Genomic DNA, 144,179 nt, shown 5'->3' on the forward strand with positions numbered 1-144,179 from the left:
TCTTTTTCTCTGTAGTAATCAAACAGTACCTTGTGATTGATCCCAACTAAGATATAAATAATCCATATTGGATGCAAAACAATCCTATTGGGTTTAATTAATGTTTTATTGATTTTTTAGTAGACTTAAGGTGTGGAGATCCAAATTACGGAAAGACCCCTTATCCAGAATACCCTTGGTCCCGAGCATTCTGGATAATGGGTCCTATACTGTACCTGTACTGAGTGCGAAGTCAGTGGGTAACCCCATGGTGGAAAAGCACTGCCCACCAGGGATGTCAAACTTACTGATGTGTAAATGGTGTCCGTGCCTCCCCCCTTCCTTGTCCCAGGTTAATGCTGAATCCCAGATGTGAAGCAGGGTGGGAATTTCAAAGTAGAAAGAAAAGGAGATTTTGTGATACTCACCATTAAATCCTTTTCTCTCAGGGCGTCTGTGGGACACAGGGACCATGGGGTATAGTATCTACCAGCAGGAGGCAGGACACTAGAAGAGGAAGAAGAGTACGAAGCCCCTCCTCCCTGCTACTATAGCCCCGTGCATATCCTGTTAGCGCCAGTTTTGTCCAAAAGTTACCCAAGGACTATGTAAGTGAAGGCAGAGAGAATTCCAGGATAGCCCGCTTCTGGGGGGGAAGCCCCGTGTCCCACAGACGCCCTGAGAGAAAAGGATTTAACGGTGAGTATCACAAAATCTCCTTTTCTCTGGCAGGTGTCTGTGGGACACAGGGACCATGGGGACATACCAAAGCTGTCCCAACAATAGGGTGGGAGAAGCGAGGCTAGTATTTAATAATTGCCGCCTGTCGTGCTTGCTCCCAAGATGAATGTTGGAAGCCGCAGAGACCTAGCTAGTAATTAGTAAGTGAGGACAGAAGTCCCAGTAGAGGCTCTGCAGACTTGTTCGGCCGACATCTTGTACCGGAAGGCTCCGGAGGTGCCAATACCCATGGTGGAGTATGCTCTGGAGCAGAGGGGAGGAGGCTTCCTCCCAGCAATGCGAGCTCTGCATATGGTCTTGCGGGTCCTGCGGTACGTGTCTTTACCCCGATGGAGGTGAATCTTTATGCCAGACCGGGTCCAAAGAGTGGAGTCCCAATTCCTTGGGAATGGAAGTAACGTGGTTGAGTGAGGGAAGGAATCACCCTTGGAACAATGATGGAAAGTGTTCGTAGGACTGCCTGGTCTGCATGGAGGAAGGTAGGTAGGGACACTGACGTAAAATGCAGCGGTCTCAGGCACTCCGTGGTTCCAGAGATAGCTGTCAAGAGGACTGTCTTGGAGATAGGCAGACAAGGGAGATGGTGACCGGGGGCCAGTGTTGCCGAGTAGGTGGGGGCCCGGTTGAGGTCCCAGGTGGGGTCGCAAGGAGGAGTGTGTTTTCCTGTGGGAAGTGGTGATGTCCAGTAGGATGACCATCCTCACTGGAAGATGCCGAGCCGACCGAATCTAGTATGAGGGAGAATCCCAAGGTTAACCTTTTTCCCCACTAAGCAGTGGGGATAACCAGTCAAGTGGGAGAGAACTGGAGGGAGAACACTGAACGCGCCAGGTCTGGTATATCCTTCATTCTTGATGGTAGGCCTTGAAGGGTACCAGCTTCCGAGCCGCCCTTGTGGTACGGGTACCTTCCGGTGAAGAGCCTTGTGCTTGCTAGCCGGCCGTTGGTTTCGGGGAGGCTGGCTCGGGGTGGCGAGAGTTACCCTGAGCGAGAAGTCGGAGTCCTGAGGAATGTGCCAGGGTCAGGCTTCTGAGCGCCATCGTCGGTGGACCGGGCTTTTCTGGCCAGGAGAGGGAACCAAAAGGACGATTCATGACTCCACCTTGATCTGACGGTTCTGAGGCAGAGGAGCGACCTGTAGGGGAGTCTTGGCTGACCGGAGATGTCGCCACGGTGAACAGCGGAGGTTACCAAGGGTGTCTTGTGTTGCTAAACACCTGTGCTGCCTCAAGGGACGCTATTCAATGTATTCCTTGGCGTCCTGGATTTGGGAGGTTAGGCTGGCAGCTTCTTGGACTAGGACTGGGTGGCCTGGGAGTCCCAGGTTGGGACCACAATGGAACGTTGGCTTTCTCTGCTAAAGAGAGAGTGTATGAGAGGGGTCCCTCCACCCTCTTGTCCATGGAGTCCTAGAAGGAAGGAATTCATGAAGTGGACGAACTGTGTTCTGAGGGAGAGGAGCCTCCACAGAAGGGTGGGTAAGGAACCATTAAACCAACCCTTGCTGCGGAAGGAATAGCAAGGTTGGGGACATCAATAGGCCCAGAGCAGTCTTCTGGGGGATCCCACTCAGACTGCCTAAGGTTATCCGGTTGTTCCTGATATGGGGTACGGACGGTAATCTCTAATGCTTGGGAGTATCCTGGGGGACTCCGTGACCATAAGGTCCAGAAGGAGTGACCGATGCAGTGATGGAGCCAAATGCTTCGGAAGGAGACTAGGGAGATTCTACTGACTCCTTTAGGTCATCAGGGAAGGCTTCTCCTTCGCTAGGGATGATCCTCCCAGTGGTCAGGCGTGTATGGAGTCTTAATGCTAAGTCTTCCTGAATGGAAGGCCTGACGCTTGAGCTATTCGGCCCGGAAAACAGGACCTTCGCGGGCCAGCCTGTCCAATATCTTATCCAGGCGGGCAGCCAACTGGGAATGCCAGTGGAAGCAGAATGGCCCGTAAGCGGGGTCCGAGCTGAAAATGGGAGCCTGCGCTAAAGCATGGTGCCCCGCTGCCGAATCAGGAGCCACCCCTGAGATTTGGAAGGTGGCTGGCGAAGGCAAGACTAGGCCTGGGAAAAGGCTGCGGCCAGGAGCCTTGAGAACAGATTCTTTCTGTCACAAGGGGCATTGGCGACACTTACCGCATGCTAGGTATTGTACCATAAAGGGGGATTCCCCTAGAACCCAGTGAGCGACGAGCAGCATAAGGTCGGTAGTGAAGGAATATTCTGTCGGGTAAGGCAAAACGGAGCCGATTACCGTGTAGCACAATGCTTATCACAGTGTCAGTGCAGGCCGGGTACAGGGACAGTGCTGATGTACAGGGTGTAGTTAGTATAGTGCCAAGCGCAGCGCCAGACGCAGAGCCGGGCGCGGTGGCAAGTGCAGTGCCAGGTGTAAGGCCAAGTATATAGCCATGTACCATGCCAAGTAAGGGTTAAGTACAGTGTCCCGCACAGGTTAAGGTCTGAGTCAAGTACAGGTGAAGTGCGGTGCCATATACATGTTAAGTACAGTGCCAAGTAGAGGTTAAGTACCGAGCCAGGCCCGTGTTAAGGACCGTGCCAGGGCAGGTTAATACAGTGCCAAACACAGGTTGGGTACCATGCTAGTACAAGTTAAGTACAGTGCCAAGTGCAGGTTACGTACAGAGCCAAGCCCGTGTTAAGGGCCGTGCAAGTACAGATACAGAGCCAAGCACAGGTTAAGTACCGTGCCAAGTACAGGTTAAATACAGAACCAAGCCAGGTTAAGTACCGAGCCAAGTACAGGTTAAATACAGAGCCAAGCCCAGGTTAAGTGCCGTGCCAAGTGCAGGTTACGTACAGAGCCAAGTCTGAGTTAAGGGCCATGCAAGTACAGGCTAATACAGAGCCAAGCACAGGTTAAGTACCGTGCCAAGCACAGGTTAAGTACCGTGCCAAATACAGGTTAAGTACCGTGCCAAATACAGGTTAAGTACCGTGCCAAGTACAGGTTGAGTGCAGTGCCAAGCACATTTAGGTGCCATTTAGGTACGGGTTCGGTACAGTGCCAAACAGGTTAAGTAACGTGTCAGGACAGGTTAAATACAGTGCCACGGACAGTTTAGGTATCATGTCAGAGTGGGTTAATACAGTGCCAAGCCAGGTACAGGTACAGTGCCAGGCAGGTTATATATAGGCATTATGGTTGAATGTGATGGACGTATGTCTTACTTTAACCCAACTTACTATGTTACTATGTAAGTGCGGTGCCAAGCACAGGTCAAGTATTGTGCTAGGTAAGGGAAAGTACAGTGCCAAGTACAGGTTAACTACATTGTGAAGCACAGGTTAGGTGCCTAGCTGGTACAGGTTAAGTACCGTCCTAGACGCAGGTTAAGTACCATACCAGGTATAGGTTAAATACACTACAGCGCGCAGGTTAAGTACAGTGCCACGCACAGGTTAAGCACATTGCAAGGCAAGTTAAGCACGGTACCAGTACAAGCTAAGCACAGTGCCAAGTAAAAGTTAAGCACAGTGCCAAGTAAAAGTTAAGCACAGTGCCAGGCACAGGTTAAGTACAGTGCCAGGTACGGGTTAAGTACAGTGCCAGGTACGGGTTAAGTACAGTGCCAGGTACAGGTTAAGTACAGTGCCAGGTACAGGTTAAGTACAGTGCCAGGTACAAAGTAAGTACAAGTTGAGTACAGTGCCAAGTACCTTAACATGGTACAGTGTCAAGTACATGTGCCAGTGCCCAGCAGGGCAATCATGCCCAATAATGCCCATAATGGCCAATGCCTTCCTAAGACAGCCTTAGGTCTGTGTCTGATCTCCCCCTGTTAGAGACCTCCCCGCCTGCGGGTACCGTCCTTCCAGCATCTGGCCTGCGTTCTCCTTCTGTGTCTAGTGAGCTGGGGTCCCGGATAGCAAGTGGAGAGACCGCGTTCAGGATGGAGAGCGGGGAGGGGTCGATGCAGAGTCCTCCCCCCCCACCACCGTGAGGATGGGGAGCCACAATGCAAGGAGATCTGCAGCAGGGAGAACCGTTCAGAATGGAGAGCAGGCCTAAGTGGCGCGAAGGAGAAGCGCGCCAAAGAAGGAGTCACGCAATGACGTCAGAGCGCGCGAAGGAGAGGGACTGCGGTGGAACGCAAGATGGAGCGCATGGGAGCGAACAGGGGGAGAGAGAGACCGGGAGGACTATGTAAGGCAGGCTGAGCAGGCAGGCAGGCTGGGCAGGCAAAGGCAGAGGCTGACCTGGATGTGGAGATCCTGGAGTAAGGCAAAAGCAGCATTGGACAGCTTCTGCACTCACATGCAGAGGCAGGGATCCCTGAATGGCCCGCTCCAGAGGAGGCTTACTGGCCCCAGTGCGCTTAGTCCCACGACGGGGGAAGCCTGTGTAGGAAGCCCTTGGTGAGGCCCCTGTAGGTCAACCCCTGGTGCCAGATTCAATCTGGGCGAAGAAATCCATGTATGATGGTAGAGAGATCCTGTCTCCTGAGGACACTAGAAAAAACTGGCGCTAACAGGATATGCACGGGGGTATAGTAGCAGGGAGGAGGGGCTTCGTACTCTTCTTCCTCTTCTAGTGTCCTGCCTCCTGCAGGTAGATACTATACCCCATGGTCCCTGTGTCCCACAGACACCTGCCAGAGAAATATAGGGGTAACAGATGATGCAGTTGGGTCAGAGTGATTACCAGTGTTAGCACCAGCACACAATTACCCCACTGCCAGCCCGGGTCCCAGTGCTACCTGCCCTTCTGCCTATCTAGCATGAAGACCCTTGTTACTAGCCAACAAATAATGAAATAGAGGGACCAAAGTGCCTCCATCTAATGTACCAGAGTAAAAAAGGCTTGTGATGCATTGACTACAAGTATTAGATCTAATGCTAGTAAACTGTGTAAAGGTGGCCATACACGTGGCGATCTGACGATGTTTCGTACGACCATCGGTCGCACGAAACATCGTAAGATCCGCCACACACCATTCAGGGCTGAATCAGCAGGTAAGGAGCTAGAAACAATAGGATTTCTACCTCCTTCTGCCGATTCAGCTCTGAAGGGAGAATTTTGGTCAGGCGCCTTCTATGGCGCCCGATCAAAATTTTCAAACTGGTCCGATCGGCGAGTCGGCCGATATCAGCAGCTTCCTGCGATATCGGTCGACTCGCCGACATGCCATACACGCACCGATTATTGTACGAAACGAGGTTTCGTACGATAATATCGGTGCGTGTATGGCCACCTTTAGATGGAGACACATGTGGGGCAGATTTATCAAAATGTGAGTTTAGAGCTTAAACTTCTTACTGCCAACGACGTATGGGATACGATGTGGCAGAAAAAGGGCTTAACTGCCAACAACGTGTCCCATACGTCGTCAGCATTTGTAGGATTCTCTCTGCAGCGGTGGCATGTGTTGCCGCTGCAGAGAGTTTCTAGCGATGACAGCCCCCTGGGCAATAAGCCAAGGGGGCTGTCATGTGGGTCCTGCGACGCAATCGTCGCAGGACCATTCTAGAAGCAGCAGACGCGATGTATTTTTGTTTTGTGATGTTGTAAAACCAATAAAAATTTACCTTAAAAAAAAAAAAAGGTTGGGGATCCCTGATGTAGAGGGTGATTTTCTGAGTTGCAATTTGTCTTCATTTTTTATTTTGCTTACCGTATTTTTCGCCCTATAAGACGCTCGGGAATATAAGACGCACCCAATTTTAAAGGAGGAAAATCTAGAAAAAAAAAAGGTTCTGAATCAAAAGATGGCTAGCGGGTTGGAGGAGATTTTAAACTAGGAGTGGGGGGGGAGGGTGCAGCGGGAAATTCTGTGGTAGACAGGATAGATGAGGTAGTGGGCATTGTAAGGGAAAATGGGGGAGGAGACTTGCTTCGGGATACTGATAATGGCAGGGAGGCCCATAAGTTGTTTACACGTCATTCTCACGCCGGACCCAGTATTAACCCTTTAAGTGCCAGCCGAATTCGTCATTTCAGTTCCCCCCAGTGCCAGACGTTTTGTAAACATTCTGTGCTCTCTCAATGTAGGGGCTTTTACTGGGGGCAGGGTTAAGTTTAGGTAGGCAAACTATATATTGTTTTTTTCAGGAGAACCTGAGCTTTCCAAATCTACCTGAGTTTTTGTGTATTTCCACTTCTGGAACAAGATTTAGAGCTTGAAATACAAAAAAAAAAAGAAAAAATGCTATTTTTCATGATATAAGGATTTCTACCAGAAACACATTTTATTTTATGGACAAAAATTCAACTGATTTGGAAAGCCTCATGTCTCCCGAACATGTCAATACCTGATATGTATAGTTTTATTGAGATTTCTGACTTCTATAGATCAAAAACTCCCAGCAGTAAATTACTAAATTTTCAAAGCATTACAGCAGAATATGGCATACTTTACATTCCAAAGCCAAAAATCCTGGAACATTAGGTTTACCCCAGGAAACCATACATTTTTGAAAACTACACATTCTGACAAATCCGAAATGGGTAACTATGTCTTCCAACTCCTAAGTACCAAACGGCAATGCTTTACTGAATTTAGCATTTTCTATAAAAAATTATGAAAATTCTAAAAAATCACCTCAAATCTTCCATTTTCAAGCACCTTATCTCCCACATAACATTAGGTACGAAGAAAACACACCCTAAATATGAAAGCCAGTGGTCCACTGAACAGTTTGATGCCCATTGTACATAGGATCACCGATGTATCTGGAATTTAGAGACCCCAAAAGGAAGTTAGTACATACAAATTGCCCAGGAGATCTCTTTAGCTACTGAAAATTCAACACATTTACTGCATTTTCTGTGGGGTAAAAACACAAAAAAATACATTGACCCCCCAAAATCATATATTTTTGGAAAGTACACATTCGGACGAATTCAAAATTGGTACCCATGTCTTTCTACTCCAAACTACTGAGTCGCAATTCTTTCCCAAAATTGCCAGTTTTGATGAAATACCTAAAAATCACATCAAATCTTCCACTTTCAAGCACCTTATCTCCCACATAACATTAGGTACCAAAAGAACACACCCTAAATATAAAAGCCAAGGGTCCGCTGAACAGTTTGATGCCCATTGTGCATAGGAACACCAATGTATCTGGCATTTAGAGACCCCATAAGGAAGTTAGTGCATACAAATTGCCCAGGAGATCTCTTTAGCTACTGAAAATTCAATACGTTTACTGCATTTTCTGTGGGGTAAAAACCCCAAAAAATACATTGACCCCCCAAAATCATATATTTTTGGAAAGTACACATTCAGGCGAATTCAAAATTGGTACCCATGTCTTTCTACTCCAAACTACAGAGTCGCAGTGCTTTCCCAAAATTGCTAGTTTTGGTGAAATACCTGAAAATCACATCAAATCTTCCACTTTCAAGCATCATATCTCCCACATAACATTAGGTACCAAGAAAACACACCCTAAATATGAAAGCCAAGGATCCGCTGAACAGTTTGATGCCCATTGTGCATAGGTTCAGCACTGTATCTGGCATTTAGAGACCCCATAAGGACGTCAGTGCATAGAGATTGCCCCAGAGGTCTCTTTAGCTACTGAAAATTCAACACGTTTACTGCATTTTCTGTGGGGTAAAAACCCCAAAAAATACATTGACCCCCCAAAACTATATATTTTTGGAAAGTACACATTCGGGCGAATTCAAAATTGGTACCCATGTCTTTCTACTCCAAACTACAGAGTCGCAGTGCTTTCCCAAAATTGCTAGTTTTGGTGAAATACCTGAACATCACATCAAATCTTCCACTTTCAAGCACCATATCTCCCACATAACATTAGGTACCAAGAAAACACACCCTAAATATGAAAGCCAAGGATCCGCTGAACAGTTTGATGCCCATTGTGCATAGGTTCAGCACTGTATCTCTCATTTAGAGACCCCATAAGGACGTCAGTGCATAGAGATTGCCCCAGAGGTCTCTTTAGCTACTGAAAATTCAACACGTTTACTGCATTTTCTGTGGGGTAAAAACCCCAAAAAATACATTGACCCCCCAAAACTATATATTTTTGGAAAGTACACATTCGGGCGAATTCAAAATTGGTACCCATGTCTTTCTACTCCAAACTACAGAGTCGCAGTGCTTTCCCAAAATTGCTAGTTTTGGTGAAATACCTGAAAATCACATCAAATCTTCCACTTTCAAGCACCATATCTCCCACATAACATTAGGTACCAAGAAAACGCACCCTAAATATGAAAGCCAAGGATCCGCTGAACAGTTTGATGCCCATTGTGCATAGGATCAGCACTGTATCTGGCATTTAGAGACCCCATAAGGACGTCAGTGCATAGAGATTGCCCCAGAGGTCTCTTTAGCTACTGAAAATTCAACACGTTTACTGCCTTTTCTGTGGGGTAAAAACCCCAAAAAATACATTGACCCCCCAAAACCATATATTTTTGGAAAGTACACATTCAGGCGAATTCAAAATTGGTACCCATGTCTTTCTACTCCAAACTACAGAGTCGCAGTGCTTTCCCAAAGTTGCTAGTTTTGGTGAAATACTTGAAAATCACATCAAATCTTCCACTTTCAAGCACCATATCTCCCACATAACATTAGGTACCAAGAAAACACACCCTAAATATGAAAACCAAGGGTCCGCTGAACAGTTTGATGCCCATTGTGCATAGGATCACCGATGTATCTGGCATTTAGAGACCCCAAAAGGAAGTTAGTGCATACAAAGTGAATACACTACAATATAAGCTACCGGCATGTGCATTATGCGGCATAAGACCCCCTAACAGTAAGGAGACCCTAGAAAACTATACATTTTCCGAAAGTACACAATCTGACAAAACAAAAATAGGTAAATACATCTTTCTACTGCAAACTACCAAACTACAAAGCTATGCTAAACAGAACGATTTTTTTGACATTTCTGAAAATTGTCACAAAGCTTGCATTTTACCCCATTATGTACCCCCACATTTTGTAACTTATCAACATGAAACATTCTAAATATGAACACCAGGGGTCTACTGAACAGTTTGATGCCCTATATGCATAGATTTACCAAACTATGTGGGGTACAGGGGCACCCAAGTAAAAATAGTGCATATGAATTTTCACATAAGATGCATCGGCTCATGCAGTTTTTGCACCCGGTATGTGTATTATGTGCCATACGACCACCTAACAGTAAGGAGACCCTAGAAAACCATATATTTTCCGAAAGTACACATTCTGACAAAACAAAAATGGGTAAATACATCTTTCTACTACAAACTACCAAACTACAAAGCTATGCTAAACAGAACGGTTTTTATGACATTTCTGAAAATTGTCACAAAGCTTGCATTTTACCCCATTATGTACCCCCACATTTTGTACCGTATCAACATAAAACATTCTAAATATGAACGCCAGGGGTCTACTGAAAAGTTTGATGCCCCATATGCATAGATTTACCAAACTATGTGGGGTACAGGGGCACCCAAGTAAAAATAGTGCATATGAATTTTCACATAAGATGCTTCGGCTCATGCAGTTTTTGCACCCGGTATGTGTATTATGTGCCATACGACCACCTAACAGTAAGGAGACCCTAGAAAACCATATATTTTCCGAAAGTACACATTCTGACAAAACAAAAATGGGTAAATAAAACTTTCTACTGCAAACTACCAAACTACAAAGCTATGCTAAACAGAACGGTTTTTGTGACATTTCTGAAAATCGTCACAAAGCTTGCATGTTGCCCCATTATGTACCCCACATTTAGTAACGTACCAACATAAAACATTCTTACTATGAACGCCACTAGTCTACTGAACAGTTTGATGCCCAATATGAATAGATTTACCAAACTATGTGGGGTACAAAGGATGTCAAATTGAAATACAGCAGACAAAATGTCCATGTGCAAAGACAAGTAACAAAGAACAATGTAAAAAGCAACAATTGATAAAAATAAAAAAAAAATCACTAAAATCATTTTTTTTTTTGCCTAATAATATCTGCGGGCAGAATAACAGTTTGAGTATTTTGGCTTGGGCAAATAAGTTTTACAGACAAAGTCAAGCGAACAAGAACTATGCATAACTGAAAATGCTATAAAATGGCTAAACATGCAGTAAAATACCCAAAAATCCACCAAAATCACAGAAAATGTAGTAGAAACACCAAAATAATACACAAAAGGTATTGCGCAGTGCGGTTAGCGAATACACTATCCGCAATGGCAATAAAACATTTTTTTCAGGCAAGAATAAAAACGATGCGATTAGGAAAAAAAAAAAATTACAAAATTACATAAGTGTGTAAGTGTGTGTGTACATTAGGTAAAATGTGTTTTGTGTGCATGTATGCAAGTAAGTGTGTGTAAGTGTAAGTGTTGTGAATGTTTGAAATCTCCCAACTCCCCTAAAATGTATGTGTTTGTGTGTAAATGTGAGTATAAGTGTGTATTAGTGTATTATTAGTGTATTATGTGTGTGTATGTGTGTTTTTGTGTGTTTTTGCCACTTACCTGTGTAGGAGATCGTTGATCTGCAGGGAGACAGCTGCAGCACGAGTCCGGCAGTGAGTATGAGCAGCAGGAAGCAGGGGGGCCAGCAGGGGGGGGAGCAGAGAAAGGCAGAAGGCGATCGTGAAATCCAGGCATGGATTTCACGTGCCTGCCTTTTCTTATGGGGCCCCTGGGCGATCGCGCCCCAGGGGCCACTCGTTCCCCACCTCTGACTTGTGTCTGGAGGCTGGGGAACGAGCGGGGAGCGAAGGAGCGGCTTGAAAAGCTGCTTCTCCGCTCCCAAACCCAGAAGTGCCCCAGGACGTAGAATCTACGTTCTGTGGCACTTAGGTCCTTTAGTACCCAGGACGTAGATTCTACGTCCTGTGGCACTAAAAAGGTTAAATGTATGTTTACCAATGCAAGGAGTCTGACTGGTAAAATGGGAGAGCTGGAGGTACTGGCGTTGGAGCGGAAATATGATGTGATTGGAGTTGCTGAAACTTGGTTGAATGAGTCTTATGACTGGGCAGTTAATATTGGGGGGTATACATTGTTTCGGAGGGACAGGGGCAATAGAAAAGGAGGAGGAGTGTGTCTGTTCATTAAGCAGGAATTAAAAGCAAATATTAAGGAGGAAGTGATGGGGTAACAGAGGGAGCTGAATCCTTATGGGTTGAGCTTCTCACAGATAGTAAAGAATCTACCAAACTAATTGTAGGGGTATGCTATAGACCCCCTAATGTAAGCGAAGAGGAGGAGGCCCAGCTCCTGTTGCAAATAGAAAAGGCTGCTAGTTTGGGGCAAGTGATAATTATGGGGGATTTTAATTACCCTGATATTGACTGGGGCAATAGAACTGCCAGGACAGTAAATGGGAACAAGTCTATGAAGATTTTCATTCATCCAGGTCATGGTATATCTAGTATAAATAAATTTGAAGCAACTGGACTTGTTTAGTAATCATTGAAGACGTTTCACTACTCATCCGAGCAGCTTCTTCAGTTCAACTGACTGGTATGGGAAGTCCTCAGCATATATACTCTTCCACTAATCCAATCACAATGGCACTATGTAACTCTTCAGAAAGGTGACATCTGAAACTCACAGAGGTGTGAATGCTGTGGAGTTACTTTGAAAGGATTACCCAAGTATCATGCAACTCTTCAAACAGGTGTTACTTGTTAGAGTTGCATGAATGGATGTGTGAAGAGTTCTGAAACTGCCGGGGTACAGATGTTAGAAAAGCATTGTATGTAGCAGACAGATGGTGTCGAAGTCCCCCGACTTCTCTCAGTAAGGACCTGAACATCACCATCCTGCCAGCAGATAAAGGGCGATGCACAGTTGTGCTAAACACAACTGACTATCACTGCAAAATGACCTCGCTACTCAGTGATAGCAATACATATGAACCTTTAAGGAGAGACCCAAGCAGCAGTTACAAGAAAAAGGTGATAGATTGCCTACAACAACTTGAAAAGGAGGAAGCCATTGATCGAGCTTTATACCACCGCCTCTACCCCAGAGAAGCTACACCATGCTTATATGGACTCCCCAAGATACATAAATATGGAGCACCACTCAGGCCTATTGTCAGCAGCATCAATTCAGTGACTTACAGCATTGCAAAATACTTGGCCAACATCTTAGCCCCATTGGTAGGTAAAACAGTGCATCATATCCAAAATGCCAAAGAGTTTGTCACCAAGATTCAAGGAGTTAAACTAGAGGCAGAAGAAACTATGGTATCATATGATGTCACTTCACTGTTCACATGTATACCTACCACAGAGGCTACTGAGACTGTAAGAAATCGACTGCAGAAAGATAACACCCTCAGCAGCAGAACGAAACTCAGTCCCAACCAAGTATGTTTATTGTTAGATTTGTGCCTGAACACCACATACTTCAAATACAAGGACCAATTTTACAGGCACATTCACATTCAATGGAACTACACCAAGTCACTGGTTCAGGTATGTAGATGACACGTGGGTTAAAATCAGATCCAACGAAGTGGCGGCCTTTTCAGAACACATTAACTCAGTGGACAACAACATCAAGTTCACAAGGGAGGATGTCCATGAGAACAAACTTGCTTTTTTGGACAGTTTGATATCCATTCAAGAGGGGGGTATCTTGAAAACAGAAGTATACAGGAAACCCACTCACACGGATCAATATCTGTTGTTCGATTCCCACCATCCGCTGGAACACAAACTAGGTGTCATTAGAACTCTACACCACAGGGCGGAAAGTGTAACAACTGATACAGAGTCCAAGGACAAGGAATGTAAACATCTCAGAGGAGCACTGAAAGCTTGTGGCTACCCAGACTGGGACTTTGTCAAAACAAGAGCAACTAAGCCCAACAGGAACACCAAAAGGAATAACCGTCCTGAGGCAGAGAGAAGGCGCAATATAGTCATCCCCTATGTAGCAGGAGTGTCGGAGAAACTCAGGAGAATTTTCAACAAACACCACATCCCTGTGTTTTTCAAACCTAGCAACACACTGAGACAAAAACTTGTACACCCAAAGGATCCAACACCAAAGGAAAAACAAAGCAATGTTGTATACGCAGTACAGTGTAGCGAGGAGTGCACAGACCTTTACATTGGTGAGACAAAGCAACTGCTCTCTAAGCGAATGGCTCAGCATAGGAGGGCGAACACTACAGGCCAGGACTCTGCTGTCTTTCTACACCTAAAAGACAAGGGACACTCCTTTGAAAATAGCAATGTCCAAATTTTGGACAAAGAAGACCGCTGGTTTGAAAGAGGTGTAAAAGAGGCCATTCATGTCAAAGTGGAGAAACCATCCCTTAACAGAGGCGGGGGACTTCAACACCATCTGTCTGCTACATACAATGCTGTTCTAACATCTGTACCCCGGCAGTTTCAGAACTCTTCACACATCCATTCATGCAACTCTAACAAGTAACACCTGTTTGAAGAGTTGCATGATACTTGGGTAATCCTTTCAAAGTAACTCCACAGCATTCACACCTCTGTGAGTTTCAGATGTCACCTTTCTGAAGAGTTACATAGTGCCATTGTGATTGGATTAGTGGAAGAGTATATATGCTGAGGACTTCCCATACCAGTCAGTTGAACTGAAGAAGCTGCTCGGATGAGTAGTGAAACGTCTTCAATGATTACTAAACAAGTCCAGTTGCTTCAAATTTATTTATACTAGATATAAATGGGAACAAGTTTATAAACTTGCTGCATGACAACTTTATGTCACAGGAGGAAATTCAAAAGAGACTTGAACATGTAAAGGTAAACAAAGGTCCAGGACCGGATGGGATTCATCCCAGGGTATTAAATGAGCTGAGCGCTGTGATTGCCAAGCCTCTTCACATAATTTTTCAGGATTCGTTGAGGTTTGGCATGGTGCCGAGAGACTGGCGGATTGCTAATGTGGTGCCATTATTTAAAAAGGGATCTCGTTCTCAGCCTGAAAACTATAGGCCTGTTAGTTTGACATCAGTAGTAGGAAAGCTTCTGGAAGGGGTAATAAGGGATAGGATAGTTGAATACATTGCAGTTCACAATACTATTAGTTTGTGCCAGCATGGTTTTATGCGTAACAGATCTTGCCAGACTAATTTAGTTGCCTTTTATGAGGAGGTGAGCAGGAACCTTGATGCTGGAATGGCAGTTGATGTCATCTACTTAGATTTTGCTAAAGCGTTTGATACAGTACCTCACAGAAGGTTAATGATCAAATTGAGGAATATTGGCCTAGAACATAATATTTGTAATTGGATAGAAAACTGGCTGAAGGATAGAGTACAAAGAGTGGTGGTAAATGGAACATTTTCTAATTGGGCCAGTGTGGTTAGTGGAGTACCGCAGGGGTCAGTCCTTGGTCCTTTGCTTTTTAACTTGTTTATTAATGACCTGGAGGTGGGCATAGACAGTACTGTTTCTATTTTTGCTGATGACACTAAATTGTGCAAAACTAGTTCCATGCAGGATGCTGCCGCTTTGCAGAGCGATTTGACAAAATTGGAAAACTGGGCAGCTAACTGGAAAATGAGGTTCAATGTTGACAAGTGCAAAGTTATGCACTTTGGTAGGAATAATATAAACGCAAACTATCTACTGAATGGTAGTGTGTTGGGGGTTTCCTTAATGGAGAAGGATCTAGGGGTTTTTGTAGATCACAAGTTGTTCAATTCCAGGCAGTGTCATTCTGTGGCTACTACAGCAAATAAAGTGCTGTCTTGTATAAAAAAGGGCATTGACTCAAGGGATGAGAACATATTTTTGCCGCTTTATAGGTCCCTGGTAAGGCCTCACCTTGAGTATGCAGTGCAGTTTTGGGCTCCAGTCTTTAAGAAGGATATTAATGAGCTGGAGAGAGTGCAGAGACGTGCAACTAAACTGGTAAAGGGGATGGAAGATTTAAGCTATGAGGTTAGACTGTCGAGGTTGGGGTTGTTTTCTCTGGAAAAGAGGCGCTTGCGAGGGGACATGATTACTCTGTACAAGTACATTAGAGGGGATTATAGGCAGTTGGGGGATGTTCTTTTTTCCCATAAAAACAATCAGAGCACCAGAGGTCACCCCTATAGATTAGAGGAACAGAGCTTCCATTTGAAGCAGCGTAGGTGGTTTTTCACGGTGAGGGCAGTGAGGCTGTGGAATGCCCTTCCTAGTGATGTGGTAATGGCAGACTCTGTTAATGCCTTTAAGAGGGGCCTGGATGAGTTTTTGAACAAGCAGAATATCCAGGGCTATTGTGATACTAATATCTACAGTTAGTATTACTGGTTGTATATATATATAGTTTATGTATGTGAGTGTATAGATTGGTTAGTATAGGTTGTGTGCTGGGTTTACTCGGATGGGTTGAACTTGATGGACAATGGTCTTTTTTCAACCCTATGTAACTATGTAACAAGTTGTTGAGGAGCCAACCAGGAACCATGTTATACTAGATCTAGTGATCTCTAATGACCCAGAACGTATAGCAAATGTGCAAGTGGTTGAACCCCTGGGTAATAGTGACCATAATGTTATTTCATTTGATGTTTGGTGCAGGAAACAAATTTACACGGGGGCAACAAAGACACTGAATTTTAGGAAGGCAAAATTTAGCTCCTTAAGGGCAGCGCTTCAGGGCATAGATTGGGGCATTATGTTTTCTGATAAAAACACAGAGCAGAAATGGTTGTCATTTAAAATGATATTAAATCATTACTGTTCTCAATTCATTCCATTAATAAGAAAAAGTAGAAGTGTTAAGAATCAACCTATTGGGTGGGACTTGGCCCACTGGCTCCTCTACTGTATACACAGAAGAAAAGAACTGGTTAAGCACATCTGCCTTTTCTGTATCTGCTGTAGCCATATTGTTATTATAACACAATGGGGCCACACCCTCAACCTGCATCTTTTTACTATTAATATACTTAAAAAACTTTTTGGGGTTAGTCTTGGCTTCGGCCGCGATGCGCTCCTCATTTTCTATCTTTGCCTTCCGGATTTCTGTTTTACAACACTTGTTATAGTGTTTATAATCATTAAACGCATCTACTGTCCCCTCTGACTTATATTTCTTAAAAGCTTTCCTTTTTTTCCCTATTAACTTCTTTACCTCAGAGTTAAGCCACATAGCTTCACTGTTGCCTCAGCTCCAACTACACAGTGGTTGGCACAGGATATGGTGCTTAAAGGGTTACACACGATAAATGTAAACAAGGCACCTGGGCCAGATGGAATACACCCTCGGGTACTGAGAGAGCTAGGGGCAGAATTGCAGTGGCCCTTGATATTCTCAGACTCTCTTTCATCAGGTATGGTACCTAGGGATTGGAAGAAGGCGAATGTCATTCCCATATTTAAAAAGGGAGTAAGATCTCAGCCTGGCAATTATAGGCCTGTAAGTTTGACATCCGTGGTGGGCAAGTTATTTGAAGGCTTGTTAAGGGATCACATTCAAAATTATGTAGTGGAGAATGCCATTATGAGCAGTAATCAGCATGGCTTTATGAAGGACAGGTCATGTCAGACCAATTTAATTGCTTTTTATGATGAGGTAAGTAAGAAGCTGGACAGTGGGGATGCAGTAGATATAATCTATTTGGATTTTGCCAAAGCATTTGATACCGTTCCCCACAAACGACTGCTTTCTAAGCTAAGGTCTATTGGTCTTAGTGAAGTCGTTTGCACATGGATAGAAAACTGGCTACAGGATCGGGTACAGAGGGCGGTTGTTAATGGCACATTCTCTACTTGGAATAAGGTCCTTAGTGGGGTCCCTCAGGGTTCTGTACTGGGTCCACTTTTGTTTAATTTGTTCATAAATGACTTAGGGGAGGGTATTATGAGTAATGTATCAGTGTTTGCAGATGACACAAAACTCTACAGACCAGTCAATTCTATCCAGGATGTGACATCCCTGCAGCAGGATCTTGACCAACTGGCAATCTGGGCAGCTAAGTGGCAGATGAGATTTAATGTGGTTAAATGTAAGGTCATGCACCTGGGATGTAAAAATATGCAAGCCCCGTATACCCTTAATGGGACTGCACTAGGCAAATCCATAATGGAGAAGGACCTTGGAGTCCTTGTAGATAATAAACTTGGCTGTAGCAAGCAATGCCAGGCAGCAGCTGCAAGGGCAAACAAGGTTTTGAGCTGTATTAAAAGGGGTATAGATTCAAGGGAGGAGGGGGTTATTCTTCCCCTTTAGAGCGCTGGTAAGGCCCCATCTAGAATATGCTGTTCAGTTTTGGTCTCCAGTGCTCAAACGGGACATTATTGAGTTAGAGAGGGTCCAGAGAAGGGCAACTAAGCTGGTAAAGGGTATGGAAAGTCTCAGTTATGAAGAAAGACTGGCCAAGTTGGGTCTGTTTACACTGGAGAAGAGGCGCTTAAGAGGTGACATGAATAAATATATAAAGGGATCATATAATAACCTTTCTAATGTTTTATTTACCAGTAGGTCCTTCCAACGGACACGAGGGCACCCACTTCGTTTAGAAGAAGGGAGGTTCCATTTAAATATTCGGAAAGAGCTGTGAAGTTGTGGAATTCCCTCCCCGAATCAGTCGTGCTGGCTGATACATTATATAACTTTAAGAAGGGGCTTGATGGATTCTTAGCAAGTGAGGGAATACAGGGTTATGGGAGATAGTTCTTAGTACTAGTTGATCCAGGGACTGGTCCGATTGCCATCTTGGAGTCAGGAAGGAATTTTTTCCCCTCTGCGGCAAATTAGAGAGGCTTCAGATGGGGTTTTTTGCCTTCCTCTGGATCAACTAGTGGTTAGGCAGGTTATACATAGGCATTATGGTTGAACCTGATGGACGTATGTCTTTTTTCAACCCAACTTACTATGCTACTATGTAAATACTGTAGTAAAATATTTTATATCAACTGTATAAAGTTAATTGTCTCTGGGCTCGCACATAATGAGGCTTCCCCCAGGGCCCCCCCAAGCATCATTCAGCTTCCCCCAGGGCCCCCAAGTATCCTTCAGCTTCCCCCAGGCCCCCCGAAGTATCCTTCAGCTTCCTCCAGGGCCCCCCAAGTATCCTTCAGCTTCCCCCAGCCCCCCCCCCAAGTATCCTTTTTGTTTGTAAGATATTCTTTGTTTAATAGGAAGCCACGATAAGGACTTTAGCAGGGGAAGGGCCTGAACTCTCCTGGGTGAGAGGAGGAGAATTCTGGCAGCAGTATTTAATATAGACTGTAGGGGGGAAAAGATGGGAGTTAGGGAGGCCGGTTAATAGCAGGTTGCAGTAGTCAAGTCGGGATAGGATGAGAGCATGCATGCGCAGCTTAGCTGTTGCAGTAGAAAGAAAGGGACGAATTTTGGCAATATTGCGTAAGAAAAAGTGACAGGTTTTGACAGTGGTCTTAATGTGGTCAGAAAAGGAGAGACTGGAGTCAAAGATCACCGCCAAACAACACGCCGAATCGACGGGGTTGATGAGGGTGCCATCAATAGAGATAGAAAAGGGGGGGGTAGGACCAGGCTTAGGCGGAAAGATCATTAGTTTAGTTTTTGTTAGGTTCAGTTTGAGGTGGCGTTGGTTCATCCAGTTACAGATAGCCAGGAGGCAGTTAGAGATTTGAGTCTCAGTTTCAACTGTTAACGAAGGGGTCGACAGATAAATTTGGATATCATCAGCATACAGATGGTATTTGAAGCCAAATGAACGGATAAGATCTCTCAAAGACAGCGTGTAGAGGGAGAACAACAACGGCCCAAGTACAGAGCCTTGGGGTACCCCCACATTAAGAGGAACTGGAGATGAGGTTTTGTTAGCATAGGAGACAGTAAAAAGAAGGGTTAGAGTGATAAGAAGAGATCCAGGATGCAGCCTGACTACGGAGACCAATGCAGAATTTGCATCAGGAGGGAGTGGTCAACCGTATCAAACGCAGCCGATAGATCTAGGAGGATTAGTATGGAAAAGTGACCTTTAGCTTTGGACACCTGAAGATCGTTTGTAACTCTGCACAACGCTGTCTCAGTAGAGTGCGCAGGCCGAAAACCAGATTGCAGCGGGTCTAATAAATTATGGGCTTTAAGAAAGTTAGTGATACGGGAGAAGACAATACGCTCTAAGATTTTGGAGGCAAGCGGTAGAAGTGAGACAGGGCGGTAGTTAGAGAGACAGGACTGGTCCAGCGGGGCCTTTTTTAGGATAGGCTTGACACAGGCCTGTTTGAAGGAAGAGGGGAAACTTCCAGAGGTCAGAGAAGAGTTAAAGATGTGAGTAAGAGTCGGAGTAAGTTCAGGAAAGCAGTGTTTAAGCAGAGAGGAAGGCATAGGGTCTAGAGAACAAGTGGTGAGCGGAGCCAACAAAAGAAGGCAGCAGACTTCGGAGACAGTTACGGGACCAAAAGAGTTAAGACATTAAGAGGGGGGCTGAGGAAGGAGGAGCTGGTTTGTATTAGTAGAGGGGGAAATCTGATTGCGGATGGACTCCACTTTGTTTATGAAGAAATCAGCAAAGTCCTGGGGAGAGTGCATAGAGTGATGTAATGGAGTCTGTGAGGGACGCAGAAGGGTATTGAAAATAGAAAACAGGCGGGTTGGATTTATTGTTGTTTATAAGGGTATTGTAGTATTCTTGTTTAGCCTTCGACAGGGCAGAATTGAAGCAGATTAATAAGAATTTATAATGGATAAAGTCTGCTTGCGTACGGGATTTCCTCCACATATGTTCCGCAGACCTCGTACAGGAGCGTAAGAATTTGGTGCGCACATTCAGCCAGGGGCGTGGGTTTTGAAACAGAGTACGCTTAGGCTGAAGGGGTGCAAATAAGTCAATGGTGGAGGCTAGTATACTGTTGTACTTGCTAACCAGGGAATCAGGGTCAGACATCTCGTCAAAGGAGGAGAGACTGGACCTGAAAGAGCAAGCTAAGGCCGGGAGATCTACGTCACGTTTATTTCTAATTAATACAGCGGGGGAAGGAGCAGGTTGGGAAGGAGAGTGAGAGACATAAAATGTAACCAGGTGATGGTCAGAGAAGGGGAAGGGGACACTACTAAAAATCTGTCCCTTTCTGATTTTAACAAAGACTAAATCCAGAAAGTGGCCATCCTTATGAGTCGGAGCGTTTGTCCACTGCTGGTTTGGTTTATAAAGAATAAAAAAAGACCAATTGAAAAGTTGCTATGAATTGCTCATTACTAAAACATACTAAAAGCAAAATAAAGGTGGACTACTCCTTTAAGCTGGTCACCCAAGTCATTTAATAGAGCCAATATCAATAGAATGAGATGAACCTTGCCATTTCCAAGGAATCCCTGCCTTACACTACCAGCAGAAAGTTAGTTTCCTTAGGCAGAAAGGTATTCCTTGTATTTCAGTAAAAAACGTGGCTGGAGAATGACCGTAGTGCAAGATCAGATGAAAGACTGATCAATCTCCCAATAGAGGGCCAGCTCGCAAAATACTTTCTTGGGTGAATGACCAAAGGGCCAATTGCTTTGTTTAGACAGTCACTTGCTTTAGCAATTTCAGTTTGAAAAGATTAAGAATAGAAAGAAGTATTGGAGGTTGCAGCTAATGTAAAATTGGGCGTTTTCTCCATTTATATAAAAACAAAAGGTGTGCTGTTTATATCTTATCTGATGCCATTTAATGTTAGAATTGTATGCATTAATATTAGTGCAGCTGTTATGTGCTGCCACCTAGTGACCCTCTTTGGGATAGTTGTCCATATGTTAATTATACACATCATTCAAGGTTAAACCTCCCCCCTAAAGTTCACAGGAAGTGGAAGAGCATCCATCTTGAGCACACACAGACAACTCACAAGAAGAGGGACAGACCCTAGGATCCTTCACCCTTACACAGGCCCTGGTTACATAACCGTCTGTAAGTAAGATGCTAGGTTTCCTGTATGTGTTTACATGTGTGAATATGTTGTACAGGTTGTGATGCAATGTTATTATATTGTTTTACAGTTTTACAAAATAAACTCTTCATAAGGATAAAGCATTCAAGTTATTCAACTCACAGAGCAGTCTGAGTATTCTTTGCTGAGTCTTATGTGGAGTGTGTTAAGCTGGCTGGTTAACCTATATTACGCAAGGCACAGTATAGTGTGGAAACAGTACAGTAAAAAGACGGTTGCAGCAGACCTGTATACAGAGGCGACTGCATCCTAAACATGAGTCTTAGATCGGGGAAGAAGTATATACCTGAGGATGGGCCCCCCATGAGACAGCATGGCAGGGAGAAAGCTAGCGCCCAGCAAGATGAGTTACGGTCACATGCATCCAAATCATCTAGGTCTAGCAAGATGTCTGCAGCGAGTTCCCTAGCACTCAAAGCACGAGCGAAGGCAGAGGCTACACGTGTACAGCTAGCCTTTGCAGAAAAAGAAGCTAATGTGAAAAGAACAATTGCAGAAAAACAGGCTAGCATGAAAAGAGAAAACGCAGAAAGAGAAAGAGAAATCGCAGAAAAACAGGCTAGCATGAATAGAGAAATGGCAGAAGCAGAAGCAGAGCTGCAAATTCTGCAGTGTCAGAGAGAAGCTGCCGCAGCAGCAGCTGAAGCTGCAGTCTACCTAGAAACATATTCATCAGAAAGTGAGGGAACCCATGAAGGCCCAGAAATGCCGGAGAAACCTCTTTCCCCTACAGAACGTGCAAGTGAGTACGTTCAGCGGGTTTCAAGTATGCCAACCACTGAACGGTCGATTAAAACTGAGCCAGCAGAATTATACAGGCCTAAGCCGGCAGCAGTTACAAGTACGCCAAGGCAGCACTACAGCGCCAGTGACGTCAAACCAGCTATAAAATATCCAGCAGAATACCCAAGAGACAGAATTCAGAGTTTCCCATTGCCTCAGCCTAAAGATTGTGCGCCTGAGCAACAATGCATACAAGATATCACTAAATATCTGCTACGCAAAGAAGCAGTTAACTCAAGCTTCATCAAGTTTGATGACTCCCCTGAAAATTACTGGGCCTGGAAGTCTTCCTTCCAGAATGCAATCAAAGATTTGAACCTTTCAGCCTCAGAGATACTTGACCTGATGATAAAATGGCTAGGTACAGAGTCAGCCGAACATGCAAAAAGTATGCGCAGAGTGCATTTGTTCAACCCTTCAGCAGGACTTGATATGGCTTGGCAGAGACTACAGAAAAAATATGGCTCACCTGAAGTAATTCAGCGAACATTACAAAAAAGGTTGGATGCCTTCCCCAAGCTGACCAACAAAGATGCCAAAAAACTAGAACAATTGGGAGATCTTCTTCTGGAGATAGAGTGTGCCAAAGAAGAGGGATATCTGAGAGGTTTAACATACTTGGACAATGCTATTGGTCTTAATCCCACGGTGGAGAAACTACCATACCACATGCAATTAAAGTGGGCATCTGTTGGAACCAAGTATAAAGCTGAAACAGGAGAAGATTTTCCCCCTTTCTTTGTGTTTTCCAGGTTTGTGCAGCAACAAGCACAGATGAAGAATGACCCCAGCTTTGCCTTTTACAGCAACCGCGATCAATCACCTAAACCTGAAAGGCCTTACAGATACCACGGTAAGACCTCTGTGTCCACACACAAAACATTTGTCCCTACAGAAACCTCACACTCTCAAACCAGCAGCAAGGAGGGCAGTATAGAGAGCCCTGACAGACAATGTCCAATTCACCAAAAGCCCCATCCTTTAAAAAGGTGTAAAGGATTCAGAGGCAAACCTATAGGTGAAAGAATGTATTTTCTCAGACAGAATGGCATCTGCTTCAAGTGCTGTGAAACCACCAAACACATAGCCAGAGACTGTAAAATATCAGTGAAGTGCTCAGAATGTGGCAGCGAGAAACATATTGCAGCTTTGCACCCTGACTTACCTGCGCCACCAGCAGAGACTGTACAAGCCGGGACAGATCACGGCAGGGAGCTTAATGACAGCTCACCTCCTCCAGTAATGTCTAAGTGCACTGAAATCTGTGGCACGGGCAAGAGCTTCCGATCATGCTCTAAAATATGTTTAGTGACTGTGTTCCCCTCTGGACAAAGAGAGCGAGCAGTGAGAATGTACGCAGTTCTCGATGAACAAAGCAACCGATCTCTTGCAAAGTCAGACTTTTTCAACATCTTCAACATTAAAACTACTGTTGCTCCGTACACTTTAAAGACTTGTGCAGGCGTTACAGAGACTGCAGGCAGAAGAGCCACAAACTTCATTGTTGAATCCTTTGACGGAAAAACACAGCTCCCTTTACCAGCATTAATAGAATGTGATATGTTACCAGATGACAAGGAAGAAATCCCTTCTCCAGAAGTAGCTTATTACCATCTCCACCTCCGTTCAATTGCCAACCTCATACCAGCTATTGATCCTGAGGCTTCCATACTTTTGCTCTTAGGAAGAGACATCTTACAAGCACACAAGGTGCATGAGAAAATCAATGGTCCCTTTAATGCCCCTTACGCACAAAGACTTGAATTAGGATGGGTAATAGTAGGAGAAGTTTGCCTGGGATCTACACACGAGACTAATAGAGTCAGTACCTTAAGAACGTCTGTGTTGCCGAATGGGCGTACCACCTTGTTGAACCCATGTCAGAACAGGTTCACAGTCAAAGAAAGTTTTGATAACCTAACGCATTTCAGTGACTCTTCTGTGTGCGGCCAAGAAGACATCAGCTTCAATCCAGAGACTGATAAGCTAGGAACTACAGTGTTTCAAAAATCAAAGAATGATGACAAGCAAGCTCTATCCATAGAAGATCAAGTGTTTCTTCAGATCATGGACAAAGACACCTATCAAGACGACAGCCACAGCTGGGTTGCTCCATTGCCTTTTCGTACACCCAGGTGTAAATTGCCTTCCAACAGAGAGCAGGCCATGGTACGTCTCACCTCACTTCGCAGAACTCTGCATGGTAAGCCAGGAATGAAAAGAGACTTCACAGAGTTCATTAAAAAGATGTTGGACAATGACCACGCTGAGATTGCAAGACCACTGGAACAAGGTAAAGAACACTGGTATCTGCCGATGTTTGGCGTTTACCATCCACACAAACCTGATCAAATAAGAGTTGTATTTGACTCCAGTGCTGAGTGTGAAGGCGTTTCTTTAAATAATGTACTGTTAAGTGGCCCCGACCTAAACAACACATTGTTAGGGGTTCTCATACGCTTTAGGAAAGAACCTATTGCCTTTACAGCAGATGTGCAACAGATGTTTTACTGTTTCTTGGTGAGAGAAGACCACCGAGATTATTTACGTTTTCTGTGGTACAAGGACCATGACATAGACAAAGAAGTAGTTGAATATAGAATGAGGGTCCATGTCTTTGGCAACAGTCCCTCTCCTGCTGTTGCTATATACTTCATGCGTAAAGCTGCTCTGACAAGTGCAGAACAATTTGGACAAGATGCCAAACACTTTGTGTTGAGACACTTCTATGTAGATGATGGACTTGCATCCGCCAGCACCCCGGAGATAGCGATTGACATTCTGAACAATGCAAAACAGATGCTGGCAGAATCTAATCTGAGACTTCATAAAATTGCGTCAAATAGCACACAGGTCATGAACGCCTTTCCTGCTAATGATAGAGCTAAAGACCTCAAGGACCTTTGCCTGGGTACTGACACCCTGCCCCTTCAGAAAAGTTTGGGACTGAGCTGGGACCTAGAAAGAGACTCTTTCGTCTTTCAGGTATCTTCCGAAGAAAAACCTTTCACTAAAAGAGGAGTCCTGTCTACAGTGAACAGCCTCTACGATCCTCTTGGGTTTGTAGCACCTGTAACTATAAAGGGTAAGGCACTAGTTCGTGAACTGTCATCTAAAAAATGTGATTGGGATGCATTACTCCCACAAGAAAAACTACATGAGTGGCTTCTATGGAAGGAATCCTTGCAAGCTTTGGAACACATAGAGATACCCTGGTGTTATGTTTCTACTCCTCTGTCAGCAGTAAGTAGAAAAGAACTGTATGTATTTTCAGATGCATCCAACACAGCGATAGGTGCTGTAGCCTACTTGAAAACAATTGATGTTTGCAATAAGTGTTCGGTTGGATTTGTTATGGGAAAGTCTAAGTTAAGCCCCAAACCAGCACACACAATTCCACGTCTGGAACTATGTGCGGCTGTTCTAGCAGTAGAGTTGTACGAGCTCATCAGAGATGAAATAGATAAAGACTTAGATGCTGTGCGATTCTTTACAGATAGCAAAACTGTACTAGGTTATATCTGCAACACCTCCAGAAGGTTTTTCTTGTATGTTGCCAACCGAGTGAATAGAATCAGGCAAGTAACCCATCCTGATCAGTGGGCTTATGTGCCAACGGAACAAAATCCTGCAGACTATGCTTCAAGGCCTACAAAAACTATTCATCTGCAGAATTCTATATGGTTCTCAGGCCCTCCATTTCTCTACCACACAGACAGAGAGGAGTTAGGCAATTCAGAAAATTACCCACTTATAGAGCCTGAAGCTGATCCTGAAATTAAACCTACAGTTGCAAGCCTCAACACCAAAGCTTCTGACACCTTCCTCCATCCACATGTCTTTGAGAGGTTTTCTAACTGGATGTCACTGTGTAAGACTATTGCCAGACTTATCCATGTAGCTAAGAGTTTCCAGAAAGAGCCAAGCAATACACACTGTAGAGGTTGGAAATGTTTCCCAGAGAAAGTCAACTCAGAGGAGATCTCGCAGTCTAAAGCTACAATAATCTCTTCTGTTCAGCACGAATATTTTAAAAAAGAGTATACCTGTTTAAGTGAGCATAAAGCACTTCCAAAACAAAGTAGGCTTAAGAAACTCAGTCCTTTTATTGATAGAAATTGACTGATGAGAGTGGGCGGCCGATTGTCCTTTGCGGCACTGAGTGAACAAGAGAAGCAGCCTGTCATTATACCTCATGATCATCACATCGCCAAATTGATTGTGAAACATTACCACAATAAAGTGGCACACCAAGGGCGTCACATAACAGAAGGCGCAATCAGAGCTGAAGGTTTCTGGATCCTTGGCGGCAAGCGTCTGATATCCGCAGTGATCTACAAGTGTGTCATCTGCCGTAAATTGAGAGGGAGATTAGAAAGTCAAAAGATGGCAGACTTGCCCGAAGACAGAGTGACTCCTGAACCACCATTCACCAGTGTAGGCATTGATATTTTTGGTCCATGGTCAGTGGTGACCCGCCGCACAAGAGGAGGTAGTGCTGACAACAAACGCTGGGCGGTTCTCTTTACATGTCTGTCAACAAGAGCTGTACACACTGAACTGATCGAAACTATGTCAGCTTCCAGCTTCATCAATTCTTTAAGAAGATTCTTCTCAATTCGTGGTCCAGCAAAGTTGCTCCGCTCTGATAGAGGAACAAACTTTGTAGGAGCTTGTAAAGAATTAGACATTTGCATAGCTGACTCAGGAGTACAAGACTATCTTCAGAACAGAGGATGCACATGGATTTTCAACCCTCCACATTCATCTCACATGGGAGGTGCCTGGGAGAGATTGATAGGTGTAGCCAGGCGTATTTTGGATGCAATGTTACTCCAAGATAAGTATACATGTCTAACCCATGAGACTTTGAGTACCTTTATGGCAGAAGTTATGGCCATTATGAACGCTAGACCTCTAGTACCAGTCTCTTCTGACCCCGACAACCCCATGGTTCTTACTCCTGCAATGCTCCTGACTCAGAAAGTGAACTCTTTGTCAGCCCCTTTTGGTAAATTTGAAACAACAGGACTTCATGTAAAACAATGGAAGCAAGTTCAAAATCTGGCTGATACTTTCTGGAAGAGATGGAAAAGAGAGTACTTGTCCAACTTGCAAAGCCGCAGAAAGTGGACCCAAAATCGCCCAAACATCCAAGTGGGTGATGTCGTGTTAGTGAAAGACAGTCAAGAAAGCAGGAATGAATGGCCTGTGGGACTCATCATCAACACTCTGCCAAGTAGAGATGGCAGAGTTAGGAAAGTGGAAGTAAAGATTGTCAAACAAGGGACTGCTAAAACGTATACAAGGCCAATTTCGGACATTGTTGTTCTTGTTTCTGATAATACTTGAATTGTGTTCTGCATAGCAGTAAGTTATATAGTGGCACATTGAAATATGCCAGGCAGGGAGTGTGCTGTTTATATCTTATCTGATGCCATTTAATGTTAGAATTGTATGCATTAATATTAGTGCAGCTGTTATGTGCTGCCACCTAGTGACCCTCTTTGGGATAGTTGTCCATATGTTAATTATACACATCATTCAAGGTTAAACCTCCCCCCTAAAGTTCACAGGAAGTGGAAGAGCATCCATCTTGAGCACACACAGACAACTCACAAGAAGAGGGACAGACCCTAGGATCCTTCACCCTTACACAGGCCCTGGTTACATAACCGTCTGTAAGTAAGATGCTAGGTTTCCTGTATGTGTTTACATGTGTGAATATGTTGTACAGGTTGTGATGCAATGTTATTATATTGTTTTACAGTTTTACAAAATAAACTCTTCATAAGGATAAAGCATTCAAGTTATTCAACTCACAGAGCAGTCTGAGTATTCTTTGCTGAGTCTTATGTGGAGTGTGTTAAGCTGGCTGGTTAACCTATATTACGCAAGGCACAGTATAGTGTGGAAACAGTACAAAAGGGCACATAACCATAGCGTAAAACCACAGAATGATTTATTAAAAATAAAACTTGCATTCACGACAACAGATATTAAAGAAATTTTCAGGCCAACAGTAGTACCAGTAGTAAGCCAGTCCTGGGATATCTATCAGTATAAATCTCTTCCTTGCAGTTCAAACATGGTTTCTTATTGAGGAAGTCTGTTTATACCAACGGAATACGTTTGTTACAAAAAATCTGACTACTTATCCTCAAAGGTGCCTATATTAACCATCTGAGAATTTAAAACAACCTATGCTCACCAATATAAAGGGGGCAGTTTACAATAGTCAGGAAAAAGAGTTTAACATAATAATGTTACATTGGCAAAGAAAAAAATATATATATACTATATTACAGCCACGAAAATAATTCCCACTTCTCTACATGAGTCTTGTAAAGCAGCAACATATTCCGCCAGATATTTGTCTCTCTGCCGAGACCCATCACCTTCTTCTGAATGCCCTGGAAATTCTCCAAGCGTTGGGCTCCTCGTATCTGTTGTAGAGAGGCTCCAGCCTCTGTTGTTTCTTCTGCTTGCTAAGCTTAGTTGGGTCAGAGACTTTAAAGAAGGCCGGGGCAAATTCTACAAGCCAGCGGGGATCTATGGTGGTCACTTCTCGCATGTATTCTTTGGTAGTCAGGACAAGTTCATGATACACAACCCTTCAAAGAGAAAAAGAGGGATTTTTGTCTTACCTGTAAAATCCTTTTCTCTCTTCATTGAAAGGGGGACACAGGCACTGATGGGTTAACTCTACCTTTCGGGAGGAAAGGACACTAAAAGAACTGTGACAGCCCTCCCAGGGGGCCTGGCTGCCTCTCTCAGCAGGCTACACCCCCCTGCGGGGGCTGGAACTGCCCAGTAGTAAAAAAGAAGTAAAAAAAAAAAAACTATAACAGTGGGCCAAGGTCTATGAACTGTGTCTTGGCAACTATGTACACCGAGCCCTGTGGGATGAGGTTTCTTGGAGTCAGTGAGTGGAGAACTCCCTCCCCGGAGGGCCGAGGAAGACTGAGACACCGGTCGCATTCCAAGGAGTCGTTAACTTGGCAGGCAGAGACTAGAAGGGGGGGCGTGCCTGTGTCCCCCTTTCAATGAAGAGAGAAAAGGATTTTACAGGTAAGACAAAAATCCCTCTTCCTCTTTCATTTCAGGGGGACACAGGCACTGATGGGACGTCTAAAAGCAGTCCCGAGATAGATAGGGTGGGAATCGAATTTATGTCTGAGCCTGCACTGCTGCCTGCAGTACCTTTCTGCCAAATGCGGCCTCTGCTGAGGATGCCACATGCACCTGGTAGAATCGTGTGAATGTGTGGATAGAGGACCAGGTGGCAGCCTTGCAGATCTGATCCACAGAGGCAAGGTTCTTTGCTGCCCAAGAGGCGGCCAGGGATCTGGTCGAGTGGGCTGTGACTCTGAGAGGAGAGGGCTTGCCTGCGACCTGGTAGGCTCTGGTGATGGTGCCTCTAATCCACCTTGCAAGGGTGGTTTTGGTGGCCCGTAAGCCCTTGCGGGGGCCTACGGGTATGATGAGGAGGGCATCTGACCTCCTGAAGGTTGCTGATCTTTGGATGTAGAATTTGAGAGCCCTGACTACATCCAGGGAATGGAGCGCTGTCTCCTTGGGATTTTTGGGGTGAGGGCAGAAGGACGGAACAACAATGTCCTGGTTTAGATGGAAGGCCGAGACCACCTTAGGCAGGAACGCAGGGGTGGGCCTGAGGACGGCCTTGTCCTGGTGAAATACAAGGAACGGGGATTGGCAGGACAGAGCTGAGAGCTCTGAGACTCTTCTGGCTGAGGTGATGGCAAGAAGGAAGGCGGTCTTCCATGTAAGAAGAGTCTCGGATGTCGTGGCAAGGGGCTCAAAGGGGGGCCCCTGGAGGACAGAGAGGACCAGATTGAGGTCCCACCCTGGAGTGGGTGGGCGGATGGGGGGGGCTAAATGAGCCACGCCCTGAAGGAAGGTCCTGATGTGGGGATTTGATGCGATCTGGCGTTGGAATAGTATAGAAAGGGCCGAAACTTGGGTCTTTAGGGACGCCAGGCGGAGGCCTTGTTGAGACCCTGTTGGAGGAAGCCCAGGATGTGGGCTATGTTGAAGCGATGGGGAGGGAGATCCTGGACCGAGCACCAGTAGATGTAGGTTCGCCAGGTACGATAGTAGATCCTTGAGGATGATGGTTTCCTGGCTGCGATCATGGTGGTGATAACACTGTCCCCAAACCCTTGTTGGTGCAGAACTAGGGTTTCAAGAGCCAGGCCGTTAAACGGAACAGCTGAGAATTCTGGTGGAACACTGGACCCTGGCTTAGGAGGTCTGGCAGACAAATGGGTGTGGCCTCGGAGAGATTGATTAGGTCCGCGAACCAGGCTCTCCGAGGCCAGTGTGGAGCGATGAAGATGGCCCTGATCCTTTCCCTCTTGACCCTTTTGAGGATCCTGGGGAGAAGAGGAAGAGGAGGGAAGATGTAGACGAACTGGTAGGGCCAGGGGGCTGTGATTGCGTCTACTCCTGCGGCGACTGGGTCCCTGGACCGAGATATGAAGCGAGGGAGCTTGGAGTTGTGACAGGATGCCATAAGGTCGATCTCTGGGGTCCCCCAAACTGAGGTCAGATTCTGGAAGACCTGTGGGTGGAGTGCCCACTCCCCTTGGTCTAGGGTCTCTCTGCTGAGGAAGTCCGCTGTCCACACCTGGGATGTGGATTGCAGAGATGGCTGGGACATTCTCCTCTGCCCAGGCCAGGATGTGGGCAGCCTCTTGCATTGCCGCCTTGCTGCGAGTGCCCCCTTGGTGATTGACATGCCACCGCGGTGGCATTGTCGGTCTGAATTCTGATGGGCTTGCCTCTGAGGAGAGTTGTCCAATGAAGTAGGGCCAGGCAAATGGCTCGTAGCTCTAGGACATTTATTGGAAGAGAAGATTCCTGTGGAAGCCACCTGCCCTGGGACACCTGTTCCTGGCAGACCGCACCCCAACCCCGAAGACTGGCATCCGTGGTGAGGATTGTCCAGTTGTGCGAGGGGAAGGGCTTCCCCTGTGAGAGACGAGTTGGCTGGGTCCACCAGGATAAAGATTTCCTCGCCGAGAGGGGGAGGACTATCTGGGAGTCCAGGTCGGGGTGATCGGGATCCCACTGACTGAGGATGGCAGGTCCTGAGGGAGACCCTGGGGGCAGAGATGAGGGATTGTGCTCAGAGGAGAAGGGTCTGGACCTTGTCTGGCGGGAGAAGGGTGAGGCATTGTTGGGTGTTGAACACCGTGCCCAGGAAGGTCATTTCCTGCGAGGGTGTAGGAGATGACTTCTTGAGGTTGATGACCCATCCGTGGGACTGCAGGGTCTGAATCACCTGGTTGAGGGCGGAAAGGTTCTGGTAAAATGTGGGGGCCTTGATGAGCAGGTCGTCCAGATAGGGAGTGATAGAGATTCCCTGAGAACGGAGGAGTGCCATGATTGGGGCCAGCACCTTAGTAAATACCCGGGGGGCTGTTGCAAGCCCGAAGGGCAGGGCTACAAATTTGAAGTGTTTCCCTAGGACGGCAAATCGGAGGAACCGATGATGGGCCCTGTGAATGGGAACATGTAGATAGGCGTCCTTGATATCTATGGAGGAAAGAAACTCCCCGGGTTCCATTGCTGCAATGACCGAGCGGATGGACTCCATCCAGAAGGTGAAACGCCTGACACAGCGATTGAGCTTCTTGAGGTCCAGAATGGGTCGGACGCCTCCGTCCTTTTTGGGGACGCAGAAAAGGATGGAATAGAATCCTTGGCGCTCTTCCTCCCTGGGAACGGGAGCTATGACTCCCGCTTCTTGGAGAGATAGGATGGCCTTCCAGAAAGCTGCTCGGCGAGTGGGATTGGTGGGGAGGGGAGATGGAAGGAATCTTGAGGGGGGCGACCGGAAGAACTCTATGGCGTAGCCCCGAGAAAAAATCTCCCTCACCCAGGAATCTGTGAATGGATGGTCCCACACCTCCCGGAACAGGAGAAGGCGGGCGCCTATGCCTATCGTTCCGGGGGTGGATACACCTTCAGGCGGATGTGGGCTTGTCTGAGGAGGGCTTTTGACCCTGTCTGGCTGAGGACCAGGCAGGCCTCTTGCCCCTCCCCCTGAAGGAGGAAGATTTGTCTGAGGGAGACTGCTTGGTTTGTTTGGGACGAAAGGAGCGAAAACGGGAGAAGCGCCGATTTGTGTTCTGAGGTTTCGTCTTGTTCTGAGGGAGAAGGGTTCTCTTGCCTCCCGTGGCTTGGCTTATGATCTTATCCAGTTCTGAGCCAAAGAGAACCTTCCCCAGGAAGGGGATGGAGACGAGGGATTTTTTGGAGGTAAGGTCCGCCGACCAGTGTTTGAGCCAAAGCAACCGTCTGGCGGCAATGGAGGTAGAAGAGGCTCTGGCAATCATCTTGGCCGAGTCAAGGGAGGCCTGACAGAGAAATTGAGAAGCCTCCTTGATCTGAGCGGTGAGTTGTAGGATCAAGGATTGGTCAGAGCCGTCGAGGACTGCTTGGCTAAGCTGGTCTGCCCAAACCTCGCAGGCGCGACTGACCCAAGCTGTGGCAAAGGTGGGTCTTAGGGCAGAGCCGGAGGCGAAGAAGATGGATTTGCAGAATCCTTCAAGCCTTTTGTCTATGGCATCTTTAAATCCCGCGGCGTCAGGGACAGGAATGGTGGTAGACTTGGATAGTCTGGAAATGGGAGGGTCCACTGTAGGTGAAAGAGACCACAGATCCATGTCCTCCTTGGAAAAGGGGTAAAGGAGGGAAAAACGCCTGGAGGTGTTGGTCTTACGATCCGGAAAGGCCCATTCATCCTTGACAACCGAGAAGAGTTGGTCATGTGAAGGGAAGACTCTAGAGGACTTCTTTTGTCTTTTAAAGAGATCCTTGGATGGATCTGCAGAAGTAGGAGCGGACACGTTGAGAGCTGTTAGAACAGCCTCGATTAAACCGTCAATGTCGGATGGGACAGGCAATTCAGTGTTGGTCTGAGGGGTGTCCTCGTCGGACGAGCCCTCTGAAAGCTGCCCTTCCTCTGCAAGTTCCGACTCTTCGTCAGAGTCCGGAATTGAAGGAATAGTTAGAGCCTTGCGCTTGCCCAAGGGGCCTGAGGGAGGCTGGGAGGCTAATTGGTTGACCAGTTTGTCCAGAGAGTCTGGCAGTCTGGCAAGGCCCTGCAGGGAGGCAAGCGAATTAGCCAATTCGCGGGCCCAAGGGGGTTCAGGCATAGAGGCTGAGGGTCCTGAATCAGGTGAGGCAGAAGGCACTGGAGGAGCAGGCTGTGTGCATGAGGCGCATAAGGGCTCAGAATGTCCAGTTGGGAGTCTGGCGCAACAACGGGCGCAAGCAAGAAAGGTAACCCGTGCTGCAACCGGGTTCTTGGAAGTAGCCTGTGCAGAGCGCAACCTGGGGCCCTCCTTGGAAGGATCCGCCATAATAATTTTTTGGATGGCAGAATATGGTGCAATGAAGTGAGAACACCTGTTGCAGGAAGGAGAAATGTGTGGCAGGGAAGTGAGTTGCCAAGAAGCAGTGCTGACCTGTTTGCTGTGCCAGAGAGAAACCAAAGCGGTGTAGCCTGGAGAGAGAGAAACTGGGACCTGGTGTGCAGATGGCTGGAGTTCCGACTCTTTCCAGAAACACTGGGGAGGAAGGAGGCGGTGCAGAGAGAGCACAGTCAGAAGGCGCGAAGAAAAGGGGGCGGGCGCTAACAGCACATCACTTCCGTCCCCTCTGTGCTCTCTGTAAGGGAGAGCGCGCTCAGAAGGCGCGTTGCTGCTAGGGGCTGCCGCTCGCTCTGAAGAGAAATGGAGCGGCACTGCGCGCCGCCAAGTTGAGCGTGCGGTGCCTGAATAGGAGCGCCATGGCTCCCTAGGGAATGCCCCTCCGAGGCGCCGCAGCTCAGCAGGCGCAGGCACAGAGGATCTGTGCTGCGGTCTGCTGCCGCAGGGTCAATAGACCGACTGCTTCCCCCAGGGGATACTCGTCCCCTGTACCCCTCTCCCCCAAGGGGAGAATCGCAGGGGGTAGGGGCGCAAGGGGATGAGCCGAAGCTCCCGCCCTTGGCAAAAGCTCAAACACATCTGGGGGCTGAGCCATAGCTCCTGCCCCAGGGACCTGTGGAAATAAAAGGTTGAAAAACATAATAAAGAAAAATAAAATAAGAAGTAAATAATGTAAAAGGAACTCCCAAGGGGAGTTGTGTCCTCCTCCCATAAGGACACTAAAAGAACTGGGGAGTTCCAGCCCCCGCAGGGGGGTGTAGCCTGCTGAGAGAGGCAGCCAGGCCCCCTGGGAGGGCTGTCACAGTTCTTTTAGTGTCCTTTCCTCCCGGAAGGTAGAGTTAACCCATCAGTGCCTGTGTCCCCCTGAAATGAAAGAGGAACAAATGAAGAAACAGATGAATAAAACTCATGAGCATTTGAATATAATCATGCAACTTCTACTGCAATGCACAAATGGCCCATTATTATTTCTAAGTTTCTGCTACAATCATTAGAAAAATTAATTTATTCTTGCATTCCAGCACCCCAACCCACTTAGCAATAAGATTATATGGTGACTAAAAGGCATAACCTATAAGACTGACACAAACAGTGTTAGGACCCCTTTACAAGATATCACCACCACAAATAAACACTAGGTGGCAATATAATGGCACCAGATCCCAAGGTTCCTGCCACTAGGGGTTCCACAACCCCATATGGATCATTTTCCCTAAACTATGGTTGACATAGAATGATCCTAACAATGAGGCTCCTTTATAAAAACTGGGCAAATTTGCACCTGGGCAGTAACGGATAGAAAAAAAGTCAGTGATTACATTTTTTCCTGCCATCTGCAGGTATATCAATGAAAACAGACTTCTTATTGGTTGCCATAGGTTACTGCCCAGGAGCAAAATTGCCCATTATTTATAAATGACAACCCTGCCCCAACTTCTCCACTGAGTAGATGGGGGGTGGAGTGAGGTGATGTTGTTGCAGCTGAGAATGCGACGCAGGGGGAGTGAGGCCAGAATTTTTTGTAGGTGGGCCAGGCAAATAACATTATTCCATGGATTCTCAGATCATATTGTAAATTCAGTAAAATTTGACTAAACTTCATGAATAAGAATGAATGCGATTCCTTAAAATATCATGAGCCCGATCAAAACCAACCCTATGCCTTGACTATAATGAAAAATATATTTGTAGTTTTCACCTTATAGTAATTGTCTGAAATCAGTATAGCTTAAATGCACTGTCAATAAGGTTATATTAATATTACTTATTTACAAATGACAGGCAGCCTGCAATTGTGTGCCCCTTAACTCTCGTGTCCAGAGACTTTGTAAATGACCACCTGGGGTGGTAAGAACTTTGTGCTGGCATGATATATAAACTGTTGGATACTTTGGATACTTGCAGATGCAATGTGCCATAAAACAACCCTTTTCAGTGCCAGTAGGAGAGGGTATTTTGATTGCCTTGCTGAGAAGACTGCAGTAAACAGAAATGCCCATGTACCGTGGTTATCAGTGAAGAAGTAGCTAAAGAACAGAAAATAAATGCTGTACACATTCCTACCATTCTGGCTGCCTGTTGAAAAGGGCGCTGGATGGATGAATGTAGACAACCTGTTGGTCTATGAGAGTCCGATATCCCTCTTGAGGGTCCTTTTTTGCTGCGTTTCGAAAAAACCCACTGCATATTGCCTTCTGTACCCTCACAGTGGCTTTTCCACAAGATACCACATCGAGTTTATGCCTGCAAAGATGGAATAATCTTTAGTAAACATGTAACCCTTGAGGGCGATACTTTCTTATTCTGCATATAATCCCCGGGCAATTTTTTTTAATCAGGCACTTCCCCATTTTATGTATCAACCGATTAAGGAGATACAAGATTTACCAGAATAATACCTTGCTCCGTATTATTCACCAGTGCCTGTAATGAACTTGTATGGAAGGACAAATGTCCAGTTTGTCTAAATGTATTGCATATCCCAGGCCCTGTCCCTTTTCTGGGGTTCTGTTTCTTTGGTTGCGTCAACACTTGTGCTTATTGGAAGCTGGGGTTTTTTTTGTGCATTTAACACTTTTTTGATACTCTTTATCACAGTAAGTTATTTATCGGATCCGAAATACACTGAGGTAATCCAAAAGGAAAGAAAAAACATCTGAAGCCTCTCCAGTTGGATCAGTACCTGGATCAGAAGTGGCGAAACTAATCACGGCTGAGCCCAGGTGCAGGATGTGCAACTGGGCCCTCCCTCCCTCCCTTCGGGAATTGCATGGTAGAGCCCTCTGAAATGTACACCAAAAACTTCTCCTGGCTCAGCTACCCAGAATAAGCTGTATTGCATCTCAGGCAGACCCCAAGTGGGTACAGGCCCGGCCTTAATTGCACCCCCTACATCCAGTAGTTATGCCCCTGTGGATCAGCCTTCACATTCACCGTTCACTCTACATTCTCTGAATTATTTCCTATTTTTTATGAACATACTGGACAAAAACCCAACTAGCAGTACCGTATATACTCGAGTATAAGCCGATCCGAATATAAGCCGAGGTACCTAATTTTACCTAAGGAAACGGGAAAAACTTATTGACTCGAGTATAAGCCTAGGGTGGGAAATACAGCAGCAACTGCTAAGTTTCAATAATAAAAATAAATACCAATAAAATGACATTGAGGCATCAGTGGGGTATATATTATTACATATTTATTTAAAAAAAAACCAGTAAACTAGCTCTGTAAGTGGAGAAGAGGGTATAATATATAGCCTGGCTTTTTATTTTTAATTCCAAATTAAAGAATAAAAACAGTTGCTTTAATAAATGTGGAATGTAGTGAAAATGAGCACCCAACCCTCAGCGTCCTCCAGTTCCCCCCACCCAGCGTCCTCCCCAACATCCTCCAGCTCCCCCCCCAGCGTCCTCCAGCTCCCACCCCTCAGTGTCCTCCCCAACATCATCCAGCTCCCCCCAACATCCCCCAGCATTCTCCAGCTCCCCCAAGCACCCTCCCCAACATCATCCAGCTCCTCTCAACATCCCCCAGCATTCTCCCCAACATCCCCCAGCATTCTCCCCAACATCCTCCAGCTCCCCCCACTCAGCGTCCTCCCCCAACATCCACCAGCTCCCCCCAGCATCCTCCCTAACATCCCCCCAACATTCTCCCCAACATCCCCCAGCTCCCCCCAACACATCCCCCAGCTCCTCCCAACTTTCCCCCCAACATCCTCCCCAACATCCCCCAGCTCACCGCAATATCCTCCCCCACCCCTCCCGCTCGCCTGCCTGTCTGCCTCCCGGCTGCTGCGTCCGCTGTCTCTTCTTAGGTCCCGTAGCTGCAGATCTTTTATTAGGTTGTGCCTGGGGCGCAACCAATAAAATTACCCGCTGACCACCAATGAGCCAAGGGCCTGTAACTCTTTAAAGGGGCCGTGCTTAAAAACTGTATCACGGCCGGGCCCCCTTTAAATCCACGATTGCTCGGCCAGGGATCGCGATTGCTGGCAAGTGAGATCTCTCTGAAAATCTGCTTTATTTAATCCGACTCGAGTATAAGCTGAGGGTGAATTTTTCAGCACATTTTTGGTGCTGAAAAACTCAGCTTATACTCGAGCATATACGGTTTATTATATTTACCTGTCCATTATTCCCAACATCTGTTTCCGGATATCCTGAGCCCGGCGTAGGGAACGAGCCTGAATGAAATTTTCATAGCACCAGGGATTGGAAAATTTATTGTTTTTCCAGGAATTATAAACGGCGAGTAGTGTCAGGTGATCTCCCTCTGTCTGGTGGAACTTTGCCTTTTTCTGGTCTGCGAGAGCTTGTTTGTCCTACAAAGGGAAAGACCAGTGGATCACGTCCATTATTACACATATGTTCCATATCATTTCACTTTATGGTACTCATACTTTAGATCAGTGCTGTCCAACTTCTGTGGTACAGAGGGCTGGAATTTTTCTGGTCTACATGGTGGAGGGCCGATAATGAAAGTCAGGGCCTTGCAATTGGATGATTCCTTTTCTGTTTTTTTGTCTGAAGGCATTTAAAAGGTAGCATTCAAGAGAAGAGGAAAGATAGCAGCCCAACTTTAGTTGATATGCTCGTTCTGGTAATGCGACGCACTTTAAAATGTTCTTATAACAGTAAAGTAACTTTTAAAATAATAAAATTACAATGGCAGGTTTTTAGAAAAAAGTGTAATAGGTGTCAGTATCAGTTTAAATCCATATGCCTCCTCCTCCCCTGTGGATAGCACAGCAACCCCCTGCACATAATTACACACCTTAGGGACCATATCATGACTATTTCCAAATGCTAACAAACTCCCAGAACAAACCCCTTCCAGGTTCACCTCCCACAGGCAGCATAAGTCAGGCAGAGTATGGCACTCACCGGCAGCATAGGGCAGGCAGTACATACAGTGACACAAGGCTGGCACTGCTCCTACACTGAGGTGTGAACAGGTGAACAATGTGGGGGGCTTACAGTCTGAGCCTGAGGTATGACCAAGTGAACAATGTGGGAGTTTCTAGTCAGAGACCGAGGAGTGAACAATGCAGGGACTAAAAGGTAGTAACAGTACACGGGATTACATGTTTAAACAATACAGGGGTTTACAACCTGAATCTGAGGTGTGAACAATGCAAGGGGCCAGTTAATCTTAGTATTGATACCATTTAAAGCTTACACAAAGGTAAGCAGTCACAGAAGCCAGACAGGTGGGGGGCCACCAGTTGGACAGCACTGCTCCTGAACAAACATAGTGCATTTTAATAAATAACCCCACTAGTGTATCCAAATAATCTATAGCAGGGCTGTCCAATTTTGTCCAGGAGCAGTAAACCATTATCAACAGATAGCATTTTCTGGTCAACTGTTCAAAAACAAACATCTTATTGACTGCTATGGGTTACTGCTCCTATGCAAACTTTGTGACTTATTACATATGGGGGGAGGGAAAGCAGATAATTCCACTTTAACTGGGCCAACAAGCATTCTATAACAGAGGCCTATGCAAATCCAAAAGGAGAGGGATGCATCTTGCTGTCCTCTCCCAACATATTTTCAAAACTGCCTGGCCTACCAGAAGTATGAACTAAAGGCCTCAAGCCACTTTATTACTACAGTTACTCACAAAAAGAGCAAAATGCTTTTTTAAAGAGGTACAAAGATGGATTAGCGGCGGGGCCAGGAATCCTTACCTTGGGTCTGTAGAACACATTCTGAACTGAAAGCATTGAGACGATGGTTAACATCTCCTCACTACAGCCAAGATGGACAGACATGATCAACATCTTACACAGCATTGGCTCCAGAGGAAACTCTGCCATCTGAGAATAGAAACCATATTATTTACTAAGGGAATGATGTTCCTAAATGCTTTAATGACATCCTATACACAGGAGACGGCTATAAGCCATAGACCTACATTTAATATATACAGGTAATACAGGCAGTCAGGTGGACTGTCAGGCAGGGTGCTACAAGTATTTTATAATGTAGCAACTGTGGGATGGATATTAATTAAACCTTCACCTCAAACTGAGGTAAATCTAACTACAAAGCTTTTGTCAAACTTGCCCGTGAAGCCTCACCAAAATGTGCTATTCAAGCACCTGGGAAAGCAAAACTAAATAGCTATCCCTTACTGTAATAACAGATTTTAGAACATACTTATTGTTGCCTAACAAATGGAACTGATATCATCATCTTCTGTCCATCCCAATACTCTTCGGGTCGCTTTGGCAACAAAGACCCTGTAGGAGCATGCCCAGTTGGGGCTCATCAGAAAAAAAGCTTCAACTGCGCATGTTCCTGCAGTATCTATGTTGCTGAAGAGACCCCAAGATAGAATGGATAGAAGATGGCGCCTGGGAACTCTGCTGCATTGCTCTGCTTTTTTAGCTCAGGTTATCAAACAGGGGCACCTTTCTACATAACAGACTAAGTAGAGAGGGAGAGGTAAGGGGGGGCAATAGAGGGCAGTTAAGGGGGGCTGCTGTAGGCAGGGGGGTTTAGTTCTCCATTAAATCTCTGAACCCATATGACTGAATCTACTCACTCTACGGCCAAGGCGTGTAAGAAGTCCTTCGTCATCCAGTGCACCAAGTGTGTACAGCTGCTCCATAGCAGTGATCAGTGTCTCCATTGGGGGTGCATCCATAAAATCAAATGAGAGTAAATCATTGATTCCCATAGCCTGGAAAAAAGGATGAAAATACAGATAATGGGAACTTATACTGCTGACCTCTCTGGACTAACATTACACTGTGCTTGCCTCTCTCCGCTTAGTACTAAAAAAAAAGCTGGACAGTGGGGATGCAGTAAATATAATCTATTTGGATTTTGCCAAAGCATTTAATATCGTTCCCTACAAATGACTGCTTTCTAAACTAAGGTCTGTTGGTCTTAGTGAAGTCGTTTGCACATGGATAGAAAACTGGCTACAGGATCGGGTACAGAGGGTGGTTGTTAATGGTACATTCACTGCTTGGAGTAAGGTTCTCAGTGAGGTCCCTCAGGGTTCTTTACAGATAGTAAAGAATCTGCAAAATTAATTGTAGGGGTATGCTATAGACCCCCTAATGTAAGTGAGGAGGAGGAGGCTCAGCTCCTGTTGCAAATAGAAAAGGCTGCTAGTTTGGGGCAAGTGATAATAACGAGGGATTTTAATAATCCTGATATTGACTGGAGTCATAGTACTGCCAGGACCGTAAATGGGAACAAGTTTATAAACTTGCTGCATGACAACTTTATGGCACAGGTTGTTGAGGAGCCAACCAGGAACCATGCTATATTGGATCTAGTGATCTCTAATGACCCAGATCGTATAGCAAACGTGCAAGTGGTTGAACCCCTGGGTAATAGCGACCATAATGTTATTGTGTTGGGTTGAAAACCCCAACATACTGTTCTTCGACTCTGGCTTATTCTTCCGCTTCTTCTTCTTCTGCTTCTTCTTATTATTATTCTTAGCGCCCCCCATTTTCTAAACGCTACTCCTCCTACAGTTTTAAGGGTACAACACCCAAACTCGCCACACATCTTCGCCCTATAGCGGATCAATACTTTGCAGTGGTTTTTACTATATAACTGTGGTCCAAGGTCAGAGAAAGTGGGCAGAGCCCATTCAGTGACGTCATGTTTTTCAACCCAACATGAAGTTTGTTCCCTTTCTAGTTTCATTTGATGTTTGGTGCAGGAAAAAATTTACACTGGGGCTACAAAGATACTGAATTTTAGAAAAGCAAATTTTAGCTCCTTAAGGGCAGTGCATCAGGGCATAGATTGGGGCATTATGTTTTTTGATAAAAACACAGAGCAGAAATGGTTGTCATTTAAAATGATATTAAATCATTACTGTTCTCAACTTATTCCATTTATAAGAAAAGTAGAAGTGTTAACACCCAATAGCTGCACTGAAGTCTGTTGAGGAACACCTGTTGGGGTGTTTCCTAATGTGTTTGTGTTCTACTTGGAATAAGGTTCTCAGTGGGGTCCCTCAGGGTTCTGTACTGGGTCCACTTTTGTATAACTTGTTCATAAATGACTTAGGGGAGGGTATTACAAGCAATGTTTCAGTGTTTGCAGATGACACAGAACTCTGCAGACCAGTCAATTCTATCCAGGATGTGACATCCTTGCAGCAGGATCTTAGCCGCTCAGATTGCCAGTTGGTCAAGTGGCAGATGAAATTTAATGTGGATAAATGTAAGGTCATGCACCTGGGATGTAAAAATATGCAAGCCACTTATACCCTTAATAGGACTGCACTAGGCAAATCCATAATGGAGAAGGACCTTGGAGTCCTTGTAGATAAAAATTATTATAATAATTATTCTTCCCCTTAACAGAACGCTAGTAAGGCCCCATCTAGAATATGCTGTTCAGTTTTGGTCTCCAGTGCTCAAACGGGACATTACTGAGTTAGAGAGGGTCCAGAGAAGGGAAACTAAGCTGATATGGAAAGTCTCAGTTATGAAGAAAGACTGGCTAAGTTGGGTCTGTTTACACTGGAGAAGAGGCGCTTAAGAGGTGACATGATAACTATGTATAAATATAGAAGGGGATCATATAATAACCTTTCTAATGTTTTATTTACCAGTAAGTCCTTCCAACGGACACAAGGGCACCTACTCCGTTTAGAAGAAGGGAGGTTCCATTTTAAATATTCGGAAAGGATTTTTTACTGTGAGAGCTGTGAAGTTGTGGAATTCCCTCCCCGAATCAGTCGTGCTGGCTGATACATTATATAACTTTAAGAAGGGGCTGGATGGATCCTTAGCAAGTGAGGGAATACAGGGTTATGGGCGATAGCTCTTAGTACAAGTTGATCCAGGGACTGGTCCGATTGCCATCTTGGAGTCAGGGAGGAATTTTTTCCCCTCTGCGGCAAATTAGAGAGGCTTCAGATGGGGTTTTTTGCCTTCCTCTGGATCAACTAGAAGTTAGGCAGGTTATATATAGGCATTATGGTTGAAAGTGATGGACGTATGTCTTTTTTCAACCTAACTTACTAGGTTACTATTCATGAAATATCTTGTCCTCTTTCAGTGGCCTTATTCTTTTAATGATACTGTATGTGTTTTTGTCCACAGCTAAAACTATTCTACAACATAGAATACTTTTGAATATTGCTTAACAAGTGCTTCTTATTCACAGCTTGCTATGGGTTACTCTAGCATGCTTTACCAAATACCCCCATGCCTAAGATATTCTGTGGCCTTTAAGCTCATGTTCAACTGCAATCCCAGCAGCCCTCTGACTGCTTAAGGTTAATAACAGCTGGAGGATTCAGATGGGAAGCCCTGATTTACGTTTCTTACCTTATCCTCCCTGCAATAATGGGGCCCCAAAGCCCTATTCATTTTACATAGTAACATAGTAAGTTGGGTTGAAAAAAGACATACGTCCATCAAGTTCAACCATAATGCCTATATATAACCTGCCTAACTTCTAGTTGATCCAGAGGAATGCAAAAAACCCCATCTGAAGCCTCTCTAATTTGCCGCAGAGGGGAAAAAATTCCTTCCTGACTCCAAGATGGCAATCGGACCAGTCCCTGGATCAACTAGTACTAAGAGCTATCTCCCATAACCCTGTATTCCCTCACTTGCTAAGAATCCATCCAGCCCCTTCTTAAAGCTATATAAATGTATCAGCCAGCACGACTGATTCGGGGAGGGAATTCCAGAACTTCACAGCTCTCACTGTAATAATCCTTTCCGAATATTTAAATGGAACCTCCCTTTTTCTAAACGAAGTGGGTGCCCTCGTGTCCGTTGGAAGGACCTACCGGTAAATAAAACATTAGAAAGGTTATTATATGATCCCTTTATATATTTATATATAGTTATCATGTCACCTCTTTAGTGCCTCTTCTCCAGTGTAAACAGACCCAACTTGGCCAGTCTTTCTTCATAACTGAGACTTTCCATACCCTTTACCAGCTTAGTTGCCCTTCTCTGGACCCTCTCTAACTCAATAATGTCCCGTTTGAGCACTGGAGACCAAAACTGAACAGCATATTCTAGATGGGGCCTTACCAGCGCTCTGTAAAGGGGAAGAATAACCCCCTCCTCCCGTGAATCTATACCCCTTTTAATACAGCTCAAAACCTTGTTTGCCCTTGCAGCTGCTGCCTGGCATTGCTTGCTACAGCCAAGTTTATTATCTACAAGGACTCCAAGGTCCTTCTCCATTATGGATTTGCCTAGTGCAGTCCCATTAAGGGTATACGGGGCTTGCATATTTTTACATCCCAGGTGCATGACCTTACATTTATCCACATTAAATCTCATCTGCCACTTAGCTGCCCAGATTGCCAGTTGGTCAAGATCCTGCTGCAGGGATGTCACATCCTGGATAGAATTGACTGGTCTGCAGAGTTTTGTGTCATCTGCAAACACTGATACATTACTCATAATACCCTCCCCTAAGTCATTTATGAACAAATTAAACAAAAGTGGACCCAGTACAGAACCCTGAAAAGAATACACAGGAATACAGATAACTGTGTGTCGTCTTTGATATTTTCAATTGCTGAATAAAGGTAAGCTCTGTTTTCACCATTTCATAACTATGCCACAACCTTTTCGGTTTTGGGGGCCTTTTATGTTCAGGTGCTTTTTATGTGAATATGTGAAATGGTATTACTTTTCTTCAATAAGAATTCTTCAGTAATACATTTGCATTTTATGTTACATTCTATGAAAAACTTTCTAGGGTTTAAATGCAGCCATGGGTCACGTTAGTAGTACAGGTCACAAACTTTTTTTTTTTTTTTAATTGGGTCTCAAAACAGCTCTGAACAGGCCAGCAAATGCGAATGCTTATTATACAGCTCTACAGCACTGTTGATGTTTTCTAGTCTGGCATTAGAAAAACGTTGGCATCACTACGTCCATTCATCTTTTATCTCGTGGTTAAAACCCCACCTGACCTGCCATGTTCAATTAAATCTTAGATAATACATACCCAAAAAGTGCCTCTCCGCCAAAAACAAAACATAAAACTGGGAAAAAATGGCGAAGAAGTTCAAAGGCTGAATAAGCCTTACAGTACCTTGAGTGACAGAACTGTACTTGCTAAGTTGGTTCTTTGGATCTCAGGTACATTAGTGGTCAGCATTTCATCCCGATAGGCTCGTTCAGTATAAAGCCGGTAACACTTGCCAGGTCCTGTTCTTCCTGCTCTCCCAGCTCGCTGTTTAGCTTGTGCCTGCAGATGACAAATCCAGATACAAAAGTATCAAAGTATTCTCACAGTTCAACATTAAACAAGTCCCACACCTGCACAGAACAACCAACTATAAGATTTACAGTAACTGAAGAGTTAATATGATTATGAACTTAGTGCTAAAAAATCATATTAAAAAAAAATCATATTAACTCTTCAGTAACCACACCCTAAAGTGACATTTCCTATTTATATGCAGTCTCCTCTATGTATGTAGAGAATACACGGAGCTGAGAACACAGGACAGGAACCAGCACATCTTTATCTTTAAATAGAAAACTCATAAAATAAATAAAATAATAAATCCATACCTGGGAAATTGGTGTTACTACGAGTTGATCAATTCCTGTCTTGGAGTTGTAAACTTTCTGCTTCACAAATCCTGGATCCACCACATAATATATTCCATCAATAGTTAGGGAGGTCTCTGCAATGTTAGTAGCAATCACAACCTGGAAGATTTTTACTTTTTAATCTCATGCACATTATGAAAACATTTCTATTCAAATTCTATATCATGTCTAGGGTTTCGCTATAAAAAATTACAAAGGGCAAAGAATAAATGCGTAAAACTCCTTACAGCCTCTTCAGCAGTGGCTTATATAACTATGATCCAGCAGGATGGGGGGGGGCCATGCTGTTGTGGAGTCTGCTGTATGGCTGTTCCTCACCCATTCAGTTTAACTTTACGATTTGCCACAAATGAATAAGCGGAGGGCAAGTGACTGACAAGGACGAGACATGGAGTAGCTTCAATCTCCTAGTTTAGCTCAAGAAATAACAAAAACCATAGATTTTGTTATGCTCAAAACAATAGGCAAAAAAGGGATTTTGTAAAATCCCTTTTTAGTGGGTATAGCATCCACCACTAGGAGGCAGGACACTGTAAGGAAAACTCCTCCCTCCTGTGCTATACCCCTCTGCCTAGCTGCCTGAGGCTCAGTTTTGTATAGCAACGAAAGGTAACAGTGAAAACGTAACTCAACTAATTATGTACAACAATGTAATCAGGAACTCAGAAGTGGCCCTGTTGGAAGAACGAAGAGTGAGTGAGTTGTGCGTAGCTCCTTTGTGCGTGCCAGGTAGATTTTTAGTGCTCTGACTGGATCTAAGGAGTGAAGGGCCGTCTCCTTAGGGTTTTTAGGGCGTGGGCAGAACGTCGGGAGCGTAATCTCCTGATTCAAGTGGAATTCGGTAACCACCTTGGGAAGAAAGGACGGAACGGTACGGAGAACCGCCCTGTCATTGTGGAAGATCAGGTAAGGATGTTGGCAAGACAGGGCACTGATTTCAGATACCCATCTTGCCGAAGCGATGGCCAGAAGAAAGATAGTCTTCCATGTCAGCCATAACAAAGGAATGGTGTTCATTGGCTCGAATGGTGCCTCTTGTAATGCGCGTAGGACTAGGTTGAGATCCCAGGTTGGGATCGGCGCCCTGTATGGAGGTACAAGGTGTGCCACCCCTTGTAGGAAGGTACGCACGTCACTGAGTTCTGCTATCCTTGTCTGAAAAAGCACCGAAAGTGCGGAGACTTGAGACTTAAGTGAGGCAAGCGAAAGGCCCTTAGTTAGACTGGCTTGGAGGAATTCAAGTAAGTATATCGGAGAGAACTGATCCCAAGGGAGGTGTGCCTGATCGCACCACTCCTTGTAGCGCTTCCAGACCCTATGGTAGTTTTGTGCGGAAACCGGTTTCTGTGCTGCAATCATCGTGTGTATGACTCCTGTGGAGAATCCCTTACGGCGAAGGACTATGGACTCAGTAGCCATGCCGTCAAATGTAGTACTCCCGGATTGGGATGGAATATGGGTCCCTGGGAGAGAAGAACCTACGACAGTGGCAGGGGCCAGGGATCTGACCTGCTGAGGTTGACGAGTTCCGAGAACCAAGCCCTTCTGGGCCAGTGTGGGGCTATGAGGATCACTTTGCAGTGTTCCCTCTTGATCTTTTTGATGACCCTGGGCAGTAGTGGAAGAGGTGGAAACACGTAGGAGAGGGGGAAGTCCCAAGGTGTTGTCATGGCATCTGCTGCCATGGCCAGTGGATCCTGCAGCATGCCATAAAGGCTTCGACCTGGCGGTTGTGCCTGGACGCCATGAGGTCCACGTGTGGATGTCCCCACATGTGTGATGGTCTGAAAGACTGATTGTTTTAGGGACCATTCTCCTGGGTCGAGGGTCTGGCGACTGAGGTAATCGGCCTGCCGGTTTTCCAGTCCTGGGATATATACTGCAGATAGCGTGACGTCGTGGGCTTCGGCCCAGGACAGAATGAGGCTCACTTCCCTGAGTGCTGCACGGCTTCTGGTGCCTCCCTGATGGTTTAGGTATGCTACCGTGGTGGCGTTGTCGGACTGTATCCGGATTGCCAGTCCTGCGAGCTGAGTCTGCCAGTGAAGGAGTGCCCGGTGAGCTGCCCGAAGCTCTAGTATGTTTATTGGTAGTTGTGTCTCCCGGGGAGACCAGAGTCCAAGCCCAAGCGGCTCAGGGAAGACTGCCCCCCATCCTTGGAGTCTGGCATCTGTGGTCAGTACTAGCCAGTGGGGGTCCCTCAGGGACTTGCCCACTGAAAGGTGCTCCTGGTGGAGCCACCAGTGAAGTGATGACTTGGTTCTGGGGCGCAAGAGGATTGGTTGTGTCAGTGACTTGCGTGTCCACTGATCCAAAATATTCCACTGGAGCTCTCTGAGGTGGAACTGCGCGAACGGAACTGCCTCTATGGAGGCTACCATTGACCTTAGGGTCCTCATGGCAAACCTGACTGACGGTAGAGGTGTGGTCAGGAGATGTCTCACCAGTGACTGGATCTTGGCGATCTTGTCCGGGGGGAGGAACACTCGTTGGCTTCTTGTATCGAAGGTTAGTCCCAAGAATGTGATCCTCTGAGTGGGAGTAAGGGTGGACTTGGAATAGTTTATGGTCCAGCCGAGGTCGGAGAGCGACCGGAGTACCGTGTCTCGGCTGAGTTGTGCCGCCGCGTATGAGGGAGCCTTGATAAGGATGTCTTCCAGATAAGGTGTTATGGATAGGGCCTGTTTTCGTAGTCCCGCTGTGACCACCGCCATCACCTTCGTGAAGATCCGCGGGGCTGTTGTAAGGCCGAAAGGAAGGGCCTGGAATTGGTAATGGTGCCCTTTGAAGGCAAACCTCAAGAATTTCTGATGCGGTGGGAAGATGGGAATGTGTAAGTAGGCATCCTTGATATCTATTGCTGTCATGAATTCCTGAGGGTTCATGGCCGCAATGACTGATCGTAGTGATTCCGTCTTGAACCGGGTGAAGCGAATGAAAGTATTGAGTTGTTTCAGGTTCAACACTGGCCGGAAGGACCCGTCCTTTTTGGGGACAATAAAGAGGTTGGAGTAAAATCCTCGGAATTTTTCTCCAGGAGGGACCGGCGCAATGACCTGATCGGAGAGCATGTGCTCCATGAGAGCGAGAAAAGCGTTTTGTTTGGATTTCTCTTGTGGAATTCGAGACATGAAGAAACGCGGCGGGGGAAGGGTCTCGAACTCTAGGTGATAGCCTGAGGACACAATTTCGTGTATCCAAGGGTCCGGTGTGAGTTGGGACCAGGCCTCTCTGAAGAAACGCAGTCGTCCGCCCACTGGATGGGTGGTTTTGGGCTGCAGGATGTAGTCATGTGGATGTGGTTTTGTCGGATGGCTTGGATTGGGTGCGCCGGTTTTGCCAGTTGGGTTTGGTGCGATTCTGATAGCGGTACTTGGGGCCTGAGTTCTGCGGAGAGAAATCTCTGCTGGAAGTGGAGGCCTTTGATGTTTTGGAGGGACGAAAAAAGCGGCCCCGGCGAAAGGACGTATGTGCCCGAGGTTGGGGAAGGAGTGTGCTTTTGCCGCCCGTGGCCTGACTGATAATTTTATCTAGTTCAGGGCCAAAGAGAAGTTTTCCCTTGAAGGGAATGGTAGTAAGCGACTTTTTTGAGGATAGGTCCGCCGACCAAAGTTTGAGCCAGAGAGTACGGCGAGCTGCCACCGAAAGTGCAGACGCCCGGCTGATTACCTGTGTCGCATCCAGGGAAGCTTCACAAATATAGTCATTGGCTTCCTTGATTTGTGAAGCAATGTTGAGGAGATCTTGCCTATGCATGCCAGAGTTAATTCCTTCTATGAGGGAAGAGGACCATGACTGGGAGGCCCTACTAACCCAGGCCGATGCTAAAACTGGCCGTAAGGCTTCACCCGATGCAGTAAAAATGGCTCTGAGAAAACCTTCCATTTTCTTATCCATTGAGTCCTTAAAGGACGAGGCATCAGGGACTGGTAAGGCTGTGTGTTTTGATAGGCGAGATACTGGGGCATCAACAGAAGACCACTTGTCGAGCATGTCCTGTGAAAAGGGGTACAGCCGTTGGAAACGGCGGTTGGCCTGAAACTTCCTTTCGGGATGTTCCCATTCGGACTTAATAAGGGAATCTAATTGTTGATGAGATGGAAAGACCAGAGTAGATTTCTTTTGCCTTTTGAAAAGGGAACTTGAGGAATCGGAGGAGGATTCCTGTTCCTTAACATCAAGGCAACAAAATACGGAGGAAATTAGATTATCAAGGGCCTCGGAGGATGATTTGTTAAGATCATCCCCTCCCTCTGCCTGGTCGGAGGAGATTTCCCCTTCAGAAAGGGATTGCTCTTCCCAGGTATGAGGGACTGATGGTGACTCTCCGTCGCTATCCTCCTCTACTAGGAGGGGAGCAGGTCTTTTAGTGTTTTTTGTGCGGGGGTCCCCTGGACCCTGGTCTAGTTTGTCTAGGCATGCCGCTAGTTTGGGTATGCCGGTAGATAAGTGCAGGGCCCATGCAGGAGGATCCTGATTGGGCGTGGGTGGCTGAGTGAGGGAATCGGTAGCCATAGGAGGGACATCACCCTGTTGTGCGTTTACAGTAGTGGCAGTAGTTTCCTGTGCCTGGGTAGGTGTCTCAGCAGACTGATTAGTGCAAGAGGAACACAAAGGCTCCTTGCGGCCTGATGGTAGGCGTTTACGGCATTTAGCGCAGGCTAAATATTTGACCTTGGACTGGGTAGCCCTGGAAAATGGGCCTTCTGAGTTGCCCTCAGACATGTTTATATGCAGACAATATGTAGTTTACAGTATGTACAATATGTAGTAATAACTCCCCAAACACTTCCCTATCCCATGCAGCAACTGCTGCAATTACCAGCTCCTGCCTCCCAGGGGATTCCGCTTGGCTGTGGCAGGGTCCCTGTGAGAACCGCTTCTCCCCGTGTGCGTTCTGGCCCTGGGCGCCTGTAGCAATGGCGATCCTGGGTCTGTGCGCAGCTCCGTGTGAGGAGAGTGGTGTGCGCAGTTCCTAACTGTGTGCGCCACTTGGCGCAAAGCAGTAGGCGGAAACGGAAGTGGGGGAGAAGGCGGAAGTGCGGAATGGAGGACCCGCCCCCTGTGCGTGCGCGCCTTAGCGCAGATGGGCCCGGAGTAAGCTTTATGCTACCGGTAAGCTGGATGGGAGGCAGGGCTGATAGGGAGTGAGGGGCATCCGGTGTAACTCACCCTTGGAAGCGCTGGAAGGTCTGCTATATCCCAGCAGGCAGCGCGCGTGTGCAGGACAGTCACCTATTCCCTAAGGTCAGGTATAGAACTGTGTGGCTTGCTCCAAGAGACTTACTAGCCCCTGCAACGCAAATCCCACGTAGGGGGAAGCCACAAGAAAGTCACTTTCTGTAAGTGCTTTGGGTCAACCCCTGGTGCCAGTATATGCTAGCTGAAGATATGTCACATCATGTGAGAGATGATCCTGTCTCCTTGAGGACACTGAAAAAACTGAGCCTCAGGCAGCTAGGCAGAGGGGTATAGCACAGGAGGGAGGAGTTTTCCTTACAGTGTCCTGCCTCCTAGTGGTGGATGCTATACCCATGGTCCCTGTGTCCCACAGACAAAACAGAGGAAAGTATGTAAAGCACAAGTCCTTATTCATTCGCATCATGTAGAACAGAGGGGGTAAACTGCCCCTTTAACATATGATTACATTTCCCTGATCTCCCGTAAAACTACTTTAAAGGAACAGTAACATTAAAAAATAAAAATGTTTTAAAATAATTAAAATATAATGTACTGTTGCCCTGCACTGGTAAAAGTTGCGTGTTTGCTTCAGAAAGACTACTATAGTTAATAGAAATAGCTGTTGTGTAGCCATGGGGGCAGCCATTTAAATTGAAAAAAGGAGAAAAGGCACAGGTTACATAAGAAGATAACAGATTACTGTGTAGAATACAATGGAAATCTATGCTACTTATCTGTTATCTGCTCAGTAACCTGTGCCTTTTCTCCTTTTTTCAATTTAAATGGCTGCCCCCATGGCTACACAGCAGGGTATTTATATAAACTGTAGTAATGTTTATGAAGCAAAACACACAACTTTTACCAGTGCAGGGCAATAGTACATAATATATTGATTATTTTTATACACTTTCATTTTTTGGTGTTACTGTTCCTTTAATAAGCACTGCACTTTTCAGACAAAACCACACAATTTTAATTAATATTTTAACTTTAATTTTCACTGCCACACAATAAAATATTCTAGTACCTTTCTGCTTCCAGGAGGTGCTGGGTCAAATATCCTTGTCTGCATTTCACTGGGCAATGCTGAATAAACAGGTAAGATAATCAGCTCTGGCACATCAGGTCCAAGAGACTTCATTCTTTCATAAAGAATTTCACAAGCAGTATCAATTTCCTCTTGTCCAGTAAGGAATACTAAAATATCCCCTGTAAAGAACAGAGAAACACAAGGTTATTAGTACATGTTATGGCACAAGACATATAGTTACATAGAGTTGGAAAAAAAAAGACCAGAGTCCATCAAGTTCAACCTTTCCAAGTAAATCCAGCACACATACCTATACAAACCTATCTATACATTCACATACACCTACATCAATACTAACTGTAGATTTTAGTATCACAATAGCCTTGGAAAAAATGCTTAATAAATCACAAGCCCATCTTAAAGGAGAAAGGTAAAAACTAAGTTAGCTTTATCAGAAAGGTCTATGTAAATACAGTCATAAGCACTCACAGAAACGCTGCACTGATTTCTCTGTGAAAAGATTTGTGTCTGTAATTGATGTGCCACAGACAGGCAGTTTTCTGCTCTCTCCCCTCTCCTGCTCCCCCCTCCCTCAAGAATGCTAAGAACTCACTTCCCCCCTTAGGAATGTGGATCTGTGTCAATCAGCAGGAAGCTGAATCATAGTCTTACTAACTGAGCATGTTCACTTGGTCTGGGTCTGAGCAGGAGTGAGGCATTATGGGAACGTTCTTTCCACAGCTCAGCGTTCTTTCTCCTGTTTGGCTTCTGATCTTCTGAACAGGTGAAATATAGGGAGACTTTCCTTTCCTTCTCCTTTAGGGCTCTGGCACACAGGGAGATTAGTCGCCCCCGAGACAAATCTCCGTTGTCGCGGGCGACTAATCTCCCCGAAATGCCATCCCACCAGCAAAAATGTAAATCGCCAGTGGGATTGCATACAATGCGGAAGTTTCCTCTCAATGCAACTTCGGGGAAATCGTAGCGCCGCGTATGCCATCCCACCAGCAAAAATGTAAATTGCCCCAAAATTGCGGAAGTTGCCTTGAGAGGAAACTTCCGGGATGTATGCCATCCCACCGGTGATTTACATTTTCGCCGGTGGGATGGCATTTCAGGGAGATTTGTCGTGGGCAACTAATCTCTCCGTGTGCCAGAGCCCTTAAAGGCATTAACAGAATCTGCTATCAACATCAATTGGAAGGGCATTCCACAACCTCAATGCCCTCACCATGAAAAACCACCTACGCTGCTTCAAATGAAAGTTCCGTTCCTCTAATCTAAAAGGGGCGGCCTCTGGTGCGTTGATCGCTTTTATGGGAAAACACAACACCCCCTTATCTGCCTATAATCCACTCTAATGTACTTGTATCCCTCTTAAGGACTGGAGCCCAAACCTGCACTGCATATTCAAGGTGAGGCCTTAACAGAAACCTATAAGAGGCAAAATTATATTTTCATCCCTTGAATCAATGCCCTTTTTTTATTCAAGGCAGCACTTTATTTGCTTTAGTAGCAACTGAATGACACTGCCTGGAATTAGACAACTTATAATATTGTGATTTGAAATGTATTTAATTGTGGTTACTGCTTAGATCTACAATCTTTTACAAAGAATGGTCAAGACCATATAAGCCATGTTCATTCACAAACTGTGGAATTTCTACTTTAAGCAATATTGAGAGAGCCCACTAAAAGCCTGCCTGGGTACCAGTTACCAGTCAACCTACCCGGTGGTTCTGTCAAATGTATCTGCATGACCGTAATGAGACTGGCATCCAGGTAGTCTGTCTCTGGCTCTTTGGTATAAAGAATCTCAACAGGGTATGTCCGACCGGGAATGGTGAAAATTGGTGCCTCATAAAAATACTGGGAGAATTTGACTGCATCCAGTGTTGCAGAGGTCACAATGAGCTTCATATCTGGCCGCTTTTGTACAGTCTAGAACAAAATGAAACAAGATCTAGATGAAGCTTTCTAACCACACAGATAAAGCAAAACTTGGCAGGATAGGGTGAATGTTTTTACCTACCTTTTTAAGGAGACCAAACAACACATCTGTATGAATTGTCCTCTCATGAGCCTCGTCCAACATGATTATGGCATACTGTGTCAGGTCGGGGTCTATAAGGCACTCTCTCAGTAACATACCATCAGTCATGTACTTTATGACTGTCTCTGGACTTGTACAATCTTCAAATCGAATAGTGTATCCAACCTAGAGCAGAAATAGAAAAGAACTTCGTCACAGCACAGAAAGTGGGACATTAAAGGACACGTAAACCCCACACAAAAAAATGTAATCAGTGAACAGACTCTTTGAAATCTTTTAAAGGAGAAGGAAAGGTAAAATCTAAGTAAGCTTTATCAAAAAGGTCTATGTAAATACAGCCATAAGCACTCACAGAAACGCTGCACTGAGTTCTCTGTCAAAAGAAATAGGATTTGTTGTCTCTGTTTTCCTGTGCCAGAGACACGCAGCTCTCTCCTCACTCCTGCTACCCCCTCCCTCAAGAATGCTAAAAACTCCCTCCCACCCCCTTAGGAATGTGTGATCTCAGCCGATCAGCAGGAAGCTTCCTCATAGTCTTACAAACTACGCATGTACACCGGTCTTGGTCTTGGTGTAGGAGCATGGAACTGTGGGAATTTCCTTTACAGAGTTCAGTATTTTTTTTTCCTATGAGGCTTCTGATCATCTGAATGGGAGAAATATGGGGAGAATTAAGGGCACTATTGAGAGAACTGAAGGTATGCCTTTCCGCTTGACTTTGACTCTTAATTAGCCTTTCCTTCTCCTTTAATACCTGCCACTCTGGTTGTCCAGAGGTAATATTAAGGCTGCAGCATCCCCTTAATCACTTAGATTTCTTTCTCTACTTGTAACCAACTTGGCCCCCTACCTCAAGAATTTGTTTTGGCTGTTGGCTCCTGGGTATGCTCAGATTTTCTCAGATTACTTAAAACATCCTCCATTCTAGCAGCCAATAAAGAGATGGCATTTCTGGTTCCCATAGAAACTCAGCTCTTGTTGTCTTCTGTAGTTGTCTGCTCCTATTTTCTTTTCCTAACCTCCTCTCCTGAGCTCTGCTTAACCACTACAGTGCTCAAACAAACTTATCAAAGACAGTTCTGCCTGGGTGAGGCTGCATCCTTGATGAAATTTATGCTGAATAAGGGTCTTAGTTTGTATGCTGTTTGCAGATTTAAATGTAACTGATGTGTTGTGTCAGAGAAAATTTTTTTATGAAAATGTGATGGTGCTGGCAAATGAAGGGGATATATACAGTAGAAATGATGCTATGCTATGATATACATTGTAGGAAAATGTAGGCTTTACATGTCCTTTAATGGAACCCTTCATTTTCAAAAAGCACAGGAATGCTAAAATGTCTAAATCTATAAAGCCTTATGTAGCTATGCAGGTTTTAAAAAGACATCCATAGATACAATTGGAGGTAACAATGAAAGGATGTGGGAGTGTAAGTAAAAGGAGTTCTCCTCTATTCGCAATATGTAAACAAGAAGGATGAATAAGAAGTCTCCTTAAATTTACCTCTTGTCCTAAACAGCAGCCATATTCTTCTGACACTCTCTTAGCAACTGACATTGCAGCCACTCTTCTTGGTTGGGTGCAGCCTATTTTCCCCCTGGTCGTGTAACCAGCTTCTGCCAAATACTGGGTGATTTGGGTTGTTTTACCTGAGCCGGTCTCTCCGATAACAATGAGAATCTGGTTGTCATGCACTGCCTAGAGGATAAAAATCAAGAGATAATACAGGTGATGTAAGTGACTATCTGTCCCATCACACTTTCTGCTGCATGGTCTATCAATCACTGTGCTAAGATCTATAGTGTGGGTGGAAAAAGGACTGGAGCTACAAAATGGACATTGGTTTATTGCTGTCCGTGATACAGCTTATACATAGATAGCTAAGAAGCATTGTTTGTTCTATTCAGGCCAAATGAGACAATGTAACAGTAAAAAGTAATACAGTAATACAGTAAAAAGGTGTAAAAAAAATAAAATAAATAAAAAGTGATTTTTTTTTTAATCCAAATCCAATCCACAATGTGAAATTATCACCTGAAGTGACTGAACTGACTTTTGTTAATGCAGAGTTAATTCTGGAAAGCTACTCCAAACTACAAAGTCATTACTGTTAATGTGCCCTGAAACCAGAACAGGGCACATTGGCCCACAGGCCAATTTCTTCCTTGCTTTTCTTCTGTTCCAGAAAACAGTAGATGGGCTGCTATGGGAGTTGAGACACTATGAACAAAAATCTGTCTGGTTTGTTGTTTTTTTTTTTATGTCCCTAACTCTTCTTCTACCATTCCTTCAAAAGACCCAACTGTTTTTCTGTGATTTTACCTGCACAAGCTGCTCCTTCAGCTTGTAAATGGGGAGACTTTCCCTCTGTTCCACAATTGACATCTGCGTCTTTTTTCCATAGGATGCTTTGTTGCCACCGAAAGCATGCTTCTTCCATTCTGGAATATCATTTGGCATCATCCCAATACCTCTCATATTAGCAGCAATTTGTCTTCCATCAGCTGTAACGTAAAGAAATACAATAAGATGTCTTTCACATATCTGTATCTCCTTTTGCTTTATGGTTCCAGCAATGCTTTCTCAAATGTTTTGTAGACTGTGTATACAAAAAACACATTGTGATATCAATAAAAAATAAATGCTTTGAACTAGCATGTACGGGAACAAGGTGACTCTCAAAGAACCCTGGGGGGAAGCGGCCCTAGTACAGGAGTGGGGAGAACTGACAGGAAGGAAAGGAAGGTTGTAGTAATAGAAGAATTAGATGACAGAAAGGTGGATAGGGCAATCTGTTACAATGACCCTTTAAGTTAAACTGTCCTTTTTGTGCTAGGGCTTGGACAAATGGTGAAGTGAATAGACATATTATTGTGAGGATCTGAAGAGAACCCAGCAGACTTGGTACACAATGGTGCCAATGACAAAGTAGAGGTAGGTAAGAAGTCTTCAAGAACACACTTCAAAAAACTAACTGTATGCTAAATTAGGGAAGCTGTGGAAAAATTAAGGAGGTTAACACATGGCTAAGAGACTGGTGCAGGGGAGAGGTCTTGGGGTTTGCTGCTAAATGGACTTTCTATTAGCTGGCTTACATCAGCCAACTGACTCTGACCAAACTAAATGTACTACAACAAGGAGCAAGTCTATCCCAAACTTAATAGACACATGATGTTTCAAATAAGCAGCCCAATCTGGAAAAAGGATCTTGATTGGAAAGTGCCTTCCCTTTAATGTGTACATACAGTGGATATAAAAAGTCTACACACCCCTGGTAAAATGTCAGGTTCCTGTGCTGTACAAAAATGAGACAAAGATAAATAATTTCAGAACTTTTCCACCTTTAATGTGACTTTTTTTTTTTTTTAATGTGACTTTTTAATGTGATCAGCATGGCACATTGTGACTTTGCAAGATTTGCCCACTCTTCTTTGCAGAAACACTCCAAATCTGTCAGATTGCGAGGGCATCTCCTGTGCACAGCCCTCTTCAGATCACCCCACAGATTTTCAATCGGATTCAGGTCTGGGCTCTGGCTGGGCCATTCCAAAACTTTAATCTTCTTCCGGTGAAGCCACTCCGTTGTTGATTTGGATGTATGCTTTGGGTGATTGTCACGCTGAAAGATGAAGTTCCTCCTCATGTTCAGCTTTATGGCAGAAGCCTGAAGGTGTTGTGCCAATATTGACTGGTATTTAGAACTGTTCATAATTCCCTCTATCTTAACTAAGGCCCCAGTTCCAGCTGAAGAAAAACAGCCCCAAAGCATGATGCTGCCACCACCATGCTTCACTGTGGGTATGGTGTTCTTTTGGTGATGTGCAGTATTGTTTTTGTGCCAAACATATTTTTTGGAATTATGGGCAAAAAGTTCAACCTTGGTTTCATCAGACCATAACACCTTTTCCCACATGCTTTTGGGAGACTTCAGATGTGTTTTTGCAAAATGTAGCCTGGCTTGGATGTTTTTCTTCGTAAGATAGGCCTTTCCCCTTGCCACTCTACCCCATAGCCCAGACATAAGAAGAATACGGGAGATTGTTGTCACATGTACCACACAGCCAGTACTTACCAGATATACCTGCCGCTCCTTTAATGTTGCTGTAGGCCTCTTGGTAGCCTCCCTGACCAGTTTTCTTCTCGTCTTTTCATCAATTTTGGAGGGACGTCCAGTTCTTGGTAATGTCAGTGTTGTGCCATATTTCTCCACTTGATGATGACCGTCTTCACTGTGTTTCATGGTATATCTAATGCCTTGGAAACTCTTTTGTACCCTTCTCCTGACGGATATATTTTAACAAACACATCCCTCTGATGCTTTGGAAGCTCTCTGGGGACTATGGCTTTGGCTGTGGGATGCAACTAAAAAAATGTCAGGAAAGACCAACTAGAGCAGCTGAACTGTATTTGGGGTTAATCAGAGGCACTTTAAATGATGGAAGGTGCATGCTTACTCCTATTTAACATGATTTTGATGTGATTGCTTAATTCCGAACACAGCTACATCCCCAGTTAGAAGAAGGCGTGCACACTTATGCAACCACATTTTAGTTTTTTTGGTTTTCTTCCCTCCACCTAAAAGATTTCAGTTTGTTTTTCAATTGAGTGGTACAGTTTATAGGTCACATTAAAAGGTGGAAAAAGTTCTAAAATGATTTATCTTTGTCTCATTTTTATACAGCACAGGAACCTCACATTTTACCAGGGGTGTGTAGACTTTTGATATCCACTGTAGGGTTAACATGCAACTCCACAAATGCATTTAAACACAGTATGAGTTTTGATGCATATTTGAACAGGCACATCTTAAAAACACCAATATGTAGAACCCCCTAAAAAAAACACAACAAATGTTTGCATTACAAAGGGGCACATTTTATTGGTATTCCTATTGCAATAGCAGGATTTAATAGCATTTGAAATGAGACCTATAAAATGCTCTGACTGTCACACAACATTTTACATATTTTACAAACCATACACAACCTCACATATATTTAACAAATATTTTAGAGTGTAAATATACAAAAATAAAATTTGTAAATTGAATATTTTATGTAAAATCATTCATGGAAGGAAAACTTACCATCAGGCAAAGGATCTACCCAGTGTTTGTTCAATCCCATAGGTATAGAATCCATCTCAGCTTCTCTTTGAGCTTGCTTCATTTCTCGCCTCTCCTTTGCCAGAGCACTCTGCATCATGGCAGCCTGAGAGAGGGAGCCGTCAGGATTCTTTAAAAAAAAAAAAAAAAAAAAAAAAAGTTATATGGTCAAAAAGATGGCTTTTCAGTTTGTACAATCTGCTGTCTTTAAAAAAGTTCATATAGTTTTCCCTTTAAATACACTGAATTATTTATATATTAGTTAACATACCATACAATACTCACCTTTACTATTTTTATAGGGCTCATGTCCATGCTCTGTTTTGTGTGTCCTCTAAGAAACGGAGGCTCTTCTTCAACCAACTCTATCTCCAGGTCCTCGTCTGAAAAGAACATGAGGTTTCAGAACATCAAATGGGCAACTATAAGTTTGGTGCTATTGGTCTGCAATATATAACGTACACAGTAGTTGGAAAGTAGCACTGGGTACAGAAATCTTGAAAACAAAGATGCTGACAGCCCAAAAGTATACAGTGTGAGAATTTAAAAATTCCTTTTAATTTATAATACCCTAGCAACCAGGCAGTAGTTTTAATAAACACCTGTTATATGTGGAAGATAGGGTCTGAATAGAAGGATAGGTACTAAAAAGCAACAGAATAACAAACCTTCCTCATCATCCACCTTAGGAAGGATTCCAGTCTCCTCATCAAAATCAGGGAATTCTTCTTTTGATAGAACATTAGCTGCAATCATCTAAAGAAACATGAATGTCAGTGGGGATTAAAAACAATGTTTCTACAGCTTGTATTATGATTTTTTTTATTTTGAAAAAGAACATCACCTGTTTAATCTCCCACTTTTCAGGATCTGAGATTTTGGTAAGGCGTTTTCTTTCTAAGGTGTCATCTTCAATCTCTGGAGCATTTACTAAAGAGAGATGGCTTGGTCGGTCTGGGTTCCTCATGGAAGCTTCTTCATTGCTGTCACCTATAAGATTTCTGCGTCTGTTGGGATTCAGGTCTTCGCCAGTATCTTGGTTAACGTCCTGGAACATTGTTAATGTGTTAGTAAAGACTGCAAATAGGATTTACACAAACTAAGGAGTTAAAAACAATGCAAATGCAACAACCTTTTTGTTGTGATAGATAAGTAGAACTGCACAAACATACAAATGGCAAAAGATGATAACTATCACATTACACCCATTAGCACTGTGTCAGTGGGGCCAAAAGCTAAGGTTTCAGTAGCTACAGTTTCCACCCTATGACCTGCTGCATCCTACAGACATTGTCACTCCATGCAATCTGCTTACAGAAATGGCCTGGATGTTCATAGATTGGTTGCTATGACTCACACATAGTATTAAAAAAATGGCTGGGTATGTGAGAAAGAGGGATTTTTGTCTTACTGTAAAATCCTTTTCTCTCTTCATTGAAAGGGGGACACAGGCACTGGAGGGTTAACGTTATTTTCCGAGAGGCCAGGACACCCAGGGGGCCTGATCATCTCTCCTCAGCAGACTACACCCCCTCCGGGAGGCTGTCACTACCCAGAACGTATAAAATAATCATAACCGGAACCAGCACAAAAGGCATTAATAGACTAAACTGTTGGGCAACAACGCTGTCCCCATCATGCCGGCCGGAGAACCAAATATCGAGGGGGACTAAAAGCTAGAGGGGACACCCACCAGGGTGAGTCTAAGGAAGGGAGCTCAGACACAGAACATTCCCAGGGGAAGAAGGGAGGGCGTATCTGTGTACCCCTTTCAATGAAGAGAGAAAACGATTTTACAGGTAAGACAAAAATCCCTTTCTCTTTCATTTCAGGGGTACGCAGGCAATGGAGGAATGTTCAAAAGCAGTCCCTATGGAAGGGTGGGGTGAGGACTTACATCTAAGCCTGCACTGCAGCCTGAAACACCTTCCTGCCAAAAACTGCCTCCGCTGAGGAAGTCACATGCACTTGGTAAAAATGAGTGAAGGTGTAAATGGAAGACCATGAAGCAGCCATAGATCTGGTGGAGTGTGCTGTAACCCCAATGGGGGAAGGCTTGCTGGCAATGATAAGCTTTGGATATAGTACTCCTAATCCACCTATGAAGGGTGGTTGGAAGCTTGCAGGCCCTTACGTGGGCCAACTGGAAGAACAATTAGAGCGCCTGATCTCCTGAATGCCGTAGATCAGTGGACATTAGTATTTGAAGGCCCAGACAACATTGAGCAAATGAAGCGCTGTCTCCTTGGAGTTCTTAGGGTTGGGACAGAAAGAAGGCACCACAATGTCCTGATTTAAATGGTATGCAGAGACGAACTTCGGAAGAAAAGAGGGCAGAGTACGAAGCACAGCCTTATCCTGTCCTGTTGTGCCCCAAGCAACAGGACAGGATAAGGCTGTGCTCCGTACTCTGCCCACTTTTCTTCCAAAGATTGTCTCGGTCTTCCTGTCCTGCCACGCCACGTCCACGCCATGCCAGATCATAAATGGGGAAGGCTCTAGAAGTCTTCTTTTGTTGCTTAAAGTGTGCTGTAATATATCCTTCAACCGAGTCGCATTCCGTATATATAAAACTTAGCTTTTATGAAAGCATCATTAAAAATATGTACAAAGAAAGTTCAAAGCAATATGAAAATGAGTACTTATCCGTCCAGTTTGCCACATTTATGCAACGTTTCGGGGATATCACACCCCCTTTCTCAAGCGTATAACCGTGGCTCCCACACATCCATGTATATTGCCTACGTCTATAACTCCTTGTATAACCAAGAAACGAAAGTGATGTGACGGGTCACCATGGAGACGGGATACATTTACCATCTCCGTCGTTAATGCATAGTATTAATGTTAGTCAATGTTGATATTGGGACCCAAAGTAACATCTTTTCGCATATTAGAAATATCAGACTTAACAAGCTAATAATAGTTTTTGTGAACAACTCAATACAGAAATCAATATTCATGTACATGTATTACAAAAAAAAGGTGCAAATCAAAATCCTTGCTTAAAGGAGAAGGAAAGGCTAGTAAAGAGTTAATCTCAAGCTGCAGGCATACCTTCAGTTGTCTCAATAGTGCCCTTAAGTCTCCCCATATTTCACCTGTTCAGAAGATCTGAAGCCAAACAGGAAGAAAAAACGCTGAGCTGTGTAAAGAAAGTTCATAATGCCCCGCTCCTGCACAGACATGCTGACCAAAGTGAACATGCTCAGTTAGTTAGACTATGGGGCACATTTACTAATCCACGAACGTCCGAAAAGCGTCCGAATGCGTCTTTTTTCGTAATGATCGGTATTTTGCGATTTTTTCGTAAATTATAACCAAGGAACGGAAGTGACGTGACGGGTCACCATGGAGACGGGATACATTTACCATCTCCGTCGTTAATGCATAGTATTAATGTTAGTCAATGTTGATATTGGGACCCAAAGTAACATCTTTTCGCATATTAGAAATATCAGACTTAACAAGCTAATAATAGTTTTTGTGAACAACTCAATACAGAAATCAATATTCATGGATATAGTACTTTGGATATAGTACTCGCATGTATGTGGTCCTGGAGCAGCAGTTCCATGCAGCATTTACTCCTCTTGGAATCTGAGGTGCAGAATCTAAGGGGGGAACTGGCAGCACTGAGGGCAGCTGCAAGCATGGGGGAGAACAGGAGGCTCACTGAGCAACCACTGGCAGGGGCCGGTGTAGTGGGGGGTGGAGAAGGGACAGTGGAGGTTAATGAGGGAGACAAATTTGTAACAGTTAAGAGGGGAAGTAGGGGACACAAGGGTAGGGGGGCTGGTTCACAGCTTGTACAATCCAACAGATTTGCCGCTTTAGGTGAAGATGCTGGGGAAGACAGCTCTGAGCTGGCATGTATGGAGCGGGCTGACTCTCAGAGCACCCTGGGAGCCGGCACCTCTAATACAGGTGGGGGGAATAGTGCTAGGAAGGGAAGGCAGGCTATAGTTGTAGGGGATTCAATTATTAGAAAGGTGGATAGGGTAATTTGTCGCAAAGACCCTACATGCCGAACTGTGTGTTGCTTGCCTGGTGCTAGGGTTCGGCATGTGGTGGAACGAGTGGACAGATTGTTTGGAGGGGCTGGGGAAGACCCGGCGGTCTCGGTGCACATAGGTACCAATGACAAAGTTAGAGGAGGGGGGGGGGGGGGGGAAGTCCTCAAGAACGATTTTAAAAAGCTAGGTGCGAAGTTGAGGGCGAGGACTTCCAAGGTAATTTTCTCAGAGATATTACCTGTGCCACGAGCAACATTAAGAAGGCAGCGGGAGCTTAGGGAGATTAATGCGTGGCTGAGAGATTGGTGCAGGGAGGAGGGCTTTGGGTTTCTCCAGAACTGGGCTGATTTCTCAATCGGCTACAAGCTCTTTGCCAGGGATGGGCTGCACCTCAATGATGATGGGGCAGCTGCTTTGGGGGAAAAGATGGCTAGAGGGTTGGAGGAGATTTTAAACTAGGAGTGGGGGGAGAGGGTGCAGTGGGAAATTCTGTGGTAGACAGGATAGATGAGGTAGTGGGCATAGTAAGGGAAAATGGGGGAGGAGACTTGCTTCGGGATACTGATAATGGCAGGGAGGCCCATAATTTGTTTACACGTCATTCTCACGCCGGAACCAGTATTAAATGTATGTTTACCAATGCAAGGAGTCTGACTGGTAAAATGGGAGAGCTGGAGGTACTGGCGTTGGAGCGGAAATATGATGTGATTGGAGTTGCTGAAACTTGGTTGAATGAGTCTCATGACTGGGCAGTTAATATTGGGGGGTATACATTGTTTCGGAGGGACAGGGGCAATAGAAAAGGAGTGTGTCTGTTCATTAAGCAGGAATTAAAAGCAAATATTAAGGAGGAAGTGATGGGGTTAACAGAGGGAGCTGAATCCTTATGGGTTGAGCTTCTCACAGATAGTAAAGAATCTACCAAACTAATTGTAGGGGTATGCTATAGACCCCCTAATGTAAGCGAAGAGGAGGAGGCCCAGCTCCTGTTGCAAATAGAAAAGGCTGCTAGTTTGGGGCAAGTGATAATAATGGGGGATTTTATTTACCCTGATATTGACTGGGGCAATAGTACTGCCAGGACAGTAAATGGGAACAAGTTTATAAACTTGCTGCATGACAACTTTATGTCACAAGTTGTTGAGGAGCCAACCAGGAACCATGCTATACTAGATCTAGTGATCTCTAATGGCCCAGAACGTATAGCAAATGTGCAAGTGGTTGAACCCCTGGGTAATAGTGACCATAATGTTATTTCATTTGATGTTTGGTGCAGGAAACAAATTTACACGGGGGCAACAAAGACAATGAATTTTAGGAAGGCAAATTTTAGCTCCTTAAGGGCAGCGCTTCAGGGCATAGATTGGGGCATTATGTTTTCTAATAAAAACACAGAGCAGAAATGGTTGTCATTTAAAATGATATTAATCATTACTGTTCACAATTTATTCCATTAATAAGAAAAAGTAGAAGTGTTAAGAATCACCCTATGTGGCTTAACTCTGAGGTAAAGAAGTTAATAGGGAAAAAAAGGAAAGCTTTTAAGAAATATAAGTCAGAGGGGACAGTAGATGCGTTTAATGATTATAAACACTATAACAAGTGTTGTAAAACAGCAATCCGGAAGGCAAAGATAGAAAATGAGGAGCGCATCGCGGCCGAGGCCAAGACTAACCCCAAAAAGTTTTTTAAGTATATTAATAGTAAAAAGATGCAGGTTGAGGGTGTGGCCCCATTGAGTTATAATAACAATATGGTTACAGCGGATACAGAAAAGGCAAATGTGCTTAACCAGTTCTTTTCTTCTGTGTATACAGTAGAGGAGCCAGTGGGCCAAGTCCCACCCAATAGCTGCACTGTTGCCTCAGCTCCAACTACACAGTGGTTGGCACAGGATATGGTGCTTAAAGGGTTACACACGATAAATGTAAACAAGGCACCTGGGCCAGATGGAATACACCCTCGGGTACTGAGAGAGCTAGGGGCAGAATTGCAGTGGCCCTTGTTTCTGATATTCTCAGACTCTCTTTCATCAGGTATGGTACCTAGGGATTGGAAGAAGGCGAATGTCATTACCATATTTAAAAAGGGAGTAAGATCTCAGCCTGGCAATTATAGGCCTGTAAGTTTAACATCCGTGGTGGGCAAGTTATTTGAAGGCTTGTTAAGGGATCACATTCAAAATTATGTAGTGGAGAATGCCATTATGAGCAGTAACCAGCATGGCTTTATGAAGGACAGGTCATGTCAGACCAATTTAATTGCTTTTTATGATGTGGTAAGTAAGAAGCTGGACAGTGGGGATGCAGTAGATATCATCTATTTGGATTTTGCCAAAGCATTTGATACCGTTCCCCACAAACCACTGCATTCTAAGCTAAGGTCTATTGGTCTTAGTGAAGTCGTTTGCACATGGATAGAAAACTGGCTACAGGATCGGGTACAGAGGGTGGTTGTTAATGGTACATTCTCTACTTGGAATAAGGTCCTCAGTGGGGTCCCTCAGGGTTCTGTACTGGGTCCACTTTTGTTTAATTTGTTCATAAATGACTTAGGGGAGGGTATTATGAGTAATGTATCAGTGTTTGCAGATGACACAAAACTCTGCAGACCAGTCAATTCTATCCAGGATGTGACATCCCTGCAGCAGGATCTAGACCAACTGGCAATCTGGGCAGCTAAGTGGCAGATGAGATTAAATGTGGATAAATGTAAGGTCATGCACCTGGGATGTAAAAATATGCAAGCCACTTATACCCTTAATGGGACTACTAGGTAAATCCATAATGGAGAAGGACCTTGGAGTCCTTGTAGATAATAAACTTGGCTGTAGCAAGCAATGCCAGGCAGCAGCTGCAAGGGCAAACAAGGTTTTGAGCTGTATTAAAAGGGGTATAGATTCACTGGAGGAGGGGGTTATTCTTCCCCTTTACAGAGCGCTGGTAAGGCCCCATCTAGAATATGCTGTTCAGTTTTGGTCTCCAGTGCTCAAACGGGACATTACTGAGTTAGAGAGGGTCCAGAGAAGGGCAACTAAGCTGGTAAAGGGTATGGAAAGTCTCAGTTATGAAGAAAGACTGGCTAAGTTGGGTCTGTTTACACTGGAGAAGAGGCGCTTAAGAGGTGACATGATAACTATGTATAAATATATAAAGGGATCATATAATAACCTAATGTTTTATTTACCAGTAGGTCCTTCCAACGGACACGAGGACACCCACTCCGTTTAGAAGGGAGGTTCCATTTAAATATTCGGAAAGGATTTTTTACAGTGAGAGCTGTGAGGTTCTGGAATTCCCTCCCCGAATCAGTCGTGCTGGCTGATACATTATATAACTTTAAGAAGGGGCTGGATGGATTCTTAGCAAGTGAGGGAATACAGGGTTATGGGAGATAGCCCTTAGTACTAGTTGATCCAGGGACTGGTCTGATTGCCATCTTGGAGTCAGGAAGGAATTTTTTCCCCTCTGTGGCAAATTAGAGAGGCTTCAGATGGGGTTTTTTGCCTTCCTCTGGATCAACTAGTAGTTAGGCAGGTTATATATAGGCATTATGGTTGAACTTGATGGACGTATGTCTTTTTTCAACCCAACTTACTATGTTACTGTGTTACTATGTATGTACATGTATTACAAAAAAAGGTGCAAATCAAAATCCTTGTTTAAAGGAGAAGGAAAGGCTAGTAAAGAGTTAATCTCAAGCTGCAGGCATACCTTCAGTTGTCTCAATAGTGCCCTTAAGTCTCCCCATATTTCACCTGTTCAGAAGATCTGAAGCCAAACAGGAAGAAAAAACGCTGAGCTATGTAAAGAAAGTTCATAATGCCTCGCTCCTGCACAGACATGCTGACCAAAGTGAACATGCTCAGTTAGACAGACTATGGGGCACATTTACTAATCCACGAACGTCCGAAAAGCGCCCGAATGCGTTTTTTTTCATAATGATTAGTATTTTGCGATTTTTTCGTAAATTGACGCGACTTTTTCGCAGCTGTTACGACTTTTTCGCAGCGTCACGACTTTTTCGCAGAGTAACGACTTGCGTGAATTGTCGCGACTTTTTCGTAGCCATCGCACAGAGTACGAAAGTTTCGGATTCATTCAAGCTTCGGTATCGTGACTTTACTTGGGCCAGGTTGGAGCTGCAGAGTGCCACTGAGTCCTATGGGAGGCTTCCAAAATCATGCTAAGTCTGAAAGTTTTGCCCGCCGTTTACGAGCGCTCAATACGGAAAAGTCGTGACAATATACGAGCAAATCGTAACGGCTACGAAAAAGTCACGACAATTCGCACATGTCGTAACGGCTACAAAAAAGTCGCGACAATTTACGAAAAAGTCGTAACGCAGACGAAAAAAATCGCAAAAAATACGAAAAAGTCGCAAAATGTTCGTTTTCCAATCGGAATTTTTCCCATTCAGATTCGTGGGTTAGTAAATCAGCCCCTATAAGTCAGCTTCCTGTTGATTGGCTCAGATCCGCATTCCTAAAGGGGGGGGGAGTGAGTTCTTAGCATTCTTGAGGGGAGCAGGGAAGAGCAGAGAACAGAAAGCTGCATGTCTCTGGCACAGGAATTACAGACATAACTAATCTTTTTTCAGAGAAGTCAGTGCAGCGTTTCTGTGAGTGCTTATGGCTGTATTTACATAGATCTTTCTGATAAAGCTTACTTAGTTTTTACCTTTCTTTCTCCTTTAACCCTTTCGGGGCCAATGCATCTAAGAGATGAATCCATTTTACCTCAATTCTTTTAAGGAGTTGGATGCGATACATATTGTATGACCAGGAACCTCAAATCATCAGATGTATGTCCCGGGAGTAGGGTCATTTACCAGTAAAGCAGCTGAAGTTTTAGATAAGATGGTACAAAAAACTCAATCATATATTTAAGTCACTAATGAATTCTTGTACAAACTGTTTAATGTAGGGGGATTAAAAGGTGAGGTTTGGCTGGTGACTTTTGATGTCACCAGTCTTTATACTACGATGCCCCACCTAGAAGGTATATATGGCTGTGACAAATCTTCGTTGTCACGGGCAACTAATCTCCCGCAATTCCATTCTACCGGATAGAATGTAAGTCGCCAGCGGGATGGCATACGCGTCGCTGCAATGTCCCGAAGTTGCCCAAAGTTTGCTCTCAAGACAACTTCGGGCGGCTTCGGAACATTGCAGTGACGCGTATGCCATCCTGCTGACGATTTACATTCTAGGCGGAGGGTTGGCATTGCGCCGCGTGCCACTGCCCTTACAAACTTGTCTCCCTCATTGACCTCCACTTTATCTTATCCACCCCCCACTACACTGGCCCCTGCCAGTGGCTGCTCCATGAGCTTCCTGTCCTTCCCCATGTTTGCAGCTGCCCTTGGTGCTGCCAGTTCCCCCCTTAGAGTTCCATGCAGAATTTACTTGTAAGAGATACAGGTGGGTTTTTCTCTTGAAACCTAAAGTGTAGACTTCAGGTTCCAAGAGAAAAACCCACCTGCATCTCTTACAAGTAAATGCTGCATGGACCTTCTGCTCCAGGATCACATACATGCGACAAGATACACTCTGAGTAACACCAGAAATCCCACTGGAACTCATATTGTCACTGTGTACTGTCTCCCGAATGCAATTCCTTGTACAATTCCTTTTTTATTTTAAATGCCTTTTGGTTTTTAACACCTGCTAAACACCTAATTCACATGCAACATTTAGGGGCACATTTACTAATCCACGAATGTCCGAAAAGCGTCCGAATGCAGTTTTTCTGTAATGATTGGTATTTTTGCGAGATTTTTGTCGCCATCACAACTTTTTTGCGAATTGTTGCGACTTTTTTGTCGCCACCGCGAAAAAATCGGATTGGTCCGATTGCCATCTTGGAGTCAGGAAGGAATTTTTTCCCCTCTGCGGCAAATTAGAGAGGCTTCAGAAGGGGTTTTTGCCTTCCTCTGGATCAACTAGTAGTTAGGCAGGTTATATATAGGCATTATGGTTGAAAGTGATGGACGTATGTCTTTTTTCAACCCAACTTACTATGTTACTATGTTTTTCCGCCGTTTACAATTGCTCAATATGGAAAAAATTGCGACGACGACGACGAAGTCGGGCAAAATACGAAAAAAACACAACTGTGACGAAAAATTTTCGTTTCCAATCCGATTTTTTCCCATTCGGGATTCGGATTCGTGGATTAGTAATTGTGCCCCTTAAGCTAATGCCACACAGAGTGTATTCTCGGCAAGCTGAAAAACGCTTGCCAAGAATACACTCCTATGCTTGAAAATCATCTTACCTGTGCCTGCACCAGATAGCATTGAAAACTCTTGGGCACATATAGGTGGTATCTGCCAAACGCAAGACTTTGCATTTTCAGTGCCTGCACCCAAGTGTATTGAATGCTATCAGGTGCAGGCACACATAGCACCACTTTTAAGCGTATGTAGTGTTTTTCAGCTTGCCGAAAATATGCTCCATATGCTACTTGCGGAATTAGCTTAAGATCACATACAACACTCGCTGTGCAGTCAGTTAACTTATTAGGGTTAAAACCAAAGAGCCGAAAGCCCGATTACCCAATTAACTCCTTCCCCATAGTTACCCTACTGGCTGAGGGAAAGAAAAAATATGCTTTTTGTTACCAGCATTAAAAAACAGCCCCCTGTTAATTCTACAAAAAGTGCCCTTTAGTAACTAATCCCCAGACAAAATATGCTATACTATATACTACTATACTAATACTACCCCACACTCAAGGAAAAAAGCAGTTTACCAGGTAACACTTAGAAAACACACTTGATGGACACTGGTCTTTTTTCAACCCTATGTAACTATGTAACTATGTAGCAGTCAGTTAATTGCACTTAATTCCTCTTTTCTTCCAGCACTCTCAGCATGCACAGTAAACACCAAACGCCTTTTAGGTTTTTGCGCCTGCTAAACACTTAATTCCCTTGCAACACTCGCTGTGCAGTCAGAAAGGAAGGGAAACCCTGCACCCTTGATGCTGCGCTCAACCCTTGGTCTACCCCATCTACTGTGGGAAGGAGAACATGGGACTGATCTGTGGCTCCTGCTTATTCCCCAAGGATGGTCCAGCTGGGGGCTGAAACAAAATTCCTGCAAGACTGTAATAAAGAAAGTCACAATTAAATGAATAAATAAAACAATTAAAATAAAAATACCCAACAGGGAACTGTGTCTGCCTCCCATGAGGAAGTGACAGCCTCCCGGAGGGGGTGTAGCCTGCTGAAGAGAGAGGCCCCCTGGGCGGGCTGCACCTGTCCTGTTCTCCCAAAAGGTAACGTTAACCCACCAGTTCCTTTAGCACACACACAGTATTGAGCATAATAATAATAACCAGGCACCAAATACACAAAGAACAATAACTTAGCTTAATGTAGTGTTCACTTTGTTTTGGTGCCAACAACTCCCCTAGCTTTTAGGTAGTTTTTAGTATTAAGGTGCTGTCCCAGATCACTGTGGCATGTATTACGATGGGAATAATTCACAATGGAAAGAGTGTCCAACAGTGCCATGGACAAGATAGTACTGCTGCGTATGAGATTGTAGAACATGCAGGGCCTTCAGGTTAAGTGTATCATTGTTTTATTGTCAATACAGTTCTCACCTTCATGCTGAGGCTGGTTTTGCATCCAGTGAAAGAAAGCACTTTAACTTTTACTCTTTGTCCCTTGCTTACTACGTCTGCTACATTCGCAACGCGTCCTTCCCTCCTCAGTTCCGATATGTGAACCAATCCTTCCCAACGTTTCCTATGAGAAGGGAATACAAGATCAGGCATTTCTGAAGGTGTTATGACACACATCTGTGCATTTTTTTGTGACTTTACTATGGGCACTCAGATTTTCTTTCACACACCAGAAACATGCGTGGAAATTAAAAGAACTGTGTGTCTAAGCATGATGGAAAGTATATACATAAAGAATAATAACGGATTCAATATAAGTGTTCAGCTTAGCAACAGCAGAAGCCCAACAGCAACTGGCCAGCTGTAATTCCATGTATCAATGGGTAATGTTTTTAATTATGTGCCACCTTCTTCTGATTCTTTCCAACTTTCAAATGGGGGTCACTGATTCCAGCAGCCCAAAAACTATTGATCTGTGAGGCTACTATTTTATTGCTTAATTTTCTGTTTAGGTTCTCTCCTATAAATGTATCAGTCTATCATTCAAACAACTCAAACAACTGGTTGATATGGTAATTCAAACACTAGCAACCAGATATCTGCTGAAATTCCAAACTAGAAATTTGCTGAACAAAGAATAAAATAATTAAAAAAAAAACACAAAATATGAAGGCCAGTTGCAAATTGTCTCAGAATATTACTCTCTAAGACTAAGTCATACATAGGGGCACATTTACTAACCCACGAACGGGCCGAATGCGTCCGACTGCGTTTTTTTCGTAATGATCGGTATTTTGCGATTTTTTCGGAAAATTATCGCGACTTTTTCGTTACCAATACGATTTTTGCGAAAAAACGCGAGTTTTTCGTAGCCATTCCAAAAGATGCGATTTTTTCGTAGCGTTAAAACTTGCGCAAAAAGTTGCGATTTTTTCGTAGTGTTAAAACTTGCGCGAAACGTTGCGCCTTTTAAGTTTTAACGCCAAGAAAAAAGCGCAACTTTTCGCGCAAGTTTTAACGCTACGAAAAAAATCGCAACTTTCGGAATGGCTACGAAAAACTCGCGTTTTTTCGCGCAAATCGTATTGGTAATGAAAAAGTCGCGATAATTTCCGAAAAGTCGTAAAGGCGCCGAAAAAATCGCAAAAAATAAGAAAAAGTCGCAAAATGTTCGTTTTCCAATCGGAATTCTTCCAATTCGGTCGGAATTCGTGTCTTAGTAAATCAGCCCCTAAAAGTTAACTCAAAGGTGAACAACCCCTTTAAAATTCCTACACTTAAAGCCTATTTAATTTTTACAATCTTATAATACACCTGATGGTAAGGGTTAAATGGTAACAATAATATGCTTAAGATGGATGCCATGATGCCAGAGCATGTGTACACACCCCTGGTAAAATGTCAGGTTCCTGTGCTGTACACCTATATGTACATATTGGTGTTTTTAAGATGTGCCTGTTCAAATATGCATCAAAACTCATACTGTGTTTTTTTTTTTTTTTTAAAAGGTTTTTATTTTGCATTTTTAAACAAACAAAAATAAACAAAGGAAAAACAGATAAAGTAAAATAAAATACTTGGCCATACTGTGTTTAAATGCATTTGTGGAGTTGCATGTTAACCCTACAGTGGATATCAAAAGTCTACACACCCCTGGTAAAATGTGAGGTTCCTGTGCTGTATAAAAATGAGACAAAGATAAATCATTTTAGAACTTTTTCCACCTTTAATGTGACCTATAAACTGTACCACTCAATTGAAAAACAAACTGAAATCTTTTAGGTGGAGGGAAGAAAACCAAAAAAACTAAAATAATGTGGTTGCATAAGTGTGCACACCTTCTTCTGTGTAGCTGTGTTCGGAATTAAGCAATCACATGCATGCACCTTCCATCATTTAAAGTGCCTCTGATTAACCCCAAATACAGTTCAGCTGCTCTAGTTGGTCTTTCCTGACATTTTTTTAGTCGCATCCCACAGCCAAAGCCATGGTCCCCAGAGAGCTTCCAAAGCATCAGAGGGATGTCTTTGTTAAAAGATATCAGTCAGGAGAAGGGTGCAAGAGAGTTTCCAAGGCATTAGATATACCATGAAACACAGTGAAGACAGTCATCATCAAGTGGAGAAATATGGCACAACACTGACATTACCAAGAACTGGACGTCCCTCCAAAATTGATGAAAAGACGAGAAGAAAACTGGTCAGGGAGGCTACCAAGAGGCCTAAAGCAACATTAAAGGAGCTGCAGGAATATCTGGCAAGTACTGGCTGTGTGGTACATGTGACAACAATCTCCCGTATTCTTCTTATGTCTGGGCTATGGGGTAGAGTGGCAAGGGGAAAGCCCTATCTTACGAAGAAAAACATCCAAGCCAGGCTACATTTTGCAAAAACACATCTGAAGTCTCCCAAAAGCATGTGGGAAAAGGTTTTATGGTCTGATAAAACCAAGGTTGAACTTTTTGGCCATAATTCCAAAAAATATGTTTGGCGCAAAAACAATACTGCAAATCACCAAAAGAACACCATACCCACAGTGAAGCGTGGTGGTGGTGGCAGCATCATGCGCTGGGGCTGTTTTTCTTCAGCTGGAACTGGGGCCTTAGTTAAGATAGAGGGAATTATGAACAGTTCCAAATGCCAGTCAATATTGGCACAAAACCTTTAGGCTTCTGCTAGATAGCTGAACATGAGGAGGAACTTCATCTTTCAGCATGACAACGACCCAAAGCATACATCCAAATCAACAACAGAATGGCTTCACCGGAAAAAGATTAAAGTTTTGGAATGGCCCAGCCAGAGCCCAGACCTAAATCCGATTAAAAACCTGTGGGGTGATCTGAAGAGGGCTGTGCACAGGAGATGCCCTCTGACAGATTTGGAGTGTTTCTGCAAAGAAGAGTGGGCAAATCTTGCAAAGTCAACTCATACCCAAAAAGACTGAGTGCTGTAATAAAATAAAAGGTGCTTCAACAAAGTATTAGTTTAAGACTGTGCACAATTATGCAACCACATTATTTTAGTTTTTTTGGTTTTCTTCCCTCCGCCTAAAAGATTTCATTTTGTTTTTCAATTGAGTGGTACAGTTTATAGGTCACATTAAAGGTGGAAAAAGTTGGAAAAAGGTGGAAAACACTATCACTGTCCCAGTGGGTCAGGACGTCATCATGATGACGTCCTGACTCTCTGGGACAGTGATAGTGTTTTGGGCGGCAATAACTCCTTTTTACAGCAGCGATCGGTTAATATATCTCCTCTTTAAAGCAGCGGTCGGTTAGTATATCGCTCTCCAGCAGCGATCGATTGATATCTTCTCTGCCTATACCCATGGTAAGCCCTGTCCGTTTTGTTAGAAGCTGTCTTACTTCACTTTCTGCTATTGCAACACTGTATCCAACTCCTGACTCGCTACTTTGACTGCGAGTATATGTTACACTTATTTGTTTCGCTTTTGTCTGTCTGCCTATCCTTTTAATCTCCCACTAGTAATCAACTATACATTTCAGTACTTTTATTTGATCTTTCACTTGTGATTTTTATTTTTCATGTTGTTCATTTTCATATGCTACTTGTGTATAGGGGTTACCGTGGTTACGGCCGTTTTTGTGCCATTTTGTGTAGTAGGGTATTTAAGGGGTGTGTATGCACTTTGTCTTTTGGTTTGTCCCTGAGGAAGAGCACAGTTGGTGCTCGAAACGTCGGATCTTTTTCAATAAATTCTTTTTTGTGTCCCTATGTGTGCGGTACTCTGTTTATTGCATTTTTTTGACCAGCACCTAGGGCATTCGATTGCCTGAAGGGTGTGCTCCTTTTGTTTCTATATAATAATATATATATATATATATATATATATATATATATATATATATATATATATCTGGCCACTCCTGAACTAAGGCATTCACTTAGCATAGTGAAATGCTTGACACCTCTGACTGGGAACATACTCTGTATAGTTTTTTGCAACAGTTTTTTTGCAACATGTATCCATTTGCTTACTAGCTACATAATTTTAAACTTAACCTTGTTTTCTAGCACTGCACTCCCATTCCATTTGCCTGTATATGTTGACATTTGAATTTATCCTGCTCTGGTGGGTGTGGGGCTTGTGCACGCTGGTTGCCATGGTTACTGTGGCCGTTTTTTGGCGCCATTTTATGTGGTGTGGGTAATTACTGTGGGTGTTGGGATATGGTCTGTTGGCCTGTCCCCTCAAAACGCTGGAATTTTTTCAATAAAAACACTTTTTCTTTTGTATCAAGTCCCTGTGTGTTATATATATATATATATATATATATATATATATATATATATATATATATATATATATATATATATATATATATATATATATATATATACACACACACATACACATACATACACATACATGTATATATACACATACATATACAAACTAGATTTACCTTAAGCCTTCCAGCTGGACAAAGCAGCCAAACTGCATGATACTTGTCACTTTGCCATTATATATGTCCCCAATTGCTGGCTCTTCAGGTGGCGGTCTATCAACATGCTTCTCTTTCCAAGAAGGGGCATATTTATCAGAATGGTGTTCGTTGTTACGGTGCTCCTTAATGGGGCTTCTGCTTCGTGATCTATATCTGTCTTTTGTTTTTTTGCTGCTTTGGGACCTAGAGCGAGATTTACGTTTGTGTTTGCTGCCTTTCTCCCGGCTTCGACTGCGGCTCCTCTTTTTTTTATCTCTAAGGAGAAAATAATTAAGTAAATTCTAAATATCTATCAAGAAAATGCATTCTATTATTTTAAAAGATACATATATTTTTAAATATTTTGTCATTATTTTGATACTAATTTACTATTGGGGTTTTTACACTAACCATACTCCCTTTCAAAAAGGGCAATTTATTTAAAGCTTGTTATCTAGCAGTCTTTGAGCACCAAAGAACCACTAAATACTCTTTCCCTGCCAAATATAGCAATTGCTGCTAGTAAAACATCTGAATCGCTTTATTGCACAACATTGCGTTCCTATGCTCATATACCCCAGTGAGAGGGCTCTGTGTGTAACTGTATCATGTTTTGTTATAAATGAGGAAAAATACAAGGCAATAATACACTTTTCCCCATATGTCATAAAAGGCACTAAGTTTGCACAGGAGCAATAACCCAAAGCAACCAATGAAATATCAGCTTTTAAACAGGTGGCCAGTAAATTCTAGCTGCCGATTATTTGCCCTGGGTTCCAGTTCTTGGGCACATTTTGTGCCTTTTGTTACATAACCCTTTAATTGTAGTGAAACTAGCCCAGTATTTCAGATTACTGTAATTAAAGGAGGAGCTAAGCATAACATGAATTTCTAACATTTTAGGAAACCCTGAGCAACTTATCAGCTAACCCAGGCATGAAAGACATTCGTTCATAGTTTGCAATGACATACTTGTGTTTGCTACTTCTCTCATCCTTGGGCATTAGAGCTTCAAGTTCTTGCAGTGCATCTGCAGCCACTTTTACATCATCAGGATCTAGCATGGTCTGTATGGTTATAAACAAAATATCTTAAAATTAGAAAAATGGTGAAACATAACAATTTGTTACTAACATCTCCAAGGCTGGGCCCCTAACATACTAGCTACTATGGATCGCCATGCCTTAAGCCTACAAAAAGATATTTAAAAACATTATAAAACAAGAGTGCTTGCCAACAGTATGGATCTATGTAGCTTTTACCCCACTTCCCACAAGTTACATCAGCCTAAACGTGGCCATACACAGGCCGATAAAAGCTGTCTGAGTTTGCAGCGTATCGACACATATACAGGGCCCCCAGGTGGCCCTGCCCAACCAATATCTGCACAAAAATCGCCCAGACGTTGATCTGACAGGTTAAAAGCAAGTTGAGGCAAGGAGCGCAACGGCTCGTTAATGCAGTCCTCACCCCCTTTAGGCGCACCTATTCTATTTTTTCAGCTATTGATCAAATTAGCTTTTTTAATTTATTAATTTCCTTATTACTAATAAAAAACAATTTGTGAAAATTCCATAATCCCCAATAATGTGTTTGTTAGGCTTTTTCTTTAATGTTATTTATAGGGCTTGCACTCACCCGGACACTTGGATTATCTGCCCTGCAAAGTGCGGGAAATAACTCTTTCAGCTTTTCTTTTTCATTCTTTGGCTTGATCACTGTTTCTATTGATGAACAGACATAATAGATTAGTATCATATTCAATCAAGACCAAAACACACTGTAACCCTAATAACCCCAAAGAGAATCAAATAAGACATACATAAGGTAAAATTCAAGGGTTCAACATAGTAAATGTTATACAGATATTACAATTTAATCATTAAGCCTTGTGGACTGACCTTTGCTTGTAGAGGGTTTTGCTGGAGGTCTCATTGTCTGAATCAGACGCAACAAATTGTTTATAAGGGAGTCCTGTAGAAGGTGATAAATTTTAACCAGAATCAATATCATGATTCTAATTTTAACAGCAATAAACTGTTAAAGCAAAAGGGTGAATATCAGGGCTAATTTTCACCAGATATCTTATCCAAATTAGAATACAAAAACAAAATGTATTTATGTACTACAAAGTCCTTTAATCATTTTTCAAAACCATATACACCAAGAATTTAACTGCTTTACAAAATCTATTAATACAATCTGTATTTCATCAGTGACATTGAAAGATCAAAATCATTTTCATATTTAGCTGATGTACATTAAGGGGCATTTTTTTTTTTATATTTTTTTTTTAACAAATTTTCATGACAAGCATAATTTTTGTAAATTATATACAAACATTAGCATATATATTTTAGCAGAATAGTAGTTACATTTTTCTTTAATTACATCAAATAGAAGGATGTTCAAAGTGTCAGACCTCATTTGTGGTAATAAAATCAGTAAGATACTTGTAAATAAAGTAAACAAGGAAGCACTTGTATAGCTTGATTAAATGAAACTTAATTAAAGGAGATGTGTGGGTAACGTATCGCCATATCTATACCTTATCCAGGGTTCCCATACTATTTGGAATTTTTTAAGTCTGTCTATAGTGACTCTTGTTATTAGCATTATATTATGAAATTTATCATTGGGGATTTCCAAGACTTTGCTATCTTTTGTCTAGCCGCTAGAAATATATGATTTAAGAGTTTTTGTTTGTTTTTAGGGACCTTAGTGGAAGGTAGTCCCATGAGGGCTTCATATGGGTTCTTACGCAGGTTCAAATGCAACACAGAGAAAATCATATTGTAAACTCTCACCCAAAATCTGATTGCTTTTGGACAGTGCCACCATATATGGCCCATGGTTCCAGGAGATGAACAACCTCTAAAGCAGGGATCCCCAACCTTTTATGCCTGTGAGCCACATTTAAATGAAAAAAGTGTTGGGGAGCAACACAAGCATGAAAAATAATAGGAGCTACCGGCATGTGGGGGGAGATCAGCGCATAAGTAGTAGCATTGTGGTCCCAAAGAAATAATGTGTGTGAAAAAAGAGCTTCTGCCGAATAATGATATGCTAGATGATTTTCTAAATCAATCCATAATGGTGGAGCTGATTGAATATGAAGTTATTTGGGCTAATTGTGAAGCTAAAAAATATTTTTTGAGGTTAGGAAGTCCCAATCCCCCTTCCAGCGGCCTTCTTTGTAGTGTTGCTTTATTCACTGGGCCGTGAATTTAAATGGTTACACACTTTTTAGGAGGGACAGAGAGATTAAAAAGGGTGGAGGGGTTTGTCTTTATGTAAAGTCAGATTTAAAGCCATGTAATAAAGACATTACCAATGAAAACGTATCTCTTTGGGTAGAAATTTCAGTACAGCTGAAGGTCACAAAGAAAATGATCATTGGTGTATGCTATAAACCCCCCCCGTATAGATGAGGGGGATTAGACCAAGTTATTGTTGCAAATGGAGGAGGCTTCACAACTGGGTCAAGTTGTTATTACGGGGGACTTTAATTATCCGGTCATTGACTGGAGTAATGGGGTGGCCAAGTCAGAAAAAGCTAGTAGGTTTGTAAATGTGCTAAATTACAACTTTTTATTTCAGGCGGTTCAAGAACCTACTAGGAATGACTATTTTGGACCTGGTAATATCTAATAATACTGAACTCATCTCTAACATTTGTGTGGGTGAGCATTTGGGGAACAGTGATCACAACATGGTCTCCTTTGAGATAATGCTGCAGAGACAGCTCTATAAGGGAGTAACTAAAACGCTCAATTTTAGACATGCAGACTTTGCCAGTATAAGGGCATTTCTGCAATGTGTCAACTGGGAAAGGCTTTTCATAGGGTTAGACACAGAAGGAAAATGGAACATCTTTAAAACATTGCTTTGCAAGTATACACAACAGTAACAGTATAAAACAAAACCTTTATGGCTGAATAAAAGTGTTAGTGTCGAGGTTGATAAGAAAAATAACGGATTTATACTTACGTAAATTCCTTTTCCCTCAGTCCTGAAGGCAGCACTTACTAGAGAGATGACATCCACCTGGTAGGAAAACACCACACCCCCCAATTAATTACTCCACCCCCTCATCTCCTATAAGTTCCTCTGTTCCCCTCTAGCCCTCAGTGATCTTCTCAAGCAATAAGACACATACACAATGCTGATAGAATATTTACTGTAAGGGAGGGATATTGTGCTGCCTTCGGGACTGAGGGAAAAGGAATTTACGTAAGTATAAATCCGTTATTTCCCTCACGTCCCTTGGCAGCACTTACTAGAGAGAGTTGAGTAGCAGTACGTCAAGGGGGGGTATTTTTACAAATTGAATAAAGCACCGTATTTGCGAACGCCACTTCCCCAGGGGTACCTACGTTCAGTCGGTAGTGCTCTGCAAATGTTCTGAAACTTGCCCACGAAGCTGTTCTACATATCTGGTCCACTGACACGCCTCCAACTTCTGCCTGTGAGGCTGACACTGCTCTGGTAGAATGTGCCTTGAGGTTTGGAGGTACTGGCTTCCCTGAAGCAGAATAGGCTAAGGATATTGCCTGTTTTATCCATCTGGAAATGAAAGATTTTGAGGCACGTTTCCCTTTGTTCTTCCCCCAAAAGGAAATGAAAAGGTTATGAGATACACGAAAAGGTTTTACCTTGTTTAAATAGAACAAAACACATCTTCTGGCATCCAGTAAGTGTAGCTTTCCCTCCACTTTATTTCTTGGTTCTGCAAAAAAAACTGGAAGAATGACTTCAAAGTTTCTATGAAAATTAGATGAGACTTTAGGTCTAAACAAGGGATCTGCTTTGAGGATGATCCTGTCTGGAAAAACCTGTAGACACGAATCTTTACATGATAAAGCTTGCAGTTCTCCTATGCGTCTGGCTGAACAAATTGCCACTAAAAATACTGTTTTAATGGAAAGATGATACAGGGAAGCTTCTTCCAAGGGTTCAAAGGGAACATTTTGTAAGGCTCTTAACACAATGTCTAAGTCCCAATTTGAAGTTAGGTTATTTGTTTTAGGTCTAATATTTTGAACAGCCTTGACAAATCTTTTGATCAATGGATGCTCCGCTAAGGATATGTTCTTGAATGCTGATAAGGCCGCAATGTGCACCTTAAGTGTATTTGGAGCTAATTTTTTCCTAAAGCCATCATGTAGAAAATCTAAAATGATTGACACTGGAACGTCTTCTGGAGTTAGTTTCTTATCTGAGCACCACTTCCTGAAATGAGACCAAATTCTTTGATAAATTTTATTTGTAATTTCTTTCCTGCTCTGCAACAGGACTTCAATGACTGGTGCAGATATCCCTTGTGCTCTCATAACATCCCTTTCAGTCTCCATGCTGTGAGCTGAAGAGCTGCAGGGTTTGGATGAAAAATTGGTCCCTGGTGTAAGAGATTTTCCTTCACTGGAAGGGGCCAAGGAGGACTGACAGAAAGTTGGAGGAGGCTGGAGTACCAACTCCTTCTGGGCCAGGCAGGAGCTATTAGAATCACTTCTGTTGAGCAAAGTGCAACTTTCTTGATCACTCTTGCTAACATAGGGATAGGTGGAAAAACATATGCTAGGCTGAAATCCCATGATTGGGCTAGTGCATCCACTGCTTCTTCGCCTTGGCCTGCTGTAAGGGAAAAGAATCTTTGATGCTTTGCATTGTACTTTGAGGCCATGAGGTCTATTACTGGAGAACCCCAAACCTTGCAGATCTGAAGAAATGTTTCTGGATCTAAACTCCACTCTCCGGGAAGTATCAACCTGCGACTTAAAAAGTCTGCTCTGATATTGCTGTACCCAGAAATGTGGCGTGCTTGTATACTTTAGATTTTTTTCTCCCCAACACATGATCTTTTTGACTCTCATTCCCAGGTCTTTGCTTCTGGAACCTCCTTGGTGATTTATGTAGTAGGCTGTTGCCACATTGTATGTATTAGAACATTTTGGTCTTTTACAATAGTTTTGAAGGCAAGCAGGGCTCTCCATACTGCTTCCAACTCTAAGGAGTTTGCTGCCTGATGACCAATACCTTTTTCCCAGATTCCCTGCTCTACCAGATTTCCTAAATGTGCTCCCCAACCTTTGCCACTTGCGTCTGTTGTGATGACTAGGGGAGGAACTGGAAATAGGGCTGAACCCTTTGAAAGGTTTCTTGGGTGTAACCACCAAGTGAGAGATTTCTTTATTTCCAGTGGAACATAAAGTTTCTTTCTGAGCGATGCCTTTTGATGATCCCAAACTGAGTTTATATATCTTTGCAGATCTTTCATATGGGCACGTCCCCATGGAACTGCTTCTAATACTGCTGAAAAAAGACCCAAAATTTCTAGACCTTGCTTTATTGAAGAGAAATTCCTGTTTTGAAACTTGTGCACTCTGTCTCTGATTTTTAGCCTTTTTTCTGGAGGGAGGAAAATTCTTCCTTCTTCTGTGTTCCACACCATTCCCAAAAATTTTATCTCTTTTGTAGGATTTAGATTGGATTTTCCCCAATTTATTAACCAGCCCAATGACTGAAAAACTTCTATTGCTTTGAATAGATTTCTTTGCAACACTAAATCGGTCTCTGCTTTTAGTAGACAATCGTCCAGATAAGGAATAATAGCAATACCTTGAGTTCTTAAGTATGCTGCAACTACTACCATTACCTTTGTAAAGACTCTGGGTGCACTCGATATTCCAAACGGCAGGGCTGTGAATTGAAGGTGTTCTGTTCCTGCAGGTCCCTTTATGGCTACCCTTAAGAATTTTTGGTGACATTCCCTTATGGGAATATGAAGGTAGGCGTCTTTTAGGTCTAAAGTGCACATCACATCCCCTTTGCGAAGCGCTAACAGGGTGGATCTTATTGATTCCATTTTGAACTTCTTTTTGAATATGAATTGATTTAAATATCTTAGATCTATGATGGTTCTGTATTTCCCGTTCGGTTTTGGTACAAGGAAGATTGGGGAGTAGACCCCACTGAATTTTTCTTTTTGGGGTACTTGAATCAATACTTTCATCTCTTTGAATTCTTGGATTGCTAATTCCATGGCTTGTTTTGCAACCCTTTGTTTTGGTAAGCGAGTTTCTATAAATCTTGTTGGAGGAAGACCATAGAATTCTATTGAATATCCTAGGTCTATTATTTGTAACACCCATTCGTCTGAGGTGATTTTTTCCCATTCCTGAATGAACCCCTTCAATCTTCCTCCAACTGGCAAGGCGTCATGCTGAGAAAGGTTTTTGATTGAAATATGGACGGCCCCTTCCTCTTGAGGGTCTTCCTCTAGATTGGGTATAATTTCTATCCCCTGATGTTTTGCCACTCCTCCAGTCCTGTCTATATTTGTAAGAGGTTCTGAAACCCCGAAAGGAAGGTCGCTTGTATGGTCTCTTGTCTTGAGGTAAGCTTCTCACCTTATCATCAGACTTCTTTTCCACTAGAAGTTCCAGCTGGGATCCAAAAAGTTTTTCTCCCTCAAATGGTAGATTAAGCAGGCGGTTTTTGGAGGCTATATCTGCCACCCAGGGCTTAAGCCATAGAGCCCTTCTAGCTGAGGTAGCAAATGCTGTAGTTTTAGCCAAAATATCCACTGAAGATAAAGCAGCTTCAGTCAAAAAATCAGAGGCCGAGATCACCATAGGCAAATCTGCTAAAAGATTTTCTCTTGGTACTCCTTTCTTTAAAGCTTTCTCTAGTTGCAGGATCCAGACCTTAAGGGATCTTGCCACTGAAGCCGCCGCTATTGCCGGCTTGAAACCTGCTGCTGCTGCCAGATAGGTTTTCCTTAGGACCAGTACTGTCTTCTAACGGTAAAGTTGTTCTCTTGATAGTTTGGGCTACCGGAGGATCCAATTTTGGAGGTACATCCCAAAATTTTGTGTCCTCAACCTCAAAGGGAAAAAGAGAATAAAACTTCTTTTGCGGGGCCCATTTCTTATCTAATACAGACCACTGACTTTTAATTTTGTTCTTAATAGCTTCATCCACTGGAAAAGATGGTTTACTCTTACTTATGTTTGCAAACAATTTACTTGATTTTTTAGGGGGCTCAGAAGATACTTCTAACCCCATTGTATCTCTGACAGCTGCAATTAGGGCCCCTATATCATCAACAGGAAAAAAATCTTCAGATTCTGAAATTTCTCCTTCCTCTGACTCAGATTCATATTTTAACTTTGAGGTACCTTCCCCAAATGATGTATCAGATGAAAAATCCTCATAAAACGGACTGTCAGCTTGCAATACATCTTTATTTGGCTTTTGCTGCTTAAAAGACTCAAAAGCCTGCATCATAGCTCCTTTCATCCAGGACACTAGTCCTTCAGCCCCTTCTGGGGAATTGACAGGGTTTTTAAGTTTCCCTTTACATGTATTGCATAATTTTTCACCTTCCACAGGGTTAAATTTTATATCACACCCAAAACAAGCTATGGAGATTGGTTTCTTTATCTCTTTCTTCCCCTTAGGAGATTCAGATAAATTTTCTTTAGTTTTAGCCTTCTCTTTTGTCTTTCCCTTTTCCTTTTCTAAAGCAGTGTCAGCCATTGCTGAAACAACATAAACACAAACGGCCCCATGTCACAAGCAGAACAAAAAAATGCAGCTTTAAGGAAAGAAAGGCATCTATGGATGCTTACTTACTGGCAGAGTTGGAACGCTATGCACGGGACCAGCACGGGCCACCAGCAGTACCCCTGGGAGCGGCAACAAACCGCCATGCTAGCTGGTTTAAAAGGCATTCCTTTCCCCGGATATGACGCGGCGTCTGCGTTCCAACGCCTGCAAGCGTTCCACCTGCGCCGCTGATGACGTCATCACATCGCGCCTCCCTGCCGAACACGGAGGAGCGCAGCGGCCGCCAGCTACACCACACAGGAGGCACAATCATCTGATAGGCGACCTGGTTACAGCCCTGATTTCTACAGGGAATGCGTAAGGGTAAGTCCACCACCACACAGGGGGCACAAACATCTGTAAGGCGCCCTGGTCATACACATTTCTGGAGGCTAATCATCTGAAAAGTGCCCAGGTATTTTTTTTTTTAAAAAATGGTGTAATCCTTTGGGTAGGAAAAAAACTCTGAGGGCTAGAGGGGAACAGAGGAACTTATAGGAGATGAGGGGGTGGAGTAATTAATTGGGGGGTGTGGTGTTTTCCTACCAGGTGGATGTCATCTCTCTAGTAAGTGCTGCCAAGGGACGTGAGGGAAAACATTCTTTTAAAGCATTCAAGTTAGCTGGGACAGCAGAAACTTTCATCAGGTACAAGGAAGCAAATAAAGCATGCAAAAAAGCTATCAGGCAAGCTAAAATAGAGATGGAAAGGGATATTGCAGCTAGGAGTAAAAAGAATCCAAAATTATTTTTTAATTATGTGAATAGTAAAAAAAATTAAGCAAGAAGGGGTGGGAACCTTATTATTACAGGGGGTAAGTTGGTTGATGAGAATGGGGAAAAAGCAGAAATTTTTAACTCTTATTTTTCATCTGTCTATACATCGGAGGAGCCAGCTAATGAAGGCTTCCCTTTTAATATGCCCAGTTCTAGCAATTTAGCTACTGACACATGGGTCACTCGGGAGGAAATTCAAAAGAGACTTGAACATGTAAAGGTAAACAAAGGTCCAGGACCGGATGGGATTCATCCCAGGGAATTAAATGAGCTGAGAGCTGTGATTGCCAAGCCTCTTCACTTAATTTTTCAGGATTCGTTGAGGTCTGGCATGGTGCAGAGAGACTGGCGAATTGCTAATGTGGTGCCGTTATTTAAAAAGGGATCCCGTTCTCAGCCTGAAAACCATAGGCCTGTTAGTATGACATCAGTAGTAGGAAAACTTTTGAAAGGAGTAATAAGGGATAGGGTACTTGAATACATTGCAGTTCCCAATACTAAGTTTGTGCCAGCATGCTTTTATGTGTAACAGATCTTGCCAGACTAATTTAGTCGCCTTTTATGATGAGGTGGGCAGGAACCTCGATGCGGGAATGGCCATCTACTTGGACTTTGCTAAAGCGTTTGATACAGTACCTCACAGAAGGTTAATGATCAAATTGAGGAATATTGGCCTAGAACATAATATTTGTAATTGGATAGAAAACTGGCTGAAGGATAGAGTACAAAGAGTGGCGGTAAATGGAACATTTTCTAATTGGACCAGTGTGGTTAGTGGAGTACCGCAGGGGTCAGTCCTTGGTCCTTTGCTTTTTAACTTGTTTATTAATGACCTGGAGGTGGGTATAGACAGTACTGTTTCTATTTTTGCTGATGACACTAAATTGTGCAAAACTATAAGTTCCATGCAGGACACTGCTGCTTTGCAGAGCGATTTGAAAAAATTGGAAAACTGGGCAGCAAAATGGAAAATGAGGTTCAATGTTGATAAGTGCAAAGTTATGCACTTTGGTAGAAATAATATAAACGCAAACTATCTACTGAATGGTAGTTTGTTGGGGGGTATCCTTAATGGATCTAGGGGTTTTTGTAGATAACAAGTTGTCTAATTCCAGGCAGTGTCATTCTGTGGCTACTAAAGCAAATAAAGTGCAGTCTTGTATAAAAAAAGTCATTGACTCAAGGGATGAGAACATAATTTTGCCCCTTTATAGGTCCCTGGTAAGGCCTCACCTTAAGTATGCAGTGCAGTTTTGGGCTCCAAAGAAGGATATTAATGAGCTGGAGAGAGTGCAGAGACGTGCAACTAAACTGGTAAAGGGGATGGAAGATTTAAACTATGAGGTTAGACTGTCGACGTTGGGGTTGTTTTCTCTGGAAAAGAGGCGCTTGCGAGGGGGCATGATTACTCTGTACAAGTACATTAGAGGGGATTATAGGCAGATGGGGGTGTTCTTTTTTCCCATAAAAACGCATCAGAGGCCACCCCTTTAGATTAGAGGAACGGAGCTTCCATTTGAAGCAGCGTAGGTGGTTTTTCACGGTGAGGGCAGTGAGGTTGTGGAATGCCCTTCCTAGAGATGTGGTAATGGCAGATTCTGTTAATGCCTTTAAGAGGGGCCTGGATGAGTTCTTGAACAATCAGAATATCCAAGGCTATTGTGATACTAATATCTACAGTCAGTATTAGTGGTTGTATATATAGTTTATGTATGTGAGTTTATAGATTGGTAGGTGTGGGTTGTGTGTGCTGGGTTTACTTGGATGGGTTGAACTTGATGGACTCTGGTCTTTTTTCAACCCTATGTAACTATGTAACTGTAGATTTCTTAGATTTCCAGATAAAGATCTCTCTCAATAACGTTAATAGGGAGTAGCCTAAATAGATAAAGGAGTTTAGGAAGTAGCGTCATTTTCACTGCTATTATCCTCCCTATCCATGAGATATGATATTTACTCCAGTCCTCCAGCATTTTGCGTAATTTCTTTTAAGTATAAGCGTAATTTGCTTGGTACAGCTGACTATATAAGGCAGTAAACCTTATACCCAATATTGTAATGTGATTTTTACACCATTGAAGTTGAAAATTTATCGTCAGTAATTTAAGCTGTTCAGGAGATAAGTTTATATTTAGGGCCTTAGTTTTCATAGGGTTCACCACTAGACCAGAGATTGTTCCAAATTTCTGCAGGATTCTATATAAATTAGGTAGTGATTTAAGGGGACGTGATATTAGTAGTTATGTCATCCGCAAATAGGCTAAGTAAATGTTCTTGAGAACCTATTTGTAAAACATATATATTGGGGTTATTTGTTATTGCTATAGCTAAGGGTTCTATTAGATCGAATAATAGTGGGGACAAAGGACAACCCTGGTGTGTACCCCTTTCAATTGGGAAGGTTTCTGAGGCGTAAGGACCTATGGTGATTCTGCCTATTTGGTTATGGTAGAGGGCTCTTATTCAGGTAATAAAATTAGGGCCGAATCCCCATTCTAATAGTGTATAGTATAGATAGGGCCAAGCAACAGAATCAAAGGCTTTTCTTATGTCTAACTTGAGGACATAGGAGTTTCCGTTTGAATGGCCCAGTTAGATAGTAATGCGAGTCTTCTGATTGTATAAGCTGCTTGCCTTCCACATATATGAAACCCACCTTATGTCTGTGGATTATTGCAGGCAGAATTGTATTTAATCATTCCTAACAGGTGGTTAAATAGCTCTGTGAGGTGCAGGGAAAGAACATGGGAGAATTTTTTGTAATACAGGGCTGGGAATCAGTCGGGGCCAGGAGCTTTTGAAAGTTGAAGGTTTTTAATAGCCGATTTAATTTCATCCTCTGTTATTTTAGTTTCCATTAGGGATTTTTGGGCTAGAGAGAATTTTGGGATGTTCACGCTATTGAAAAAATCCCTTAATTTGGGATTGGAAATAGGGGCTGGTGATAAATAAGGTTTTTTTGTAGAATGTATAAAGTTCCTGTATGATTTTGGAATGCGCATTAGTAGAATGTCCTGAGGATGTTCTAAGGTTAGTTATAGGTGTATAATCAAGGCTATTGCTTAGTCTCCTGGGAAACAATCTGGTCAGTTTGTTAGCATGATAGTAAAACCGTTGTTGTGTCCATTGCATTGCAGTTATAGCTCGCGCAGTGAGAACTAAGTCTAACTCTGACCTAATCTTACGTATTTGACTAGAAAGATCTGTTTTGGATTAGTGGATTGGCTAGTAGCAAGGTCTTCCCGAGACCTCATTTGGGGTGATAGTGCAGTTTACGGTCTAGTGAGAAAATCCGCCACTCCTTGTGGCGGGTTGTGAGCCAGTTGGCGGACCATTCTTTTCTCTCTTACACCATCTATGTGCCATAAATGTAGTTAAGGTGCTTATAATCTACGACCTCACTTGGCGCTATTTAGAAGCTTCTGTGTGGTGTTTCGTGGGGTTTTTATGGCCGTGTCTTAAGATGCGGCCATCTTAATTAGCGGCTCATGAGCATTTGAGAAATACTCCTTTAAAAAAAAATATTTACAAGCAGCCAAGTTTTATAATTACTTACTGTGAATTCGGCCCCATTTTTCTCAAGAGCAGATTTAAAGGTTTCAAAAGTAGTGGCTTTCTCAGCAATGCTGATCACAAATTCAGCTGCAATGAAAAATAAGTTACATTACCATAGAGTTCATAAGCCCTTTTTAGTTGCAAGTGCAATCTGATTAGCAGAACTAACTCACGGGACCGACTCTTCCATCTTATAGATGCCTATTATAAATCTGACCCAAGCTGAAGGTTACATCCCACAAGCAGACTCACTGACACTGAAGTGTCCACGCTGAATTGCTTTAGACTCAAAAAACAAACCTATACAGGCCAATTAATTCCACCCAGAATATGCCATCACTTGTTTATTATATACTTTTTTCATATTTTTCTCTATTGACAGGACTGTGTTGCAGGATTGAGTTAGAGCTGGGCGGTATGACCAAAAATTTATATCACGGTATTTTTCAAAATTATATCGGTATCACGGTATTTGACGGTATATAAATAAATAATAAATATTGGTGGCCAGGGCCCCTAAATAGTTTGCAGGCCACCCCTCCTCCCAAAGACAGTGCCAATACATTGCCCCCCATACAGCAAGCTGGCCAGGACTAAAGCAGAAAGAAAAAAACAATGGTCAAAACTCCCCAACATGCCTGTCACTACTCAGACTAGCAACCTGTGAATTCTGGGCTAATGCCAGAGGGGCTGCTTTAAGATGCCATAAATAGTCACTATTAATGAGCTGGTGGGGATATTTGGGCTTATGTGTACTTTAAATGCCAGGGCATAGTTTAAATCCCAGTCCAGGCCTGCTTATTTGGTGACAGAGACAGGATTATTTTGACATTTTTTATCTGATGACTGTGGCGATCCAAGCACCATAGTCATAGCCCCAAACATTAAAGTGGGTGACAGGCTCACCCTGCAGTAAGTAAACAGAAACATTTGGAACAGACCAACGTGGCCTGTCTTCTTTGGTGTGTTTGTATCAGAACAATCACTGTAAACCTGGCAATAACCGCTTTCCGCTGAAGTACTCGGTCACCTCATCCTCCTCCCCGACTTGGAGACCAAGAAGAGCAAGTGCCGAGCGTGACAGTGCCACTACCGTCGGGTTGAGTAGGGGGGTGGGCCGGACTCTGGAGAAGCAGGCTTCCGGTACTTGCCGGGGTGAATCGCGTATAGTCGGGGAGAAGCACTTGCCAACCCCGCTGCCATTCACCTTCTGCCCCGGGATAAACAGGCAGCATCGGGTGACGTGATGGAGGCTCTATGTGCCCGTAGCCAGGCCAGACGGGTTATCTGCTTGCGTTGTTGTGCCGGGAGTGTGTCCCGTTAGTCAGTAAGTGCTGCTCCAAACCTGTTACTGTGCGTTAAGTCATTGTGCTCAGTATGTGTTAGCTATATATAGCTGAGCCCCTGACGTCACGTACGCATGGGGCGCACACCGGTATTGGGATATTTAAAAAAGTCATATCATTTTTTTAAAAAACACCGGTATTCGGTGTGAAACGGTATACCGCCCAGCACTAGATTGAGTTGCAATTCAGCTAATCACTGGGTCCCGTATCATAGCCCCGACCACTGACATTGTCATCAACATCACTGTCCCGCCACCACGACACCCCCCCTGTACCCCTTTCCCGGATAGTATTACTATCAAACTGACCCCCCTCTTTCCATGTAAGTTATTTACATATATGCGCTTTGTTAGAACATGCTGCACAGAGAATTTGGACAAACAGCTATGTATAATAAAAGTATAAGTATGCTGGCTGGCTCTGCTTTGGCATAAATAACACTAGGGCATGCCCCTGCTGTTATGTTTGCTTCCTCTGTATTTGTTCACTGTAGACTCTATTATATACCGTACTTGTAATTGGCAGGCATACCTACTACCGTAACTGCAATTTTTTATGTAATTCCTCACCTAAATCTTTGTCATTGATACCCAAATGATTGTCCAGCTCTGTGCAGACTTTGGAGACCAGGGACAGATATTCAAGCTTCTGTAGCTCATCCATTGCAGGATCTTCCATGTTGTTTATGCAGTTGCACAGAGCAATGAGCGTTCTGTGCCAAGAAAAGAGGTCAGAATGTCAGAACTGTTATTGCAAATTGTTCACTGTTTAATAAAACATACCTACATTTAAAAAGCAGAAAAAAAATTAATTGACTGAGGGAAAAAACTAACATGCATAATGTAGATTCACAGGAGGAATGTAGATTCACAGGAGAAAAGGGTCATTTGACAGTCAAATTTATGCCATTGATGAAAAGGTCTAGTGACACTTTCCACATGATAATAGTTATTTAATTTAGCGTCCCCTATACTGACCAATTTTAATTGACAAATTGCTCATGCCCACATGAGCATTTTGTAGTCAAAATCCATCCCATGTATGCAGTGACAGGCAGCTGCCATATAGTTCAGTCATGTACACATGGGGCAACTGCAGTTCATATCGGTCACACATTATGTGCCATTACCCTTAAATTCAAGTTTATTTTATCTCACCAGAGGCTCTTAAAGAAAACATTTTAAATAGAAATGACATCTATCTTACGATTACAATATCACTACATAGTTATTATTTTGGCCTTATAAAGACCCCAAATATAACTTCAGTGGAATCTGTCACAGAAAAACATATTTTTCACAAAACGCATCCCCCAGCATTTCCCTTCAGCAGCCATCCTCCCCAGCGTGTCTCCCACAAAGCCCATACCTGCCCCCCAGCATTTCCCTTCAGCAGCATCCCCACAGCGTGTCTCCCACAAAGCCCATACCTGTCCCCCAGCATTTCCCTTCAGCAGCCACCCCCCCAGCGTGTCTCCCACAAGGCCCATTCCCATACCTGTCCCCCAGCATTTCCCTTCAGCAGTCAGCCCCCCACCCCAGCGTGTCTCCCAGAAGACCCATACCTGTCCCCCAGCATTTACCTTCAGCAGCCAGCCCCCCCCCTCCAGTGTGTCTCCCACAAGGCCCATACCTGTCCCCCAGCATTTCCCTTCAGCAGCCAGCCCCCCCCCTCCAGTGTGTCTCCCACAAAGCCCATACCTGTCCCCCAGCATTTCCCTTCAGCAGCATCCCCACAGCGTGTCTCCCACAAAGCCCATACCTGTCCCCCAGCATTTCCCTTCAGCAGCCACCCCCCCAGCGTGTCTCCCACAAGGCCCATTCCCATACCTGTCCCCCAGCATTTCCCTTCAGCAGTCAGCCCCCCACCCCAGCGTGTCTCCCACAAGACCCATACCTGCCCCCCAGCATTTCCCTTCAGCAGCCAGCACCCCCCCCCCCCCCAGTGTCTCGCACAAGGCCCATACCTGTCCCCCAGCATTTCCCTTCAGCAGCCATCACCCCAGCATGTCTCCCACAAAGCCCATTTCTGCCCCCAGCATTTCCCTTCACCAGCCACCCACCCCCAGCGTGCCTCCCACAAATTTTATTCCCATATCTGCCCCCCAGCATTTCCCTTTGCCAGCCATCCCCATCAGCATGACTCCCACAAAGCTTATTCCCATATCTGTCCTCCAGCGTTTCCCTTCGCCAGTCATCCCCGCCCCCAGCGTGACTCCCACAAAGCTTATTCCCATATCTGCCCCCCCCCCCAGCGTTTCCCTTCAACACCCCCAGCGCCCCCGCCATCGTGTCTCCCACAAAGTGCCTGCCCCTTCGAACACCTTTAACCCAGCGGCGTTTTTCCCTTCACTGGTCATTTCCTCAGCGTGACTATTCCTCCTCCTCCTCCCCCCCAAGCCGTTCCAGCAGCACGCATTATCCCCATTCTTTGAAACAGAACATGAGACCAGACGAGAAGGAGAGAGTGAACTTACCAGATGCCTCCTCTTCACAACGATAGCTCGACTTCCGGGTTACAGCCGGATATCCTGTAAAGGAGAGGAGAGACACTCCCACCTAATTGTAGAGGATAACAGCACTCACTAGAAAAAATCCAGCTAACCCAGTAATTACAATTACAATTTATTGCTAATGTCACCCTTTATGCCAGGCAACGTTAAAAGATTTTTTTTTTTTTTTTTTAAATAGTCATAATCAGTTTTACAACATTAATCTTGTTACACATGTAACACTACTCACATTTTTTTAGATATTAATAGACAAATTAGAAAAGATGACAGCAGAAGAGGGTGACATTATGTCCGCTAGGGTTCTCCACAGTAAAGTCAGTAAAATACACACAAGTATCTTGACAAAATACATTTAATTTTACAAATCTACTCATAGTTGCCTAGTTTTTTAGGGGAACTGTTGAACTTACAAACAACACTATAGGTGGGCACTGGTGCAAGAAACCAGAAAATCCTATCATATTCCCAAGATTTTCTTTTCCTGGTCCTTCACATGGCAGTGGTTAATCCCCTCGTCATGTGAAGGGCAGGAAATGACAAATTCATCATAAATGCCCGATGTTCAGTCTCCTATTTTTTCCTGTCTCGCCAGGAAGCTCACCTCAATCCGGCGGAATGCTCACCTCTACCGCTGTGTAATGCTTTATGTTTCCTTGCAGGGCCTATCTCCTGGGCCATGGCTTTTCCTTGCCGTTTGATGCGGTAAGTCGCCATGCTCCAGGTTTTGTTTGGGCGCATGCTCAGTAAGCCGCCTGATGTCAGCTTTGCGCGGAAATTTTAAAAATTGCGAGTCCGTGTTGCTCTCCTCGCTGTGTCTCTGCTGAGTCTGTCAGGAGTTGTTTTGGGCCTCCGTGTGGGACTAAGTCACTGCAGTAAGTGCTCCTTGGGGAATTTTTTTCTTGTCTATGGGGCTGATTCACTAAAGGTCGATAACGCTTATCGCATGCTTTTTTGCGTCAAAAAGCATGCGATAAATAAGTACCGATTCAACAAAGTAATTTCACATGTGTTAAGATGCATATCACATTGCGTTAATTAGCGAATAGAAATAGTACTAACGCATGATTCACAAACACATATGAAGCGTTAAACGCACAAAATATTGCTTTAATCTGTGTGAATATTAACACCTACTTGGGGTAAGCAGTTCTTAAAGAACATTGCGGTTCATGAGCGTTTGGCAACACAGCATGGAGTTTGCAGTTGGATTTTTTCAAGTATGTGATTGTCCTAGAGTGATGAATCCTCCAGTTTTCAGGGAAATGTTAATTTTCAGAAAGTAATGGTTACGTGCGTAATATCGTGCTCTAATATCGCACGCGGCGAAATATATCGTGCAGCGGGAAATAGCATTTGAAATCACTCATCGCCAGATAAATAACGCAAAGAACATCGTTTCTTAATTATGACAAGTGTCCTTTTAGTGAATCGAGTGTTAAGTCGCAAAAAATAAGAAGTAATAATATTTTTAACACATTCTATAAATAGCGCTCGTTTTATCAACCTTTAGTGAATCTGCCCCTTTGTGTTACAGAATTTTTTGTAAATATTTCCTTATTCCCCTATACAGCTATGAGCTCTGGGAGGAGATCCAATTCAAGATCAAGTGGGTGAGTGGACAGCATGCAGAGCCTTGTTAGCTGACAAGTTTGCTTGTTATGCAGTTCTCCAGGAGGTCAAAGAGAAGAGGATACCAGAAGGGAGAAATCAAGAAGTTCTACAAATTGGATGTTTATTCAGCTAATCGAGCTATTTTTGGCAGATCTGTCCTTCAGACAGTTTTGGCATGAATAAATTATAAGTGCACTTAGATTGTAAGCTCTACGGGGCAGGGACCTCCTTCCTACTGTGTCTCATACCACATAGCACTTATATATATATCTATTATTAGACATCACATTACCTGCACTACTACGCACGTTATTTATCTTATAACTTGTCCTTGCAGTCTGTCATATGTAGGCAAAACCGATCAGACCCTTAGGTTACGGATGGATGGTCATTGTTCAGCCATCAGTATGGCATTCAGGGATGGCACTACAAATAAACCAGTGGCCAAGCACTTTCTTGAGAGAGGGCACAGGTTACCTACGTTCAGGTTTATTGCGATAGACCATGTTCCCCCCATTAGGAGGGGAGGCGATAGGTCTCAATTGCTTATGCAGAGAGAAGTTTTTTGGATCAAAACGCTCAATACATTATCCCCCTTTGGACTGAACGAGTATTGTTCCTACACGTGTTTTCTGAAACAACGTTAAAGTATGCTCCAAGTGGCCTGTGGTACATATTTTTTGATTAATTTGTTTCTGATAGTTATTTTACAGTGTTTAGCAAGACATATGCAAGTTTGTTTGCATGTTGTGGCAAATCTACATTGTATTTTTTTGGTAATGTTCTATGCTATATTGTCAGTTCACTTTAACTTGCACTCTACACTTGAGGGTTACCTCTCCTAATTTTCCTCCTTATGTGTTTTAATATGGTTTCTCCTCGGTACAGGGTTTCTGTCTCTTTGGTGTCTGTTTCAGTCACGGGATTGGGTGGAACCCTGTCTCTGGGGGGTGTGTCTGTCTTGTTTTTACTATTTATATTTGAATTGGTTTTAAAGTGACTATGGTCTTGATAAAGGTCTCAGATACAGACCGAAATGTTGGCCTGTCATTTATTATAATAAAAGTTATGTTTTAAATAATTCCCGGTGTGCACCAATATTCACTATTTTTAATGCTTAGGAGTCTATGGACTACGCTTAGGAGTGCTGAATCTACGTATCGTATATAGATATATATTTATTGTATTTATTTATTATATCACTTGTCTTCCCTGTGTGTAATTTTGTATTCTGTAAGATTGTACAGTGCTGTGTACCCTTGTGGCGCTTTATAAATGAAGTTATACATACATACATACAAGTGGGGAGAGGTCCCCATTGCTCCATATGGGAGCAAAATTTTAAAATTTCGTCACAGTAGTTTTCACAACTTTTTCTCCTTTATTGTTGCCATGAGATTTGATAAACAGATTATCTGATACTCTTTAAGTATTTAAATGGAATTTCTTGTAGAGACTCAAAAGGTTCAGAAACTAAGGTTTCTAGCAGCTGGTCAACACTACAGCGTGGGTTAGACCAAGTGCTGGCGATTTCTTTTTGTGTACAAATTGTAGCCAAATTTTGCTTCTAGCTGCTATGTAGCCTTTAAACCAATGAATCACTTTCATGTGTGTGCTAATGAGCAGGGGCTTAAAAGCTCCCTGCTTTTCCACTAGAGCCTTTTTGAGCTAAAGGTAGGTGCAATAGGTCTTAATACTCAGTCACATTGTTTGCTGGGGGACTTTATTTTAATTGCATTACAGACTCAAAGTCATTAGACAGTGTAGGACTCGCGTACAATGAGGGGCCTTGACACGTGAGCTTACATATTTTGGCCAAAGTGTGGTACTAACACCTCATTTTTTGTAAAAATTATTTTTAAAGGCAAACTAAGCGCTGGCAAACTTTCTTTCTCTTTGTGTAAGTAATGGCTTTTTATCCTTTATAGTAGCTGGTCAACTCCAGATTGTGGGTTAGACCGAGCGTTGGCACAATAGTGTGTTTCTAGCAGCTGGTCAACACTACAGCGTGGGTTAGACCGAGCGCTGGTGATTTCTTTCTGTGTTTTAAGTACCAAAGGTAGATCCTGTGGGGGAACATTAGATTTGATAGTTGATCTCAATCTTCAATCTGCATCCATTTTTCTTCACACAGAAGATATCTGATCTTTCAGTGCAGGGCCAGTCTTACCAACTGCGGGGCCCAATTGGAAGCAGTTTTGCGGGGCCCCCTTAGTACATTGCGAACTATGCTCAGTACAGGGGAATCCCTATGCTGCCATGGTTTACAGTTTTTCAGGCTGTTCCTGCTGAATTGTGTTTAATACAGGCATACCTCCCAACATTGAAACAATTTGAATAGGGACAAAAAGCTCTGGTGCGCGCAGCGCGGCAAAAAAGATTTTTTGCCATGCCTATGGAAAGAATGCAATTTACCCTGCAGTGTACTCCCATTCCCAGACTCACCCAACACTAGCAGAACAGAGCAGCACAAGCAGCGTTCATGTAGCCGTCATATGGAGCAAACTTAGAGGGCTGTTCCTGCTGAATTGTGCTTAGTACAGGGGAATCCCTATGCTGCCATAGTTTTATGGTATCTCTCTGTACAGGCTATGAGCAAACTTAGGGGGCTGTTCCTGCTGAATTGTGCTTAGTACAGGGGAATCCCTATGCTGCCATAGTGTTTTTTTCATTTCCCTTTTAGTTCATCTTTTTCCTTCACTGTTCCACAGGGGTAATTTATTTACGAGGTGCTAAATTGCAATTTGTCTGTTCTGATCAGTGTCGCATTGGGGTACCAGGGGCCACCAAACACAAAGCTGTTGCTGCGACCACCACCACCCACTTATATGTATGCACATGAGCTACACATTACAAGTTTAGCATCTGCAACATTTCAACAGTGGGTTCCAGTGAGGCCTTCAGTATTTATTATCATATGTTAAATATATAAACCTGACCTACCTACCTTTCTGCTTGACTTCCTCCAGTCGTCTTTTCCTTCTCTCTCCTTATTCCTATATACTTTCCTTGCTTTCAACATTTTTGTCTCCATCCTTCCCTTTTCCCTGTCCCTACTTCACTTCTGCTATATTCTTTTCTGGACACTTCTCCCACCTCCCCCTTCATCTCACACCTCCATGTTTTTTTTCTGCTATCCATATTTACTCTCTGACTTTCTCACCTTTTCATTACATTTTCTTCCATCTACCTCTCTGCTCTCCATGTCTCCTATTCTTAACTGGATATAGCATACGATGGGGCCATGGAGCAGCAGGGAGGTGGAAGCAGACTGGCCCAGCCACAAAGAAGTGCAAGGGAAAGAAGAGAGGAGGGCGGGTTATTCATAAAAATTAAAGATGGCCGCACATTCCACTCTGGAATGCACAGCCATCTTTAACAGTATACAGTGGTATGTTCTCAGTCGGTTTAGTTCAGTGCGGCTAGGGAAGGGGGGCAGTCTAGCAGAAGAATCAGAGGCAAATAAGGATAAGGTATTTTCTTTGCACTGCCTTTTTATGTATTAGCTGCTGTTCTGGCAACAAGTAAAAGTTCCTGGCGTTTTCAATGGTGCGGGGCCCGATTGGGTGCAATCGGTCCAATCGGCCTAGGACCGGCCCTGTTTTAGTGTAGTCATCCGTAGACCTAAATCAAAACTTGATTAGAGAAAATCCACTAGGACAAAATCGATTTATTTGAAAGTATTTCTTTCTTGGAACACCATGCCAAAAAAGTTTCTCAAACTTTGTAGAATTTTTCTGAAGTGGAATTCTTCCATGCTACCAAAAGAGCGCTAATGGTGCTGTTCGAAATTCCATTATTCTTCAAGGCTCGCCTTTCTATCTCCAAGCCGTTAAAGCCCAATATTTTGGATTTGGATGAATAATTTTCCCCTGAGTCAAAAGTATCGGATGATCAGGCATCCAGTGACATATGAGCTAATTGGGAGAACCAAGGTCTCCTTGGTCACCATGGCACAATCAGCATTACATTTGCTCTGTCTTCTTTGATCTTTTTCAGAGTTTTTACAATCAAACATATTTGGAGGAAACAGAAAAAGCTTCATGGCTTGGCTGTCTTGCTCCCATGAGCAATATCTGCTGACTTTCACATTTTTTGCCGAAGCCATGAGGTCTATCGATTTGGGCCCCCATATGAACTGGATCAATTGAAACAATTGCTCAATTCCCATTCTCTCGCTCTCGGAGTGGACCTGCTTAGTCTGTCCACAACAGAATTGACTTTCCCAGAGAGGTGACAAGCTGACAGATCCAACAGGTACTTCTGGCTCCAATCGAAAATAGCTGTGGTCATTGTACCCCTTGATTGGCAATGTATTTTACTGTGGTCATGTTGTCTAATTTGATCAACACTGCTTGATTGAAATGCTATTCCAATTGGATGATCTTGACGCTTGGTGACTTTTCCACCTCCCTTGCGTATGCAGATGAGCTCCCCAGCCCAAGCTGCTGGCGTCTGTTGTAATCACTCTCCAAAGAGGAGAGCTCAAGGACTTGGGGACTTTCAGGTTTTCTGAATTCATCCACCAATTCAATTCCCAAATTGTGGTCCGGGATAACGAAATGATTTGATCAGGGCAAGTGTAATCTTTGTCCCACTGTTTCAAGAATTCTACCTGAATGTATTCTTGCCCATTTCACCGCTTTTATAGTCACCATCATTTTCCCAAAGACTACCTGGTATTCCAAAGTTGAGGGAAAAGTATGATAAATGATCTTCCAGACATTCTTCTGTACAACCAATAGTTTGTCTTCTGGGAGACTTAATGAAAAGCTTTCGTGTCTATCTTCACTCCCAGATATCTTAATTTTTGAGAGGAAATGAGCATGGATTTCTCTAGATTTATTATCCATCCGAATCTTTCCAAAATATGAACTTTTAACTTTATGTGGTGTTCTAGAATCCTCCGTGACTGAGCTTCCACCAAAATGTCAACCAAGTAGGCACAAATTTGCACCCCCATGAGTCTTAGCAAAGCCAAGATGGGGGCCAGAACTTTTGTGAAAGTTATTGGAGCTGAACTCAGGCCAAATGGGAGTGTTCTTTATTGAAAATGTTTCTGCAGGACAAAGAATCTGAGGTCTATCCTCACAAGCCAGTCTCCCTTACTTACCAGTTGGTATATCGAGTTTAATGAAATCTTGAAATAGTTTACATCCACGTTCTTGTTAAGAGGTTTTAAATTTAAGATCAGAGTAAATGCCTGAATATCTCTCTTTGATTGGTACTTCTTTAATGACTCTTTTCATTAACGAGTCTTCCAAAATTTGCTCCATGACTTCTCTTTTTTCAAAACTGGCGTCCCGCAAGCTCCCACATTGTTCACACCTAAGATGGACTGTAGGTGCAGCATTATTACCCTTCATTCATATGTGAATAAATTATATTATGTCATATTAAAGGGATACTGACACCAAAAATCATAATGTTTTTTAAACCTCTCATTTCTTTATTATTGTATTAGCTTTCTCAATTCAGTGTAAAACTACTTGACTATTACACTTTTCCCGTACTATCCCATATTCAACTGCCTAAGGGCGCTGCCATGTTTGTCCTGCAATAGTCTGTTGGGGTTTAAATGAACCGCCTTTGCACTCAGTTTTAAAAGTGCAGCCAATCACAATCTTGCTGCTTTCCCGACTGTACTGCTATTTTTGGCTTCAACCTATGGTGATGTCATTGTGGAAGTGCACACCATCTAATGCACAAAATTAACATGGAGTATTCCTAACAGTGCTGTGAATAGTTTGTGTAGTTATAGTATCAATATCATGTGACCTGCATAAGACAAGTGTCCCATACAGATCTATTTACCCCACATAATGTTTATACTACTATACTTCTGAATTATAACTATTCACAGACGCTTTAGCTGGTAATGCTCCGTTTCAGATTGAGCCATTAAGCAAGGTTTGTTTCTGTCAAATAGCTACAGCGGGTCGCAAAATTAAACTCCCAGAGTTAGGCTAATGTCAGACCAGGCTTCGGATCAAGAGAGCAGCTGCTAAAATGCCATTACATAGCAGCAAACAGATATTTGAAGCTGCTGGTGCCTCTGGAGTCCCATGGACATCAAGGTGTAGAGTCCTCCAGAGTCTTGCAGCTGCGCGTAAACCTTCTATCCGGCCACCACTAACCAATGCTCACAAGCAGAAACAGCTGCATTGGGCAGAGAAATACATGAAGACTGATTTTCAAACAGTCCTGTTCACTGATGAGTGCCGTGCAACCCTGGATGGTCCAGATAGATGGAGTAGTGGATGGTTGGTGGAAGGCCACCGTCTTCCAACAAGGCTGCGACGTCAGCAAGGAGGTGGTGGAGTCATGTTTTGGGCCGGAATCATGGGAAAAGAGCTGGTTGGCCCCTTTAGGGTCCTCGAAGGTGTAAAGATGACCTCTGCAAAGTATGTGGAGTTTATGACTGACCACTTTCTTCCCTGGTACAGAAGGAAGAACTATGCTTTCCATAATAAAATCATCTTCATGCATGACAATGCACCATCTCATGCTGCAAAGAATACCTCTGCATCAATGGCTGCTATGGGGATAAAAGGAGAGAAAGTCATGGTGTGGCCTCCATCCTCCCCTGACCTCAATCCTATCGAGAACCTTTGGAGCATCCTCAAGCAAAAATTCTATGAGGGTGGGAGGCAGTTTACATCCAAACAGCAGCTCTGGGAGGTTATTCTGACATCTTGCAAACAAATTCAAGCAGAAACTGTCCAAAATCTCACAAGTTCAATGGATGCAAGACTTGTGAAGCTGCAAATCAGGGGTCCTATGTTAAAATGTAACGTGACCTGTTAAAATGTTTAAAAAGTTAAAATGTTGTTAAAAGTTTGATTTAAATATCTTTTGATTTCAGTAAATATGCTGCAAACACAACAAATGACAATTTTGTGTAATAATTTGGAACAGTGCATTGTAAGTTTTTTATTCTTAAAAAAAAATACTGTTATCATTAGGAGGTTTGTTCAATCAAATTTGAATTGTACCAATTATTTTGGTAAATGAGAAAAATATCATTTGCATAATAATTTGGAACAGGGTGTATGTGGGAGTGGGGGAGACAACGCAGATCACACAATTTTTTTACAACAATAAACAGCATGATTAATATACAGAAAATTCAAAGTGCAGATTAGATGTGAGGAGGAATAGGTCACATGTTTAGGTAATGCACGGACTGCCTAGAAGTAAGGGAAAAACTAAGGAGCAGGTCCTTCCTATGTCACATGAAGTCAGTGAAGAGAAAGCATAACAGACAGGAAAAGAAGTGGCAGTCAGGTTGTAAAACAGTCTGGTTCAATATTCAAGGTAAAATTTACTGGTAAAAGCAAAAGTTTAAACAAAAAATGGTCAGCATGACCTATCGCTAACTTTTGATGCACAACATTATTTTGAGAAGTAGATTTTTGTGTCAGTATCACTTTAAGACATACCTATATATCCTATTTGCTCCTCCTCCCCTGTGGGTAGCACAGCAACCCCAGCATAAAATTACACACCTTAGAGACCATAGAAAGACTATATCCAAATGCTAACAAATTCCCAGAACAAACCCCTTCCAGGTTCACCTCCCACATGCAGCATAGGGCAGAGTATGACACACACAGGCAGCATAGGGCAGAGTATGGCACACAGAGGCAGCCCTATCCTGTCTGTGTATGCCGTACTCTGCCTGCCCTAGGCTGCCTGTGTGTGCCATACTCTGCCTGCCCTAGGCTGCCTGTGTGTGCCATACTCTGCCTGCCCTATGCTGCCTGTGTGTGCCATACTCTGCCTGCCCTAGGCTGACTGTGTGTGCCATACTCTGCCTGCCCTAGGCTGCCTGTGTGTGTGCCATACTCTGCCTGCTCTAGGTGCCTGTGTGTGCCATGCTCTTTCTGCCCTAGGCTGCCTCTGTGTGCCATACTCTGCCTGCCCTAGGCTGACTGTGTGTCTGCTAGGATACCTTTCAGGCCTATATTGTTTAGCCTCTCTCAAGCTAGACCCAGTAGATTTCCCTGCAGGTCTTCTATTTTTCCTGTCCTGTGGGAGGAAAGCAGACTTACCAGCTGACATTTTTGAAATGTTGTCATCCAATTTAGTCCCAATAAGTGACTACCTTCAGATGGGAGCAAGCAAAGATTATGTTTTGATTGGGTATCAGCTGACCAATGTCTAAGCCATAAGGTTCTTCTTGCCGTTACTGCCAATCCCATAGCTTTAGCTGCTAATTTAATGTTGTCCATAGAGGTTTACATAATAAAATCATTTGCTGCCTTAGGTTCATGAAGAATCTCCAAATTTCTGTCTCTATCTTTTCCTTTTTCTTCAACATCATTAAGCCAGAATCTATTTTCTCTGGCTAAAGAGGTAATCTGTTTGGGCCGCAGCGTCATAACAAACTCACTGCACATGCTTGTAAGGCACCAGAAGAATAGATATTGCGGCTGATCGCGCTTGGGGCAACAGATGGCCATGGGCCTGCCGGCTTCACCAAGGGCACACACAAGACTTCTCTCAGCCATGGAGCTTTAGGAAAAGAGCACTGCTTCCCTGGTGCGGGGGGAATCCACGACAAAATTATTGTGCCCACTAAGAAACAAGACAGAAACCAGTTCAGGTCTAGACAGACTCCCATTTTACACCAATAGGCATGCCTCCAGAACCTCAAAGTTTTGCCACAACGTGAAAGGTCCCAGAACACAGTAGGGTTAATAAAATTTACCAAATTATATAACTGCTTTATATTAGTAAAGTTGCTGTCTGCTTTTTCAGAGATTCCCTTTAATTTGCAGAAGACATGTCAAAGCTTTATGCTATGGGTTACTGTTCTAGGGACAATCTGCAGTTTGCCGATGACCCCTGTATAGAGTTTATAAGAATTATTATGTCATAGAACATATGCTTTCGTGAATCATGCGTTAGTACTCTTTCCATTCGATAATTACCGAAATGCGTTAAAAATAATGCATTGCGGTAATGCGCATACAATATGTGCGTTAATGCATGCAAAATGACTTTGATGAATCGTTACTTATGGCATGCTTTTTAACGCAAAAAAACATGCGATAAGCGTTATCGACCTTTAGTGAATCGGCCCCTATATCTTGTAAATTCTACCATATTTTGAAAGCTTAGGTTGTCCTGAAAAAAACAATATATTGTTTTCCTGGGTAAACTAAAAGTCCCCCCGAGGAAAGGCCCCTAAAGTGAAACAGTGCAAAATGTTCAAAAACTGTCTGGGGCAATACAAGTTTCACTTTGACCAAAACGGCTGGCAGTGAAAGGGTTAAATAAACCCAGCAGGATTGTTTTGCCACTAATATGGATCTAGGCAGCTTAGTTACCATCAAGTACAAGGCATTATCAATTTGGAGTCTTATTATATAATCAATGACAGTCACGTGGATTCACATACCCCCATTGAGACTCTTGTCTTAAAGAAAATATATTGATCTATTGATATTGAATCAATTGAGTGGTGCGACTCCCAATCCCAACCGATTGATCTATATTACTTATTATTTTATTCCTTTTGGGAATGGAATGTAACTAACAGTTGTTGTTTGGGGAAAAGTTTTAGCAAGTTTTAGTTCCATACGCAATTTAGTAGGACACAAGTAAGACTCTAGGCTAACAGAACTAAGTGATATAAAAGCCAGCATGGACGAAACATACAGGATATGTCCATTTGCTTTGTAGTGTGGGCACATGAAAATGCCTGGGTGCTACAGTGAGTGGCCAATACGGAGAGGACACTAGGTACCGCAGGAGTCTCCACCTGTGCTATTACCCTTAGACTGGGTCACTGTTTTACTTTGTATTCTGTGAGATCAGTTTCCTGTGGGATCTGTAGGGCTGCACAATGATCAGTCAGATCCTTACCATACTCTATAATTCACATTCTGTATTATATTCTACTGCTCTGCCATAACGAGCCAAGTTTATTAACACCAGTGAATTGTTCTCTCCGGTAAAAACCAACTCAGAGACAGGGGGAAGATAGAATCTCCTAGAGCTGCTTCTGCCATGAGGCGTGAGAACCTTGCTTCTGGGGCAGCAAACAGTCACCATTGGTAAGTTTAAAGGACAAGGAAACCCAAACTTGACCAATGCTCTTTATTACTTATTTATTAGGTTATTATTTGATTTAGAAGCCATTATTTTTAAATTGTTTGTGGATCACTAACCTGATACCCTTGATTCCCTAAGAAAAAGGTCAAGTTATATATATGCTTAAAGGAAAAGCAAAGGACGAATCACTGGAGGGTGATTGTATTCACTTTACTCTAATATTTTCCAATATCTGTACTTTTTTCCTTAGCTGAGGTGGGGCCATGACCAGAAGTTGAAGCTTCATGGAGGGGTTCAGTCAAAGGTTAAACCCTCGAGAGGAGCTTGAACTGAAAATTCTGACAAGCACTGCCCTAAGGTAAGATGATGGCACAAGATGAAGGACTTGTTCTTTTTCCATTATCTGAGTCCAATGAAAGGCTCAATGATCAGATCAGCCCTATTTGACCCAGAATGTGGATCTGTTTGGCATCAGACTCCCAGATGTGTATTTAGTAGATGTAAAATCCAATTTACTGTAAACTAGATTGATTTACTATAGTATGAAGGTCAGTAGCTAAGGAGTTACAAACAGCAGTGCAGGTGGTACTGTCAGTAGCTCAGGAGTTACAATAAACAGTACAGGTATTTCAGTCATTAGCTCAGGAGTTACAATAAGCAGTGTAGGTAGTAATGTCAGTAGCGCAGATATTAATAGCTCAGGAGTTACAGTCACCAGTGTAGAGGTTAGATTCACTTGCTCAGAAGTTACAACCAGCAGTGCAGTTATTACTGTTAGTAGCTCAGAAGTTACAGTCAGCAATGCAGGTATTACTGCTAGTAGCTCCATAGTTATAGACAGCAGTGCAGGTATTTCTGTCCGTTTTTCAGAAGTTACAATCAGCAGTACAGTTATCAATGTCCCTTGCTCAGGAGTTACAATCAGCAGTGCAGGAATTTCTGTCAGTAGCTCAGTAGTTACAATCAGCAGTGCAGGTGTTACTGTGAGTAGTTCAGGAGTTACAATCAGAGTAGGTGTTTCTGTCAATAATTCAGGAGTTACAATCAGCAGTGCAGGAATTTCTTTCAGTAGCTCGGGAGTTACAATCAGCAGAGCAGATGTTACTGTTAATAATTCAGGAGTAACAATCGGCAGACTGCAACTTTACCTAAGAACCATCTCTCAACTTTTGCTGCAGATTTCATCCCACTCCCACAGGTACTATACACAGGTACTATACACAGGCGCTATACACAGGTACTATACACAGGTACTGTACACAGGCACTATACACAGGTGCTATACACAGGTACTATACAGTTCTAAAGGCTAAATCACTAGTTGAAATTTAATAGTTTTTTTTTGCCTGATCTGACATTTATAATATCCCTATCCCCTACCCTAACATATGAATGGTAAGTTAACTCTTTCTCCCTGAAAAAGCTCATTGTTCTTTTATATATTTGTTGTTTTTTGCACTTACTGTTTTGTTTTTTTACTTTTGTCATTGTTTTGTTCATTTCTAGGTACAGTGGGGCCAATGTTGTGTATTGGTGCCAGTGTTATAGTGCCAGGGCCTGAATATCTACCATCTGTACCCACTGCTTCTCATGGCATGTAATATGCTGGTTTTGTAAATACCGACTGCGTCTCACTATATATAATGTGCTGGTTTTGTAAATACAGACTGCGTCTCCATGTATATAATGTGCTGGTTTTGTATATACAGACTGTGTCTCACTGTATGTTATGTGCCTGGGATATCAGTACCCACTGCCTCTCTCTCTAGAAAACTAACTTAAACACATATAAAGGGGAGGTTCATTTTTAAGTTAATGTTTAGTATGTTATAGAATGGCCTATTCCTAGCAACTTTGCAATTGGTCTTCCTAATTAATTTTTTTATAGTTCTTGAGAAATTTGCCTTTCTCTTCTGCCTCTTTCCAGCTTTCAAATGGGGGTGACTGACCCCGGCAGCCAAAAAGTATTGCTCTGTGAGGCTACAATTTTATTATTATTGTAATTTTTTATTACTTATTTTTCCATGCAGGCCCCTTAACTATTCATATTCCCATCTCTTGTTTAAACCACTACCTGGTTGCTAGTATAAATAAGACCCTGGCAACCAGATAGCTGCTGAAATACCAAATGGAGAGTTACTGAACAAAAAGCTAAACTGAAAAACCAATTAAAAATAAAAGAGGACCAATTGCAAATTGTCTCAGAATATCAATGTCTACATTATATTAAAAGTTAATTTAAAGGTGACCTACCCCTTTAAGCTAACTGATCCTAAACACAAATGGATGGAGAACCCCTAACAGAAGCGCACGTATGAATACTTTTACATCCTAAGCATTTTAGGGCCCTCCCACCCACACTTTTGCGCAATATCCCTGGGAGTCAGTGGGAACTGCCAGAGATAGTTGGGAGGTTAATTTTTTACACCAGCAGCAAATCCACTAAGTCTCACATTAGCTGTAGGTCAGACTCTGAAAGGCCCATCTTTAGCCTCCCCAAACAAAAAAGTCACCCTCTGCCTATGAGTGCAGGTATCAATGTCAAGTAGCTCTGGTGTTATAACCAGCACTGCAAAATTTCTGTCAGTAGCTCAGGAGTTATAATCAACAGCATAGGTAGTAATAATGTCATTAGCTCAGGAGTTACAATTAGTAGTGCAGGAATTTCTGTCACTAGCTTAGAAGTTACAATCAACAGTGCACATATTTCTGTCAGTTTCCTAGAAGTTACAATCAGCAGTGCAGGTATCCATGTCCATTGCTCAGGAGTTACAATCAGCACTGCAGTTGTTACTGTCAGTAGCTCATGAGTTACAATAAGCAGTGCGGGTATTAATGTCCATTGCTCAGGAGTTACAATCAGCAGCGCAGGGACTCAGCAGCGGATATCTCATTCGGACTCCCCCAGGCCATCCCCCTTCGTCACCCCCCACCCCCGTGTGCCACGAGCGCATGCACAAACACTCCCACGAGTGCGCATGCGCAGTAATTTAAACTCACATGCGGAGTAGTGGGGAGAGGTCAAAATTTCAATACTCCGGTGCGGCAGGGCGGCATGCCGGCCCTAAATTTGTATTACTGTAAGTAGCTAAGGAGTAACAACTACCAGTAAATACATTTCTGTCAGTACCTCAGAAGTTAAAATCAGCAGTGCAGGTATTACAGTCATTACCTCAGGAGTTACAAGCAACAGTGCAGGTATTAATGTCAGTAGCTCAGGAGTTATAATCAGCTGTGCAGGTATTAATATCCGTTCCTCAGGAGTTAAAATCAGCAGTGCAGGAATTTCTGTCAGAAGCTCAGGAGTTACAATCAGCAGTGCAGGAATTTATGTCAGTAGCTCATGAGTTACAGTCAGCAGCAGTGCAGGTATTTCTGTCAGTAGCTCAGGAGTTACAATCAGCAGTGCGGGTATTTCTGTCAGTAGCTCAGGAGTTAGAAGCAGCAGTGCAGTTACTACTGTTAGTAGCTCAATAGTTATGAAAAGCAATGCAGCTATTCATGTGAGTAGCTCAGGAATTACAATCAGCAGTGCAGGTGTTACAGTCATTAGTTTAGGAGTTACAATAAGCAATGCAGGTAGTAATTTAAGTAGCTCAGCAGTTACAATAAGCAGTGCAGGTATTACTTTCAGCAGGGCCGCCATCAGAAATCACGGGGCCCCTCACAACAAACTTCCCATGATGGTTCCTATAATAATGCCCACCGGGACGCTTCCCATGATGGTTCCTATAATAATGCCCAACGGGACACTTCCCATAAGGTTCCTACAATAATGCCCCCCGGGACGCTTCCCATGATGATTCTTATAATAATGCCAACCGGGGTGTTTCCCATGATGGTTCCTACAATAATGCCCACCAGGACGCTTCCCATGATGGTTCCTATAATAATGCCCAGCGGGACGCTTCCCATGATGGTTCCTATAATAATGCCCACCGGGACGCTTCCCATGATGGGTCCTACAATAATGCCCACACAGACTGATGACCCCCCACTTACATTGTATAGATGGCATACTGTATAACGCTATGGGCATTACATACTGTATAATGCTATGGGCATTGCATTCTGTATGACGCTATGGGCATTACCTACTGTAAAATGCTATGGGCATTCAATACTGTATAAAGCTATGGGCATTACATACTGTATAACGCTATGGGCATTACATACTGTATAACGCTATGGGCATTGCATACTGCATAACGCTATGGGCATTCAATACTGTATAACGTTAACTTAGTTACTGCACCTCTAGCGGCTGACGTTGGTGCGGTGCGTAGTGGTTCCGTGGGGGATGGCAGAGGGGAGCAGGCAGAATAAGTTGGCATCGGCCAGGGGAAGGTAAACTGTGCGGACACGGGGTGCTGGGGAATGTGTAAGCCTGTTGTTGGTTTGGCTGTAGGGCGGCTGTGGCGCAGTTGCCAGACCCTAGTGTTAGCCAGCCAAGTTAGGGAGTCATAGGCCGGAGATGACAGGGAGTGTAATGGCTCATAGTGTGTGGGGGCAGTTGGTATATAGGTAGGAAAGGGGGGCATTACGTAGGGATGGGCAGCTGGCATGCCAGAGTATGGGAGGGGGAGACATGCCAGTGCATGGGGTCTGACTAGTGACTGCTCACACTGCTGGGCATATTGAGCCTGGGGCCCTGCTCTGCTTGTTACACTACTGTGTCAGCACCCCCCTGGAGAAATATGTGGAACTCCATATTATACCACGAGGTCTGCGCATACTGAAGGTGCCGTCCTCTATCACTAGTGAATCTGAATTCATGGATAAATGGAATTTAATTTTATCGGATTGCTCATTAAGATTGATGGGTCTCCTAATTGAATATAAGAAAAGTGATCTGATACATACCCAGAAACTTTTAACTGAAATGTATGAACTGCTTTCTAAGTTCCATGAATCCGATGAATATGGCGATTTTAATGCCAACTTAAAAATAAAACTTAAGAATGCAGAGGATATTGTCCTGTTGCGGAAAATTAAAAAGCTAAATAGGGATAGACAGGACTATGAGGATGGGAGGGTTTATGCATCGACGCAGTGGGGTTTTAGAAAACGGCATTTTGATATGCCTCCCCACCGCGATTATATACGGAAAAAGACTATACTTAAGAAACCGCAACAATCCCAGAAATATGTCAGGTTTTCAAGTACTGAGGATGAGTCTTGCCCAGGGAATGAAAGCACTTCGTTTTGCTCCTCTGTCTCCTCTGTATCTTTGCAGCGGGATCGTGAACTACGGGCCATGGACTTATTCAAGGATACGGAATCCTCCTCCTCGAGACGAGTAACTCGTTCCCGTGGTCGTGCTAGAAATGACTCGTTCCCCCCTGGCCATGAAAATGAAGGTAGGGATGCGTCTTATCGGAGGCGTCAAGGAAACACTGGTGATCACATGAATCTTAATAGAGAGGATACCTACCTTTCTTCGGCACAGGGGGACCGCCCAAACTATCTCCGCGAATGGAAGGGAAACCGGAGAACTACGTTCTGAATCTTTCCAGTAAAAGTTTGACTGTGGCACAACTTTCTCTTTTGGCAAAAGGCTTATCGTTTTCCCCTTCAAAGGACTTTAATGTATTGGACACTCTAATTGACATTAATAGGTTTGTTCGCAAATTAGTCTTGAAAAAGTACTTTTTGAATGGGTCAAACAATGGGGAAATTGGGGAGTCCTCACATGTGACAACGATGTTAAATGTAACTGATAATAAGGCTGGTAATCAAGAAAAGCCATCTGGGAGTATGTCTGATGCCCTGATAAGTAATTTGCTTTTTCAGGACGAGCGTTGCCTGCAGGATTTACATACCTTGCAGAACGAATCAGGGACATCTTCATATCGTTTTGGAGTTGACCCTGAGATTATTAGGAATGATCTGCATATGGTTTCTGATTTTTACCCACTACATTGCAGGGGGAATGCGATAGATAGGTTCCAGGAATTATTAGAGAGGGAGTTACTGGCACTTAGAACTGTAATTAGGAATCAGCGCATTGGCCCTAATTTGACAGCAAATGAAAGGGTGGCATTAAAGCAATTATGGGAGGATACGTCTCTTACTATTAAGAATGCAGATAAAGGGGGTATGGTGGTGGTGCTGAATAGTGAAGCCTATAGGAATGAGGCTATGAGGCAGCTCATGGATACTTCCTATCAGCCCCTTAAGGTGGATCCTACGATTGGTTTTACTGAGATCTTGAGAAACCTCATTAATGATGCTTATCGATGTGGCTTATTTGATGAGAAAATTAGAGATTATCTGGTACCTGCTTCTCCTAGAGTCCCCCTTTTTCACCACCTACCTAAGGTTCATAAACCTGAACGTCCACCTTTAGGATGACCTATTGTGTCTGGTATAGCCTCTTTGAATGAAAGGCTATCAGAGTATATTGACCTTCACTTACAGCCTTTGGTGAAACGCTTGGTTTCGTATGTTTCAGATACTAAGCACATTTTGCAATTATTGAATCATTTGAGGTGGTGTGACACTTACTCTTGGGGCACAGTCGATGTGACTTCTTTATATTCGTGCATTCCCCACCACAAGGGTCTGCACCTAATTTCGTATCATTTAGATAAATACAGCACATAAGACACAGTCACTAAACATTTTATTTTAGATTCCATTCACTATTTATTATCTCACAATTTTTTTCTTTTTGATGGGTCATTTTACCTCCAGAAATGTGGGACGTCAATGGGTGCCAAGTTTGCACCCACCTACGCCAACCTGTACATGGGTTGGTGGGAGGAATCCCACATTTATGGGGGTGATTCACTTCACTTACACAAAATAGTGTTTTATAAACGCTATGTGGACGACCTTCTTTTTGTATGGCGGGGGTCTGAAGCTGAATTTTTGCACTTTGTAGTATTACTACTACTTTGTAGTATTTTTGCACTATTTCTTTTTTAGATTTGAAACTTTTTGCCAATGGCCTGTCGGTAGAAACTACTATCTTTAGAAAGGCATGTGCTGGTAACTCTTTATTGAGAGCGGATTCTTGCCATCCGGGTCATACTTTAAGGGTATTCCTTTGGGGCAGTTTATCCGCCTACGAAGAAACTGTAGTACTGAGAGCATGTTTTTGGAACAGTCTATTCTCTTACGCGATAGGTTTTTGAACCGTGGCTATAGTATGAGGTCATTAACGGTAGCCTTTAGTAAGGCATTGAGGACAGAGAGGTCTAGTTTGTTAGCCAACATGAGAGAGCGTTATGATTTTAAGAGGAAGGAGAGTAGGAATTGCCCCACCCTTGTGACCACGTTTAGTAATCAATTTTATCAAATCAGGCGGATAGTAAATAAGTTCATTCCGGTTCTTTATAATGACCTTGATTTGGCACTGGTTTTACAGGGTGGCTATAACGTGGTTGCACGGAAGGCTCCTACCTTAGGCAATTTACTCTCACCCACTTTGTGGGGGTCCCAATCCCCCAAAACGACTTGACTTAGTGTTAAAGGTACGTATCGTTGCGGAGCACGTAGGTGTATAACCTGTGCTCATATTAAACAATCTACCAGTTTTTGCAGTTCAGTGACAAAGGCATCGTATGACATGTACTTTTATGCTAATTGTAATACACGACATGTTGTCTATTTATTAACTTGCTTAAAATGTGAAATTCAGTATGTGGATTGTACAACCCGTTCCCTTAAGAGTAGGATGAGGGAACATATAAGATACATTGTTGCTAACAATAGCAATAGTCCTGTGGCTAGGCACTTTAAACATTGTTGCCATTCTGATGCATCGTTCTTACAGATTCAGGTGATAGATAGGATCTTTCCTGATGTCAGAAGTACAGATTTATATACAAGGCTTTTACGCTCTGAGGTCAAGTGGATATTTATCCTATGCACACGACATCCTGATGGTCTTAATTCCATTTTTGACATTAGCTGTTATGTATGATTCACTGACTATTGATTTGTTCTACATCTGTTAGTTTATTTGGATTTATTTATTTATTCAATTATCATAATTAATGTATTATTAATTATTTTTATGACTTCAATTTTAAACTTTGATACTGATTATACTGTATATGTATTTACTAATTATTAGGTATGTATCCTATTTATGCTTATGAAGCTTGCTGGTTGCATTTGTTGTAAGCAGGCTTTCCAGTCCATCGTTTTTTTAAGTATAGGGGTGGGGTTTATGTTACCTTTATTGTATGTCAATCATTTGAAGCACTATTTAAATCCCTGCTATCATTGTATGTGTATGCCTATGAGTAAGTGCGCAAGTGCACGAAACGCGTCAGGCATTTTTTAGATGGATCAATAAAAGCCTGTTTTTAGCAACTCTGTCCGGAGGTGTTTTGGAGCTCCTTTGTCTTGCGTGTCAGCACCCTCAGCCTTTATTGCCTGGCAGTGCTTGCTGGGACTTGTAGTCCTGCTGAGATATCTGTGGTGTGAGGGTTTATTGCTGTCATCTTACCCTGCCCCCCAATATATATGTGTGTGTGTGCGTACCCTATATAGGTATGTATGCACACAAACTGAATAGAATGTTTGTATTTATAAGAGCTGCCCTGTGTCCTTTCTATTCCTGGGGCACCTAGCAGCCACAGGGGCTACTTCCTTGGGGGGCAATAGGGGGGCAGGTGGTGGGGGCAGACTGGGAATTGTATCTCAGCAGCAGCAGCTTGGGGCTCTTAAGGTGGCCGCACACTTGCACATTGAAGCTGCCGATTCAGCCCCTTAACCCTTTCACTGCCAGCCGTTTTGAACAAAGTGGAACTTCTACTGCCAGACAGTTTTTGAACATTTTGCACTGTTTGACTTTAGGGGCTTTTCCTTGGGGAGAATTTTAGTTTACCCAGGAAAACTATATATCGTTTTTTTCGGGACATCCTAAGCTTTCAAAATATGGTGGAATTTTTGTGTAATTCCAATTCTGTAACATGATATAGGTTTCTAAATGTCTAAAAAATTAAAAAAAAAAATATTTTCCATAATATAAACACATACACCAGAAACAAAAATTATTTTATGCACTAAAATACACCTGATTTGGAAAGTCCCATGTCTCCTGAACGTGCCAATACCAAATATATATAGTTTTATGGCGATTTCTCACTTGTATAGGTCAAAAACTCCCAGCAGTACACTACCAAATTTCCAAAGCACTGCTCCAGAAAGCTGCATACTTTAGATTTCAAGGACAAAAATTCCACTAACAGAAGGTTTATCCCATAAAATTGTACATTTTTGGAAATAACAGATTCTGGGGAATCCAGAATAGGCACAACTGTCTGTCTACTCCAAACTATCAAGTCGCAATGCTTTCCTAAAGTTATTGGTTTTTATCAAAACTTGTGATTTTTTTTAAAAATCGCTTCAAAGCTTCCAGTCTATAGTATCTTATCTCCTACAGGTCATAAAGTAACCAAATAAAACACCCTAAATATGAACGCCAGGGGTCCCCTGAACAGTTTGATGCCCAATATGTATAGGTTTAGCTAAGTATGTGGCATGTAGGGGCCCCAATGTGAACATACCCCCATATGATCTATCATTTCTGTCATTTCAGCTCCTGCAAAATCAATACATTTACATCATTATATGTGGGATAAAGCTAGTAAAAAGTGCGCTCACCCCAGAAAGCCATATATTTTTGGAAAGTACACATTCCCCCGAATGTAAAATGGGTACCCATGTCTTTCTACTCCAAAGTACCAAGTCGCAAAGCTTTCCTAAAGTTGGCAATTTTGATAATATTTCCAAAAATCCTCTCAAAGCTTCCAGTTTGCAGCATCTTATCTCCCATGTATCATTAGGTACCAAGATAAAACACCCTGAACTTGAACGCCAGGGGTCCACTGAACAGTATGATGCCCAATATGTTTAGGTTTACCTAAGTATGTGGCATGTAGGGGCCCCAATATGAACCTACCCCCATATGATCCGTCATTTCTGTCATTTCAGCTTCAGCAAAATCAACACATTTACATCATTATATGTGGGATAATGCTACAAAAAAGTATGCTCACCCCAGAAAGCCATATATTTTTGGAAAGTACACATCCCCCCGAATCTATAATGGGTACCCGTGTCTTTCTACTCCAAAGAACCATGCCGCAAAGCATTTCTAAAGTTAGCAATTTTGATGACAATTCCAAAAATCCCCTCAAAGCTTCCATTTTGCAGCATCTTATCTCCTACATAGTGTTAGGTACCAAGGTAAAACACCCTAAATTTGAACGCCAGGGATCCACTGAATAGTTTGATGCCCAATATGTTTAGTTTTACCTAAGTATGTGGCATGTAGGGGCCCCAATATGAACCTACTCCCATATGATCCGTCATTTCTGTCATTTCAGCTTCTGCAAAATCAACACATTTACATCATTATATGTGGGATAATGCTACAAAAAAGTACGCTCACCCCAGAAAGTCATATATTTTTGGAAAGTACACATTCCCCGAACTCTAAAATGGGTACCCATGTATTTCTACTCCAAAGTACCAAGCCGCAAAGGTTTCCTAAGTTTGCCAATTTTATGACATTTCCAAAAATCACCTCAAAACTTCCAATATGCAGCATCTTATTTTTTATAGGTGATCAGGTACCAAGATAAATCACCCTAAATATGAAGCCCAGAGGTCTACTGAACAGTTTGATGCCCATTGTACATAGGTCTATCAAAGCACATGGCACTTAGAGACCCCAAAATATACCTTGTGCACACTAATTTCATGGCTTACCTTTACCTAATTCATAAACACATGGCAGTTTTATTTGGGATAGAAACTGCAGAAATGTAGGGTAACCCCTGAAAACCATATATTTTTGGAAAGTACACATTCAGACAAATCCAACATGGGTAAAGAGTCCTTTCTACACAAAAGTATCAATCTGCAAAGCTTTCCTAAAGCTAGTGGTTTCTATGACATTTCAGAAAATCGCCTAAAAATGTTGCACTTTGCCGCATTTATCTCACACAATTTCTTGCCTACAAAAAGGAAAATCACCCCAACTAGGAACACCTAAGGTCTACTGAACAGTTTGATGCCCTATATGCATAGATTTACTAAACTATGCGGAGTACAGGGGCCCCCAAATAAGAATAGTGCATATTCATTTTCATGAATGACGCTCCGACTCGTGCAGTTTTTGCACCCGGTATGTGTATTATGTGCCATAAGAACCCCTAACAGTACAGAAACCCTAGAAAACCATACATTTTCTGAAAGTACACATTCTGACAAAACAAAAATGGGTAAATACATCTTTCTACTGCAAACTACCAAACTACAAAGCTATGATAAACAGAACGGTTTTTATGACATTTCTGAAAATCGTCACAAAGCTTGCATTTTACCTCATTATGTACCCCCACAATTTGTAATGTATAAACATAAAACATTCTAAATATGAATGCCAGGGGTCTACTGAACAGTTTGATGCCCTATATGCATAGATTTACTTAACTATGTGGAGTACAGGGGCACCCAAATGAAAATAGTGCATATGCGTTTTCACGAATGACGCTCCGGCTCGTGCAGTTTTTGCAACCGGTATGTGTATTATGTGCCATAAGAACCCCTAACAGTACAGAAACCCTAGAAAACCATACATTTTCTGAAAGTACACATTCTGACAAAAAAAAAATGGGTAAATACATCTTTCTACTGCAAACTACCAAACTACAAAGCTATGCTAAACAGAATGGTTTTTATGACATTTCTGAAAATCGTCACAAAGCTTGCATTTTACCTCATTATGTACCCCCACAATTTGTAACGTATAAACATAAAACACTCTAAATATGAATGCCAGGGGTCTACTGAACAGTTTGATGCCCTATATTCATAGATTTACTAAACTATGCGGAGTACAGGGGCACCCAAATGAAAATAGTGCATATGAGTTTTCACTAATGACGCTCCGGCTCGTGCAGTTTTTGCACCCGGTATGTGTATTATGTGCCATAAGAACCCCTAACAGTACAGAAACCCTAGAAAACCATACATTTTCTGAAAGTACACATTCTGACAAAACAAAAATGGGTAAATACATCTTTCTACTGCAAACTACCAAACTACAAAGCTATGCTAAACAGAACGGTTTTTATAACATTTCTGAAAATCGTCACAAAGCTTGCATTTTGCCCCATTATGTACCCCACATTTCATAACATACCAACCTAAAACACCCTAAATTTGAATGCCAGGGGTCTACTGAACAATGTTATGCCCAATATGCATAGATTTACTAAACTATGTGGGGCACAGAGGAAGCCAAATTGAAATACAGCAGACAAAATGTCCGTGTGCTAGACAAGTAACAAAGAACAATATGAAATGCAGTAAAATCGCTAAAATCCCCCCCCCAAAAAACTAAAATCAATGTTTGTTTTTTTTCCTAGTGATATCTGCAATAGAATCACAGTTTGAGTATTCTGGCTTGGGCAAATTAGGTTTACAGACAAAGTAAAGCAAACAACAACTATGCATAACTGAAAATGCAATAAAATGGCACCAAAATCACAGAAAATGTAATAAAAACACCAAAATAATACACAAAAGATATTGCGCAGTGCGGTTAGCGAATACACTATCCGCAATGGCAATAAAACATTTTTTTTAGGCAAGAATAAAAACGATGCGATAAAAAAAAAAAAATTACAAAAGTGAGTGAGTAAGTGAGTGTGTACACATGGCAAAATGTGTTTTGTGTGCATGTGTGTGTGTGTGTGTGCAAGTAACTGTGAGTGTAATAAGTGCTATGAATGTGTGAAAATGTATGTGTGTGTGTGTAAGTGTGAGTATAAGTGTGTATTAGTGTAATATGTGTGTGTATGTGTGTTTGTGTGTGTAAGTAGCACATACCTGGGGTCCATGGAGCTGCAGATCGCTGGAATCGCTGGAGATCAGACGCAGGCAGAAGATGCAGGCACAGCAGCAGGAACGGTGAGTAACAGGAAGCAGGGGGGCGCGCAGGAAGGAAGGGAGAGAGGAGAAAAGGTCTGGTACGTAGAATATACGTGCCCGACTTTTTCTAAGGGGCCCCTGGGTAAAATGCAAGCTTTGTGACGATTTTCAGAAATGTCATAAAACCGTTCTATTTAGCATAGCTTTGTAGTTTGGTAGTTTGCAGTAGAAAGATGTAGGGAGAAAGGTATATTATTCTGGAGTAATTTTATGAGATTTTAAAATAAAATGGCCAATAGGCCAAGAATCGACCACTAGAATCCAATCAGCTTTCAGATATGCCCACGCCCTGAGCCACTGTATCGGCAAGGTGCACACAGCTGATTTCAGTGCTGAAACACGTGAGTATGCATTTCGGCACACAAATCCACCGCGACTGCATGGTTTTTTTACCCGTTTTATAACTTATAGGGCCCGATTCACTAAAGTGCGATTTAACGTGCGTTAAAAATTTTATCGCGTCTTAATTTTCGCGACTTTTCGCACGATTCACTATAAGCATACTATAAGCATACTCGCGCTATTTTATGCGCGGTACTTCATGCGATAATTTTGTCGCGATAAATAGCGTGCGCGGTATTTTTTTTATTTATCGCAAGCGCTAATTGTCGCAACATTACGTACGCGACAATCGGCAGCATAAAACTGGCGACATTTTGCCCTGGGAGAGCACAGAGTGCTAGAGAGGTGCTGTATAAATGTTTATTTGCCCAAAAAACCCCCAAAAAACAATAAAAATCTAAGTAAGAAAAAAAAAGAAGTGCTAGAGATAATAAAATAGGGGGGGGGGGGCATTTAAGAATATTTAGCCAAATACTTAGGGGTCCGTTTGCTAAAGTGGCTTAAATTAAGTGGGAGATTTTAGACACAGAATAAATGGCAAATTTAACTTTATTAAACGGGGACAAATATAATATTGCAATTATTCTGGCAACAAAACATTTGATTGGCAGTTATCACACTCGCCAGAAAATACGCTATGTACTAATTAACGCAAGTTTTACTATTCAGCAAAATGGGCTAAAGACTAAATTGTTGGAAGAATATTTGGAAAAATTTAACCCATATAGCATATTGATGCTGTTACTGATAAATGTAAGAGTGTAGGAGAAACTACATGAAAGTATAGAATACCATATCAATGAAGGAAAAATAATTAGACATTACTCAGTTCAAAAGTAGAAAAATAAAAACTTTTAATTTAACAAATAAAGGGGAAAAAATAGGGAAAATAAAACTTAGGGCTTGCTGCCCTTGAGTTCTCGCATGTCCCTCTTTAGTTTGTCCACTTCCCCCCGGAGCTGGGCCAGCTCGGCCTTGATGTTGGCCAGGTCCTCCTGCACTGATGGCCCCTCGTGCGCAGGAGAACCTGGCGCCCAGCGCTTGGCCTGGGGGGAGTCCGGGGCCTGGGAGGAGAACTCAAGGGCCTGGGGGGAAACTGGGGGAGAAATCAAGGGGGGTGGTGTCTGGGGCCTCGGGGGCATATTCGGCCTCGGGGGCCTCTTCAGCCTCTTGGGCCGATGGTCCTTGGCCCTCTGGGGCCGCAGGTCGGGCCTCTGGCCTCGGGGGCCGGTGAGCCACAGGAGCCTGGAGGGCCTGGGGTTGTGCCGGGGGAGGAGGCGCCAGCTGAAGTTCTGTGAGATAGTATTGCAAGATGTTATTTTGTGTAATATATTATACATATATATATATATATATATATATATATATATATATATATATATATATATATATATATATATATATATATATATATATATACACATTCATACACCATCATAAATAACGGGGCCCCTCACAGCAACATTTTTTGGGCCTCCCACGCCCCCAATGGCCCCTCCCCCTGTGAACCCTCACATCAATACAAAGTTAGCCAGGGCCCCCTAAAACATTCGTGGCCCTTCCACAAATGACTCACACTATGGGCCGCTCCCTGCTGCTTCCCCCCTGCTTTAAAATTATTTATGCATATGTATTTGAAAATAGACATGTGTATATATATATATATATATATATATAAGTGCTGGGAAGCTGCACACCATAAGGAACAATAATACCTGGGTGCCTATGGCAAAACAAAATCTAGACAGGCATGGGGTGACGGCACACACAGGATTTTCACAAGGAGTCACAAAGATGTGAAATAATATTCAGAGGTTTATTGTGACCAACGTTTCAGTTCCTCACTGGCATTATGGTTGAACGTGATGGACGTATGTCTTTTTTCAACCCAACTTACTATGTTACTATGTTACTTTCATCATTCCTGACATTTCTTACATTTGTACCTTTAGTTCAAATTACTTGCTAAATCTTTTACTGAACGTATACTGTAAAACCATAATAAGGTGCAACAGGAAATTCTGTGGTAGACAGGATAGATGAGGTAGTGGGCATAGTAAGGGAAAATGGGGGAGGAGACTTGCTTCGGGATACTGATAATGGCAGGGAGGCCCATAAGTTGTTTACACGTCATTCTCATACTGGTACCAGTATTAAATGTATGTTTACCAATGCAAGGAGTCTGACTGGTAAAATGGGAGAGCTGGAGGTACTGGCGTTGGAGCGGAAATATGATGTGATTGGTGTTGCTGAAACTTGGTTGAATGAGTCTCATGACTGGGCTGTTAATGTTGGGGGCTATACATTGTTTCGGAGAGACAGGGGCAATAGAAAAGGAGGAGAAGTGTGTCTGTTCGTTAAAGAGATACTGACACCAGAAATTAAATCTTATTTTACATCTTTCACAACACTGTCTTTGCAAGAACTTTATAATTTTGCCATAAAAGTATTTGCCCGATGCTTTTTCATTACCTCTCTGATCCCCCATGTTCCTCTATGAGGGGGCGGCCATATTTGTCTGTTAGCATTGGAAGCTATAACTGACAGGCTGAGAAGGGACAGTCAGGTTGGAAAAACAGGTTCATGAACTTCAAGTAACAATTATTTACAAAAGCAACCCTGTCAGCGAAAAACAGTCAACACGACCTATAGGTAACTTTTTATGTATATTCATATTTTGAAAAGTAGCTTTTTCGTGTCAGTATCACTTTAAGCAAGAACTAAAAGCAAATATTAAGGAGGAAGTGATGGGGGTAACAGAGGGAGCTGAATCCTTATGGGTTGAGCTTCTCACAGATAGTAAAGAAGCTACCAAACTAATTGTAGGCGTATGCTATAGACCCCCTAATGTAAGTGAGGAGGAGGCCCAGATCCTGTTGCAAATAGAAAAGGCTGCTAGTTTGGGGCAAGTGATAATAATGGGGGATTTTAATTATCCTGATATTGACTGGAGCCATAGTACTGCCAGGACAGTAAATGGGAACAAGTTTATAAACTTGCTGCATGACAACTTTATGGCACAGGTTGTTGAGGAGCCAACCATGAACCATGCTATATTGGATCTAGTGATCTCTAATGACCCAGAACGTATAGCAAATGTGCAAGTGGTTGAACCCCTGGGTAATAGTGACCATAATGTTATTTAATTTGATGTTTGGTGCAGGAAACAAATTTACACGGGGGCAACAAAGACACTGAATTTTAGGAAGGCAAATTTTCGCTCCTTAAGGGCAGCGCTTAAGGGCATAGATTGGGGCATTATGTTTTCTGATAAAAACACAGAGCAGAAATGGTTGTCATTTAAAATGATATTAAATCATTACTGTTCTCAATTTATTCCATTAATAAGAAAAAGTAGAAGTGTTAAGAATCACCCTATGTGGCTTAACTCTGAGGTAAAGACGTTAATAGGGAGAAAAAGGAAAGCTTTTAAGAAATATAAGTCAGAAGGGACAGTAGCTGCGTTTAATGAATATAAACACTGTAACAAGTGTTGTAAAACAGAAATCCGGAAGGCAAAGATAGAAAATGAGGAGCGCATCGCGGCCGAGGCCAAGACTAACCCCAAAAAGTTTTTTAAGTATATTAATAGTAAAAAGATGCAGGTTGAGGGTGTGGCCCCATTGAGTTATAGTAACAATATGGTTACAGCGGATACAGAAAAGGCAGATGTGCTTAACCAGTTCTTTTCTTCTGTGTATACAGTAGAGGAGCCAGAGGGCCAAGTCCCACCCAATAGCTGCACTGTTGCCTCAGCTCCAACTTCACAGTGGTTGGCACAGGATATGGTGCTTAAAGGGTTACACACGATAAATGTAAACAAGGCACCTGGGCCAGATGGAATACACCCTCGGGTACTGAGAGAGCTAGGGGCAGAATTGCAGTGGCCCTTGTTTCTGATATTCTCAGACTCTCTTTCATCAGGTATGGTACGTAGGGATTGGAAGAAGGCGAATGTCATTCCTATATTTAAAAAGGGAGTAAGATCTCAGCCTGGCAATTATAGGCCAGTAAGTCTGACATCCGTGGTGGGCAAGTTATTTGAAAGCTTGTTAAGGGATCACATACAAAATTATGTAGTGGAGAATGCCATTATGAGCAGTAATCAGCATGGCTTTATGAAGGACAGGTCATGTCAGACCAATTTAATTGCTTTTTATGATGAGGTAAGTAAGAAGCTGGACAGTGGGGATGCAGTAGATATAATCTATTTGGATTTTGCCAAAGCATTTGATACCGTTCCCCACAAACCACTGCTTTCTAAACTAAGGTCTATTGGTCTTAGTGAAGTCGTTTGCACATGGATTGAAAACTGGCTACAGGATTGGGTACAGAGGGTGGTTGTTAATGGCACGTTCTCTACTTGGAATAAGGTTCTCAGTGGGGTCCCTCAGGGTTCTGTACTGGGTTCACTTTTGTTTACCTTGTTCATAAATGACTTGGGGGTGGGTATTATGAGTAATGTATCAGTGTTTGCAGATGACACAAAACTCTGCAGACCAGTCAGTTCTATCCAGGATGTGACATCCCTGCAGCAGGATCTTGACCAACTGGCAATCTGGGCGGCTAAGTGGCAGATGAGATTTAATGTGGATAAATGTAAGGTCATGCACCTGGGATGTAAAAATATGCAAGCCCCGTATACCCTTAATGGGACTGCACTAGGCAAATCCATAATGGAGAAGGACCTTGGACTCCCTTTAGATAATAAACTTGGCTGTAGCAAGCAATGCCAGGCAGCAGCTGCAAGGGCAAACAAGGTTTTGAGCTGTATTAAAAGGGGTATAGATTCATGGGAAGAGGGGGTTATTCTTCCCCTTTACAGAGCGCTGGTAAGGCCCCATCTAGAATATGCTGTTCAGTTTTGGTCTCCAGTGCTCAAAGGGACATTATTGAGTTAGAGAGGGTCCAGAGATAGGCAACTAAGCTGGTAAAGGGTATGGAAAGTCTCAGTTATGAAGAAAGACTGGCCAAGTTAGGTCTGTTTACACTGGAGAAGAGGCGCTTAAGAGGTGACATGATAACTATGTATAAATATATATAAGGGGATCATATAATAACTTTTCTAATGTTTTATTTACCAGTAGGTCCTTCCAACGGACACGAGGGCACCCTCTCCGTTTAGAAGAAGGGAGGTTCCATTTAAATATTCGCAAAGGTTTTTTTACTGTGAGAGTTGTGAAGTTGTGGAATTCCCTCCCCGAATCAGTTGTACTGACTGATACATTATATAGGTTTAAGAAGGTGCAGGATGGATTCTTAGCAAGTGAGGGAATACAGGGTTATGGGAGATAGCTCTTAGTACAAGTTGATCCAGGGACTGGTCCGATTTTCATCTTGGAGTCAGGAAGGAATTTTTCCCCTCTGCAGCAAATTAGAGAGGCTTCAGATGGGTTTTTTTGCCTTCCTCTGGATCAACTAGTAGTTAGGCAGGTTATACAGGTCCTTTTCAAAAAATTAGCATATTGTGATAAAGTTCATTATTTTCTGTAATGTACTGATAAACATTAGACTTTCATATATTTTAGATTCATTACACACAACTGAAGTAGTTCAAGCCTTTTCTTGTTTTAATATTGATGATTGTGGCATACAGCTCATGAAAACCCAAAATTCCTATCTCAAAAAATTAGCATATTTCATCCGCCCAATAAAAGAAAAGTGTTTTTAATACAAAAAAAGTCAACCTTCAAATAATTATGTTCAGTTATGCCTCAATACTTGGTCGGGAATCCTTTTGCAGAAATGACTGCTTCAATGTGGCGTGGCATGGAGGCAATCAGCCTGTGGCACTGCTCAGGTGTTATGGAGGCCCAGGATGCTTCAATAGCGGCCTTAAGCTCATCCAGAGTGTTGGGTCTTGTGTCTCTCAACTTCCTCTTCACAATATCCCACAGATTCTCTATGGGGTTCAGGTCAGGAGAGTTGGCAGGCCAATTGAGCACAGTAATACCATGGTCAGTAAACCATTGGTTTTGGCACTGTGAGCAGGTGCCAGGTCATGCTGAAAAATGAAATCTTCATCTCCATAAAGCTTTTCAGCAGATGGAAGCATGAAGTGCTCCAAAATCTCCTGATAGCTAGCTGCATTGACCCTGCCCTTGATAAAACACAGTGGACCAACACCAGCAGCTGACATGGCACCCCAGACCATCACTGACTGTGGGTACTTGACACTGGACTTCAGGCATTTTGGCATTTCCCTCTCCCCAGTCTTCCTCCAGACTCTGGCACCTTGATTTCCGAATGACATACTTTGGACCACTGAGCAACAGTCCAGTGCTGCTTCTCTGTAGCCCAGGTCAGGTGCTTCTGCCACTGTTTCTGGTTCAAAAGTGGCTTGACCTGGGGAATGCAGCACCTGTAGCCCATTTCCTGCACGCGCCTGTACACGGTGGCTCTGGATGTTTCTACTCCAGACTCAGTCCACTGCTTCCGCAGGTCCCCCAAGGTCAGGAATCGGTCCTTCTCCACAATCTTCCTCAGGGCCCAGTCACCTCTTCTCGTTGTGCAGCGTTTTCTGCCACACTTTTTCCTTCCCACAGACTTCCCACTGAGGTGCCTTGATACAGCACTCTGGGAACAGCCTATGTGTTCAGAAATTTCTTTTTGTGTCTTACCCTCTTGCTTGAGGGTGTCAATGATGGCCTTCTGGACAGCAGTCAGGTCGGCAGTCTTACCCATGATTGCGGTTTTGAGTAATGAACCAGGCTGGGAGTTTTTAAAAGCCTCAGGAATTTTTTGCAGGTTTTTAGAGTTAATTTGTTGATTCAGATGATTAGGTTAATAGCTCGTTTAGAGATCCTTTTCATGATATGCTAATTTTTTGAGATAGGAATTTTGGGTTTTCATGAGCTGTATGCCACAATCATCAATATTAAAACAAGAAAAGGCTTGAACTACTTCAGTTGTGTGTAATGAATCTAAAATATATGAAAGTCTAATGTTTATCAGTACATTACAGAAAATAATGAACTTTATCACAATATGCTAATTTTTTGAAAAGGACCTGTATATAGGCATTATGGTTGAACGTGATGGACGTAAGTCTTTTTTAAACCCAACTTACTATGTTACTATGTTACTGCACTGCTGGTTCTGACTCCTGATACAACTCCCCAATATCCATTCATTCCTCATTCTCACTGGGATTATAGTTATGTGTAACTCTCATTGTCTGTCCTTTCAATTCTCTGCACTGCTGGTTTTGACTCCTGATACAACTCCCCAATATCATTCTCACCTGTCCTGTTCTGTTCTCTGCACTGCTGGTTCTGACTCCTGATACAACTCCCCAATATCGATTCAGTCCTCATTCTAACTGGGTTTATAGATATGTGTAACTCTCACTGTTTCTGTCCCTTTCACTTCTCTGCACTGCTGGTTTTGACTCCTGACAAAATTTCCCAATACCCATTCATTCCTCATTCTCACTGGGTTTATAGTTATGTGTAACTGTCCCTGTGTTTGTTTGTCCCTTTCTCTTCTCTGTACTCCGGTTCCAACTCCTGATACAACTTCCCAATATCCATTCATTCCTCATTCTCACTGGGTTTTTTGTTATGTGTAACTGTCCCTATGTCTGTCTGTCTGTCCCGTTCTGTTCTCTGCACTGCTGGTTCTGACTTCTGATACAACTCCCCAATATCCATTCATTCCTTATTCTCACTGGGTTTATAGTTATGTGTAACTGTCACTGTGTCCCTTTCCCTTCTCTGCACTGATGGTTCTGACTCCTGATACAACTTCCCAATATTTATTCATTCCTCATTCTCACCGGGTTTATAGTTATTTGTAACTGTGACTGTGTCCCTTTCCGTTCTCTGCACTGCTGGATCTGACTCTTGATACAACTCCCCAATATCCATTCATTCCTCATTCTCACCGGGTTTATAGTTATGTGTAACTGTCACTGTGTCCCTTTCCCTTCTCTGCACTGATGGTTCTGACTCCTGATACAACTTCCCAATATTTATTCATTCCTCATTCTCACCGGGTTTATAGTTATGTGTAACTGTCACTGTGTATGTCTGTCCCTTTCCCTCCTCTGCACTGCTGGTTCTGACTCCTGATACAACGCCCCAATATCCATTCAGTCCTCATTCTCACTAGTTTTATAGTTATGTGTAACTGTGCCTGTGTCTGTCTGTCCCTTTCTGTTCTCTGCACTGCTGGATCTGACTCTTGATACAAATCCCCAATATCCATTCATTCCTCATTCTCACCGGGTTTATAGTTATGTGTAACTGTCACTGTGTCCCTTTCCCTTCTCTGCACTGATGGTTCTGACTCCTGATACAACTTCCCAATATTTATTCATTCCTCATTCTCACCGGGTTTATAGTTATGTGTAACTGTCACTGTGTCCCTTTCCCTTCTCTGCACTGATGGTTCTGACTCCTGATACAACTTCCCAATATTTATTCATTCGTTATTCTCACCGGGTTTATAGTTATGTGTAACTGTCACTGTGTATGTCTGTCCCTTTCCCTTCTCTGCACTGCTGGTTCTGACTCCTGATACAACGCCCCAATATCCATTCAGTCCTCATTCTCACTAGTTTTATAGTTATGTGTAACTGTGCCTGTGTCTGTCTGTCCCTTTCCGTTCTCTGCACTGCTGGATCTGACTCTTGATATAACTCCCCAATATCCATTCATTCCTCATTCTCACTGGGTTTATAGTTATGTGTAACTGTCACTGTCTGTCTGTCCCTTTCTCTTCGCTGCACTGCTGGTTCTGACTCCTGATACAACTTCCCATTACCCATTCATTCCTTATTCTCACTGGGTTTATAGTTATGTATAACTTTCACTGTGTCTGTCGGTCCCTTTCCCTTCTCTGCACTGCTGGTTCTGACTCCTGATACAACTTCCCAATATCCATTCATTCCTCACTCTCACTGGGTTTATAGTTATGTGTAACTGTCACTTTGTCCCTTTCCCTTCTCTGCACTGATGGTTCTGACTCCCGATACAACTTCCCAATATTTATTCATTCCTTATTCTCACCGGGTTTATAGTTATGTGTAACTGTCACTGTGTCTGTCTGTCCCTTTCCCTTCTCTGCACTGCTGGTTCTGACTCCTGATACAACGCCCCAATATCCATTCAGTCCTCATTCTCACTAGTTTTATAGTTATGTGTAACTGTCACTATGTCTGTCTCTCTGTCCCTTTCCGTTCTCTGCACTGCTGGATCTGACTCCTGATACACCTCCCCAATATCCATTCATTCTTCATTCTCACTGGGTTTATAGTTATGTGTAACTGTCACTATGTCTGTCTCTCACTTTCTCTTCTCTGCACTGCTGGTTGTGACTTCTGATACAACTCCCCAATAACAATTCATTGCTTATTCTCACTGGGTTTATAGTTATGTGTAACTGTCACTGTGTCTGTCTGTCCCTTTCCCATCTCTGCACTGCCGGTTCTGACTCCTGATACAACTCCCGAATATCCATTCATTCTTCATTCTCACTAGGTTTATAGTTATCTGTAACTGTGACTGTGTCTATCTGTGCCTTTCTCTTCTCTGCACTGCTGGTTCCGACTCCTGATACAACTCCCCAATATCCATTCATTCCTCTTTCTACCTGTGTTTATAGTAATGTGTAAATGTCACTGGGTCTGTCTGTGTCTTTCCCATCTCTGCACTGGTGGTTCTGACTTCTGATACAACTCCCCAATACCCATTCATTCCTCATTCTCACTGGGTTTATAGTTATGTGTAACTGTCACTGTGTCTGTCTTTCCCTTTCCCTTCTCTGCACTGCTGGTTCTGACTCCTGATACAACTCCCCAATACCCATTTATTCCTCATTCTCACTAGGTTTATAGTTATGTGTAACTGTCACTGTGTCTGTCTGTCCCTTTCCCTTCTCTGAACTGCTGGTTCTGACTCCTGATACAACTTCCCAATATCCATTCATTCCTCATTCTCACTACGTTTATAGTTACATAGTTACATAGTTACATAGGGTTGAAAAAAGACCATTGTCCATCAAGTTCAACCCATCCGAGTAAACCCAGCACACAACCTATACTAACCAATCTATACACTCACATACATAAACTATATACATACAACCAGTAATACTAACTGTAGATATTAGTATCACAATAGCCCTGGATATTCTGCTTGTTCAAAAACTCATCCAGGCCCCTCTTAAAGGCATTAACAGAGTCTGCCATTACCACATCACTAGGAAGGGCATTCCACAGCCTCACTGCCCTCACCGTGAAAAACCACCTACGCTGCTTCAAATGGAAGCTCTGTTCCTCTAATCTATAGGGGTGACCTCTGGTGCGCTGATTGTTTTTATGGGAAAAAAGAACATCCCCCAACTGCCTATAATCCCCTCTAATGTACTTGTACAGAGTAATCATGTCCCCTCGCAAGCGCCTCTTTTCCAGAGAAATCAACCCCAACCTCGACAGTCTAACCTCATAGCTTAAATCTTCCATCCCCTTTACCAGTTTAGTTGCACGTCTCTGCACTCTCTCCAGCTCATTAATATCTGGACTGGAGCCCAAAACTGCACTGCATACTCAAGGTGAGGCCTTACCAGGGACCTATAAAGCGGCAAAAATATGTTCTCATCCCTTGAGTCAATGCCCTTTTTTATACAAGACAGCACTTTATTTGCTGTAGTAGCCACAGAATGACACTGCCTGGAATTGGACAACTTGTGATCTACAAAAACCCCTAGATCCTTCTCCATTAAGGAAACCCCCAACACACTACCATTCAGTAGATAGTTTGCGTTTATATTATTCCTACCAAAGTGCATAACTTTGCACTTGTCAACATTGAACCTCATTTTCCAGTTAGCTGCCCAGTTTTACAATTTTGTCAAATCGCTCTGCAAAGCGGCAGCATCCTGCATGGAACTTATAGTTTTGCACAATTGTAACTGTCACTGTGTCTCTCTGTCCCATTCTCTTCTCTGCACTGCTGGTTCCGACTCCTGATACAACTCCCCAATATCCATTCATTCCTTTTTCTACCTGTGTTTATAGTAATGTGTAACTGTCACTATGTCTGTCTCTCACTTTCTCTTCTCTGCACTGCTGGTTCTGACTCCTGTTAAAACATCCCAATATCCATTCATTCCTCATTCTCACTGGGCTTATAATTATGTGTAACTGTCACTGTGTCTGTCTGTCCCTTTCCCATCTCTGCACTGCTGGTTCTGACTCCTGATATAACTCCCGAATATCCATTAATTCCTCATTCTCATTGGGTTTATAGTTATGTGTAACTGTCACTGTGTTTCTCTGTCCCTTTATGTTCTCTGCACTGCTGGTTCTGACTCCTGATACAACTCCCGAATATCCATTCATTCCTCTTTCTCACTGGGATTAAAGTTATGTGTAACTGTCACTGTCAGTTACACATAACTTTAATCCCAGTGAGAAAGAGGAATGAATGGATATTCGGGAGTTGTATCAGGAGTCAGAACCAGCAGTGCAGAGAACATAAAGGGACAGAGAAACACAGTGACAGTTACACATAACTATAAACCCAATGAGAATGAGGAATTAATGGATATTCGGGAGTTATATCAGGAGTCAGAACCAGCAGTGCAGAGATGGGAAAGGGACAGACAGACACAGTGACAGTTACACATAATTATAAGCCCAGTGAGAATGAGGAATGAATGGATATTGGGGAGTTGTATCAGGAGTCAGAACCAGCAGTGCAGTGAAGGGAAAGGGACAGACAGACACTGTGACAGTTACACATAACTATAAACCTAGTGAGTTTGAGGAATTAATTGATATTGGGGAGTTCTATCAGGAGTCAGAACCAGCAGTGCAGAGATGGGAAGGGGACAGACAGACATAATGTCAGTTACACATAACTATAAATCCAGTTAGAAAGAGGAATGAATGGATATTGGGGAGTTGTATCAGGAGTCAGAACCAGCAGTGCAGAGATGGGAACGGGACAGAGAGACACAGTGACAGTTACACATAACTATAAACCCAGTGAGAATGAGGAATGAATGGATATTCAGGAGTTGTATCAGGAGTCAGAACCTGCAGTGCAGAGAAGGGAAAGGGACAGTCAGTTATGTGTAACTGTCACTGTTTCTGTCCCTTTCCCTTCTCTGCACTGCTGGTTCTGACTCCTGATAGAACTCCCCAATATCAATTAATTCCTTATTCTCACTGGGTTTATAGCTATGTGTAACTGTCACTGTCCCTTTATGTTCTCTGCACGGCTGGTTCTGACTCCTGATACAACTCCCCAATACCCATTCATTCCTCATTCTCACTGGGTTTATAGCTATGTGTAACTGTCACTGTCCCTTGATGTTCTCTGCACGGCTGGTTGTGACTCCTGATACAACTTCCTAATATCCATTATTTCCTCATTCTCACTGGGTTTATAGTTATGTGTAACTCTCACTGTGTGTGTCTGTCCCTTTCCCTTCTCTGCATTCATGGTTGTGACTCCTGATACAACTTCCCAATACCCATTCATTCCTCATTCTCACTGGGTTTATAGTTATGTGTAACTGTCACTATGTCTGTCTGTCCCTTTCCCTTCCCTGCACTGCTGGGTATGACTCCTGATACAACTTCCCAATACCCATTCATTCCTCATTCTCACTGGGTTTATAGTTATGTGTAACTGTCACTATGTCTGTCTGTCCCTTTCCCTTCCCTGCACTGCTGGTTCTGACTCCTGATACAACTCCCGAATATCCATTAATTCCTCATTCTCATTGGGTTTAGTTATGTGTAACTCTTACTGTGTGTTTCCCTTTATGTTCTCTACACTGCTGGTTCTGACTCCTGATACAACTTCCCAATATCCATTCATTCCTCATTCTCACTTGGTTTATAGTTATGTGTAACTGTCACTGTGTCTGTCCGTCCCTTTCCCATCTCTGCACTGCTGGTTCTGACTCCTGATACAACTTCCCAATATCCATTCATTTCTCATTCTCACTGGGTTTATAGTTATGTGTAACTGTCACTGTGTCTGTCTGTCCCTTTCCCATCTCTGCACTGCTGGTTCTGGCTCCTGATAAAACTCCCCAATATCAATTCATTCCTTATTCTCACTGGGTTTATAGTTATGTGTAACTGTCACTGTGTCTGTCCGTCCCTTTCCCATCTCTACACTGCTGGTTCTGACTCCTGATACAACTTCCCAATATCCATTCATTACGCATTCTCACTGGGTTTATAGTTAAGTGTAACTGTCACCGTGTCTCTCTGTCCCTTTATGTTCTCTGCACTGCTGGTTCTGACTACTGATACAACTCCCCAATATCCATTCATTCCTTATTCTCACTGGGTTTATAGTTATGTGTAACTGTCACTGTGTCTGTCTGTCCCTTTATGTTCTCTGCACTGCTGGTTCTGACTCCTGATACAATTCCCCAATATCCATTCATTCCTTATTCTCACTGGGTTTATAGTTATGTGTAACTGTCACTGTGTCTTTCTGTCCCTTTCCTTTCTTTGCACTGCTGGTTCTGACTCCTGATACAACTTCCCAATATCCATTCATTCCTCATTCTTATTGGGTTAATAGTTATGTGTAACTCTTACTGTGTGTTTCCCTTTCCCTTCTCTGCACTGCTGGTTCTGACTCCTGATACAACTTCCCAATATCCATTCATTCCTCATTCTCATTGGGTTAATAGTTATGTGTAACTCTTACTGTGTGTTTCCCTTTCCCTTCTCTACACTGCTGGTTCTGACTCCTGATACAACTTCCCATTATCCATTCATTCCTCATTCTTATTGGGTTAATAGTTATGTGTAACTCTTACTGTGTGTTTCCCTTTCCCTTCTCTGCACTGCTGGTTCTGACTCCTGATACAACTTCCCAATATCCATTCATTCCTCATTCTCATTGGGTTAATAGTTATGTGTAACTGTCACAGTGTCTGTCTGTCCCTTTCCCATCTCTACACTGCTGGTTCTGACTCCTGATAAAACTCCCCAATATCAATTCATTCCTTATTCTCACTGGGTTAATAGTTATGTGTAGCTCTCCCTGTGTCTGTCCGTCCCTTTCCCATCTCTGCACTGCTGGTTCTGACTCCTGTAACAACTACCCAGTATCAATTCATTCCTCATTCTCACTGGGTTTATAGTTATGTGTAACTGTCACTGGGTCTGTCTGTCCCTTTCTCTTCACTGCAGGTTCTGACTCCTCATACAGCTCCCCAATATCCATTCATTCCTCTTTCTAACTGGATTTATAGTTATGTGTAACTGACATTATGTCTGTCTGTCCCTTTCCCTTCTCTGCACTGCTGGTTCCGACTCCTGATACAACTCCCCAATATCCATTAATTCCTCATTCTCACTGGGTTTATAGTTACCGTATATACTCGAGTATAAGCCGAGTTTTTAAGCCCCCAAAATGTGCTCAAAAAGTAACCCTCGGCTTATACTCGAGTCAATACGTTTTTCCAGTTTTCTTAGGTAAAATTAGGTACCTCGGCTTATATTCGGATCGGCTTATACTCGAGTATACACGGTAGTTAGCGGAGCTAGGGCGATGCGTGGCATATGGCTTAGAAAAACTGGAGAATGACACAAACCATTTGCAGGAAAACATACAATGCTGCCTTGCAGAACTGATCTCCTAGGTTCGATTCCAGCCAGGGCACTATATGCTTGCGTGGGTATCCTCTAGGAACCCCAGGTTCCTCCCACACTGCAATAACATACAGGGTTCTGTAAACTCCTGGTAAAAGTGACCACAGTGAGTGTGAATTGTAAGCTCCACTGGGACTGATGAAACAATGTACTAAGTGATCTCTGTACAGTGTAGTCGAATACACCAGCACTATATAAAGGATAATAGTTATCAGCAGTATTGCTCTTAGCAAGGGCGCATACTGACCTGCTCCTCAAAGGTAGCTTTGTATTGCTCCAGTTGCTTTACCAGATCCTCGTGTTCCTCATCAAACTCAGCGATCTTCTTGCGGTAATACTCTAACAGCTCTCTGGACGGCCGCAGGAAAGCCAGGCGCTCGTTGATTGGAGGCAGCGGAGTGGAGTCCCCTCGGTTCTTCTGGGTGTGGCTGGAGCTCATGGTGGTATCTTGAAGGGAAGTAGACCTGTACCTAACAAAACCATATAGATAAAATCATAAAAGCAGCTCCAACTTTAGGATCACAATTTTGCATTGAGAGCAGCCTATTACAGGTATGGGACCTGTTATCCAGAATGCTCTGGACCTGGGGATTTCCAGATTAGGGGTCTTTATGTAATTTGGTTCTCCATACTACAAATCTATTAAAAAATAAATAAAACATTACATAAACCTAAAAGGATTGTTTATATAGGATTTATTATATCTTAGTAAGAACCAATTACAAGTTACTGTTTTATTACTACAGAGTTTTTTTGGAAAATGTTACTTATTTGTTTATAAAGGGGTCTATGCGAGACGGCCTTCCTATAATTCGGAGCTTTCTGGATAACAAATTTCTGGATAATTGATCCTATAACCGTACAAACGATCCAGGGTACTAATTTCTCTGTCAAAAATACTGTATGTTACCCATGACATATATATATATTACATTCCCAATGATTATGAGTGCGCATAATCATTGGGAATGGATATTGGATAAAACTAAGTGCAGCACCCGTTTGTGAATTGTGAATGTGGACTGTTCATGGGAGTGCGGTCCTTACGGTGGTAAGTGAATTGCTAAAAACGTACAGATGGTTGGCCAGTATGGTCAAAATTGGCCTAACATTCCCTAACCAAACATACTGTAGACTGGTATGGGCAGCTATAGGGTTAAAGCCGGACAATAGGTGGGTAGCCTAACTCTCTTGCTGGGAAATCAGTGAATACAAAGGGTATCTTCTGTATAACCCCCCGGGGGCCAGTGCTGAGGGCAGCAGCTTCAGGGGGTGTCTATATAGGATTTTTTATTTGCCATAGATACATATAAGGGACCTATCATGGCTTATGGGATGCTCAAGGAGAACTAAAGCTTAACTAAAGAAATAGGCTAGAAATATTTGGGTTATGTTTTGGGCTTTTGTACCGGCCCAAGGCAACCACAGCCCTTTTGTGCCTTCAAAGATGCCCCCATTTTCTTTTCTGCCGATTCCCTGCACTTGCTCTGTGCTGCTCTCAGTTACTGAGCTTAGGGAACAACGGACAATATACTGTATATATAGAATATAAATGCAACAGTAACTGATTAGTAATTCATTCGGATTCACATAACATTGCAGTTCTGAAACCAGTGCAATTAGTAGCAGAATGTAATAATCAGACCTGTAGCATCAGTTTATAGGACAGGCCAGCCTCATTTTCTGCTTGATAATTTGTAATAGCCTCTCAACAGCTGTAACTATTGCTCTGTGAGGCTACAGTTTAATTGTTATTTTTACATTATATTATGTATCTTTCCATTCAGCCCCTCTCCTATTCATATATCAGTCTTTCATTCAAACCGCACCCTGGTTGCTAAGGTAATTTGGATCCTAGAAACCAAGTAACTTCTGAAACTCCAAGCTGGAAAGCTGCTGAACAGAAACTTAAATAATTAATAAAAATTGGAAGACCAATTGAAAATTGTTTCAGAATATTACTCTCTATATAAGGGGTCCCCAACCTTTAAATCCATGAGCCACATGCAATGTTGGGGAACAAAAAAAGCACAATAAAAGCTCTGGGGGTACCAAATAAGAGCTATGATTGGTTAGGGGGTCAAGTGCGGGGTATGGCACATTATTTAGCATACAGACCTATCCAATGGCACTATAGCTGTGCATAAATGTATATAACCCCTGACCCATGATGTCACACTGTACGTACCTGTACCCCACCTTACGAGCTCTGTTACAAGGTACTACGCGGGTCCCCTACCGCCAGATGCCTTCCTCCCAACTGCACCATCCAAACAACACGCCTCCGCAAGCTTAACCAATCACGCACCCAGGTCAATACAGAACCATTGAAGCATCCAATCAGCTAGGGCGATAACTTGAGTCGGCCGGCCCTCCCGCCAGGTGTCTTCTGGGAATTGTAGTTTTTTCTATTACAGCTTGACAGCGCTACCAACATATGTTTAAACTACAATTCTCTCACGTTGCGTTAGATTCCAAAAGAAATTGTGTCATAATGACTTTACCTTCACGCAATATATGTATTATAATTGTTTATTATCATTATTGATGTAAGATTTAGACTTTCCCTCTTTATACAGTCTGTAAATGGCTACTCTGACAATGACTGGTCTCAGGAATTGATATTTTTGATTTCTGGGTCAGCCCAACAGGATCTGAATCACTCCATACTAAAAAATGAGCAACCAATCAGGTTCCTTCATCTTCCTTTTTATCTACTCATTAAAGCTAATGTTTGAATGATGGCAATAACTGCACTGGTGAATTTGTTTTTATTTTATTGCACCAAGTGATTTGCACCTTTCCCATCATGGGTGTATATCTTGCTGATTCCCACAATATATATTCCTGACTGGGCAGGCCTTTGCTTTGGCCCCATAAAGAGGCCAAGTAGATCTTGACCTTATATGTAATGGCTAATTTGACAGCCTATGTCAGCCCATACATGGCTAGCACTGGCTGCTAAATACACAGCATTTCTACTCCCTAGAACATTTAGACCAGGGGTGGGCAAACTTTTTGGCTCAGGGGCCAAAAGATGGGCCGGGGGGTTGACAACGGGCCAGATTAAAAAGACCAACGGGCCAGATTAAAAAGACCAACAGTCCAGATTAAAAAGACCAATGGGCCAGATTAAAAAGACCAAGGGGCCAGATTAAAAAGACCAACGGGACGGATGTGGCCCACAGTTTGCCCACCCCTGATTTAGCCACTGGTTCTGTTCCTTATACAGGGGCACTTCTGCCATGGGATAAGGTGAAAACATTGGGTGCTCCACACTAGCAATTTGACTCCCACTGCACCCTCTAAAAATGTATGTGCTGGGGTGTCATTGGCTATATTACACTAATGTAAAATGCAGATACGCACCCCATACCTTATATAAGACACAAGGTCAGAGGTGCAGGTGTTCTGCCTGGTACAGCCAGATACATGTACATTTGTTAGTATGTAAAGCAAAGGCAGATTTGTATAGCCGGGGCCAGATTTCATTATAATGTGCCCCTAGTATACTGGGAAGGTGCTTACATAGTCTTTATTTGCAGGCGCCTTTACTCCTAGCGCTGGTTGGGCGACACAGACCCAGGGTTGGGCAGTACTGACAGGCTGCTAAGAGTTTTGCCCCTCTGCCCCCGGGTATCTGCCCTGCCCTTATGTACCAACCTTAATCTGTAACTGAATGTAAGGCAATAAATACCAATACGTTTTCCTTTTACAGAATAATATTTATTAGTAAGTCTCGTGCGCTCTCCCGGCTGTGGGGGGCAATAGGGAACACGGCAGGGGCCACACGTACAAGGCAATGCTCTGGGTACACAATAAGCTATGTATGTACTGCCCATCTAAGGGCAAACAAAGCCCATATAAACCTCACTAGTCAAAAGGGTGCACTTCCCCTTTAACAGCAGCGCCTGTCATCTGATGTCATTGGGATGAGAGCTGCCTTCCCACTAGGAAAGTATCAAGTTTCAAGTTGCTTGTCATAATCACATAGCAATGATGCATCATAACTGTAATGAAAGTGACAGTTGGTTTAGTCCGTTGGTTGCTATTGCAGTGAGAGGTAAGTGTGCATCTCCTCTGATAGATGTTTTGACTAAAAACCCTTATTTTAGCTAAAAAAGAGGGGCAATAGTTGGGCGACTCCCCCCCCCAGACTAGGAGAAATTGCTCCTGTCAACGATTTTAGTGAATTGGGAGAATTTTCCCCTAAAATGGGCTTTGCAGGCGCCTTTACTCCTAGCGCTGGTTGGGAGACACAGACCCAGGGTTGGGCAGTACTGACAGGCTGTTAAGAGTTTTGCCCCTCTGCCCCCGGGTATCTGCCCTGCCCTTATGTACCAACCTTAATGTGTAACTGAATATAAGGCAATAAATACCAATACGTTTTCCTTTTACAGAATACTGAGTGTCAGTAAGCGTGAGATTTGGGGGGAACACTTTGAATGGGGCCCCTGACCCAATGTTGCACCTTAAAAGGGTAAATGCATTATCCGTGAAGCTGACTTGCCCTTTTTATTCCCGTCTCTATACAGATTGCTGCAGTGAGCGACTCTGCGACTTTGAGCGTCGGTGCTTATCCAGTTTTTTGAATAGTTTTTTTTTCTGGCTTCTCCTCAGTTCACCTTTTCCACCCTTAGTTGAGCTTTGAGGAGAGCCAGAGTCTATTGAGGGGGCCCCTTAGGGTTCTCCGGCCCTGGGCCGGCCCCCCTCCCATTCCATCTTTTTTTTTCCCATCTCTGGAGCTTCATTTGAGAGGTAATGTAGCAAATCCAGTTTATGATTTCTCCTACAGCAAGTCTCCCCCGCATCAAAAATTAACTGTACATAGAACACAGTACAGGTATGGGACCTGTTATCCAGAATGCTCGGGGCCTGGGGTATTCCGGATAAGGGATCCTTCTGTATTTTGGATCTCCATACCATAAGTCTGCTAAAATCATTTAAATATTGAATAAACCCAATAGGATTGTTTTGCCTCCAATAAGGGGTAATTATATCTTAGTTGGGATCAAGTACAGGTACTGTTTTATTATTACAGAGAAAAGGGAATCATTTACCATTAAATAAACCCAATAGGGCTGTTCTGCCCCCAATAAGGGGTAATTATATCTTAGTTGGGATCAAGTACAGGTACGGTTTTATTATTACAGAGACAAGGGAAATCAGTTTTAAAATTCTGAATTATTTGACTAAAATGGAGTCTATGGGAGAAGGGCTTTCCGTAATTAAGAGCTTTATGGATAATGGGTTTCCGGATATGGGGTCCGATCCCTGTACAGATAAAAAGGAAATCATTTTTAAAAATTTGAATTATTTGCTTATAAATAAGTCTATGGGAGATGGCCTTTCCGAAATTCGGAACCTTCTGGATAACGGGTTTCCGGATAAGGGATCCCATACCTGTATTGGGAAATGCTAAAGTGATGTTTTTCATTTTGTCTTCATAGAAACAACATGTTCAAGCGGCTGAAGTGCTGTTTCTCTTGCTTCGGCAAGGTAAGGGCTTCATTTCTTTCTGCTGTAACAGGACATATTTCATTCTGTGGGAAACTTCATGGAGGGGCAAATGGAAAGGGAACACCTAATCACATGACCTGATAGACTGCTCGCAGCTACGACTAAGGGGCATATTTCATATTTGTGTCATTTTTGCATTTTTTTTCTACTTCGACTAAACTCACTAACTGCGGATGTTACTGTATTTATTTTAAAAAAATCCATTAAAAATGTGATCAAAGCTCGAAACAACACAAATACCTAAAATTCATCATTGTAACATTTTTAATGGGTTGCAAAGCTCAAAAAATTAAGACTGGAATAGTTGGAATGTTTCACTATGACACTACCCAGTGACTTTTACAGGATCTCGCCAGCAAATGTACCGGCAATGTACTTGTACATTTATAATAATTAGTCCCCGGGCCCCAGCCAACCCATCATTACTCCGCCCCTATTTGCATCATGCCCCCTATCCTGGGTGTCGCCCCCTAGCAAACATGCCCCCACCCTGGCCAGTATTAGACATAACAAAAGGTGGAAAGCCTAATTGTGCCCCCAACTATCACTAGTGCTGTTTCACAATGACACACACACATTGTATGATTCCCTTTAGTGTAGGGGATACACAGTGTCATACTTGTGTTTGCACCAAATCCCTCATGTGTCACTGAATACTCACTCCTCCATTTATTTCATTATAGTTTTCCTATTTGTGCTTTTATTTTCTCTGATAAAACTTTTTTTCTTCATTACAGAGGAAACGAAAGCGGGCAGATAATTCCACCCCTGAATCTGTCATGGTAAGAACTGGGCAACATCATTTCCTAAACACCATTTTCCTAACTACTTGTGTTATCAAAGCCGTGTTATTTCCTTGCCTATAGATTTCTATGCACAATAACCTTGATGAGGCTACAATAGGGGCCAATTTACAGGTATGGGACCCATTATCAAGAATGCTTGGGACCTGGGGTTTTCCAGATAAGGGGTCTTTTCATAATTCGGATCTCATACCTAAAGTCGGCTAAAAACATTATTTAAACAGTAATTAAACCCAATAGAATTGTTTTGCCTCCAATAAGGGGTAATGATATCTTAGTTGGGATCAAGTACAAGGTTTTGTTTAATTATTAGAGAGAAAAAGGAAATATTTTTTTAAAATGTGAATTATTTGATTAAAATGGAGTCTATGGGAGATGGCCTTTCCGTAATTTGGAACTTTCTGGATAATGGGTTTCCAGATAAGGGGTCCAATACCTGTACTAAGGTTATCCGAGAAAAGCTTGCAATTTTTTTACGGTTTGTTTTTCTTTTTGTCTTGAAAAATTTAAGATAATTTAGAGTACTTTCTCTGAAAATTCAAGATTTTTTTTTTTTAAAAAACCATAAACGTATAAAACTTTATATGACTTTTTTTGACTGGCAAAAAGTGCGCCAGGTTTAAGCTGGTACCATCATTTGGACCTGGCAATGCCATTTGCCATGTGAGTAATAAATAATTCAATAATAAAACACCAGTCCCTGAATATTACATATAACTGATTTTAACTTCTTTCTAAAAAGCTGAGTTGATTTGATAACTTGACTTATCTCTTTACCAGGAACAACCAGAAATCCCCGGCAAAAACACCTGCCAAGTAAGTAGTAAAAAATATACATGAAATGGTTTGGTTTTTGGAAGTTTAGTGAATTTGTATTGTACCGGGTCTTTTTTAGATACTAAACTACAGAGTTATAGTAAACTGATCAGGTAACGTTATTTCTCTTAGGAGGAGAAACCAGAGCCAGACTTGAAGCCGGCGATAGAGAACTGCCGGGTAAGCATAAGAGAGGGGAGAGTAGCGGCAAATGAAAATCACCCTATATTTTATACAACACTGTATATTAGCTTCTTTATTACAATGAGCAACATCTTTCTCTTACCTTTTCTTTAATCAGGAGACTCCAGAAATCCTGGACATGGAGATCTGTCAGGTAAGAAAAAATAATAGGGTCACAATAGAGAATATCAAATGCAGATTCACTTTGGGGAGGCAATTTGTTAGGCACCGACGACTTCAGCGTTGGTGAGTCTGTACCACCTCCTTATTATGCCCTGTGTTACACAGCAACATACACCTTCTATTTCTCATATATTTATATCAAATAACACTTTCCTAAACTCTGCTTTACTTTCAGCCATGAGAATTTGTTTTACAATCTTTTTTTCTGTCTTAAACAGGATGAAGAAGTGATTGTGCAGGAGAGCCCCGACACCGGCCCCTGCCACTCACAGGTAAGCAGAAAATAACACATGAATGAACAAGATGCATTTTTATCATCTTCTCTGCTGATCTGAGGTTTTCTTTCTTAACCAGGAACCTATGGATGAATGTGGAGACCCTCCCATCAACACCTGTGAGGTACGGGGGCCAAAAAGTTTGCTGGGGTCCCAATGTGTTTTTATTTAAGCTAAAGGGTTCATGAACAATAGGGGCAAATAAAAATCACCTTATATTTTATGTAAGACTGTATATTAGCTTCTTTATTACAACCTGCAACATCTTTCTCTTACCATTTTTAATCAGGAGACTCCAGAAAGCCTGGGCAGGGACATCTGCCAGGTAAGGAAAAATAATAGGGTCACAATAGAGAAAGACATTTTAGATTTACTTTGGGGAGGCAATTTGTTAGGCACCGCCTTCTTCCCAAACTTTTGCTTGGGAAAAGCTATAATGCATAAACTGATACCATTTATTAAATGTACTTGCATTTTTCTGTCTTTTAACCAGGATTGTGAAGAACAAGCTGAGGCGAGCAGCTACAAGGTAATAACCAATGAGAGAAAAAAGACACTGATCATAATTCATTATATAATTAAAGTAATAAAATTGATTTATTTGATTATATTCTCTACTGAATTGAGTTGATCTTATACAATGATGTTTTCTTCTTTAACTAGGAACCCTTGGAAAGCTGTGAGGAACCTCAGCTAGAGACCTTTGAGGTAAGCAGCAATGACTTGTATTTTGAATGATCATTTTGCCCTCAATATAATATTATAGCTTTTTAAACCTATTTGGACCCCTACATCTCCCAAACTCCTATATAGGCCCCATTCCACCCATGCCTAAATGTTAGTTGTATCTAAACAGAAAGGCCAGAGCAAAATGTAACAACCATCCACCACACTACGTAGCTCTGATTTATGGGTAATGCAAATGTAGACGTAGATGGGTGTTGCATTTCTTCTTTAATTGTGGGTACAGTTCATTTATTAATATATATTAATTCCCCCAGATACCTTAGGAATATGGCACTAACACCTGCCAGCCTGAACTCTTTGAAAGGGAAATAAATACTCAAACTAATGATACACCAGGAGAATAGTCGCCCGGGATAAAACTCGCTTTACTGCAGGCGACTTAATCTCCCCTCCCACCGGCTAAAGTGCAAATCGCTGGTGGGAACACACACATGGCGCAGCTACTTTGCCAAGTAGCCTGAAGTTGCCTCTTGAGAAAACGTTGGGCTATTTGGGAAAGTAGCTGTGCCACATGTTTCCCACCCGCAATTTGCACATTAGCCAGCGGGAAGGGCACAAGGGCTGGTTTGTCACCCACGGTAGCCAAGATTTATCGCAGGTGACAAAACATCCTGCGTGTTATTACCCTAAAGCCTTTAATAAGGTTTGAGCTAAAGGTTTCAGTGCATTTTTTTATTATAGCCTTAATTAAGGATAGTAATCATATTTACCTAACATGGAACCTTATCTACTAACATAGTGTAACTGAGGCTAACTTGCTCAAATGCAGTTGCCCATACCAACCAGTCAGCATCTGTTACTTAGCGGTCTTCTATCTTGTATAAATTAGAAAATGAAAAAAACATGATTGGCTGCTATGATTACATACAGTCCTACAATGTAACTCATAGGCTACTGCCGGGGAGGGGAGTGTAGGGGCAAATAAAAATCACCCTATATTTTATGTAAGACTGTATATTAGCTTCTTTAAAACAGAAATAACAGTGTGCACCATCTTTCTCTTACCTTTTTTTAATCAGGAGACTCCAGAAATCCTAGACACGGAGATCTGTCAGGTAAGGAAAAATAATAGGGTGACAATAGACTTAAACAGGATGAAGAAGTGATTGGGCAGGAGAGCCCCGGTACCGGCCCCTGCCACTCACAGGTAAGCAGAAAATAACACATGAATGAACAAGATGCATTTTTATCATCTTCTCTGCTGATCTGAGGTTTTCTTTCTTAACCAGGAACCCTTGGAAGAGCAGGAAGACCCTCCAATCAACACCTGTGAGGTACGGGGGCCTAAATGTTTGTAGGGGTCCCAATGTGTTTTTATTTGAGCTACAGGGTTCATGAATAATATCTGTAAAGGATAATAATCATATTTACCTAAAAGGGAACCTTATCTACTAACATAGTTTAACTGAGGCTAACTTGCCCAAATGCAGTTGCCCATACCAACCAGTCAGCATCTGTTACTTAGCGGTCTTCTATCTTGTATAAATTAGAAAATGAAAAAACTATGATTGGCTGCTATGATTACATACAGTCCTACAATGTAACTCATAGGCTACTGCTGGGTAAAATTAAGAGAGGGGAGAGTAGAGGCAAAAAAAAAAATATATCATCCCATATTTTATGCAAACAGAAATTATAAATGTGCAACATCTTTCTCTTACCTTTTTTAATCAGGAGACTCCAGAAATCCTGGACACGGAGATCTGTCAGGTAAGAAAAAATAATAGGGTCAGAATTTGTTGACTTCAGCGTTGGTGAGTCTGTCCCACCTCCTTATTATGCCCTGTGTTACACAGCAACATACACCTTCTATTTCTCACATATTTATATCAAATAACACTTTTACAAACTTTGCTTTACTTTTAGCCATAAAAATTTGTTTTACAGTATTTTTCTGTTTTAAACAGGAGGAAGACGTGACTGGGCAGGAGAGCCCCGACACCGGCCCCTGCCACTCACAGGTAAGCAGAAAATAACACATGAATAAAAAAAGATGCATTTTTATCATCTTCTCTGCTGATCTGAGGTTTTCTTTCTTAACCAGGAACCATTGGATGAATGTGGAGACCCTCCCATCAACACCTGTGAGGTACGGGGGCCAAAAAGTTTGCTGGGGTCCCAATGTGTTTTAATTTAAGCTAAAGGGTTCATGAACAATAGGGGCAAATAAAAATCACCTTATCTTTTATGTAAGACTGTATATTAGCTTCTTTATTACAACCTGCAACATCTTTCTCTTACCTTTTTTTAATCAGGAGACTCCAGAAATCCTGGACAGGGACATCTGCCAGGTAAGGAAAAATAATAGGGTCACAATAGAGAAAAACATTTCAGATTTACTTGGGGTGGGGCAATTTGTTAGGCACCGCCTACTTCCCAAACTTTTGCTTGGGAAAAGCTATAATGCATTAACTGATACCATTTATTAAATGTACTTGCATTTTTCTGTCTTTTAACCAGGATTGTGAAGAACAAGCTGAGGCGAGCAGCTACAAGGTAATAACCAATGAGAGAAAAAAGACACTGATCATAATTCATTATATAATTATAGTAATTTAACAGATGTATTTGATCATATTCTCTACTGAATTGAGTTGATCTTATACAATGATGTTTTCTTCTTTAACTAGGAACCCTTGGAAAGCTGTGAGGAACCTCAGCTAGAGACCTTTGAGGTAAGCAGCAATGAATTGTATTTTGAATGATCATTTTGCCCTCAATATAACATTATAGCTTTTTAAACCTATTTGGGCCCCTACATCTCCCAAACTCCTATATAGACCCCATTCCACCCATGCCTAAATGTTAGTTGTTTCTTAATAGAAAGGCCAGAACCAAAAGTAACAACCATCCACCCCCACTACGTAGCTCTGATTTATGGGTAATGCAAATGTAGACGTTTGGGTGTTGCATTTCTTCTTTAATTGTGGGTGCAGTTCATTTATTAACATATATTAACAATAGAAAAAGATATTTTAAAAGAATATCAAATGCAAATTCACTTTGGGGTGGCAATTTGTTGACTTCAGCGTTGGTGAGTCTGTCCCACCTCCTTATTATGCCCTATGTTACACAGCAACATACACCTTCTATTTCTCACATATTTATATCAAATAACACTTTTACACACTTTGCTTTACTTTTAGCCATAAAAATTTGTTTTACAATATTTTTCTGTTTTAAACAGGAGGAAGACGTGATTGGGCAGGAGAGCCCCGACACCGGCCCCTGCCACTCACAGGTAAGCAGAAAATAACACATGAATGAACAAGATGCATTTTTATTATCTTCTCTGCTGATCTGAGGTTTTCTTTCTTAACCAGGAACCCTTGAAAGAGCAGGAGGACCCTCCCTTCAACACCTGTGAGGTACGGGGGACAAAAAGTTTGCAGGGGTCCCAATGTGTTTTTATTCCAGCTACAGGGTTCATTAACAATATCTGTAAAGGATAATAATCATATTTACCTAACAGGGAACCTTATCTAGTAACATAGTTTAACTGAGGCTAACTTGCCCAAATGCAAATGCCCATACCAACCAGTCAGCATCTGTTACTTAGCGGTCTTCTATCTTGTATAAATTAGAAAATGAAAAAAACATGATTGGCTGCTATGATTGCATCCACTCATACAATGTAACTCATAGGCTACTGCCGGGGAGGGGAGAGTAGGGGCAAATAAAAATCACCCTATATTTTATGCAAGACTGTATATTAGCTTCTTTATTACAACGTGAAACATCTTTCTTGCATTTTTCTGTCTTTTAACCAGGATTGTGAAGAACAAGCTGAGGCGAGCAGCTACAAGGTAATAACCAATGAGAGAAAAAAGACACTGATCATAATTTATCATATAATTAAAGTAATTGAACAGATTTATTGAATCATATTCTCTACTGAAATGAGTTGATCTTATACAATGATGTTTTCTTCTTTAACTAGGAACCCTTGGAAAGCTGTGAGGAACCTCAGCTAGAGACCATTGAGGTAAGCAACAATGAATTAAATACCAAATAAAAAAAGCCACTTTGAGTTGGCAATTTAAGCCCCTCAGACTAACAGTAACATTGGGCAGGGTTAGGTTCTGTAGAGTTTGCAGCCACCAGTCAAACTGGGGCTCTGTACTTACAAACTGTATTTATATTTCCCAGGCGTCACCGATGGAAACCGGCACCGACACCGGCCAAACAGAGAGCTCAGCAACGAAACTGAGCGAGAAGGAGGTGGAGGAGATTGAGGAGGTTTGAGCTGAATTTAACACTTTTCTCTCAATATATCATTAAACCATTTTAAACCTATTCGGGCCCCGTGCAGGCCCCCAATCCCACCACATCATACAAACTCTTATGTAGGCCCCATT

The 144,179-nt window shown here is 42.9% G+C and overlaps 4 protein-coding genes across 6 annotated transcripts; 2 read left to right on the forward strand and 2 right to left on the reverse strand.

Moving 5' to 3' along the window:
* Positions 1-21,293: 21,293 nt before the first annotated feature.
* LOC101731064 lies at positions 21,294-27,556 on the forward strand. The gene is made up of 2 exons (XM_031894550.1): positions 21,294-21,548; positions 21,638-27,556. Exon 2 carries the CDS (start codon positions 21,844-21,846, stop codon positions 26,491-26,493), a length of 4,650 nt encoding a protein of 1,549 aa, XP_031750410.1. The 5' UTR covers positions 21,294-21,548; positions 21,638-21,843; the 3' UTR covers positions 26,494-27,556.
* Positions 26,489-28,290, forward strand: LOC116407974. The gene is made up of 2 exons (XM_031894551.1): positions 26,489-28,052; positions 28,142-28,290. Exon 1 carries the CDS (start codon positions 26,497-26,499, stop codon positions 27,721-27,723), a length of 1,227 nt encoding a protein of 408 aa, XP_031750411.1. The 5' UTR covers positions 26,489-26,496; the 3' UTR covers positions 27,724-28,052; positions 28,142-28,290.
* A 25-nt stretch (positions 28,291-28,315) lies between these two features.
* dhx8 (DEAH-box helicase 8) lies at positions 28,316-91,738 on the reverse strand. 3 transcript variants are annotated; one of them, XM_004918626.4, is made up of 24 exons: positions 91,499-91,627; positions 89,745-89,887; positions 87,831-87,916; positions 76,790-76,862; positions 76,527-76,612; positions 75,861-75,955; positions 74,868-75,164; positions 70,421-70,565; positions 59,636-59,839; positions 59,460-59,547; positions 59,077-59,174; positions 58,774-58,921; positions 56,010-56,191; positions 55,191-55,385; positions 53,667-53,852; positions 53,365-53,575; positions 51,632-51,813; positions 45,382-45,522; positions 44,897-45,052; positions 40,395-40,532; positions 39,535-39,663; positions 37,967-38,163; positions 35,898-36,077; positions 28,316-28,985 (listed from the first exon to the last, which is right to left on the reverse strand). In XM_004918626.4, the coding sequence occupies exons 2-24, from the start codon at positions 89,851-89,853 to the stop codon at positions 28,766-28,768; spliced, it is 3,546 nt and encodes a 1,181-aa protein (XP_004918683.1). In that variant the 5' UTR covers positions 89,854-89,887; positions 91,499-91,627; the 3' UTR covers positions 28,316-28,765. The 3 variants fall into 3 exon arrangements, with proteins under 3 accessions (XP_004918683.1, XP_004918684.1, XP_002932570.2); XM_002932524.5 differs by lacking the exon at positions 91,499-91,627 and adding an exon at positions 91,652-91,738 and having other exon boundaries at positions 28,317-28,985; XM_004918627.4 differs by lacking the exons at positions 87,831-87,916; positions 89,745-89,887; positions 91,499-91,627 and adding exons at positions 79,265-79,454; positions 79,544-80,564.
* Positions 82,075-84,097, reverse strand: LOC116407975. The gene is made up of 2 exons (XM_031894552.1): positions 83,526-84,097; positions 82,075-83,431 (listed from the first exon to the last, which is right to left on the reverse strand). Exon 2 carries the CDS (start codon positions 83,427-83,429, stop codon positions 82,596-82,598), a length of 834 nt encoding a protein of 277 aa, XP_031750412.1. The 5' UTR covers positions 83,430-83,431; positions 83,526-84,097; the 3' UTR covers positions 82,075-82,595.
* Positions 91,739-144,179: the final 52,441 nt, after the last annotated feature.

This window comes from Xenopus tropicalis, chromosome 10 (genome assembly GCF_000004195.4).
Source record: "Xenopus tropicalis strain Nigerian chromosome 10, UCB_Xtro_10.0, whole genome shotgun sequence".
NCBI classification, from domain to species: Eukaryota; Metazoa; Chordata; class Amphibia; order Anura; family Pipidae; genus Xenopus; species Xenopus tropicalis.

Bases quoted from the DNA above. Each gene is read 5' to 3' on its own strand.
- LOC101731064 (XM_031894550.1), top strand. From the start codon at position 21,844: ATGAGTCTTAGATCGGGGAAGAAGTATATACCTGAGGATGGGCCCCCC.
- LOC116407974 (XM_031894551.1), top strand. From the start codon at position 26,497: ATGAGAGTGGGCGGCCGATTGTCCTTTGCGGCACTGAGTGAACAAGAG.
- LOC116407975 (XM_031894552.1), bottom strand. From the start codon at position 83,429: ATGGCTGACACTGCTTTAGAAAAGGAAAAGGGAAAGACAAAAGAGAAG.
- dhx8 (XM_004918626.4), bottom strand. From the start codon at position 89,853: ATGGAAGATCCTGCAATGGATGAGCTACAGAAGCTTGAATATCTGTCC. The intron at 59,840-70,420 runs GTGAGAACTGTA...ACAATGTTCCAG, and splicing joins AAACCAGCCTCAGCATGAAG to GACGTTAACCAAGATACTGG. The intron at 39,664-40,394 runs GTGAGTAGATTC...TTCTATTCTCAG, and splicing joins TTACACGCCTTGGCCGTAGA to ATGGCAGAGTTTCCTCTGGA.